At 38.0% G+C, this 137,920-nt stretch overlaps 2 protein-coding genes and 1 long non-coding RNA gene across 15 annotated transcripts in view; 1 reads left to right on the plus strand and 2 right to left on the minus strand.

Moving 5' to 3' along the window:
• Positions 1–40,402, minus strand: part of LOC311078291 (splicing factor U2AF 35 kDa subunit-like) — a 40,851-nt gene extending 449 nt beyond the window's left edge. The window contains exons 1-9 of one of the 10 annotated variants that reach the window (XM_084107018.1): positions 40,318–40,402; positions 39,808–39,895; positions 37,611–37,672; positions 36,976–37,356; positions 32,875–32,941; positions 1,792–1,841; positions 941–1,039; positions 670–803; positions 1–46 (exon numbers count right to left, since the gene is read on the minus strand). The exon at positions 1–46 is cut by the window's left edge and continues 47 nt beyond it. In XM_084107018.1, coding sequence (XP_083963144.1) covers positions 1–46; positions 670–803; positions 941–1,039; positions 1,792–1,841; positions 32,875–32,929 — 384 coding nt within the window. In that variant the 5' untranslated portion in view covers positions 32,930–32,941; positions 36,976–37,356; positions 37,611–37,672; positions 39,808–39,895; positions 40,318–40,402. Of the gene's footprint in view, positions 47–669; positions 804–940; positions 1,040–1,791; positions 1,842–24,821; positions 24,889–32,874; positions 32,942–36,975; positions 37,357–37,610; positions 37,673–39,807; positions 39,896–40,317 lie in introns of those variants that run through there. The other 9 variants (XM_084107017.1, XM_084107014.1, XM_084107013.1 and 6 more) reach the window with 9 other exon arrangements.
• A 1,200-nt stretch (positions 40,403–41,602) lies between these two features.
• On the minus strand, positions 41,603–47,287 carry LOC311078294. The gene is made up of 2 exons (XR_014605118.1): positions 44,871–47,287; positions 41,603–42,244 (listed from the first exon to the last, which is right to left on the minus strand). It is a non-coding gene; the product is annotated as an uncharacterized lncRNA (long non-coding RNA).
• Positions 47,288–48,663: 1,376 nt separating this feature from the next.
• Positions 48,664–114,824, plus strand: gemin8 (gem (nuclear organelle) associated protein 8). 4 transcript variants are annotated; one of them, XM_084107180.1, is made up of 4 exons: positions 48,664–48,740; positions 55,010–55,057; positions 55,410–55,800; positions 113,933–114,824. In XM_084107180.1, the coding sequence occupies exons 2-4, from the start codon at positions 55,055–55,057 to the stop codon at positions 114,187–114,189; spliced, it is 651 nt and encodes a 216-aa protein (XP_083963306.1). In that variant the 5' UTR covers positions 48,664–48,740; positions 55,010–55,054; the 3' UTR covers positions 114,190–114,824. The 4 variants fall into 4 exon arrangements, with proteins under 4 accessions (XP_083963306.1, XP_083963305.1, XP_083963303.1 ...); XM_084107179.1 differs by lacking the exon at positions 48,664–48,740 and adding an exon at positions 54,661–54,769; XM_084107177.1 differs by lacking the exon at positions 48,664–48,740 and adding an exon at positions 54,663–54,778.
• Positions 114,825–137,920: the final 23,096 nt, after the last annotated feature.

Here is a 137,920-nt window from a genome sequence, read left to right on the forward strand (position 1 = left end):
GGGTTTCAAGTGCATGAAATTACAGAAACCACCTCTAGTGCACTCCCTGTGGTGAGACGAGATACAGCACAAAACATTGCTATTAGAACATAAAACCAAGTTTATTTATTTCATGAAATTCATGTCAACACTAGTTTTACACTAGCATTAGTGCTACATCACTAAGTTATCCACTTAGGCACAAAGTAAGAGAATGAAAACAGGACCACGACAATCATGAGGTTGACAACTCGGACAATATATATTACTAAATTGTCCCAACCCCCCATTCTTTGATATTTCTAATGCAGCTCTCTTGCACTCCATTATGCATCGCTTCGCTTGTTGTTAGGAAGACAACATTTTTTAAATTGACATTTTTAGGCAGGTCCGCCTCAGCAGTCTAACAGCACTCATCAGTCTCAAAATGATTGAGATGGCAAATCATAAAGGCAGAGATTGTTACTGTTTACAGAAGCCAAACATAAAGGCAATGCTTCAGTTGTGCAATGCTTCAAGTGAAAGAGTGCGAGCTAAAATGTAAGCAGCTAAACACTTCCATTTTCCCTTAAATGCTTTATTTATGAATTATTAAATTAATAAAGAACCTCCCTAAAAAGATTAAAACAGTCATTAATATGTGCCTTAAAATGTGACATATTATATTAAAATGTTTTGTTAGACACTGACCCCATTTCATATTGTCTGCAGCAGGCTTCTCTGAAGTCTGTAACTGGGGAAAGTTCTGAATGTATCGGCTGGCCATTAAACCAGCGATTATTCAAATCCAATACAGCCTTTTCAGCATCCTCTTCCCGCCGAAACTGTTAAGACAGTAAAACAAAAGAAAAGGTTAAACCTTTCCTAGTCTAATTTGAATGCAGGCTGTTATAGTTCCATTGTTTGAAATACTGAGATTAAATATTCTATAAAGTGGTCTTTTAATCAAGCAAATGTGTACCTTCACATAAACATTTCCAACCAAATGATCACCAAGGTTATCACACACATTCATCTCCTCGACCTCTCCATACTTCTCCTCCATTTCTGTAAAGACTTCCTGTTGAAATCATAAACAATCAGCATTACAAAATGTAGGAGTAACTACTTCAAGGGATAGTTCATCCAAAAAAGAAATTCCGCCATCATTTACTCTCTCACATGATGTTTAAACCTAATTTAATTACTTTCTTCTTTGTAACACAAAAGAAGATATTTTGGAAAAAATATCTAACATTCTTCAAATTGTCTACTTTTTTGTTCCACATAAGAAATAAAGTTCTTTTCTTCAGTTTTGGAAGGACATGAATGAGAATAAATGTGATTACAATTTATTTTTGGGTGAACTCTCACTTTCATTTAACAACCGATTCTTATTAATAATTAGCATCATAATATAAGTATTATAATACAATAGAAGTATTATGATGCATTATAAGCACAACACAAAAAATGTTGATATCACAAAATAAAAATTATGTAAAAAGATGATTATGAAAAAAAAAAAAAAAAAAAAAACTGAGAAAGAGCTACTGTAAAATGTGCCACTCAGACTTCCACAACTAAAAACCTTGGGTTGCCAGGATTTCTCCATCACCCAACCAGCATGGCTTTTAATGGCTTCATCTAAGTGTAAATATTAGTCTTGTCCTTATTGGGACATCACATTAAGTAGATGTTAGATGTGCACATTAATAGCAAATGTGTAGTTTACTCATGTGTGGGATTTTGACCCTTGGAACATCAAGTCATTTTTAAATCAGGTCCACCGGTGCAATGAAACCAAAAAGCTCATCCATGATGAAAACTCACCTCAAAAAACTCGTCATAATGCTCCTGCATTTCCACATCACTAACAGCACCTAGCAACAATTTTTTTTAATACAATTAGAACACTGCAAATTGTATCAGAGGGCAAGATATTTTGATATATAGCCACCATTGCATGCAAATAAATAATACAATTCTAGATTAACTGACCCACCATAAAACTGGATAGTATAAAAAAAAACAAAAAACATAATATATGATCTGTTGATCATCAGACTTGATATTGAATTTACTATGACATATATTTATTATTTTTATTAACATTTTGAACTGAGAATTCAGAGAGGAAGCAAATCTATGTCAGGCACAGTAAGCCTTAGTATTTATTCAATAATAATAATAATAATAATAATAATAATAATAATAATAATAATTAAAGCTGCAAGCAGCATTTATCGGGGTTCAAGCATTTAAGGCCTTTAAGCACATAAACATTTAAGACATTAAGATTTATTTACAAAGCTTTTAACCACTGAAATAATAGATGGAAAAGTCCATTTACAGCCAATACAGGCAATTTACCATAGGAAATATGTGGTTTTCAAAGCTTTTTAACAGTTATAGCGCCACCTATCGTCCGATCTACATGAAATTTTGCATGCTTGTTTAGAATGTTATGGTACATATGATCACCAATTTTCGTGAAGTTCTGAGTTTTCGTTTAGGATTTATAGGCTTTTGAGTGCATTTTGCCACGCCCATTTTCATTATGACCCAATATACCCATGCGAAAAATGCAAAAGTTCAACTTTTTTTTGATAATTATTGATCTAGAGAGTCCAGAGAATTGTCCTAGACTCGTTTGGTTCCGATCGGGCGAAAAACCTAGGACTAGTTCGCAAAAGTAGGTTTTTAACATAATTATGGATATTTAATGAACGGTTTGATTGACAGCAATGGTTCTTGAGGCAAAGTAGTTCAGCATGAGCAGATCTATCAAATGATATGCATTTTGTGACAATAAGTATAACACCATGTGATTACAGAGCCATAAAACTCGTTAGCGCCAACTAGTGGCCGATTTCTTTCCAAATTCTTACAGACCTCTAGGGCCATGAGTCGAACATGCCTATCGAGTTTCGTTCCGATCGGCCTCCGTTAACCTTGTCTAATAGGTGCTCAAACTTCATTGGCCGATGGCGGCCATGTTTTTTGAGATACACCAATGTCCTCATAGACATACATGACACCTTGGACCAAGACACTGCATCCCAATTTTCAAGTTAATCGGACAAACGGTCAGGTGGTTATAGCCCTTTTCATGTTTTTTTCAAGTTATTACGCCACCTACTGTTCAATCGTCGCGATATTTTTACTGTGACCTCAAATTGAACTATTACACATGTGTACCGAGTTTGGTGAAGATACCTCATTTATTTCTCGAGTTATAGCCGTTTTAGTAAAATAGGCTCCTCCCACAACGTACGTTTTGGCGCCCCCTAGCGACCGTGAATTGAAATTTCAACTTTTTTTCGATAATTATTGATATTCAGACTCCAGAGAACATTTCTGCACTGGTTTGGTTCCAATCGGACGAAAAACCTAGGACTAGTTCGCAAAAGTAGGTTTTTGAGAAAATTCAAAATGGCGGAAAATTGTCCCAGGCGGAAATGAAATCGGAGATATACGTTTTGACCGTCTTGAGCCAAGGATTACAGTGATATAAGACACTTGATTCTATGACAAACCGTCTAGGAGTTATGGCTGATTTCATACTTTTGCTTGCTATAGCGCCACCTATTGGCCAATCGGGGTCATACTTTGATAGGTTCTCCCCAAATTGAGGACTACCATTTGGCTGAGTTTCAAGTCTCCAGCATTTACGGTTTGGGCTGCACAATGCGTTTTAGGGGAAAATAATAATAATTAAAGCTGCAAGCAGCATTTATCGGGGTTCAAGCATTTAAGGCCTTTAAGCACATAAGCATTTAAGACATTAAGATTTATTTAGAAAGCTTTTAACCACTGAAAAAATAGATGGAAAAGTCCATTTACAGCCAATACAGGAAATTTACCATAGGAAATATATGGTTTTCAAAGCTTTTTAACAGTTATAGCGCCACCTATGGTCCGATCTCCATAAAAATTTCCATGCTTCTTTAGCATGTTATTTCACATATGCCCATCAATTTTTGTGAAGTTCTGAGTTTTTATTTAGGCTTTATAGACGTTTGAGTGTATTTGGACACGCCTATTTTATAAATGATCCTCTTATAGCCAACCAAAAGCAAAATTTTAACTTTTTTTTGATAATTATTGATCTAGAGAGTCCAGAGAATTGTCCTAGACTGGTCTGGTTCCGATCGGGCGAAAAACCAGGGACTAGTTCGCAAAAGTAGGTTTTTAACATATTCGTGAATAATTAATAAACTGTTTGATTGACAGCAATGGTTCTAGAGGCAAAGTTGTTCAGCATGAGCAGGTCTATCAAATGATATGCATTTTGTGATGATAAGTGTAACACCACGTGATTACAGAGCCATAAAACTCGTTAGCGCCAACTAGTGGCCGATTTCTTTCAAAATTCTTACAGACCTCTAGGGCCATGAGTCGAACATGCCCACCGAGTTTTGTTCCGATCGGCCTCCATTAACCTTGTCTAATAGGTGCTCAAACTTCATTGGCCGATGGCGGCCATGTTTTTTGAGATACACCAATGTCCTCATAGATATACATGACAGCTTGGACCAAGACACTGCATACCAATTTTCAAGTCAATCGGACTAACGGTCAGGTGGTTACAGCCTGATTTATGTTTTTTTAATGTTATAGCGCCACCATGTGGCCAATCGCCGCAATCTTTTTACTATGACCTCAGATTGACCTCTTACACAGGTGTACCGAGTTTGGTGAAGATACCTCATTTACTTCTGGAGTTATAGCCATTTTAGTAAAATAGGCTCCGCCTTCTTTAAACATTTTGGCGCCCCTTAGCGACCGTCAATCGAAATTTCAACTTTTTTTCGATAATTATTGATATTCTGACTCCAGAGAACATTTCTGCACTGGTTTGGTTCCAATCGGACACAAAACCAGGGACTAGTTCGCAAAAGTAGGTTTTGGACATAATTCAAAATGGCGGAAAATTTGCATACCGGAAATGAAATCCTTGAGGCCTTTTTTGTTCGGCTTGACCCAAGGATTCCAATGATATAAGACACTTGAGTCTGTGACAAACGGTTAATGAGATTTAAGCAAAAATATGATTTTTTTTTGTTTTTTGTACTGTAGCGCCACCTATGGGCCAATCGGGGTCATATTTTGATAACCTCTCCTCGATTTTTGTACTACCATCTGGCAAAGTTTCAAGTCTCTAGCACTTACGGTTTGGGCTGCACGATGCGTTTTACGGCAGAAGAAAAATAATAATAATAATTAAAGCTGCAAGCAGCATTTATCGGGGTTCAAGCATTTAAGGCCTTTAAACACATAAGCATTTAAGACATTAAGATTTATTTAGAAAGCTTTGAACCACTGAAATAATAGATGGAAAAGTCCATTTACAGCCAATACAGGAAATTTACCATAGGAAATATATGGTTTTCAAAGCTTTTTAACAGTTATAGCGCCACCTATGGTCCGATCTCCATAAAAATTTCCATGCTTCTTTAGCATGTTATTTCACATATGCCCATCAATTTTTGTGAAGTTCTGAGTTTTTATTTAGGCTTTATAGACGTTTGAGTGTATTTGGACACGCCTATTTTATAAATGATCCTCTTATAGCCAACCAAAAGCAAAATTTTAACTTTTTTTTGATAATTATTGATCTAGAGAGTCCAGAGAATTGTCCTAGACTGGTCTGGTTCCGATCGGGCGAAAAACCAGGGACTAGTTCGCAAAAGTAGGTTTTTAACATATTCGTGAATAATTAATAAACTGTTTGATTGACAGCAATGGTTCTAGAGGCAAAGTTGTTCAGCATGAGCAGGTCTATCAAATGATATGCATTTTGTGATGATAAGTGTAACACCACGTGATTACAGAGCCATAAAACTCGTTAGCGCCAACTAGTGGCCGATTTCTTTCAAAATTCTTACAGACCTCTAGGGCCATGAGTCGAACATGCCCACCGAGTTTTGTTCCGATCGGCCTCCGTTAACCTTGTCTAATAGGTGCTCAAACTTCATTGGCCGATGGCGGCCATGTTTTTTGAGATACACCAATGTCCTCATAGATATACATGACAGCTTGGACCAAGACACTGCATACCAATTTTCAAGTCAATCGGACTAACGGTCAGGTGGTTACAGCCTGATTTATGTTTTTTTCATGTTATAGCGCCACCATGTGGCCAATCGCCGCAATCTTTATACTATGACCTCAGATTGACCTCTTAAACAGGTGTACCGAGTTTGGTGAAGATACCTCATTTACTTCTGGAGTTATAGCCATTTTAGTAAAATAGGCACCGCCTTCTTCAAACATTTTGGCGCCCCTTAGTGACCGTCAATCGAAATTTCAACTTTTTTTCGATAATTATTGATATTCTGACTCCAGAGAACATTTCTGCACTGGTTTGGTTCCGATCGGACACAAAACCAGGGACTAGTTCGCAAAAGTAGGTTTTGGACATAATTCAAAATGGCGGAAAATTTGCATACCGGAAATGAAATCCTTGAGGCCTTTTTTGTTCGGCTTGACCCAAGGATTCCAAATGATATAAGACACTTGAGTCTGTGACAAACGGTTAATGAGATTTAAGCAAAAATATGATTTTTTTTTGTTTTTTGCACTGTAGCGCCACCTATGGGCCAATCGGGGTCATATTTTGATAACCTCTCCTCGATTTTTGTACTACCATCTGGCAAAGTTTCAAGTCTCTAGCACTTACGGTTTGGGCTGCACGATGCGTTTTACGGCAGAAGAAAAATAATAATAATAAAAATCAGTACAATTACAATAGGGTTTCAGCACTTCGTGCTTGAACCCCTAAAAATCAGTACAATTACAATAGGGTTTCAGCACTTCGTGCTTGAACCCCTAATAATTAAAGCTGCAAGCAGCATTTATCGGGGTTCAAGCATTTAAGGCCTTTAAGCACATAAGCATTTAAGACATTAAGATTTATTTAGAAAGCTTTTAACCACTGAAATAATAGATTGAAAAGTCCATTTACAGCCAATACAGGCAATTTACCATAGGAAATATGTGGTTTTAAAGCTTTTTAACAGTTATAGTGCCACCTTTGGTCTGATGTCCATAAAATTTGGCATGCTTGTTAATGATGTTATGTCACATATGCTCACCAATTTTTGTGAAGTTTTGAGTTTTCATTTAGGATTTATAGGCTTTTTAGTGTATTTTGCCACACCCATTTTATAAATGACCCTATTACAGCCATCCAAATGCAAAAGTTCAACTTTTTTTTGATAATTATTGATCTAGAGAGTCCAGAGAATTGTCCTAGACTGGTTTGGTTCCGATTGGGCAAAAAACCTAGGACTAGTTCGCAAAAGTAGGTTTTTAACATGTTTGCAAATATTAAATGAACGGTTTGATTGACAGCAATGGTTCTTGAGGCAAAGTTGTTCAGTATGAGGAGATCTATCAACTGATATGCATATTGTGTGGATGTATGCAACACCACGTGATTACAGAGCCGAAAAAACTCGTTAGCGCCAACTAGTGGCCGATTTCTTTCAAAATTCTTACAGACCTCTTGGGCCATGAGTCGAACATGCCCATCGAGTTTCGTTCCGATCAGCCTCCGTTAACCTTGTCTAATAGGTGCTCAAACTTCATTGGCCGATGGCGGCCATGTTTTTTGAGATACGTCAATGTCCTCATAGGCATACATGGCACCTTGGACCAAGACACTGCATACCAATTTCCAAGTCAATCGGACAAACGGTCAGGTGGTTATAGCCCTTTTCATGTTTTTTTCAAGTTATAGCGCCACCTACTGTTCAATCGTCGCGATTTTTTTACTGTGACCTCAAATTGAACTATTACACATGTGTACCGAGTTTGGTGAAGATACCTCATTTATTTCTCGAGTTATAGCCGTTTTAGTAAAATAGGCTCCTCAAACAACGTACGTTTTGGCACCCCCTAGCGACCGTGAATCGAAATTTCAACTTTTTTTCGATAATTATTGATATTCAGACTCCAGAGAACATTTCTGCACTGGTTTGGTTCCAATCGGACGAAAAACCTAGGACTAGTTCGCAAAAGTAGGTTTTTGAGAAAATTCAAAATGGCGGAAAATTTTCCCAGGCGGAAATGAAATCGGAGATATACGTTTTGACCGTCTTGAGCCAAGGATTACAGTGATATAAGACACTTGATTCTATGACAAATCGTCTAGGAGTTATGGCTGATTTCATACTTTTGCTTGCTATAGCGCCACCTATTGACCAATCGGGGTCATACTTTGATAGGTTCTCCCCAAATTGAGGACTACCATTTGGCTGAGTTTCAAGTCTCCAGCATTTACGGTTTGGGCTGCACGATGCGTTTTAGGGGAAAATAATAATAATAATTAAAGCTGCAAGCAGCATTTATCGGGGTTCAAGCAGTTAAGGCCGTTAAGGACTTTAAGCACAAAAGCATCAAAAGTTACAAAGTTATATTTAGCAAGCATGTAACCACTGACATCATAGATGGAAAAGACAATGTTCTAGCATGATTTACCATGATATACCACGTTCTAGAATGATTTACCAGGATTCTAGCATGATTTACCTTGATACACCACATTCTAGTATTATTTACTATGATTTACCACATTACTAGCAATTATGTGAAGTGTCAGTGCAAATGAAGTGATAAACACTGATATGATTGTGTTATAATAGTTATTGTTATATAAGTGATTTTTAAGTGTCTAAATATGAATGATGCAAAATCACATGTGAAAAGACTTCATTAATAAGTAGAATGGCCAGCAGAGGGCAGTAAAAGACCACTTATTGGCTCAGTTTCACTTTAAACTTCATGATTTTAACCAGTTTTCTGCACTAAAGCAAACCAGTTTTTCAATGTTAACTCAATAATGCATGCTTACACACACACACACACACACACACACACACACACACACACAAACATACACACACAAATACAAATTTGTTTTTAGGATATGTTATTGAGAAAGTATATTTATTTGTCTATAGGCATTTCTTTGTGATCTAATAATATAAAACTATATTACCAGTATAGGGCTGTAACGACTCCTCGATTAAAGGGGTCATATAGGCCTACTGGTACATGCACTTTTACAAGTTGATTGTACTGAAATGTGCGTTGGCAGTGCCTGTACACAACCATCATAAAATGATAAAAATCCATCCAGTGTTTTTTTTTAAAAATCTCCTTATATGTTCTACACTTTCTGAAATCAAGCCGTTTGATTTTGTGACGTCACAAAATCGACGCCCCTCCCACGGTTGTGATTGACAGCAGCGTTTCAACACAGACCGTGAGCGAGCTGTCTATCATCATAGTGCATTGATATGCTGGAGAAGAATGGCGTCTAAGTCATTTTGATGTTTTGATGTAATATTCCCAAAGCATTGACGCAGGGATTCCCCACGATCAACGTCCATGCTTTCATGTTTGCGCAAATCATTTCACACCAGACAGCTTTACAAAGGAGGGTCAGTAAAACTGGTTTTGCTAAGAAGCTGCTCCTGAAAATAGGATTGGTACCAACTATTCGTTTTCCTGCTGTACCTCCAGAAGAAGAAGTGAGTGTAACGTTTTATTAACCTTTATATTAATCTTTATTAGCCTAGAAATCTAGACGCACCCTAGCGGCAGCAAAATGTATTTTGCAGCCAGGTGGGTCTAGCAACTCTCAATAGACCTTCTAGCTGCAAAAACCTAAATTGGGTCAGGCCAATCACGTCGCTTATAGAGTAGGCGGGGCGGGCTTAACATATGACGACAGAGTTGCGACGGTTACCTGCCTGCGACTTGAAAACAAAGAATGACGGCTGCTGGAGAACAGTCTTTCGAATCGGCTTTGTCCGCGACTCTGGAGGACTTGGAGTTAAGTTTTTCTTTAAGAAAAGAGCAAAGAACATTCTTTAAAAAAGGAAGATGTGTTCGTCGTTTTGCCGGCCAGATATGGCAAAAGTTGAATGAATCTATCAACTAGCTCCGCTGTTGGGAAAACGCTCTGGTTGGTTGAAGCGCTGTCCTTAGTGTTGTTTTTGGCGGCCTGTTTTAATTTTAGTTTTAGTCTAGTCTTTGTGTCAGGCTGTCATTTTAGTTTTTATTAGTTTTAGTCACATTCATACTCTTTTTAGTCTAGTCAAGTTTTAGTCGACGAAAACTGATGACATTTTAGTCTAGTTTTAGTCAACGAAAACTGATGACATTTTAGTCTAGTTTTAGTCGACGAAAACTGATGACATTTTAGTCTAGTTTTAGTCAATGAAAATTGTATTTTAGTCTCTTTTTAGTAATGCGATTTTATTTAACCCAGTCAATATAGAATTTCAAACAAGGCTTATTATAGGCTATTTAGTAGGCCTATATTTAGAGCTGTGACGGTGGCAGGTTTTTTTACCACCGCGGTAATGGACCAACTACCGGCGGTGGTTGGGGGGTTATTAAAAAAAATACACTCTGCGCTTTGGATGTGGGACACGAGCAGGAAAACACGAAGATATCGATCTCTTTATGATATCTTCGTGTTTTCTACTTGATGTAAATTGGTTTGAAGAGCGAATTTTATCCTCCACAAGGGCGAGATATTTAGGCTGTGTTTGAGATTGCGCTGCCAGAGAAAGTGAAACTAAAAATCACCCACACGTGTCAAACGCGCTTTACAACTAAACTCGCGCCCAATGTCTAATATAACAAGCACAAACTGTGTTAAAAAGAATTTGACATGCAAGTACAAATGTAGGCTATCTGTCCTACAGCGTTTTTCTACTTTACCACAGTAAAGAATACGAATATAATAGGCCTAATTAGAAGCGAACTAAGAAACGTTTATAATACCTTTAGAAAATGGGTGAGATTTGGGAAAAGAAACAAGAGATTCCATGCAGGGATGAGTCACGATTTTTGGATATTCGATTAGTTTATTTAATTATAAAATATCGAATAGGTTGTGCGATTATACTCTAAAATAAAATCTCCATGTTCTGGCGCTGATGCGGTGACGTGTTCATGTAACAAGAGACGCTGCCAATAACAGCTGTCACAAAGAACCAGCAAAAGTAATGATTAGGAATGTGTCAAATATATCAATGAGACATTTTAATAGAATAACTAATGGAGTAATATATGGTTAAATTCGCTGATAATCGGGTGACCAGATCGCAATCCAGAATTTAAAGCCGACAAAGCTATGGGTTCACGCACAACTCTCTCATTCGTCGTGACGTTACATTTCGTCTCGTCTCGTTTTGGTCAACGAAAATGAAGAGACATTTTAGCATAGTTTTTATTTTTTAAACCACATTTAGTCTCGTTTTTATTCGTCAACGATATTGCATTATACATGTATTTTAGTCATCGTCACATGACCATGCATTTACGTCTAGTCTCGTCTCGTTTTCGTCAGGTGATAACGGTTCGTTGACGACAATATTTCGTCATAATTTTCGTTGACGAAAGCAACACTAGCTGTCCTATTGCGTGCAGAGGGAATTTGAAAGACAGCCGTTTATCCCGCCCCTCGGAGTGAGCGTGTCTATGGTGAGTTGCCAGACTAAACATCTTGATTTAGTCTGGCTTGCCAGGCTAAATCTTTATATTAATCTTTGCAAATCGCTTGCTGCACGCTTCACGGTGAATGCGGCTGTTTACACTCAGAGTACATTACGACATGTTTTCTATGTACGACGTTCTCAATATAATTCATAATCCCACGTTAATGAACAACGCGTTATGGTTATTGTGTTAGAAACGGTGTCAAACAGAACAGAGGGGCGGGGTGAGCAAAGCTCATTATCATTTAAAGACACATGCACTTAAATGCCGTGCTGAAAACAGAGCTGTTTTTGACCAGGTAAAATTAGTGTTATCTTACAATACTAATGAGAATTTTTAATTGAAGTATATTACAAACTTTTAATTTAGACCCTAAAGAATCATATTAGCTTGTACAAAAATGGCATTATATGACCCCTTTAAAGTCAAGTACTCGATTTAAAAAAATCCTCGATTGCAATTTACCGGAAGTGGTGCATTCCACAAACGAGAATCCATCAACCACAGAATTACACAGTTTTCTAAGACAACGCGATGTATTTAAAACCATTTACACAGTCATTATATAGCATAGTGCTATTGTGAAATCACAAAGGCTGTGATTCAGTTAAATAAATATATCCTCTGTTTTTGTTTTTGTTTTTTCACAGAGAAGATGCTTTAATTACATGAGTGCAGATTACATGTTAAAATTACCTCAGCTCCATCCACAGTAAACGCTGCTCCAAGCAAACTCAGTCTCTGCAGTGCTGTTTGTTTACGTTTCCAATAACGTGCATTTGGGAACGCAAGTCAGACGTGTTTCATAGTTGTACTGTTATCATTTATATTTGTGGAGCGCGTCTCGGGTTTCTCAAACTGCTTCTCGGTTTCTCAAATTGCTGTTCATCTCGTTTCAAAATAAAAGTTTAAACATCGCGATTTCAAAATAAAAGTTTAAACTCTCACTCTGAGTTTGCATGTTTTGATGTGCACATGTTCTTGTTCAAGAAATTACAGTGGCTGTAGCATTTCTATCGTACAGAAGTGGCCAAATATTAAAGCTTAAGTTGACATTTGAATTTAATGTTGTTTGGCCAATAAACAAGGATTTTATAATGCCTTAGTGTAACAACAACCAGGCCGCTGGTGCCCTCTGCAGGCATTTGTTATTCATGTACATAAGTTATGTTTATATTAGTTTATATAATTTATTTTACATGGGTATATTTTAACAGTGTTGTTCAATAAAACCCATATAATTACTTACTTTGATACTTTACTTGAACCAATCATTATTGCTTGTTATTATATATTTGTATTTTAAGGCATTTTAAAGGCTGTTGTTAACTTGAATCTATTTTTTACCACATTTTTTTATCCGATTACTTGAATAGAATACTCGATTACTAAAATAATCGATAGCTACAGCCCTATCATAATAAAAAAGATTGCTTTTTAAAGCATTTGTTTGTTTCCCAATACTGAAAGCTAATGAAAAGATCATATGTAATCTTGCTGCTCCCTCAAGTGGACAAAAGTGGTATTATAACTTACATTTTACAATTGAAGTGTTTGAATGAATGAGTGAATGAATGGGAATTTGGTTTTTCACTTATATCTCGGTAACCAGAACGCGAAAAATTCTGAAACTCAGAGCATAGATAGTGCTCGAGGAGCCCTGTTGAATGAGACTATCATTCAGGCCCGCGACAACACGTTTCGATCAAGAGCCTGGAGAGGACCTTACCATCAAAATTTGAGCGCGCAACGACTTTCCGTTTTCGAGTTATGAGTGAATTTGTATTCGGGGACGTGGCGTAAATGCCGTTTTACTTTCGGTTTCAGTATTCACTTGTGACTCAGTTGTCAATAGTAATATAACAATAGATTAATTTTGACAAAATGTGATTGTAAATGTTAAAATAATGATTTTATAAAGTCTAAATATGAATTATAGAACAATATTAGAGAGTAGTATGATGAAATGACAGCAGGGGGCAGTAAAATACCACTTATTGGCTTAATATGCTATGTTATTCATATTCACCTTTTTTATTAACTGTTATAGAGGCAAATTTTGTCCGATCTGTCTTTTTCATGCTTGTTCTGACTTGTTTTTAAGGTCTGATCATTCATATTAGAGATATAGGCTTTTGTGGACACTTGGTCAAGGCTACATATTGAAGTGACCCTATTATTAATTATTAATTATTAATCCAAATGAAGAAGTTATAATTTTTCTGATAATTATTGAGTACAGATAATTGCACTGCACTGGTTTTGAACATTATTATATGAACATTATATGAGCACAGATGGAAAACACCATTTACAGCCAATACAGGCAATTTACCATAGGAAATATATGGTTTTAAAGCATTTTAACAGTTATAGCGCCACCTATGGTCCGATCTCCATAAAAATGTCCATGCTTCGTTAGCATGTTATGTCACATATGCTCATCAATTTTTGTGAAATTCTGACTTTTTATTTAGGATTTATAGACGTTTGAGTGTATTAGGACATGCCTATTTTCTAAATGACCCTCTTATAGCCAATCAAAAGCAAAATTTCAACTTCTTTTTGATAATTATTGATCTAGAGAGTCCAGAGAATTGTCCTAGAATGGTCTGGTTCTGATCGGGCGAAAAACCAGGGACTAGTTCGCAAAAGTAGGTTTTTAACATAATTCTGAATATTTAATGAATGGTTTGATTGACAGCAATGGTTCTTGAGGCAAAGTTGTTCTCCATGAGGAGATCTATCAAATGATATGCATATTGTGTGGATGAGTGTAACACCACGTGATTACAGAGTCATAAAACTCGTTAGCGCCAACTAGTGGCCGATTTCTTTCAAAATTCTTACAGACCTCTAGAACCATAAGTTGAACATGCCCATCGAGTTTCGTTTCGATCGGTCTCCGTTAACCTTGTCTAATAGGTGCTCAACTTCATTGGCCAATGGCGGCCATGTTTTTCAAGATATGCCAATGTCCTCATAGACATACATGGCACCTTGGACCAAGACACTGCATACCAATTTTCAAGTCAATCGGACTAACGGTCAGGTGGTTATAGCCCTTTTCATGTTTTTTTCATGTTATAGCGCCATCTAGTGTTCAATCGTCGCGATTTTTTTACTGTGACCCCAGATTGAGCTCATACATATGTGTACCGAGTTTGGTGAAAATATCTCATTGCGTTCCCGAGTTATAGCCATTTTAGTAAAATTAGCTCCGCCTCCTGCGAACGTTTTGACACCTCATAGCAACCATGTATCGAAATTTCAACTTTTTTTCGATAATTATTGATATTCAGACTCCAGAGAACATTTCTGCACTGGTTTGGTTCCGATCGGGCGAAAAACCAGGGACTAGTTTGCAAAAGTAGGTTTTGAACAAAATCCAATATGGCGGAAAAATTTGCATACCGGAAATGAAATACCTCCTATATTCTTTGTTCGGCTTGAGCCAAGGATTCCAATGATGTATGACACTTGAAGCTGGGACAAATGGTTATTGAGATATGAGCAAAATAGTGGATTTTTTTTGTTTTTTGCGCTATAGCGCCACCTATAGGCCAATCGGGCTCATACTTTGATAACCTCTCCTCGATTTTTGTACTACCTTGTGGCCAAGTTTCAAGTCTCTAGCACTTACGGTTTGGGCTGCACGATGCGTTTTAGCGGAGAAGAATAATAATAATAATAATAAAAATCCTTACAAATACAATAGGGTTTCAGCACTTCGTGCTTGAACCCCTAAAAATCAGAGCAATTACAATAGGGTTTCAGCACTTCGTGCTTGAACCCCTAATTAAAGCTGCAAGCAGCATTTATCGGGGTTCAAGCATTTAAGGCCTTTAAGCACATAAGCATTTAAGACATTAAGTTTTATTTGGAAAGCTTCTAACCACTGAAATAATAGATGGAAAAGACCATTTACAGCCAAAACAGGCAATTTACCATAGGAAATATATGGTTTTCAAAGCTTTTTAACAGTTATAGCGCCACCTATCGTCCGATCTTCATGAAATTTTACATGCTTGTTCAGAATGTTATGGCACATATGTTCACCAATTTTTGTGAAGTTCTGAATTTTCGTTTAGGATTTATAGGCTTTTGAGTGCATTGTGCCACGCCCATTTTCTTTATGACCCAATATACCCATGCGAAAAATGCTAAAGTTCAACTTTTTTTTGATAATTATTTATCTAGAGAGTCCATAGAATTGTCCTAGACTTGTTTGGTTCCGATCGGGCGAAAAACCTAGGACTAGTTCGCAAAAGTAGGTTTTTAACATAATTACGAATATTTAATGAACGGTAACAGCCAATACAGGCAATGTACCATAAGAAATATATGGTTTTAAAGCTTTTTAACAGTTATAGCGCCACCTTTGGTCCGATCTCCAAAAAATTTGGCATGCTTGTTAATGATGTTATGTCACATATGCTCACCAATTTTGTGAAGTTCTGAGTTTTCATTTAGGATTTATAGGCTTTTTAGTGTTTCTTGCCACGCCCATTTTATAAATGACCCTATTACAGCCATCCAAATGCAAAAGTTCAACTTTTTTTTGATAATTATTGATCTAGAGAGTCCAGAGAATTGTCCTCGACTCGTTTGGTTCCGATCGGGCAAAAAACCAGGGACTAGTTCGCAAAAGTAGGTTTTTAACATATTCGTGAATAATTAATAAACTGTTTGATTGACAGCAATGGTTCTAGAGGCAAAGTTGTTCAGCATAAGCAGATCTATCAAATGATATGCATTTTGTGATGATAAGTGTAACACCACGTGATTACAGAGCCATAAAACTCGTTAGCGCCAACTAGTGGCCAATTTCTTTCAAAATTCTTACAGACCTCTAGGGCCATGAGCCGAACATGCCCATTGAGTTTCGTTCCGATCGGCCTCCGTTAACCTTGTCTAATAGGTGCTCAAACTTCATTGGCCGATGGCGGCCATGTTTTTTGAGATACGCCAATGTCCTCATACACATACATGGCACCTTGGACCAAGACACTGCATACCAATTTTCAAGTCAATCGGACTAACGGTCAGGTGGTTATAGCCTGTTTTATGTTTTTTTCATTTTATAGCGCCACCATGAGGCCAATCGTCGCGATTTTTTTACTGTGACCCCAGATTGAAATCATACACATGTGTACCAAGTTTGGTGAAGATACCTCATTTACATCTTGAGTTATAGCCATTTTAGTAAAATAGGCTCCTCCCACAACATTAGTTTTGCGCCCCCTAGCGACCGTGAATCGAAATTTCAACTTTTTTTCGATAATTATTGATATTCAGACTCCAGAGAACATTTCTGCACTGGTTTGGTTCCGATCGGGCGAAAAACCTAGGACTAGTTCGCAAAAGTAGGTTTTTGACAAAATTCAAAATGGCGGAAAAATTTGCATACCGGAAATGAAATCGGAGATATACGTTTTGTTCTTCAGGGTTCCAGCTTTCCAATGATATAAGACACTTGAGTCTACGACATATGGTCTAGGAGTTATGAGCAGTTTCGCGCTTTTGGTCGCTATAGCGCCACCTATGGGCCAATCGGAGTCATACTCTCTGAACTTCTCCTCGATTTTTGTACTACCATTTGACAAAGTTTCAAGTCTCCAGCTCTTACGGTTTAGGCTGCACGATGCGTTTTACGGCAGAAGAAAAATAATAAAAATCAGCACAATTACAATAGGGTTTCAGCACTTCGTGCTTGAACCCCTAATAAAAATCAGGGCAATTACAATAGGGTTTCAGCACTTCGTGCTTGAACCCCTAATTAAAGCTGCAAGCAGCATTTATCGGGGTTCAAGCAATTAAGGCCTTAAAGCACAAAAGCATAAAAAGTTATTAAGTTTTATTTAGCAAGCATGTAACCACTGACATCATAGATGGAAAAGATCATGTTCTAGCATGATTTACCATGATATACCACATTCTAAAATGATTTACCATAGTTCATCATGATTTATGATGGTTTACCATGATTTGCCCTGTTCTAGCATAGTTTACCATGATTTACCATGTTCTAGCATGATATACCACGTTCTAGAATGATTTACTAGGATTCTTACATGATTTACCTTGATACACCACATTCTACTATTATTTACTATGACTTACCATGTTTCTAGCGTGATTTACCATGATTTACCACATTACTAGCAATTATGTGAAGTGTCAGTGCAAATGAAGTGATAAACACTGACAAAATATGATTGTGTTATAATAGTTATTGTTATACAAGTGATTTTTTTTTTGTGTCTACTCTAAATATGAATGAATCTAAAAGCACATGTGAAAAGACTTCATTAATAAGTAGAATGGCCAGCAGAAGCCAGTAGAAGACCACTTATTGGCTCACTTTCACTTTAAACTTCATGATTTGCACCAGTTTTCTGCACTAAATCAAACCAGTCTTTCCATGTTAACTCAATAATGCATGCTTACACACACACACACACACAAATATGCTTTTTGGATATGTTATTGAGAAAATATATTTAATTGTATAAAAATAGGCATTTCTTTGTGATCTAATAATACAAAACTATGTTACCAGTATAGGGCTGTAAAGATTCCTCGATTATAGTCAAGTACTCGATTAAAAAAAATCCTTGATTGCAATTTACCCCTCGAGTAATTGGCAAAATACTGAAAGTGGTGCATTCCACAGATGAGAATCCAACAACCGCAGAATTACAGTTTTCTAGGACAACGCGATATTTAAACAGGGCTCCAGACTAACTTTTTTTACTAGGAGCGCTGTAGCCCCTGACTGAAAATTTAGGGGCACACCTTAAATCAACTTGCAATGCAATTATTCAAATTTCCCCCAAAATAACTACTGACAAATTATTTATTTATTATTTAATAATAAATAGACTTAATGTACAGATATTACAATGTGCAGTTTTATTTTAAGTTCACAGGCACCAGACTAACATCTGAGGGCAGTGGCACCGCAGACACTGAGTTTTACAAAAAAATATCTGGTAGCACTGGGGCTGACAATAAAGCACTAAGCTTAGTTTAGGGTGTAGATGAAATTAACTTTAATTATTATCATTCATAATGTCTTAATATTAATTAAAAAGCAAACCGAGTGAAATAAATTATATTAGGGAGTGAAAATAGCCAATAAGCATCCTACTGTTTACAATGGTAATTTATTTATTTTATTATTTTTAAATAAGTGTATAAATAAGAGTTTAAATAAGACCATTTTTGAAGGATGAACAAAAAAAATGTGTTGGTCATCACATTAAAAATAACATTTCTATATGATAGTTTTGAAGTGCTGGAAAAAGATGAGTAGCCTAACAGTTAGTACTTGTAAGCGTTTGACTATTTCTGTCACATTATGGTTACAGTTACTACATTAAATCCATGGTGAATGTCGCTGATTTGTGGTCTGAAAGCCCAGTGTTTCTCCTGGTTTCCACATCAGCGCTGTTTGATCTGATATCTGATTATGTTATTAATTCTGAGGCGAATTCAATGGATTTCTTCACTGGATCTCCACTGGATCTTCACTGGATCTTGCTCGGCAACGTTGTGGTCGAGCCAGCGCCAATTGGACCAATTGGTCGCAGTCTGGAGCCCACCATGTACAGTCATAATTTAGCATAGTGCCATTGTGAAATCACAAAGGCTGTGATTCAGTTAAATAAATATATCCTCTGTTTTTTGTTTGTTTGTTTTTTTCACAGAGAAGACGCTTCAATTACATGAGTGCAGATTAGCCTACATGTTAAAATTACCTCAGCTCCGTCCACAGTAAACGCTGCTCCAAGCAAACTCAGTCTCTGCAGTGCTGTTTGTTTAGGTTTCCAATGACGTGCAAATATGGGAACGCAAGTCGGACGCAGTTTGTGTTTCATAGTTGCACTGTTATCATTTGTGGAGCACATCTGGGTTTCTCAAACTGCTGTTCATCGCAATTTCAAAATAAAAGTTTAAACATTGCGATTTCAAAATATAAGTTTAAACTCTTGCTCTGAGTTTGCGTGTTTTGATGTGCACATGTTCTCGTTCAAGAAATTACAGTGACTGTAGCATTTCTATCGTACAGAAGTGGCCAAATATTAAAGGTTAAGTTGACATTTGAATTAATTGTTTGGACAATATTAAACAAGGATTTGATAATGCCAGGCTTAGTGTAACAACAACCAGGCCGCTGGCGCCCTCTGCAGGCATTTGTTATTTATGTACATAAGTTATGTTTATATTAGTTTATATAATTTATTTTACATGGGTATATTTTAACAGTGTTCTTCAGTAAAACCAATATAATTACTTACTTTGATACTTTACTTGAACCAATTATTGTGGCTTGTTATTATATATTTGTATTTTAAGTAATTTTAAAGGCTGTTGTTAACTTGAATCTATTTTTTACCACAATTTTTTTATCCGATTACTTGAATAGAATACTCGATTACTAAAATAATCGATAGCTACAGTCCAATTATAATAAAAAAGATTGCTGTTTAAAGCATTTGTTTGTTTCCCAATACTGAAAGCTAATGAAAACGTAATGTGTAATCCTACTGCTCCCTCAAGTGGACAAAAGTGGTATTATAGCTTGCATTTTACAATTGAAGTGTTTGAATGAATGAGTGAATGAATGGGAATTTGGTTTTTCACTTATATCTCGGGAACCAGAACGCGAAATATTCTGAAACTCAGAGCATAGATAGTGCTCGAGGAGCCCTGTTGAATGACACCATCACTTTGTTTTTGGGCGATTAGGGCCGGGACTTATGACTGTTCAAAGCTAGCCAACGACGGGCCCTTTCCAACGAGCTCTCACACAAGGTTCGGGGTGGTCTGGGTCAGGAGTTACGGCTGTTCAAAGTCGGGGGTCGCGCTCCCGAGGCCCGTGACGACACGTTTCGATCAAGAGCCTGGAGAGGACCTTACCATCAAAATTTGAGCGCGCAACGACTTTCCGTTTTCGAGTTATGAGTGAATTTGTATTCGGGGGCGTGGCTTAAATGCCCGTTTTACTTTCGTTTTCCATTTCTATATCTCAGTGACACAATTGTCAATCACAATTGTGACACAATACTCCAATAGATGAGTTTTGACAAAATGTCATTGTAAATGCTAAAATAATGATTTTATAAAGTCTAAATATGAATTATATAACAATATTAGGCAGCAGTATGATGAAATGACAGCAGGGGGCAGTAAAATACCACTTATTGGCTTAATATGACGTTATATCATTTTCACCTTTTTAACTGTTATAGAGGCAAATTTTGTCTGATCTGTCTGAAATTTTTCATGCTTATTAAGAGTAATTTCATGTTCTGACTTGTTTTTAAGAATATAGCATTCATTTAAAAGATATAGGCTTTTGGGACACTTGGTCAAAGCAATTTACCATAGGAAATATATGGTTTTCAAAGCTTTTTAACAGTTATAGCGCCACCTATAGTCCGATCTTCATGACATTTTGCATGCTTGTTAATGATGTTATGTTACATATGCTCACCAATTATTGTGAAGTTCTGAGTTTTCGTTTAGGATTTATAGGCTTTTGAGTGTTTTTTTGTCCCTCCTCTTTCCTAAATGACCCTGTTACAGCCAGGCAAATGCAAAAGTTCAACTTTTTTTTCGATAATTATTGATCTAGAGAGTCCAGAGAATTGTCCTAGACTGGTCTGGTTCCGATTGGGCGAAAAACCAGGGACTAGTTCGCAAAAGTAGGTTTTTAACATGTTCGCAAATATTTAATGAACGGTTTGATTGACAGCAATGGTTCTAGAGGCAAAGTTGTTCAGCATGAGGAGATCTATCAAATGATATGCATTTTCTGATGAAATTTGTAACACCACGTGATTACAGATCCTTAAAACTCGTTAGCGCCAACTAGTGTCCGATTTCTTTCAAAATTTTTACAGACCTCTATGGCCTTGAGCCAAACATGCCTACTGAGTTTCGTTCCGATCGGACTCCATTAACCTTGTCTAATAGGTGGTCAAACTTCATTGGCCGATGGCGGCCATGTTTTTTGAGATACGCCAATGTCCTCATAGACATACATGGCAGCTTGGACAAAGACACTGCATACCAAATTTCAAGTCATTCGGACAAAAAGTCCAGTGTTTATATGTTTCTTTCATGTTATAGCGCCACCATGTGGCCAATCGACGCGATTTTTTTAGTGTGACCCCAGACTGACCTCCTACACATGTGTATCTAGATTGGTGAAGGCAGCTAATTTACTTCTCGAGTTATAGCCATTTTAGTAAAACAGGCTCCTCCCACAACGTTAATTTTGCGTCTGCTAGCAACCGTGAATGGAAATTTCCACTTTTTTTTTCCGATAATTATTAATAATCAGACTCTAAAGAACATTTCTGCACTTGTTTGGTTCCGATCGGGCGAAAAACCACAGACTACTTTGCAAAAGTAGGTTTTTGACAAAATTCAAAATGGCGGAAAAATTTGCATACCGGAAATGAAATCGGAGATATACGTTTTGCCCGTCTTGAGCCAAGGATTACAGTGATATAAGACACTTGAGTCTACGACAAACCGTCTAGGAGTAATTAGCGATTTCGTACTTTTGCTTACTATAGCGCCACCTATTGGCCAATCGGGGTCATAATTTGATAACTTCTCCTCGATTTTTGTACTACCATCTGGCAAAGTTTCAAGTCTCCAGCACTTACGGTTTGGGCTGCACGATGCGTTTTACAGGAGAATAATAATAATAAAAATCAGGACAATTACAATAGGGTTTCAGCACTTCGTGCTTGAACCCCTAATTAAAGCTGCAAGCAGCATTTAGCGGGGTTCAAGCATTTAAGGACTTTAAGCACATACGCATTTAAGACATTAAGATTTATTTAGAAAGCTTTTATCCACTGAAATAATAGATGGAAAAGTCCATTTAGAGCCAATACAGGCAATTTACCATAGGGAATAAATGGTTTTCAAAGCTTTTTAACAGTTATAGCGCCACCTTTAGTCCGATCTCCATAGAATTTGGCATGCTTGTTAATGATGATATGTCACATATGCTCACCAATTTTTGTGAAGTTGTGAGTTTTCATTTGGGATTCATATGCTTTTTAGTGTATTTTGCCACGCCCCTTTTCTAAATTACCCTGTTACAGCCACCCATATGCAAAAGTTCAACTTTTTTTCGATAATTATTGATCTAGAGAGTCCAGATAATTGTCCTAGACTGGTCTGGTTCCGATTGGGCGAAAAACCAGGGACTAGTTCGCAAAAGTAGGTTTTTGACATATTTGTGAATATTTAATGAACGGTTTGATTGACAGCAGTGGTTCTTGAGGCAAAGTTGTTCAACATGAGGAGGTCTATCAAATGATATGCATTTTGTGACGAAATTTGTTACACCACGTGATTACAGAGCCTTAAAACTCGTTAGCGCCAACTAGTGGCCGATTTCTTTCAAAATTCTTACAGACCTCTAGGGCCTTGAGACGAACATGCCCACTGAGTTTCGTTCCGATCGGACTTCGTTAACCTTGTTTAATAGGTGCTCAAACCTCATTGGCCAATGGCGGCCATGTTTTTCGAGATACGCCAATATCCTTTTATACATACATGGCCCCTTGGGCCAAGACACTGCATACCAAATTTCAAGTCATTCGGAATAACGGTCAGGTGTCTATACGTTTTTTTTGTTTTATAGCGCCACCATGTGGCCAATCGACGCATTTTTTTTACTGTGACCTCAGATTGACCTCCTACATATGTGTACCAAGTTTGGTGAAGTTTACTAAATTACTACTTGAGTTATAGCCATTTTAGTAAAATAGGCTCCTCCCACAGCGTTAATTTTGCACCCCCTAGCGACCGTGAATGGAAATTTCCACTTTTTTTCAAATAATTATTAATTTTCAGACTCCAAAGAACATTTCTGCACTGGTTTGGTTCCGATCGGGCGAAAAATCACAGACTAATTTGCAAAAGTAGGTTTTTGACAAAATTAAAAATGGCGGAAAAATTTGCATACCGGAAATGAAATCGGAGATATATGTTTTGTCCGTCTTGACCCAAGGATTACAGAGATATAAGACACTTGAGTCTACGACAAACCGTCTAGGAGTTATTAGCGATTTCATAATTTTGCTTACTATAGCGCCACCTATTGGCCAATCGAGGTCATAATTTGATAACCTCTCCTCGATTTTTGTACTACCATCTGGCAAAGTCTCCAGCACTTACGGTTTGGGCTGCACGATGCGTTTTACGGCGGAAGAATAATAATAAAAATCAGGACAGTTACAATAGGGTTTCAGCACTTCGTGCTTGAACCCCTAATAAGAAGAGACGTTTTGGACAGTTATAGCGCCACCTATGGTCCGATCTGCATGAAACTCGGCATGCTTCTTCGCCATGCTATGACACATATGCTCATCGATTTTTGTGAAGTTTGGGGTTTTCCCTTAGGTTGTATAGGCTTTGGAGTGTTTTTTGTCCCGCCCCCTTACTAAATGACCCTGTTACAGCCAGGCAAATGCAAAAGTTCCACTTTTTTTCGATAATTATTGATCTAGAGACTCCAGAGAACTGTGCTAGACTGGTCTGGTCTGGTCTGGGCCAAAAACCAGGGACTAGTTCGCAAAAGTAGGTTTTGGACAAAATTGCCCATAACAATTTTTTATTGTTATGAATCTAGGACAAACTGTCTAGGAGTTATGAGCAATTTAGTAAATTTGGTCATTATAGCGCCACCTATGGGCCAATCTGGGTCATAATTTGATAACCTCTCCTCGATTTTTGTACTACCATCTGGCAAAGTTTCAAGTCTCCAGCACTTACGGTTTGGGCTGCACGATGCGTTTTATAGGAGAATAATAATAATAAAAACCAGCACAATTACAATAGGGTTTCAGCACTTCGTGCTTGAACCCTTAAAAATCAGGACAATTACAATAGGGTTTCAGCACTTCGTGCTTGAACCCATAATAATAATAGAGGTCAAAGCCATGTCTGTTCCCTTGATAAACAACTTTACATCTCATTATAAGTCTCGCTGTTATACATTACTCATATAATTCCCAAGCAAATGTTTTTAAGTGTGATGCATACTTGTGGAAATAAAGTGTCAGCAAAATCTAAATCCTGGAATTACTGTTCATTACACCTTCATTATCCCTCTAAACATATGGCCATGGTACAACAACTAAAGGATTTTAGAAGTATTTGTGAAAAGTGTATTTTCCAAAAATAGTTTCTGAAAAGGGATTAAATAATTGAACACTGTTACGGATGCGTTTGAAATGGTAAAGAAGTGGTAAAGAAATGTTCAATGCCGCAGACTCCTGCAATGGAGTGGGGGGACAACTTACAGTGTAAACCATCAGCAGATTGGGCAGAGTTTTGAGGGTTACGGTATATGTTCATGAGGACAATAGTCTGAAATACAAAATGTGCATTTTTGAAAAACAAACTCTAAGACTGTTTAGCATCCAGGTCTATAGACCACATGGGATATCAACATTATAAATTAGGCAATTAATGAAAACAAGTGAATTGGGAAGAGTGGGGTCAGCAGGACAGGTCAGAGATCCATCCAAAATGACAAGAGAACCTGTACGTAAAGGTCTCAGGCCTTTGTTGAAGCAGAAGACTATCTTCTGTAAACAATAATGTAAATATGTACAGCTTACTTAAAACATTTTAAACAAGGGCTCTAAATAAACTCATGCAGATCATTAAATAATTTCATAGTTATGTCCAAAACAAAAACATGACATCTGCTTTTTTCAAAGTACTGAGCCCTTTACTGGAGGGAAATAAAGATGAGTGGCACTGAGTAGTCTGCACTGAACTCATACTTACCTTAACATTAAATAAATAAAAAATTGCTCTGCTAGGTAGGAATCAAAACAAACCCAGCAACACTTATACCCATTTTCCATCAATATGTTGCTGGTTTTCATGCAATCTGGGAGCCTGTCACAAACTGGCCAAAAAAATCAAATGTGCCATAACGGGTCTTATGTGGCTAGGCATTCAGCAATTCTGTCCATAACTCCTACTCTTTTTCGATGGTTGCAAGCTCACTAATTTCTCTTGTATCTCTGTAGAACAACATATTGCAAGTAGAGCAGTGTTAATTTTGACAGCAAATTTGTATTTATTTGTAGTTTAAGTCTTCCGATTAAAATACCATTTAGTTTTAGTCATCTGAATTGTTTGTTTTAGACAACTAAATATAATACGATTTTAGTCGACTAAATCTACAGTAAATCTACTCTAATCTAACGGGTTTAGTTCAATTATAATGCATCAATTAATAAATTTCCAAACTCATAATATACTCCTGGAGAAAACATTATTAACCTGGTAATATGAATGATATTAAGGATTGAACATGCAATACAGACACAGATTTAACTGCTGTGACATATAACATGTCTTTATTTATCTTAAATTAAATAAAACCACTTCTCATTAAGAAACAAGAACGTGGTCTTTTCAATTAATGATATAGGCCTATGCATTTTTTTTCTTAATCCTTATTAAAGATTTCAAAGTTATTCAGTCAAGAACATTGAGCGATTTTCTCTTTTTCGTTTGTTGTTTAATTAACATTAATGACGGACAACAGGTTATTAGGCTGCTGTCACTTTAAGGCTGAATACACTAAAGACATAACCGACTGTGTTTACAAAACTGACATTGACATAATTTTGTGTGTATTTATTTGTTCAAGAGCAGAAAGACTCGAAAGAGAGCTTGTGCGCTGATGTCTGAAAGGCGGCTTTCTGTGTGCGCATAGAAAACCGGAATGAGCTCTCTTGCTGGTGCACTTTTTGAGAGCAATATTAAGAGCTCCAACACATTTTCAGTGACAAAATTTAACAGAGTAAAACATATTTTGATTGATTTGTACCTGGACTCAAACCTCTCTTTAGTTGTGATATAGTGTCTCAGTCAACATTAATACATTTACACTGTTGTAAATTATTATTATTATTATTATTATCCAAATCATACAGGGTTTTTCCTGCATAGAGAATTACAAGGTGGCCACCCCCGTCAAATTTCATGCCGCCTCCGGCTCTCGACAAAACTCGGACAGACAGTCACATGCTCAGATACACTTTTTCCACCGTGATGGTTCTGTTGCGGGTTCCCGGCCTGTGTCCATTCTCAAACCGTATATAGTCTAACCAATAGAGCTGCGCGGATCATCATAATCCGCAGGTCGGGCGGGCCAAGAAATAAAAACATAACATTCCAATTAATCGAGGGTGGATGACAGATAAATCATTATAATGTGTTGAGTTCAATAAAGACACGGAACTCTCATCACGGTAAAACGCAATGAACGTGCGTCACTCTTTTAATTTCGTTTTCAACAACGTAATTCTCTTCAGGGAAACCCAATCAAGGAAAACTTAAGGCTCAACATTAACGCCTGTCACGCATAAACGCGTGTTTTTTTTTGTTTTTTTTTAAAGGGATACTTCAGGATATAGCATTAAGCTTTGTATTAGTAGAAAACCTGTAGTATTTTCAAATTACCGTGCTTTCCACCCTCATATCCCCCTGAGAGGAGAGATTTATGTATTTTTTGTCTGGAAAAAATCCTCCGATGACGCAAAAATCGTCATTTTGCGTCATCGGAGGATTTTCTGGCCAGAGGCTAAAGACTACAGCCAGTAGTAGGGGCTGTTCCGCATGTTTTCAACCCGCCCATAGAGGGTGGGATCTCACTCACAGAATGTACACACAGTCAGCCTTCTTTCTTTGGAAGCTAAGCTAGCAGGCTCTTGTTCTGTGGAGAAAGCTGAGTAGTAGGAGAAAGCTGAGTAGGCTAGTAGGAAAAAGCTGAGTAGTAGGGGTTACCATCCTCCTTTTCCCGGACTTGTCCGGCGGGCGAGATCGTTCAAAATGTCCGGGATTCGGCTTTTGCTTTCTGCGGTCGCCAAGCTCCACCCACAAAGGTGCCAAGCTCCACCCACAAAAAATACTGTGGGAAACACAGTAAGCTATATGATGGTCTACAAAAAATAATAATTTAATTATCTTTCTATTAAAATAGATGATCAGGATTCACCTCCGCCTTGTTTTGAGCCAGGAAAAACCCTGTAATAGTTTGGATTAGACAGATAAGACTATGGCAGGGCTGCCACAGTCTAGGTAATGGGAAATACTGTATCCTATATGCTTGCCCATGATAAGTCCTATACTTCTTCTGAACTATAAAAGGATATCCGGAAATAATATGTTTGTTGGATTGTTTAGGAAATTGTTGTACATTCACATTTAGGATCACTGTACGTGCATCTTTACTACTGAGACCCCTGGTTCCAGATAAGAAAGCTTTAGGCCCCATCCACACTACTGCGTTTTAGTTTAGAAACGGAGAATTAAAACGAATACGATCTCCGTCCACACCAGCGTTTTAGCTGCGTATTAGAATTGATCTCCGTCCACATTAAAACGACTGAAAACGCGGATCACGTGACCATTCACCAACACTGGGCATGCGCGTGCCGGTGTAAACCTAGAGACTTTCAAACATCAAAATATCATTTATTAATATGTATTTGTGTCAAAATGACATATAAACATCTTTACCTATTCTATTTTGCCTGGAAACGCTTCCAACACGCTTGCGTGTCGCATGAAAAATAGGCGTCGGTTCTAGCATGCACGCGTTTTCCGCGCGAGCCGCGCCTGATCCTCTCCAGCGGGTGGAGTTTACTGGTACTGAATATTACCTGTGTATACTCCATGACTGATGACACCCAATCATAGAGCCGAGCGTGAGCCTCTGCGTCATCGTTTCTTGGGCGATTAGGGCCGGGACTTATGACTGTTCAAAGCTAGCCAACGACGGGCCCTTTCCAACGAGCTCTCACACAAGGTTCGGGGTGGTCTGGGTCAGGAGTTACGGCTGTTCAAAGTCGGGGGTCGCGCTCCCGAGGCCCGTGACGACACGTTTCGATCAAGAGCCTGGAGAGGACCTTACCATCAAAATTTGAGCGCGCAACGACTTTCCGTTTTCGAGTTATGAGTGAATTTGTATTCGGGGGCGTGGCTTAAATGCCCGTTTTACTTTCGTTTTCCATTTCTATATCTCAGTGACACAATTGTCAATCACAATTGTGACACAATACTCCAATAGATGAGTTTTGACAAAATGTCATTGTAAATGCTAAAATAATGATTTTATAAAGTCTAAATATGAATTATATAACAATATTAGGCAGCAGTATGATGAAATGACAGCAGGGGGCAGTAAAATACCACTTATTGGCTTAATATGACGTTATATCATTTTCACCTTTTTAACTGTTATAGAGGCAAATTTTGTCTGATCTGTCTGAAATTTTTCATGCTTATTAAGAGTAATTTCATGTTCTGACTTGTTTTTAAGAATATAGCATTCATTTAAAAGATATAGGCTTTTGGGACACTTGGTCAAAGCAATTTACCATAGGAAATATATGGTTTTCAAAGCTTTTTAACAGTTATAGCGCCACCTATAGTCCGATCTTCATGACATTTTGCATGCTTGTTAATGATGTTATGTTACATATGCTCACCAATTATTGTGAAGTTCTGAGTTTTCGTTTAGGATTTATAGGCTTTTGAGTGTTTTTTTGTCCCTCCTCTTTCCTAAATGACCCTGTTACAGCCAGGCAAATGCAAAAGTTCAACTTTTTTTTCGATAATTATTGATCTAGAGAGTCCAGAGAATTGTCCTAGACTGGTCTGGTTCCGATTGGGCGAAAAACCAGGGACTAGTTCGCAAAAGTAGGTTTTTAACATGTTCGCAAATATTTAATGAACGGTTTGATTGACAGCAATGGTTCTAGAGGCAAAGTTGTTCAGCATGAGGAGATCTATCAAATGATATGCATTTTCTGATGAAATTTGTAACACCACGTGATTACAGATCCTTAAAACTCGTTAGCGCCAACTAGTGTCCGATTTCTTTCAAAATTTTTACAGACCTCTATGGCCTTGAGCCAAACATGCCTACTGAGTTTCGTTCCGATCGGACTCCATTAACCTTGTCTAATAGGTGGTCAAACTTCATTGGCCGATGGCGGCCATGTTTTTTGAGATACGCCAATGTCCTCATAGACATACATGGCAGCTTGGACAAAGACACTGCATACCAAATTTCAAGTCATTCGGACAAAAAGTCCAGTGTTTATATGTTTCTTTCATGTTATAGCGCCACCATGTGGCCAATCGACGCGATTTTTTTAGTGTGACCCCAGACTGACCTCCTACACATGTGTATCTAGATTGGTGAAGGCAGCTAATTTACTTCTCGAGTTATAGCCATTTTAGTAAAACAGGCTCCTCCCACAACGTTAATTTTGCGTCTGCTAGCAACCGTGAATGGAAATTTCCACTTTTTTTTTCCGATAATTATTAATAATCAGACTCTAAAGAACATTTCTGCACTTGTTTGGTTCCGATCGGGCGAAAAACCACAGACTACTTTGCAAAAGTAGGTTTTTGACAAAATTCAAAATGGCGGAAAAATTTGCATACCGGAAATGAAATCGGAGATATACGTTTTGCCCGTCTTGAGCCAAGGATTACAGTGATATAAGACACTTGAGTCTACGACAAACCGTCTAGGAGTAATTAGCGATTTCGTACTTTTGCTTACTATAGCGCCACCTATTGGCCAATCGGGGTCATAATTTGATAACTTCTCCTCGATTTTTGTACTACCATCTGGCAAAGTTTCAAGTCTCCAGCACTTACGGTTTGGGCTGCACGATGCGTTTTACAGGAGAATAATAATAATAAAAATCAGGACAATTACAATAGGGTTTCAGCACTTCGTGCTTGAACCCCTAATTAAAGCTGCAAGCAGCATTTAGCGGGGTTCAAGCATTTAAGGACTTTAAGCACATACGCATTTAAGACATTAAGATTTATTTAGAAAGCTTTTATCCACTGAAATAATAGATGGAAAAGTCCATTTAGAGCCAATACAGGCAATTTACCATAGGGAATAAATGGTTTTCAAAGCTTTTTAACAGTTATAGCGCCACCTTTAGTCCGATCTCCATAGAATTTGGCATGCTTGTTAATGATGATATGTCACATATGCTCACCAATTTTTGTGAAGTTGTGAGTTTTCATTTGGGATTCATATGCTTTTTAGTGTATTTTGCCACGCCCCTTTTCTAAATTACCCTGTTACAGCCACCCATATGCAAAAGTTCAACTTTTTTTCGATAATTATTGATCTAGAGAGTCCAGATAATTGTCCTAGACTGGTCTGGTTCCGATTGGGCGAAAAACCAGGGACTAGTTCGCAAAAGTAGGTTTTTGACATATTTGTGAATATTTAATGAACGGTTTGATTGACAGCAGTGGTTCTTGAGGCAAAGTTGTTCAACATGAGGAGGTCTATCAAATGATATGCATTTTGTGACGAAATTTGTTACACCACGTGATTACAGAGCCTTAAAACTCGTTAGCGCCAACTAGTGGCCGATTTCTTTCAAAATTCTTACAGACCTCTAGGGCCTTGAGACGAACATGCCCACTGAGTTTCGTTCCGATCGGACTTCGTTAACCTTGTTTAATAGGTGCTCAAACCTCATTGGCCAATGGCGGCCATGTTTTTCGAGATACGCCAATATCCTTTTATACATACATGGCCCCTTGGGCCAAGACACTGCATACCAAATTTCAAGTCATTCGGAATAACGGTCAGGTGTCTATACGTTTTTTTTGTTTTATAGCGCCACCATGTGGCCAATCGACGCATTTTTTTTACTGTGACCTCAGATTGACCTCCTACATATGTGTACCAAGTTTGGTGAAGTTTACTAAATTACTACTTGAGTTATAGCCATTTTAGTAAAATAGGCTCCTCCCACAGCGTTAATTTTGCACCCCCTAGCGACCGTGAATGGAAATTTCCACTTTTTTTCAAATAATTATTAATTTTCAGACTCCAAAGAACATTTCTGCACTGGTTTGGTTCCGATCGGGCGAAAAATCACAGACTAATTTGCAAAAGTAGGTTTTTGACAAAATTAAAAATGGCGGAAAAATTTGCATACCGGAAATGAAATCGGAGATATATGTTTTGTCCGTCTTGACCCAAGGATTACAGAGATATAAGACACTTGAGTCTACGACAAACCGTCTAGGAGTTATTAGCGATTTCATAATTTTGCTTACTATAGCGCCACCTATTGGCCAATCGAGGTCATAATTTGATAACCTCTCCTCGATTTTTGTACTACCATCTGGCAAAGTCTCCAGCACTTACGGTTTGGGCTGCACGATGCGTTTTACGGCGGAAGAATAATAATAAAAATCAGGACAGTTACAATAGGGTTTCAGCACTTCGTGCTTGAACCCCTAATAAGAAGAGACGTTTTGGACAGTTATAGCGCCACCTATGGTCCGATCTGCATGAAACTCGGCATGCTTCTTCGCCATGCTATGACACATATGCTCATCGATTTTTGTGAAGTTTGGGGTTTTCCCTTAGGTTGTATAGGCTTTGGAGTGTTTTTTGTCCCGCCCCCTTACTAAATGACCCTGTTACAGCCAGGCAAATGCAAAAGTTCCACTTTTTTTCGATAATTATTGATCTAGAGACTCCAGAGAACTGTGCTAGACTGGTCTGGTCTGGTCTGGGCCAAAAACCAGGGACTAGTTCGCAAAAGTAGGTTTTGGACAAAATTGCCCATAACAATTTTTTATTGTTATGAATCTAGGACAAACTGTCTAGGAGTTATGAGCAATTTAGTAAATTTGGTCATTATAGCGCCACCTATGGGCCAATCTGGGTCATAATTTGATAACCTCTCCTCGATTTTTGTACTACCATCTGGCAAAGTTTCAAGTCTCCAGCACTTACGGTTTGGGCTGCACGATGCGTTTTATAGGAGAATAATAATAATAAAAACCAGCACAATTACAATAGGGTTTCAGCACTTCGTGCTTGAACCCTTAAAAATCAGGACAATTACAATAGGGTTTCAGCACTTCGTGCTTGAACCCATAATAATAATAGAGGTCAAAGCCATGTCTGTTCCCTTGATAAACAACTTTACATCTCATTATAAGTCTCGCTGTTATACATTACTCATATAATTCCCAAGCAAATGTTTTTAAGTGTGATGCATACTTGTGGAAATAAAGTGTCAGCAAAATCTAAATCCTGGAATTACTGTTCATTACACCTTCATTATCCCTCTAAACATATGGCCATGGTACAACAACTAAAGGATTTTAGAAGTATTTGTGAAAAGTGTATTTTCCAAAAATAGTTTCTGAAAAGGGATTAAATAATTGAACACTGTTACGGATGCGTTTGAAATGGTAAAGAAGTGGTAAAGAAATGTTCAATGCCGCAGACTCCTGCAATGGAGTGGGGGGACAACTTACAGTGTAAACCATCAGCAGATTGGGCAGAGTTTTGAGGGTTACGGTATATGTTCATGAGGACAATAGTCTGAAATACAAAATGTGCATTTTTGAAAAACAAACTCTAAGACTGTTTAGCATCCAGGTCTATAGACCACATGGGATATCAACATTATAAATTAGGCAATTAATGAAAACAAGTGAATTGGGAAGAGTGGGGTCAGCAGGACAGGTCAGAGATCCATCCAAAATGACAAGAGAACCTGTACGTAAAGGTCTCAGGCCTTTGTTGAAGCAGAAGACTATCTTCTGTAAACAATAATGTAAATATGTACAGCTTACTTAAAACATTTTAAACAAGGGCTCTAAATAAACTCATGCAGATCATTAAATAATTTCATAGTTATGTCCAAAACAAAAACATGACATCTGCTTTTTTCAAAGTACTGAGCCCTTTACTGGAGGGAAATAAAGATGAGTGGCACTGAGTAGTCTGCACTGAACTCATACTTACCTTAACATTAAATAAATAAAAAATTGCTCTGCTAGGTAGGAATCAAAACAAACCCAGCAACACTTATACCCATTTTCCATCAATATGTTGCTGGTTTTCATGCAATCTGGGAGCCTGTCACAAACTGGCCAAAAAAATCAAATGTGCCATAACGGGTCTTATGTGGCTAGGCATTCAGCAATTCTGTCCATAACTCCTACTCTTTTTCGATGGTTGCAAGCTCACTAATTTCTCTTGTATCTCTGTAGAACAACATATTGCAAGTAGAGCAGTGTTAATTTTGACAGCAAATTTGTATTTATTTGTAGTTTAAGTCTTCCGATTAAAATACCATTTAGTTTTAGTCATCTGAATTGTTTGTTTTAGACAACTAAATATAATACGATTTTAGTCGACTAAATCTACAGTAAATCTACTCTAATCTAACGGGTTTAGTTCAATTATAATGCATCAATTAATAAATTTCCAAACTCATAATATACTCCTGGAGAAAACATTATTAACCTGGTAATATGAATGATATTAAGGATTGAACATGCAATACAGACACAGATTTAACTGCTGTGACATATAACATGTCTTTATTTATCTTAAATTAAATAAAACCACTTCTCATTAAGAAACAAGAACGTGGTCTTTTCAATTAATGATATAGGCCTATGCATTTTTTTTCTTAATCCTTATTAAAGATTTCAAAGTTATTCAGTCAAGAACATTGAGCGATTTTCTCTTTTTCGTTTGTTGTTTAATTAACATTAATGACGGACAACAGGTTATTAGGCTGCTGTCACTTTAAGGCTGAATACACTAAAGACATAACCGACTGTGTTTACAAAACTGACATTGACATAATTTTGTGTGTATTTATTTGTTCAAGAGCAGAAAGACTCGAAAGAGAGCTTGTGCGCTGATGTCTGAAAGGCGGCTTTCTGTGTGCGCATAGAAAACCGGAATGAGCTCTCTTGCTGGTGCACTTTTTGAGAGCAATATTAAGAGCTCCAACACATTTTCAGTGACAAAATTTAACAGAGTAAAACATATTTTGATTGATTTGTACCTGGACTCAAACCTCTCTTTAGTTGTGATATAGTGTCTCAGTCAACATTAATACATTTACACTGTTGTAAATTATTATTATTATTATTATTATCCAAATCATACAGGGTTTTTCCTGCATAGAGAATTACAAGGTGGCCACCCCCGTCAAATTTCATGCCGCCTCCGGCTCTCGACAAAACTCGGACAGACAGTCACATGCTCAGATACACTTTTTCCACCGTGATGGTTCTGTTGCGGGTTCCCGGCCTGTGTCCATTCTCAAACCGTATATAGTCTAACCAATAGAGCTGCGCGGATCATCATAATCCGCAGGTCGGGCGGGCCAAGAAATAAAAACATAACATTCCAATTAATCGAGGGTGGATGACAGATAAATCATTATAATGTGTTGAGTTCAATAAAGACACGGAACTCTCATCACGGTAAAACGCAATGAACGTGCGTCACTCTTTTAATTTCGTTTTCAACAACGTAATTCTCTTCAGGGAAACCCAATCAAGGAAAACTTAAGGCTCAACATTAACGCCTGTCACGCATAAACGCGTGTTTTTTTTTGTTTTTTTTTAAAGGGATACTTCAGGATATAGCATTAAGCTTTGTATTAGTAGAAAACCTGTAGTATTTTCAAATTACCGTGCTTTCCACCCTCATATCCCCCTGAGAGGAGAGATTTATGTATTTTTTGTCTGGAAAAAATCCTCCGATGACGCAAAAATCGTCATTTTGCGTCATCGGAGGATTTTCTGGCCAGAGGCTAAAGACTACAGCCAGTAGTAGGGGCTGTTCCGCATGTTTTCAACCCGCCCATAGAGGGTGGGATCTCACTCACAGAATGTACACACAGTCAGCCTTCTTTCTTTGGAAGCTAAGCTAGCAGGCTCTTGTTCTGTGGAGAAAGCTGAGTAGTAGGAGAAAGCTGAGTAGGCTAGTAGGAAAAAGCTGAGTAGTAGGGGTTACCATCCTCCTTTTCCCGGACTTGTCCGGCGGGCGAGATCGTTCAAAATGTCCGGGATTCGGCTTTTGCTTTCTGCGGTCGCCATTCATTGTTTACACGCACACCTCTTGTTTCAATCTAACTGAATTCATTCCGATTGGTGAATCTGAATGTAGTGTTTACATGAACGCTAACGTTACCCCCAGACCCCCCTAGAGGTGCCAAGCTCCACCCACAAAAAATACTGTGGGAAACACAGTAAGCTATATGATGGTCTACAAAAAATAATAATTTAATTATCTTTCTATTAAAATAGATGATCAGGATTCACCTCCGCCTTGTTTTGAGCCAGGAAAAACCCTGTAATAGTTTGGATTAGACAGATAAGACTATGGCAGGGCTGCCACAGTCTAGGTAATGGGAAATACTGTATCCTATATGCTTGCCCATGATAAGTCCTATACTTCTTCTGAACTATAAAAGGATATCCGGAAATAATATGTTTGTTGGATTGTTTAGGAAATTGTTGTACATTCACATTTAGGATCACTGTACGTGCATCTTTACTACTGAGACCCCTGGTTCCAGATAAGAAAGCTTTAGGCCCCATCCACACTACTGCGTTTTAGTTTAGAAACGGAGAATTAAAACGAATACGATCTCCGTCCACACCAGCGTTTTAGCTGCGTATTAGAATTGATCTCCGTCCACATTAAAACGACTGAAAACGCGGATCACGTGACCATTCACCAACACTGGGCATGCGCGTGCCGGTGTAAACCTAGAGACTTTCAAACATCAAAATATCATTTATTAATATGTATTTGTGTCAAAATGACATATAAACATCTTTACCTATTCTATTTTGCCTGGAAACGCTTCCAACACGCTTGCGTGTCGCATGAAAAATAGGCGTCGGTTCTAGCATGCACGCGTTTTCCGCGCGAGCCGCGCCTGATCCTCTCCAGCGGGTGGAGTTTACTGGTACTGAATATTACCTGTGTATACTCCATGACTGATGACACCCAATCATAGAGCCGAGCGTGAGCCTCTGCGTCATCGTTTCTAAAGTCCTCCATTTAGACCCGTTTTCACTAAAGCGCCCTCCGGAGATTCAAAACGCAAAACGGGGTCGGCAGCGTTTCTAAACTTCTCTGTTTTAGGTCTTTGTTTTTGCTGTTTTAGTCTGGACGGGAGGTGCAAACGTAGCAAAAGGTCTCCGTTTCTAAACGAAAACGCAGTACTGTGGATGGGGCCTTAAAGGATGGTGCAATAACAGTTTTTCCAAACCAGAACTGCTTTTTCTTTGGAGGGAAAACGTGCAAAACGGTTCAAGAATGGGAATCATGTCAGGCCAGGAATCATGTCGGTGGAAAAGGTGCATCAAAAATTAAGGGACTTTTTACAAAACAGCAAATTCAAAACACATTTACTGTTTGATAGAAACAGCAACAGTTTTACTTATGTGTGTAATGTACTAATGTGCAGTAGTGGTCCAGAGTATCAGTGCTGAGGCTGCCTCTGCTAGAGTTTTACCTCAATTATCTGTGATTAAAATGGGGATTTCTTGGTTACCCCATAAGCTAGCACTATCTCATGGAAAAGTGGGACTTACAGCGAGAGGCGTCGGCCGTCTGTGCACTGTTTTGGGGGTTACGGTAGATGTTTTGAATCAAGATGGTCTGCAAAGGGAGAAATTAAAATGTATATAAATATTTTCCAATTGGCTATTTAAAAGAGAGCTGCAAATGCAAACGGCTGAGGCAGTTGTCTTTGTGCATCAAATAGACTGAAATTTGGAAGGGCCAATATTCAACTCAACAACCCCCCCCACGTAAAAAACACGTATTGGAGAGGAATTGCTCTGGCAAAAAAAGGCTGGTAAAAAGCAGACCATTTAGATGATAGTCATCTTATTAAGCCAAGATGCACTTTCTTCGGTGTGTCTCAGAAACTACAATGGATTTCCCAGCAGTCATAGATCAGATCTCAGGAGCTTTAAGACAAAACAGACTGAAACTATGAATGAATTATGAACTACAAATGACCCTGTACACCAAATGTCATGAATGTGTTACGTGACTGAAAGGCAGTCTGCAAAGTAATATTGATTACATGCAAGTTACATTGCAATGCAACACTATATCAAATATCAAAACAACATGTATGTAAAAGTGAAAATGCAAATACAGGGCTACTTTCAGTTAAACTGAACTTTGCGATGACAGTGTGAGCAGGGCCGTTTCTTACCATTTTCACACCCAAGGCAAGATCCCCATTGGTTTTTTCACTTTCAATAATGCAATAGTAGCCTATTTTTTTTTAATGAAACGTAAACATGTTATATTATGACACTTAAATTAGCCCAAGCATATATTAAATTATTGTTTTGTAATATTACTTGACATTTTAAGTAAGTTAAAAGGATAGGTCACCCAAAAATTAAAATTCTGTCATTAGTTCCTCACCATCATGTCGTTCCAAACTGGTAAGACTTTCGTTCATCTTCGGAACACAAATGAAGATGTTTTTGAAGAAATCTTTCTATCCATCCATAAACAGCTACCCAACTGACCCTTTGACGCTTTAAAAGTTCATAAAGAGAAGGTAAAACTAGGGCTGGGCGATAAAACGATAACGATATGTATCGCGATAGACCCGTAATCAATATCAATAAAAAATGTGTTCGATATTTTATTTTTTTCTTCGTTGGAAGAAACCAGGGGTTGCTAAGCAAGTTTGGTTGCATGAACAAAGGCGCTCACTTTCTGGTAACCTAGAAACGTAGGGGGTGACATGCTAACAGCTGGTCATGTAACAGTATCAAGTTTGGTTGCACCATATCGTTGTCTCGTGTTGGATTCTTCAGTAACAGAACCGCCGTGGAGTGATAAGTGGAAAATGGATTTTGGAAATTGGATTTTATAAGTCTGACCGTAGTCAGACCAATGTCGTCTGCAAATTATGCAAGACCGTCGTCGGTTTCTCTATGTTTATATTTAACGCTTTGTACTATTTTATTACACTTTATTAAGCATTTCTTACATATTCTTTAATTTTGCACCTTAATGTTAAGAGATACTTGTTAAGTGTTCATTGTGATTTTAGACTTATGTTTACATTTTAATTATTTGAGTGCTTTCCATGGTTGTGTTGACATTTCTGCCTCTATAACTGAGGGGATTATAATCAGAGGAAGGTTAAGTTTAAAATAAAAAAATGTTTAAGTGTAATATATTTGTCTCCTGGTCCTTATTTTAAATAGGTCATAAAAAAGATCAATAATTATTGATATCGACCGATATGAAACACTTATATCGTGATACAGTTTTCAGCCATATCGCCCAGCCCTAGGTAAAACTAATCCATATGAATCGAGCAGTTTAGTCCAAAATTTTCTGAAGATACATGATCGCTTTATATGATGAACATTGAATTTAAGCTTTTATTCACATATAAACATTCATCAACTCACACATCAGTTGTGGTAAACGGAACCTCAAGCATGTTCGCTTGACATACTAGAACCAATGAGGTTCATTCTTGTGTTAAACAGCACATTTGAGCTTTCTCAAGAGGTTTGTTCTTGCGCATCAAGGTTTGGTTGAGCTTCTGTTTATGTTTGCTGATCAATGTTTATATGTGAATAAAAGCCTAAATTAAATCTGTTCATCATAAAGCGATCATGTATCTTCAGAAAATTTTGGACTAAACTGCTCGATTCATATGGATTAGTTTTACCTAGGGCTGGGCGATATGGGCGATATCATTATATCGTGATATAATGTGATCGAGTCTCTTCAGTAAATTTGAACTTATCTCTTTAAATCGAGAAAATGATCTCTTTATGATCTTTTTGAAGCGTCAAAAGTTGCGGACGGACGGACAGAAAGCTCTCAGATTTGATACAAAAGATCTTCATTTGTGTTCCGAAGATGAATGAAAGTCTTGCGGGTTTGGAACGTCATGAGGGCGAGTAATTAATGACAGAATTTTAATTTTTCTGTGAAATATCCCTTTAAACTAACAAAAACCAAAATCACATACTAATGCCTTTTCGTTACACATATTTTTCCCTACCTTTCCCTATACAATTTTTTTTAAATAATATTTAAAAACATTTCTTTCTAATGCTAATATTCAGCTGCTTAAATCTACTTAGCACATGGTGAATATTTTGCTAAAATTAAAGTGGTTGAGGCACTCAAGCTGGTGGCCCCATGGTAATCGCCTAGTTCACCTGTGCTTAGAAATGGCCCTGAGAAAGTAATTTTAATGCATATTTATTGTAATGTAAATGTAACACATAAGCTCAATTATAAATGTATCACACACTAACATTCTACATCGGAAACAAATAAAGTGTTGTTTCACTTTTAACATAACTTAACTCATTTTACAGAGGTAGAAATAAAACATGAGTGTTAAGTTTGAGGTGTAAACATACCTGACTGAAAGTTGGTTTATTGTGCAATCTAGAGCACCGATCTCCATGACGACAAGCTCCAATTTTGAAATAAAATGAACAATTGACCCTAGAAATTCGAAAAAGGACGCAGACTGTTTTAAGACATTAAAACTATATGACACGTAGGCATACATGTATCAACATTTACATAAATTTGACACATGATCAGACACTGTCAGATTGTACCATTCTAAAACGGTAACAACGATAGAAAGACAAAGCCACAATATTGCATTTGAAACCCTACATAAATCAATTCTTCCATTCAACTCATGTTGTCTGTACATGATATGAATTTAAATAACACTTTATGAAATTGGCGCCAGTGCGATTCCACTGCGGAAGCTTTATATCTCACACACACACCAAAAAACATTGTTTTGTGTTCAGACCGGATGCAAGCACTCAGCAGACAGTTCATATAGGTGTATTAGATTACAAATCAATTAATACTGCACGGCTGAAACAAAATAAATCAATATAGCTTACTTGTCTTTTTCTGTACCAAAAATGGACGCAAGATACTCCGCCATCTTGAACGGCTACGAATCTGCGATCTACGTCATTATGACCTAACTTCCGGCTTCGCAAGCGCGCGCCAGAGCCATATCAAAGAGTTACTTCTATACTCTTTGGCCATATAGGCGGTGGGCCGGACCTCGAAATTACGAATTTAATACTTACCTCACAGCTGTCTACATTTTTTTTTGCTGAGGTCATGTAATAAAATCGTATAAGTACTATAGACATTGTTTCCAACTTTGTTGTATGCACATTTGACGCAAAATGTCCTTACAAACTCTTACTTTTTTAAACCGGCAAAGAAGCAGGAGTACTAATCATAACGTTAGAAAACCTCCCGTTTCCTTGACAACCAATGTAAATAATGAACACAGATTCTACAGCGGAGGCATATAATCTTTGTCAGTGACCAGGAAGCTGGGCCATATAGTGAAACTGACGCATAGCTTGTCTAACGGCAGATGAAGTAAAACCGTAAATCTCTGTAAAGTCCTAATCATAAATACAGTGCATGTTCACAATAACGGTTTAAATAAATAAAATAATACATGTTTTACCTCTGATATAAACATTTAGATTAAATATGCCATTCTCATTAATGGTGTTAAACACTTTAACTACATGAAATAATTACTGAGAAGTTACAACATTTTTATATTCAATAAATATAAATATTTGTTGTAGATGCAATGCTTTTGAACACTTCTCCTCTGGCATGCTGTTTTAATGTTTGAACTAATTGCTTATGATAATAGCAGATTGTCTGAGAAAATGGTTTCGTGCAAATAATGCACAACAAGGTCTATATGTTTCCATTAAAAATAGAAATCAATTAAAAATACTATTTGGCCAGTGGAAAAGATTGAGAAAAAAATTATCTGAAATGTATTTTACACTATTTGATTTATTCATTCAAAAACAAGGCAAGGATAGGCTACTAAATTATTTGTATTAATAAAATGAGAGCATATGAATAAAGCGGAGCGGTGTGACGCTTAAATATAAGTTAAAAAACTTAAACATACGTTTAATTTATATAAGTCTTACTAGTCAGCCCCAATTTTGGCAAGTGATGCATACATGACATACCCAAAATAAAAAGGTAGCTGCTCAGAAGTCATTCTGAATTGACACAACCAATATATATTTAAAAATCCAACCCTTGAGAGTTTACAATTCAAGACTCAAAATTAACCAGACTGTTATTAATATTGAGATAAATAAGCTCAAACATAGAAACGAAAACAACAAATATTAAGAATATATTTATTAAATGTATAAAATTTTTATGTGAATTTAGGATTGCAACTTATAACCACAACTAAAACATGGGGATTTTTTAAAGACAATCATCCCGCACATCCTATTCTATAATAAAATCAGCTAATCGAATATTCGAAAATCGTGACTCATCCCTAATTAATATAGTGTTATTGTGTAAGTGGATGACATGACAAGCAGCAAAAGGCAGTGCAATTTGTGTGTAAGTGGGGTCAAATGTTCATAGCAAATTTCAAAATAAACCAATGTAGCAGCATCATAGTGTAAACTACCAGTGTATTTGTGCAAGAGTCATTCAGCTGCCCTTAGGTTATTGGAGGGTGGGGGTGGAAGGAAGAGGCTCTCTATGATTCCCCTATAGAAAGTTAAGAGGATGGATTTTTGGGAGATGAGCCTTCCTCAACTGTGGGAGGAAGTGCAGAGGTTTTTGGACTTTCTTGGCCAGGTTCAGTTGTTGGTGTGGATAGATCAAGATGGGTCATCTGTGATGTGGATACTAAGCAACTCCGTGATCTTGACCTGCTCCATCATGCTGCTGTTGATGTGATGATTGTCAACGATCACCTCTGTAGTCATTTGGGTGTGGAGAGATATGATGTTGTCCTGTCCGTGTCTGTGAGTTAGATAAACAACTGAATTATATTCAGATAAATAAACACAGAAAGCGCACATTACTCATTTTAAATCACACTTTTCATCTTGACATTTGTATTAAGATGCTAACCATCTTAAACGAGCTTGCCAAGACTACTGCAGTTCTGACCACAAATAATTTTGTTAAATAACTCAAAAACAGCCATCTTTAACTAAAATATTTTTCCACCATACAGTATAGGCAGAGCCCGTCTACGGAGAGCCTGCCCACTCCCTATTAAGCCCTATTGTACCGAATTTTGGTTGTAGTACCACCAGAGATCCACTGGGGGCGCTCGCCATGAGTGCAAAATGAATGGGAGTCAATGGGGCTAGACGGCTAAATTTGTCTCTTTCACCCGATTGCCGTTGAGAAATCTCAGATCTGATTGTAGATTTTGCAAGTTCAACATGGGTTTTAGGTCGAAAGTTGAATGAACGAGTACTTATGTCGTTTTGATTTCTTACAGGTTGAGTTGTTGTTGCCCATAACACGCTAGCATTCTGCTAATGACGTCAGCATTCTGACGTCATTGACATTTTGAAAGACTTTTTAAAGCAAATAAGTGACTCTAAAAAATCTAACACCCAGCAATGTGTAATTTCTTTGCATCTCCTTTCGAATACAACATTCAAATTACTAAACAAAAAATTATATCCTGAGAAAAGTGGATTTTTATTGGTATAGCTCCATTGACCTCCATTCATTCTGCACTCGTCCTGTGAGCGCCCTCATATGGAATCAGAGTGGAACTGCAACCAGTTCAGAAGCCGGAAGTGTAGTGAGAGTGAAACTTCTCGCCATATTAGACATTCTCTGGTATAGGGAATGTGAAGGTGACGTCACGCCGTGTTGCATTATGCGTCCGCCGCCATATTGAGAGGATCGCACCCTATTCCGCTGTATGTGAATTCATGTGTTGGAGGCTGTGTTTAGATTTTCTGTTGAGATTTTTAGTAACGTCGATATGGTTGGTCAGTACTGCTCGATCAAGAACTGCCATAGCAGGTCACACGATCGTTCAGGGAGGAAAATGAACAACAGAATACGTTTTTTCCACTTTCCTTCCGTGAAAAAAACAACATGGGAAGCAGATGGAGGAGCTGACGAGAAGGCGCCGGATCGCGTGGGTTGCCGCAATAATGAGAACATTTTTTAATTTTAATAAACAAATACAAAATATTGTCTTCTAAAATTCCCATAAATATGGTTCTGCCATGTGAGGGTGAGACTGTGGTTCTTGGACAAAGTTGTCATAGTCTGCTGTGCTCTTACAAACATGTGTCCAAGTGTTGTGCAGTGATTGCTAAATCAACTGGTTTGTAAAAACGTTTGTTAAAAGTTGTACAAAGCTAGAGGTTTTGTATTGTATATTCCTTGATGACTTGTAGGATAGTTGATGAATTGTATTGATTTTGTGGTTCATGTTAGCAGACGATAAAGCCACATTGCATGAATCAAATAAATTATATTTTTGTTTTCAATTAACAATTTGCTTTGATATTCTGTACATCTTTTTACATGCCCTTTTAAAATGTTAGTGAATCAAGGTTTTGTATAACGTTAACTGCTTAATACATTAAGTGACTTTTATCTGTTTCTGTACTGATTGCATCCACAAAGACTCTTTTAAATAACGTTACACATAAACTGGGATGGGCAAAGATACATCAATCTATTTTGAAGGGATGTATAGCTCTTAAACTCCTGCAAAGTGTACGCACTCAATTCAAAAACAAGGTTAACGATGTCCAGATTTGTGAGCGGAGGTAACGTTAGTGCGTCTGGATCTGTAACGTTAATCCAGTCTTGGACTGCTAAATCATATGGATCAACGTTGTTTATCGCGGACAATTTGTCCGAATAACGTTTTTGGTAGTGGCATTTAGTTTCTCCCGATAGGGTCCCTTCTCTTTTTCTTTCAATTTCATTCGTTTTTCTTCAATTTTACCTCGTTGTAGCCAAACACACCCAACTATTACATGTCATAGCAACGGGCGGCGAAAAGGTAAACAGAGATCGTGCCTCCTAAGATGGCGGCCACGTCCCATAGTGCAACACTGCGTGACGTACCTTCACATTCCCTATACCTGTTCTGTTATGTAGGTGAAGCCCAACCACTATCAATCGTGACAATCAACCATAATTGTCTTAAATAACTCCATGACTACCACTATAAAGTTGATTTGAAATCATTTATTTGTTTGGTTTGCACTCTTTTTAGCTGATAATTAGTCTAGCTTACTTGTAGCCTAGGTAGCTTGCTGTAACCAACCTGGACATACCGTTTACCCCGTGATTCTCCCTTACTAGTCAGACTTATTTCCTGCTGTCTTCCCGTTTAAATATTTTTCCCGTAATTATCCCGTATTTGAATACTCTTTGCTTAGTTCATTGTGTATGTACCGAATGATTATTTTGGATTAGCCTAAGCAACATACCGTTAGACCTAACGTCAGCTTTACTGCTCCACTACCCACATTCTTTCGTGGCTAACGTTACTGTTTTCATCAAAAAAATATTTTATAGCTTGCAGTCTTAAATACAACTTATATGAAAAGCATTAAGATATAGGGGTGTATAATCATTGCAAAACAAATCTTACCTTGACGTTGTCTTGCCGAGACACACCGGTCTCTCCAGGGTGGGTTGATTTGGCTTCAGACTGACGCGACACCGGTTCAACGAATAACGTGATTGGCCAAATCAATTCAACAAGGTAACAACACGAGCGTTGATTGGATCTCACTCCGGTCAACGTTTGTGATCAGCTAGCGAAATTAAATCTATTTTTATACTTTAATGTGCAACAATTGGCGTTGGAAACAATCGGTAATCTTTTTGTGAATTATTCATACAGACAAATAAAAAAAATGAGCCAGACAGCTGCTGGGTAACTGTCAAATCAAAAACTAAGCGAGATAGACGGACTTGGCCCACTGCCTAATAGAGAGAAATGCTGAGTCCCAATTCGCCTACTTATACTACGACCTAAAAGTATGCACTTTTTTTGTGAGGAAAAAGTACATACTTTTGAGTGTGTAGCAAAAGAGTATGCACGTTCTGGGACATACTTCGATGACCTCATGCAACGTGAACTTGAACGTGGTTGCCTAGTTACGCACACCGCGACTGTTAACAAAACATTTTACATTTCATTCATTCATATCCAATATAATTTTATTTACTATTCCCATCTTTTTATCCTCATCGTTTTTTCCACAATACATTTACAATGTGTTCTACCAAACTGAGGAGTGAAGCAGGGCGTCGTCGTAGATCAACCAAACGCAGGTCGTGTGTAGTGATGTTACGCCTGACACCGACGCTCCGAAGCTTGCTTCAAACTCGAACGGTCCTTGCAATGAACCACTGCTTCGGAGCTTGTATCATTACGTCACTAGTCACGTGAAAATGACTTCTGAAGCAAACACACTGCTTCATTCTTGTAGTGAACCACCTGACTGCTTTGATTTGCCCAATCCAGTGTTGACAGGTTTGAAACCTGGCGGATGTATTTCTTATAAAAGTGAAGCCAAACCATGGCAACACCGTGGGTTGTAGTCGGTGTTTGGATTGGCGTTATTGTTGAGGAGAGTGGATTGAGTTTATTTCAGTGTTGTGCCAGCGAGAAAGAAAATAAAAATAAATAATATTTCTGAATAAAAACCATACCATTTAATGAACACTTTGTCTAAGCCTTCTGCATGTACCCAAAGCACAGCCTCTGACACATTTTTTTATTATTATTAATTAGAGAACATATGAACATTGTTACATAAAAACATGCATCAAAGACAGAAACTTCAAAAACCCTCTGCTACATTATACAAGTACAACACAAGCACATCCTTTTCAACATATAAAAATATCAGTCCCACCAGTTAACAAGTTATAGAGTACTGCTTCCCACAGCTAAACAAGATAAAGCTTTCACACATGATACTGCCCTGCTAAAAAAAAAAAAAAAAAAAAAAAAAAAAACTATAGAAACCATTATAGAAATTCTAATGGATTTAATGGTTTTCATGGGAATTTTATTGGTTGTAATGGGATTTATAGTGGTCTCTGTGGGTCTCTACTGATTTGGGTTCTATTGGTGGGGGCATTAAATCCTAATGGAATATATCCCAAATACACTACAAAAAATAATTCTTTAGTGGTTTAAATGGTAAAAGCCAATGGTTCCTACTGGTATTTTAATAGAAACCATTAGAATTTCTGTGATGGTTTCCAACTTTTTTTAAGCGGGTCTGATCTTCTGTCCTTGTCTAAAGAAATAATTACACATACACATCATGCTTAATGTTTTATTATCAAGGTGAACACATGAAATTCATCAGTATCTGTAAAATTCACCTACATAAATGAGTTTCACAGCACTAACACTGGTTCAGCTTTGATCGCCTCGGTAAACACGTCATAAACGGGGCGTTAACATATAAGCCTTTGCATTTTATGGTTGTCAGCTTTGTTGCATTACATTTACTTCACCAGGAGATGGTGCTGTAATTTCTATCTGAATGAAGCTTCGAGTAATGAACCATTTTCGACACAATTGTATCAGAAAGCAATAATGCTTTGAAACGCTTCATTTGGCCATCACTAGTCGTGTGTGAGGCGGCTGGAAACATTTGAATTCTTACACTTAAAAACTGAGGGCGCATCTCCGCTGCTGCATCCGACTGCCAGGTTTACATCACCACCATCACCACAAAGCTCCTCCCTCCCGCACGCAATGGGTTGTGGGCAATATTATTAGAGTGTGCATTGATCTGCACTTCGAATTCTAACCGGAAATAGTAGACCATCCGGGTATCTTGGGAATACCAGAGACAATTTATATGAGACATGCCACTTCCTCAATCCTCAATACAACTATATAAGGAAAACCCGTAACGGCAAAGATGGCGGTTGTATGCACATGTCCCGCCCCTCCCGCCGGAAAGCCAATCATCTGCTTTTAACAGTCAGCAGCTGACCACTAAGGAGCGAATGTACAGTGACGTGACATAACTGCCATATTCAACCTATGCTTTCGCGCTGTGGCTGGCGCTGAGCCAAAGACGGACGCGCTCAGCGCTTGTCATAGGCTCTATCACAACTGTTCAGTGTTTTAACCACATAATGTTTATTTTAGGTTTCAGACATTTAAATACATATAATTGTTTAAGTGCTTGGCACAACACCGGCATTCTGGATAGAGACGTAAATGAAGTTTGGTGTCGTGAACGTGAACCCTTGCGCATGCGTAGTAAAGGTATAACCTGTGGGGAAAAGGGCATTTTAAACCTTATTTTGGGGCAAAGTCATCAAACTTTTTCAGCGATTTTTATCATATTTTACTGCTGTTTCTATACATGCAGTTTTTATGTCCCGGTGACCAGTGAAAGTGCAGTTCTGACTCTCTGCCCATTCATTTAGATAGGAGCCTGGTCTTGTTAGTCCGAAATAGCTGCCCGGAGGCGTTGCCAAGATGGCGGCCGAGTGGCACGACTTGCCTAAAAGGACTTTGGGAATACTCATTTCAACATACTACGATTTGGGACGTACTAATTCTAGTTTCGCATACTATTTAGGACGGATAGTATGCGAATTGGGACTCAGCAAAAGAGTTGCGACACTCCCATAGACCTCCGTTGTAAAAAATGGCGGCGCTTTTAACCGCCTACTTCCGGGATTTGAAGATCGGAATAGTTCCAAACATTGTCATTTGGGCTTTGGACACCATTCACTTACATTGCTGCGCGTCGAGTTGTTCCAGAGTTAAGTTGCTGAAATATCGACCTCTTTTGAATTGTCAACTGTCTATATTGTTTCAGAGGCCCTTTGCGATGCTTATACTGGTCTTCATTTGTACATGCACAGCGTAATTATTTATATTTTATGTCGGTTGTTTCAACCAATTTTCAAGCACTGCCTGCTAGCTAACGTTAGTTAGCTAACGTTAGTTAGCTAGCGCGACTTCGTCAGCTAAGAGTTCGGTAATGAATCGCTGCCACCTTTATAGCAACTTTTATTTAATTAATTTTTTGGGATATACTAACTTTTCATTATGTTTTATTGTCTTGAGTGAAGCGGCTTGTGAGAACAATGCTGGACCTCTAGGATTGTTATGGCCATCACCAGTCCTGTCTGTTTCATGGATCACCTGCCCCTGGTTTTTGTTTTTCTTGTTCACACACACTCACACAAGCACACATTTTTGTTGTCTGTCATTGTTTAATAAAAAATATTTTATTTGAAAACCTTCATTTGTATCAGCCATGCTTACATTTTTAATAACGTTTTTAATCTGTTATAGTTTTGATAATGTGTATGGCTTAATCTTAAAATAATATTCTCTTAACATGATAATGTTTCACGTTGTGGTCCTGGGGGTGGCCACTTTCATCAGAAGAAGTGAGCTAGCTTCTAAGCGATTTCTGAACGGACCGCCACGGCAGACCTCTTTGCGTGATCACGAAGGTACAAGGTAGGCTAATGGCTGAATCAAAATTTATAAACAAAATCACGGGAATCAATAGCCTAATACAGCCCAGTTGTGCTAAAATAAATATCATGAGACGTCTATCATCAGATGAATGATATGGAAAAGTTAAGTTAGAGCCGCTAAAGCCAGTGCTACTACCCATGCGAACATGAACACTAAGCTTTTCCCTCCAAAAATATAGCCTAAAACTTATCTCCAAATGCAAAACTGACATTAACAAAATGCAATAATGCAATAACAGCTGAAAAATTACTTGGGTGTGTGTTTTATTTTATATTTACCGTTCAATAATGCAATCGCTGCTGTCTGTCCCATAGAAGAACATGACAGCCAGCGTATGTTTTGGAACTATTGGGGCTTACATGAACCACGTGACAGCCATAGCGGCGACATCAAAGAGTGTCGCAACTCTTTCTCTCTATGGCTCTGGCGCGCGCACACGTCTACCTGTAGATGTCACAAGAGATTTGCTCATTATGTTCAACATTCAGAAACCTTCAATCTGCTCAGTCGTCAATTTATTAATATAATCCAATTTTATTTGCACTTACGTTAAAATGTCTTTTGATCTTTTAAGATGTTTTCTTCTAACAGGAGATGCTGTTCTGTTTCCATTTCAGTAGCTACCAATATGTTGGCACTATCCACTCCGAAGTGGTTTTTATTAAATAGCAAGTACGTGCACAATATAACAATATACAAAGAGTTTAAACAAAGAGAAAAATAAATACATATATTTTATGGCTAACAATGGATGTAGTAAAACTTAAATGGCAGCTGGTAGCCTAATATAATCCATGTGACAGGATAAGATAGAAAATATTGGAGGAAATGGAATATCAATAAGTGGCGTGTTGTGGTGATTTTAATGCACACAGCACATTATTAGGAGTACAAACAGATTATAATGGACTGATCATAAGACATGTTAGATTGGGGAGGATTAGTGTGTATCAATGATGGAAGCTATACAGTAGTTGATTTGTCACAGGGAAAATATTCAATGTTAGACTTGAAACAACTAGTCTCAGAAAGTTTTAGCTGGAAAATGTGATTGGAAAGTATTAAATCAAAGTAGCCTATAGGTAGTGATCATTTTCCTATCATCGGTTTAGATATAGCACAAACTGGTGGAAAGAATGCCAAGGTGGAAGTTTAAACCTGCCAAATGGGACAAATGGAGATATGTCATAGCAAAATGTCTGAAATAGTAATATGGAAGATGTAGAAGTTTTTTATTATAAGCTATGTGAAGTTCTTCAGAGTACTGCTGAAGAAGTAATAGGTAAAAAAGAAGGCAGGTTACAGGAGGAAAGCCGTCCCATGAGTGTAGTGAGGCAATTAGTAAAATAAATAAAGCATTATTTAACTTAAAGTAACTTAAATTTATCCGAAGAAATTAGGAGGTATATGGAACAGAACCTGATTAAGAACCCTCAATTACTGGAGGAAAAAGGACATTCTGGAAGGATGTACTGTAGACTTGGAATTTAGTCTTTCCCCTTATTATTAAATTCACAGGGCCGGACACCAGTTATCTTGCCAAGAAGAATTTTATTCTTATATGTCAGGAGAGAAACTTTCAGAAGATGTTACATTCATGCCAGGTCTATGCGTTCTCGTGTTTCTCTTCCCTCACATCTCTTAGTTTCTCTTCCCTCACATCTCTTAGTTTCTCTGAGGTTGTACAGTAAAGTTGATCTTATATACATCACTGAGCGGATTCCTTTTATGGTCTTAGCTTTAAAAATGGAACGTATATGTCATGCGACACATGGCACAATTCACTTCCATATTAAGAATCATCTTTGTTGCTTACATCTGCATCAGTTGGAAACATGTTACAGTACACACCCTTCTGTCTCCCTCTGTCTCTGACATATGATCTTTACATGCATCCATGCTATCTATAGTCTCTCATACACTCAAACTCATGCACATAAAACTCCATATGATAATACAACTGATTATGAATATTAATAAAGAATAATAGTACAAATACATAATATAAAATAATAAAATAATATTAAAAGATGAAATTTTAGTCTTCATGTACGTTAGATTTAGTTTACCCTGTAGGAGTTGAAGAAAGCGCTTGCAGGGTTTAAAAAAACTTTTCGAAAGAGATGACATTTGTTATGCGATGGTAAAACATCTATCAGAGACATCACTAAATATAATTTTGAGCCTCTTTAAGGTGTGAGAGTCAGGGAAGTTGCAGCTGACTGGAAGCATGGTGTCATTGTGCCAATTGCAAAGCCAGGCAAGGATCATTCACAGCCAACTAACTACAGGCCCATTGCATTAACCTCGAACCTGTGCAAACTGATGGAGCGTATGGTTATACGCAGATTGGTGCATGTCATTGAGAAGAAAAACCTTTTCTCCCCATACCAAAGTGGTTTCCGGAAAGGGCGAAACACAATGGTATCTGTTCTCTGCTCGGAAGCTGAAATAAGAAAGGCCCAAGTAAACAAGGAAGCATTAGTAGTAGTATTTTTCAATGCTGAAAAAGCATACGACATGATGTGGAAAGAGGGACTTTTAATAAAATTAGACAGAATGGAAATAAAAAGAAGAATGTACAACTGGATCATGAATTTCTTGTTTAAAAGAACTACAAGTTAGAGTGGGTTCTGCATTTTCTCAGATATATCCAGTAGAGAATGGAACACTTCAAGGAAGTGTTTGTAGTCCTATTCTGTTTAATTTAAAGGGGTCATATAATGCCATTTTTGTACAAGCTAATATGATTCTTTAGCGTCTAAATTAAAAGTTTGTAATATACTTTAATTAAAAATTCTCATTAGTATTGTAAGAAAACACTAATTTTACCTGGTCAAAAACAGCTCTGTTTTCAGCACACCATTTAAGTGCATGTATCTTTAAATGATAATGAGCTTTGCTCACCCCGCCCCTCTGTTCTGTGCGTACACCGTAAAACACAATAACACAATAACCATAACGCGTTGTTCATTATAAATGTGGGATTATGAATTATATTGAGAACGTCGTATATAGAAAACATGCCGTAATGTACCCTGAGTGTAAACAGCCGCATTCATCGTGAAGCGTGCAGCAAGCGATTTGCAAAGATTAATGTAAATATTAATATAAAGGTTAATAAAACGTTACACTCACTTCTTCTTCTGGAGGTGCAGCAGGAACACGAATAGTTGGTACCGATCCTTTTTTCAGGAGCAGCTTCTTAGCAAAACCAGCTTTATATTGACCTCGTTTGTAAAGCAGTCTGGTGTGTGAAATGATTCGCGCAAACATGAAAGCATTGACGTTGATCGTGGGGAATATTCCCTTCGAAAACAAGAAGTTGTGTTCCTTATTACACCCAAGAACAGAACACCACAATCGTTTAGACGCCATTCTACTCATAGAAAGTGCTCCAGCGTATCAACAATGACCGCGCCGGTCTACGCGGACTATGATTGACAGCTCGCTCACGAGCGAGGGCGGGTCTGTGTTGAAACGCTGCTGTCAATCAACAATCGTGGGAGGGGCGTCAATTTTGTGACGTCACAAAATCGAACGGCTTGATTTGAGATGGGGGAAAACATATAAGAAGATAAAAAAAAAACACTGGATGGATTTTTATCATTTTATGATGGTTGTGTACAGGCACTGCCAACACACATTTCAGTACAATCAACTTGTAAAAGTGCATGTACCATAATATGACCCCTTTAATGATTAATGACATGTATACATAAATAAACATAGGGATAGGAAGGTCCTTGCAGATGACGGGTCACTGTGGAAAAGGGGGCGCAATGTGTGGTATGTGGAGATGTGTATGCAGAATGCTGTTAAAAAAGTAGAGAATTGGGCAAATGAACAAATGAGTTTCCGTTTCTCTGTAGCAAAAACTCAGGTGATCTGTTTTACAAAAAGGAAAACCAATTTGATAATGAACATTAAAATGTATGAACAACAACTGTGGAACAAGTGTCAGTAATCAGATTTCTGGGAATGTGGATGGATTCAAAGCTGAATTTTAGAATTCATATCTAGAAAATGGTAGACGTAAAAAAGCAATAAACGTGAGGTGTTTGGCAGGAGCATCTATTGATTATGGCATGTACAGTTCTGCATTTAAAACACTATACTTTTAAAGATTGAGGCAATTCAAGCACTGCGTATATGTCGTGGAAGATCATCAGCAGTACAAGAAGAGATGGGTGAAATGCCTTAAGAAACTCAAACTCAAACTAAAGGTGTACCTTTTGGAGCGTGCATTTCTCTAAATTTAAATTTATCTATGTTTTTTTCTGCAGTCTGAATGACATTTTTTACTCTTAAATCTTGTTGGATTTATGTTATGTGCAACAAACAGCAACATTACACACTAACTAAAGTTAAAAAAGTGAAATCATATTCAACCACCCCTTTAAAGTCTTGTTCTGCTCCATTCCTGCACAATATTCCTGTTAAGTCTCAAGCGAATTATTTGGGTGTTACAATTTATAAAGATGTCAATGCGAGAGGGAAATTAAACTTTGATCCAGTAATTACTAAAGCTAAGAAAAAGTTAAATTCCTGGCTCCAAAGAGACTTGTCTTTACGAGGAAGGGCTCTCCTCGCCAATACAAAGCGTAGGGTGTTTCTAGATTGACCTACCCTCTTTCTTTGCATGTGGACAAGACAATTTGTGTAGAGGTTGATAGAATGCTTTTTGATTTTTTATGGAAACACAAGAGACATTACATCAAAAAATCTGTTGTCATAAATAGCTTTGAACATGGGGGTTTAAACTTTCTTGATTTTGCTTCTTTAAACAATATGTTTAAGATCAATTGGTTGAGGCAGTTCTTGAATGATTCTGATTCCATATGGAATGCTATTCCCAATTATATTTTTTCTAAAGTTGGTGGTCTCCCCTTTCTGTTAGTATATAATGATAATATCTCTAAATTGCCCATCAAATTGTCAAATTTCCATATAAGCATGGTGCTTTTGGCCTGGCACTTGATTTACAAACATCATTTTAGTCCTCATAGGCATTGTATTTGGAATTACCATGATATCCGGTTTAATAATAATATTCTTTTGGTTTCCCAACTTGTAAATTCAAATGGTCATTTATTTTCTTATTCTGAATTCTTAACTAAATATTGTATTCCTGTCACCCCACGAGACTTGGCCATAGTGATGGATGCCATATTGCACTTTTAAAAACTCAGCTGATTCTTTACTCTCTTCTACCTCTTGGATACATCCTTGCGAGACAGCAATAGGGAAGATTTGTTTTTTTATCTAGCCCCTCTCTTAGGAATAGAAAGATTACACTACTTTTTCAGAATGATATACTGTCCCTTCTGTAATATCTTATTGGAGTAATTGTTTTAATGATATTCCTTGGAAGAAAGTGTGGTTTCTATGCAACAAATATAAAATCACTAATTAGGTTAAAGAGGTATCATTCAAGTTGTTACATCGATTTTACCCAGTCAATCTTTATATCAAAAAAATGTTTCCTGAGTTGGATCCTGCTCCTTCTGTGGAGTGGAAGACGAGTCTGTACCTCACCTTTTTTGGGATTGTGTTCATGTAGCTACTTTTTGGAAGAAATTTTGTCTGTTTGTACGTGCTTCTTTATTAGACAATTTTTCTTTGGTGTTTAAGGATGTCTTATTTGGAGCTTTAAGATCTTTGGGAATAAATAACTAGTCACTTCAGGTTCTGTTAGGAAATGACCCAAAACAATCAAGAATATTTCATGAATTATTTATTTTCTTAAAAGAAAAACGACTGATCAATAGAATTTAAGAGACTTCAATTTTCATTTGTCTTATTGTTCACTAACCTCCCAACAATTATGCACTCCACACTCCTCTCCAGTAGGTGGCGGGAATGCACAATTTAAGTTGGTCTAACCGCTATTAAAGAAGAAGAATTGGCTTACATGGGGCACGTGGTCGACGTAATCGAGTTGTTATCATAGACAGTAGGTTGTTGTGCGACAGCCTGTCATCTCCTTTCCTGCTCATGTTGGGACGGTATGAGTGGTGAGAAGTACAGCTAAACGATGCTGTCGTTTTAATACATAATACGTTTAATTATTGGTTATAGTACGCATGTTGTTGTTTAAAGAGTACTCCTGCTCCTTTCTTCGAAATGACTAAGTAACTCACTTAATTTTACATGTGTTATCGCTAAATTATTCTCTTCCTGTCCACTGCTGCATATGAGTACATGCATGTTTACTCGTAATTGAAATAAACCTTTCTCTCCTACAGGTACATAAATAGATTCAATTTAACGTTACTAGTCGCCTCTTCATAATGGTAGGTCTTACACTTCTCTGTAATTTAGGCTACTAGTATCTTAGCACTTTATAAGGTTTCATTTGTTATAAGTTAACTATATTAGTTAACATGAACTAACAATGAACAATATTTATAGTACAGCATTTATTAATCTTAGTTAATGTTAATCTCAGCATTTACTAACTCATTATGAAAAGTTGTATCTGTTAATATTAGTATGTACTGCACAAATATATTGCTTATTATTAGTTCAAGTTAGTTAATGCATTAACTAATTTTACCAAATAAGACCTTATTGTAAATTTAACACAGAGTGATAATTCTAAGCACTCTATACTCATAAGACATAACAGCCTTTGTTATGTTACAGGCCAGTCAGTGTGATGTAGAGGTGTGGTATGCCCATCCAGTTTATGCCCGTTATTGGCAGCACTACCAGCAGGCCATGAACTGGCGGCAGAGGCACAAGCAGGCATACAGGAAAGCTTTGGAGGTTGGCCACTTCCAGGCACTGTATTCCATGTGCCCCTCTACCATGCAGCGTTACTCAGATTGGCATGCAGATAAGAGCTGGAGGAACAATCACAGAGATGGAACGACAGGTAGAGAAGAAAAAAGGGAGAATGAGGCCACCGTTTCAGACAGTGAGATGGAAGAGAGTTCAGATGAGAGCCAGATTGAGTGTGACGTCAGCAACATGGACATCTCAGAAGAGCTGCGACAATACTTTGCCCAGACAGAGCGACACAAGCAGGAACTCAGTAAGTGTTTAACAGCATATGTGGAAACTTTTATTAAAACTGATCTATGCATTTAGCCTAGTTTTTCTGTTTTGTGCTGATTCAGCTTTATTTAATTTTTATTTTGCTTCATTCTGGAACATGGCGATCATATGAGTTCTCTCTTTTGAGCTACTTTATTGAATAATAATAATAATAATAATAATTTATGTTTATATGGCGTCTTTCAGGACCTCAAGGTTATTTTAAATAATTTTTCCTTTATTTACCAAGGTTGAAAACTCATTGAGGAAAAAAAAAAAAAATCCTGTACAAGAGTGACCTGGACTACATTTCTCAACCAAAAGCATTGTGGGCTAAGTTTATCGTAGAGACCATTGGTGCCAATAATTCTACGATCTACTAAGGCTTACGATCCTTTTGGGAAATGCAGCTCTGGTCAAGAAGGCAGCAACAATTTACCTGGGGATAAAACAGAGATTTTTAAAGTACCGTAAATTCATTTAGTGACTGGAGCATGGACAACTTTAAAATATTTAGCAGATTATTCCAAGCAACAGAAGTGTTGCTTAAAATCTTTATTTCTCACGCTCTGTTCAGACCTGAGGAACATTAGCTATATCAGGACATTTTGAGCAAAGGTTATAGTATACATTTGTATTGAATAAACTGAGTGACAAATAAGGAGTTATACCACAGATGGACTTATAAATAAAACAGTAACTTCTCCGCATAGCCAGAGGTGGTCACTCAGCCTCGTCATATAAAGTACAATGATGTGGTTTGATAACTACAACCAGTTATAAAACATAAAGCACTGTGAAAGACAGAGAAATTCATAATTCAAGCAAGCAAACAAACAAAAATGAGAAATAATATAATTACAAAAACCAAGACCGATATGAAATGAGAATCAGGACAGAGTTAGGTACAAAAAATATTAGAAAAACAGACAACCAAAAGTCTTCTCTTCTCAAATTTAATTAGCTTAGATTATTCTGAGGAACTGATGGATGAGAGCTTGAGAGGAGCCAGGCTCATTATCCCAGAATATCCCCACTGCCATGCAGTCTCTGTACACTGGCCATCTGTTTTACACATTAAGCCTGCTTAAAGAAGAGATGCACCCTACTGATTCATTGCAAAAAATTTGGAATTATTAATTGTTAAATACTGACCTGATATGGTATGTGATCTTATATTTAAAGTACTGGCTTGTTTGAACAGAATATGACAGTGATTCTAAATGCTAAATACAAATAATAAAAAACAACTGTGTATAGTGTATTTGAATGGCAAAGAAAGAGGGATTAAAAAAAAAAAAGTATCCTGAAGCAATTTTCTCATCAGCATTCTGTCAGCTCCCTTAAATTGATTTCCAGGACATTTTTACCATAATGTAATACAATTAGAATCATTTTCACCTATATATTTTTGGTGGGTGAAGTTTTGGTGCTTATTTATTGATATAATAATATTTTCTTCATGTGTTTTGAGGAATGAGCATAATAGCTTATCAATGAGGTCTGAAACTGTTCTAAAGCAGGAGGCTGGGGACCACATGCCTGCAAACTTCAAAGGGGGACCTAATAAGTAAATTATTAAATTATTAAAGTAAATTATAAGTAAATTAAAGTGCCCCTATTATGCTATTTTAAAGTTTCCTAATGTTGTTTTGGAGTCTCCTACAACAGGTTTACATGCATCAAAGGTCAAAAAACTTTAATTTTCTCATAAAAAACATTTGCACATCACCACATTTTCAATGATTCTCAAACGACTCGTCAGATGAATCAGTCTCTTTAAATCCCTCCTTTCCGCGAGCTACTCTGATCTGAGTGGCCAGACAGCACATTTATTTACTTATTTATTTACAGAGTATTTTTCTAATTTATTGCAGTGAACATGCAGAAACTGTATTAATACCAGTGCATACATTAGCCGAGCTCTAGCGTGAATGACTGATGTAACATAAATGTTGGTAAAACAAATCTTGTTCCATGCTTAATTTTTCCTCAAAGTAGTGAGAACGACAGACTCACTTTTTGCATTAATAGACACAGTTTTAGGTAATAGTGGCCCACAGCTGATCAGCAGAAGTATTTCAGTAAGACAGTAATAATGTGAGTTAGCCAGAAGCAGGAGACCTACACAATATAAAACTCAAAACAAAGTATTTTGAACACCATCTTTCAAGAGCAAGCGGTTTGCAAATCCTGCATTGAACACCGAGATTTGAGAAATCGTCGTCAGTAAAATAAAGGGAACACAGCAAAAGTTTAGGATTATACTGCTGTGGTATTGTGGTAAAGATGAGTTTTAACCACTGATTCTTCACATGCTCGTCCTTGGGCAGTGAATAAAAAACTGGCTTTACCTTCACATTGTAGAGCACAGCTTCTCCTCAACATGATGCTGTCCAGTATCCACAGAAATCAACTGACGGTTTGAGGGCGTTCAAGTTTTCTCTGGTGTCTGCGTGCGCAATAAGTGGGCGTACAATATGCTAATGTTTCATCTTGACGTCTCAACGAAACGGCTTATGACTCGTTTGAAAAACCATTCACTTAATTGACTCAGAGTCGACTCTTACTTTTGAAAGACAATAACTATATACGGTGCACTTTCAGATTTAAAACTTTGCAGTATGTTTTCATCCACTTATTAGAGATATGTTACACACTACATGAAAGGTCCTTTTCAAAAATCCATAATAGGGGCACTTTAAAATAATTTAGTACATAGAGGTAATCACTTAAAAACAAAAATGACCAATTGGGATGAACTCCCCTAGGTTGAATGCAACATGCTTTGTGACATACCCTCATTCTCAGACATGATCAACAAACGGTAAATAAAGATACAAACTAGACTACATTTAAATAAGGGTTCTCTTAAAATAAGCACGGTTTGCGCCAGCCACAATTATTTGCTGTTGAACACAAAATCATAAAATTTGAAGAGATATTTAGAAACCAAAATTGCCGGTTTTCCTATTATTATTATTAGGGGCCAAGCACCGAAGGTGCGTAGGCACCTATTGTATCTGTTCCCGTTCTTCTTATTATTATTAGGGGCCAAGCACCGAAGGTGCGGAGGCACCTATTGTATTTGTTCCGGTTCTTATTAGGGGCCAAGCACCGAAGGTGCGGAGGCACCTATTGTATCTGTTCCGTTTCTTATTATTAGGGGCCAAGCACCGAAGGTGCGGATGCACCTATTGTATCTGTTCCTTTTTAGGGGTTCAAGCACGAAGTGCTGAAACCCTATTGTAATTGCCCTGATTTTTATTATTATTATTATTCTTCCCTAAAACGCATCGTGCAGCCAAAACCGTAAGGCCTAGAGACGTGATACTTGGTCAAATGGTAGTTGTATTGCTCGCTACTCAGATACACGGACTTAGCCAAATCGGCCCATAGGTGGCGCTACAGCGACCAAAAGCGCGAAACTGCTCATAACTCCTAGACTGTATGTCGTAGACTCAAGTGTCTTATATCAATGTAATTAAGACCTCATGGCAAACAAAACGTATATCTCCGATTTCATTTCCGGTATGCAAATTTTTCCGCCATTTTGAATTTTGTCAAAAACCTACTTTTGCGAACTAGTCCTAGGTTTTTTGCCCGATCGGAACCAAACCAGTGCAGAAATGTTCTCTGGAGTTTGAATATCAATAATTATCGAAAAAAAGTTGAAATTTCGATTCACGGTCGCTAAGGGGCGCCAAATTGTATGTTGTGGGAGGAGCCTATTTTACTAAAACGGCCATAACTCCAGAAGTAAATGAGGTATCTTCACCAAACTCGGTACAATTATTTAAGAGGTCAATCTGAGGTCACAGTAAAAAAATCGTGGCGATTGGCCACATGGTGACGCTATAACATGAAAAAAACATAAAACTGGCTATAACCACCTGACCATTAGTCCGATTGACTTGAAAATTGGTATGCAGTGTCTTGGTCCAAGGTGTCATGTATGTCTATGAGGACATTGGTGTATCTCAAAAAACATGGCCGCCATCGGCCAATGAAGTTTGAGCACCTATTAGACAAGGTTAACGGAGGCCGATCGGAACGAAACTCAGTGGGCATGTTCGACTCATGGCCCTAGAGGTCTGTAAGAATTTTGAAAGAAATCAGCCACTAGTTGGCACTAACGAGTTTTATGGCTCTGTAATCACGTGGTGTTACACTTATCGTAACAAAATGCATATCATTTGATAGATCTGCTCATGCTGAAAAACTTTGCCTCAAGAACCATTGCTGTCAATCAAACCGTTCATTAAATATTCGTAATTATGTTAAAAACATACTTTTGCGAACTAGTCCTAGGTTTTTCGCCCGATCGGAACCAAACGAGTCTAGGACAATTATCTGGACTGTCTAGATAAATAATTATCAAAAAAAAAGTTGAAATTTTGCATTTTTCACATGGGTATATTGGGTCATAAAGAAATTGGGCGTGGCAAAATGCACTCAAAAGCCTATAAATCCTAAACGAAAACTCAGAACTTCACGAAAATCGATGAGCATATGTGTCATAACATGCTAAAGAAGCATGGGAAATTTTATGGAGATCGGACCAAAGGTGGCGCTATAACTGTTAAAACGCTTTAAAACCATATATTTCCTATGGCAAATTGCCTGTATTGCCTGTGAATGGTCTTTTCCATCTATGATCTTATAATTTTCATATAATAATGTTCAAAACCAGTGCAGTACAATTCTCTGGACTCTCTAGATCAATAATTATAAGAAAAATTATTATTATTATTATTATTCCGCCCTAAAACGCATCGTGCAGACCAAACCGTAAGAGCTGGAACCTTGAAACTTGGCCAAATGGTAGTCCTCAATTTGGGGAGAACCTATCAAAGTATGACCCAGATTGGCCCATAGGTGGCGCTACAATGACCACATTTACTAAATTGCTCACAACTCCTAGACAGTTTGTCCTAGATTGTCCATTTTAGCATCACAGTGATCCCTGGCTCCAGACGGACAAAATGGCTATCTCCAAAAAATTGTTATGTTGAACTTTTGCATTTGGATGTCTCTAATAGGGTCATTTATAAAATGGGCGTGGCAAAATGCAATCAAAAGCCTATAAATCCTAAACAAAAACTCAGAACTTCACAAAAATTGGTGAACATATGTGACATACCATCCTTAACAAGCATGCAAAATTTTATGGTGATCGGACAATGGTTGGCGCTATAACTGTTAAAAGGCTTTAAAACCATTTATTTCCTATGGTAAACTGCCTGTATTGGCTATAAATGGTCTTTTCCATCTCTGATCATATCATTTTCATATCATAATGTTAAAAACTAGTGCAATACAATTCTCTGGACTCACTAGAACAATAATTGTCAAAAAAAGTTGAACTACTTCATTTGGATAGCTATAATAGGTTCACTTCAAAATGTGGCCTTTACCAAGTGTCCCCGAAAGCCTATATCTCTTTAATGAATGTTCAAACCTTCTTAAAAACAAGTCAGAACATGTGAAATATAACTCTGAACATGCATGAAAATTTTCAGACAGATCGGACAAAATTTGCCTCTATAACAGTTAAAAAGGTGAAAATGATATGAATATAATGGCATATTAAGCCAATAAGTGGTATTTTACTGCCCCCTGCTGTTTAAAATAGTCATTTTGTCATATTGTTCTATAATTTATATTTAGACTTTATAAAATCACTATTTTAACATTTACAATTACATTTAGTCAAAATCTATCTGTTAAAGTATTAGTATTGGTAGTTTGATCACATCATACAGTTCAAATGTCTGTATCTACAACATAATGTGTGTGTGTGTAGTCTTAGGTTTCTGAATAAATTCTGAATCATCTGATTAATAGCTTACAAAGACTTTGTGAAAATGTTTATAGACCATTCAAATATATTTTCATAATGACATATCCCAATAGCATTGAAAAAACAACAACATTTGTCTTTGTGTGTGTGTGTGTGTGTGTGTGTGTGTAAACATGCATTATGGAGTTAAAATGGAAAAACTGGATTGTTTTAGTGCAGAAAAATGGTGAAAATCAAGAAGTTTAAAGTGAAAGTGTTAATTGAATATATAGCTATGCCAATATGTGGTCTTCTACTGCTCTCTGCTGGCCATTCTACTTATTAATGAAGTCTACTCACATATGCTTTTACATTCATTAGACACTAAAAATCACTTATATAACAATAAGAAACTAAAAAGTCACTTATATAACAATTACTATTGTAGCACAATCATGCTAGAATCATAGTAAATAATACTAGAATGTGGTAAATTGTTGTGGGAGGAGCCTATTTTACTAAAATGGCTATAAGTCAAGAAGTAAATGAGATATCTTCACCAAACTCAGTACACATGTGTATGGGTTCAATTTGAGGTCACAGTAAACAATTTTATGGAGATCGGACGATAGGTGGCGCTATAACTGTTAAAAAGCTTTAAAACCATATATTTCCTATGGTACATTGCCTGTATTGGCTGTAAATGGTCTTTTTCATCTATTATGTCAGTGGTTAGATGCTTGCTAAATAAAACTAATAACTTTTGATGCTTTTGTGCTTAAAGGCCTTAAAGGCCTTAACTGCTTGAACCCCGATAAATGCTGCTTGCAGCTTTAATTATTAGGGGTTCAAGCACGAAGTGCTGAAACCCTATTGTAATTGCCCTGATTTTTATTATTATTATTATTCTTCCCTAAAACGCATCGTGCAGCCAAAACCGTAAGGCCTAGAGACGTGATACTTGGTCAAATGGTAGTAGTATTGCTCGCTACTCAGATACACGGACTTAGCCAAATCGGCCCATAGGTGGCGCTACAGCGACCAAAAGCGCGAAACTGCTCATAACTCCTAGACTGTATGTCGTAGACTCAAGTGTCTTATATCAATGTAATCAAGACCTCATGGCAAACAAAACATATATCTCCGATTTCATTTCCGGTATGCAAATTTTTCCGCCATTTTGAATTTTGTCAAAAACCTACTTTTGCGAACTAGTCCTAGGTTTTTTGCCCGATCGGAACCAAACCAGTGCAGAAATGTTCTCTGGAGTTTGAATATCAATAATTATCGAAAAAAAGTTGAAATTTCGATTCACGGTCGCTAAGGGGCGCCAAATTGTATGTTGTGGGAGGAGCCTATTTTACTAAAACGGCCATAACTCCAGAAGTAAATGAGGTATCTTCACCAAACTCGGTACAATTATTTAAGAGGTCAATCTGAGGTCACAGTAAAAAAATCGTGGCGATTGGCCATATGGTGACGCTATAACATGAAAAAAACATAAAACTGGCTATAACCACCTGACCATTAGTCCGATTGACTTGAAAATTGGTATGCAGTGTCTTGGTCGAAGGTGTCATGTATGTCTATGAGGACATTGGTGTATCTCAAAAAACATGGCCGCCATCGGCCAATGAATTTTGAGCACCTATTAGACAAGGTTAACGGAGGCCGATCGGAACGAAACTCAGTGGGCATGTTCGACTCATGGCCCTAGAGGTCTGTAAGAATTTTGAAAGAAATCAGCCACTAGTTGGCACTAACGAGTTTTATGGCTCTGTAATCACGTGGTGTTACACTTATCGTAACAAAATGCATATCATTTGATAGATCTGCTCATGCTGAAAAACTTTGCCTCAAGAACCATTGCTGTCAATCAAACCGTTCATTAAATATTCGCGAACATGTTAAAAACCTACTTTTGCGAACTAGTCCTAGGTTTTTCGCCCAATCGGAACCAGACCAGTCTAGGACAATTCTCTGGACTCTCTAGATCAATAATTATCAAAAAAAAGTTTAACTTTTGAATTTTTCGTATGGCTATAATTGGGTCATAAAGAAAAGGGGCGTGGCAAAATACACTAAAAAGCCTATAAATCCTAAATGAAAAAACACAACATCACAAAAATTGGTGAGCATATGTGACATAACATCATTAAGAAGCATGCCAAATTTTATGGAGATCGGACAATAGTTGGCGCTATAACTGTTAAAAGGCTTTAAAACCATATATTTCCTATGGTAAACTGCCTGTATTGGCTGTAAATGGACTTTTCCATCTCTGATCATATAATTTTTTTTTATATCATAATGTTAAAAACTAGTGCAATACAATTCTCTGGACTCACTAGAACAATAATTGTCAGAAAAAGTTGAACTACTTCATTTGGATAGCTATAATAGGTTCACTTCAAAATGTGGCCTTTACCAAGTGTCCCCGAAAGCCTATATCTCTTTAATGAATGTTCAAACCTTCTTAAAAACAAGTCAGAACATGTGAAATATCACTCTGAACATGCATGAAAATTTTCAGACAGATCGGACAAAATTTGCCTCTATAACAGTTAAAAAGGTGAAAATGATATGAATATAATGGCATATTAAGCCAATAAGTGGTATTTTACTGCCCCCTGCTGTTTAAAATAGTCATTTTGTCATATTGTTCTATAATTTATATTGAGACTTTATAAAATCCCTATTTGAACATTTACAATTACATTTAGTCAAAATCCATCTGTTAAAGTATTAGTATTGACAGTTTGATCACATCATATATATCAAATATCTGTATCTACAACATAATGTGTGTGTGTAGTCTTAGGTTTCTGAATAAATTCTGAATAATCTGATTAATAGCTTACAAAGACTTTGTGAAATGTTTATAGACCATTCAAATATATTTTCATAATGACACATTCCAATAGCATTGAAAAAACAACAACATTTGTCTTTGTGTGTGTGTGTGTGTGTGTGTGTGTAAACATGCATTATGGAGTTAAAATGGAAAAACTGGTTTGCTTTAGTGCAGACAAATGGTGAAAATCATGAAGTTTAAAGTGAAAGTGAGCCAATAAGTGGTCTTCTACTGCCCTCTGCTGGTCATTCTACTTATTAATGAAGTCTACTCACATATGCTTTTGCATTCATTAGACACTAAAAATCACTTATATAACAATAAGACACTAAAAAATAACTTATATAACAATTACTATTGTAGCACAATCATATTTTGTCAGAGTTTATCACTTCATTTGTACTGATACTTCACATAATTGCTAGCAATGTGGTAAATCATGGTAAATCACGCTAAAAACATGGTAAATCATAATAAATAATACTAGAATGTGGTATATCATGGTAAATCATGCTAGAACATGGTAAATCATGGTAAACTATGCTAGAACAGGGTAAACCATGGTAAACTATGATAAATCATGGTAAACTATGATAAATCATGATAAACTATGGTAAACCATGCTAGAATCACAGTAAACAATGGTAAATCATACTAGAATGTAGTATATCATGGTAAATCATGCTAGAATATGGCAAATCATGCTAGAATCATAGTAAATAATACTAGAATGTGGTAAATTGTTGTGGGAGGAGCCTATTTTACTAAAATGGCTATAACTCAAGAAGTAAATGAGATATCTTCACCAAACTCAGTACACATGTGTATGGGTTCAATTTGAGGTCACAGTAAACATTTTTATGGAGATCGGACCATAGGTGGCGCTATAACTGTTAAAAAGCTTTAAAACCATATATATCCCATGGTAAACTGCCTGTATTGGCTGTAAATGGTCTTTTCCATCTATTATGTCCGTGGTTACATGCTTGCTAAATAAATCTTAATAACTTTTGATGCTTTTGTGCTTAAATGCCTTAAAGGCCTTAACTGCTTGAACCCCGATAAATGCTGCTTGCAGCTTTAATCTTATTATTATTATTATTATTAGGGGCCAAGCACCGAAGGTGCGGAGGCACCTATTGTTTTTGTTCGCGTTCTTATTAGGGGTTCAAGCACGAAGTGCTGAAACCCTATTGTAATTGTACTGATTAGGGGTTCAAGCACGAAGTGCTGAAACCCTATTGTAATTGCTCTGATTTTTATTAGGGGTTCAAGCACGAAGTGCTAAAACCCTATTGTAATTGCTCTGATTTTTATTAGGGGTTCAAGCACGAAGTGCTGAAACCCTATTGTAATTGCTCTGATTTTTAGGGGTTCAAGCACGAAGTGCTGAAACCCTATTGTAATTGCCCTGATTTTTAGGGGTTCAAGCACGAAGTGCTGAAACCCTATTGTAACTGTCCTGATTTTTATTATTATTCTTCCGCCGTAAAACGCATCGTGCAGCCCAAACCGTAAGTGCTGGAGACTTGAAACTTTGCCAGATGGTAGTACAAAAATCGAGGAGAGGTTATCAAATTATGACCCCGATTGGCCAATAGGTGGCGCTATAGTAAGCAAAAGTATGAAATCGCTAATAACTCCTAGACGCTTTGTCGTAGACTCAAGTGTCTTATATCACTGTAATCCTTGGGTCAAGACGGACAAAACGTATATCTCCGATTTCATTTCCGGTATGCAAATTTTTCCGCCATTTTTAATTTTGTCAAAAACCTACTTTTGCGAACTAGTCTGTGGTTTTTCGCCCGATCGGAACCAAACCAGTGCAAAAATGTTCTTTGGACTCTGAAAATTAATAATTATCGAAAAAAAGTGGAAATTTCCATTCACGGTCGCTAGGGGGTACAAAATTAACGCTGTGGGAGGAGCCTATTTTACTAAAATGGCTATAACTCAAGAAGTAATTTAGTAAACTTCACCAAACTTGGTACACATATGTAGGAGGTCAATCTGAGGTCACAATAAAAAAAATGCGTCGATTGGCCACATGGTGGCGCTATAAAACAAAAAAAACGTATAGACACCTGACCGTTTTTCCGAATGACTTGAAATTTGGTATGCAGCGTCTTGGCCCAAGGGGCCATGTATGTATAAAAGGATATTGGCGTATCTCGAAAAACATGGCCGCCATTGGCCAATGAGATTCGAGCACCTATTAAACAAGGTTAACGAAGTCCGATCGGAACGAAACTCAGTGGGCATGTTCGTCTCAAGGCCCTAGAGGTCTGTAAGAATTTTGAAAGAAATCGGCCACTAGTTGGCGCTAACGAGTTTTAAGGCTCTGTAATCACGTGGTGTAATGAATTTCGTCACAAAATGCATATCATTTGATAGATCTCCTCATGTTGAACAACTTTTCCTCAAGAACTACTGCTGTCAATCAAACCGTTCATTAAATATTCAAAAATATGTTAAAAACCTACTTTTGCGAACTAGTCCCTGGTTTTTCGCCCGATCGGAACCAGACCAGTCTAGGACAATTCTCTGGACTCTTTAGATCAATAATTATTGAAAAAAAGTTGAACTTTTGCATTTGGGTGGCTGTAACAGGGTCACTTAGAAAAGGGGCGTGGCAAAATACACTAAAAAGCCTATAAATCCCAAATGAAAACTCAGAACTTCACCAAAATTAATGAGTATATGTGTAATATCATGGTGAAGAAGCATGCCAAGTTTCGTGAATATCGGACTATAGGTGGCGCTATAACTGTTAAACAACTTTAAAACCATGTATTTCCTATGGTACATTGCCTGTATTGGCTGTAAATGGTCTTTTCCATCTATTATGTCAGTGGTTACATGCTTGCTAAATAAACTGAATAACTTTTGATGCTTTTGTGCTTAAAGGCCTTAAAGGCCTTAACTGCTTGAACCCCGATAAATGCTGCTTGCAGCTTTAATTAGGGGTTCAAGCACGAAGTGCTGAAACCCTATTGTAATTGCTCTGATTTTTATTATTATTATTTTCCCCTAAAACGCATCGTGCAGCCCAAACCGTAAATGCTGGAGACTTGAAACTCAGCCAAATGCTAGTCCTCAATTTGGGGAGAACCTATCAAAGTATGACCCCGATTGGTCAATAGGTGGCGCTATAGCAAGCAAAAGTATGAAATCAGCCATAACTCCTAGACGGATTGTCATAGAATCAAGTGTCTTATATCACTGTAATCCTTGGCTCAAGACGGTCAAAACGTATATCTCCGATTTCATTTCCGCCTGGGAAAATTTTCCGCCATTTTGAATTTTCTCAAAAACCTACTTTTGCGAACTAGTCCTAGGTTTTTCGTCCGATTGGAACCAAACCAGTGCAGAAATGTTCTCTGGAGTCTGAATATCAATAATTATCGAAAAAAAGTTGAAATTTCGATTCACGGTCGCTAGGGGGCGCCAAAACGTACGTTGTGGGAGGAGCCTATTTTACTAAAACGGCTATAACTCGAGAAATAAATGAGGTATCTTCACCAAACTCGGTACACATGTGTAATAGTTCAATATGAGGTCACAGTAAAAAAATCGCAACGATTGAACACTAGATGGCGCTATAACTTGAAAAAAACATGAAAAGGGCTATAACCACCTGACCGTTTGTCCGATTGACTTGAAAATTGGTATGCAGTGTCTTGGTCCAAGGTGCCATGTATGCCTATGAGGACATTGATGTATCTCAAAAAACATGGCCGCCATCGGCCAATGAAGTTTGAGCACCTATTAGACAAGGTTAACGGAGGCTGATCGGAACGAAACTCGATGGGCATGTTCGATTCATGGCCCAAGAGGTCTGTAAGAATTTTGAAAGAAATCAGCCACTAGTTGGCGCTAACGAGTTTTTTCGGCTCTGTAATCACGTGGTGTTGCATACATCCACACAATATGCATATCAGTTGATAGATCTCCTCATACTGAACAACTTTGCCTCAAAAACCATTGCTGTCAATCAAACCGTTCATTTAATATTCGCAAACATGTTAAAAACCTACTTTTGCGAACTAGTCCTAGGTTTTTTGCCCAATCGGAACCAAACCAGTCTAGGACAATTCTCTGGACTCTCTAGATCAATAATTATCAAAAAAAAGTTGAACTTTTGCATTTGGATGGCTGTAATAGGGTCATTTATAAAATGGGCGTGGCAAAATACACTAAAAAGCCTATAAATCCTAAACGAAAACTCAAAACTTCACAAAAATTGGTGAGCATATGTCACATAACATCATTAACAAGCATGCCAAATTTTATGGACATCGGACCAAAGGTGGCACTATAACTGTTAAAAAGCTTTAAAACCACATATTTCCTATGGTAAATTGCCTGTATTGGCTGTAAATGGACTTTTCAATCTATTATTTCAGTGGTTAAAAGCTTTCTAAATAAATCTTAATGTCTTAAATGCTTATGTGCTTAAAGGCCTTAAATGCTTGAACCCCGATAAATGCTGCTTGCAGCTTTAATTATTATTATTATTCTTCCCTAAAACGCATCGTGCAGCCAAAACCGTAAGGCCTAGAGACGTGATACTTGGTCAAATGGTAGTAGTATTGCTCGCTACTCAGATACACGGACTTAGCCAAATCGGCCCATAGGTGGCGCTACAGCGACCAAAAGCGCGAAACTGCTCATAACTCCTAGACTGTATGTCGTAGACTCAAGTGTCTTATATCAATGTAATCAAGACCTCATGGCAAACAAAACATATATCTCCGATTTCATTTCCGGTATGCAAATTTTTCCGCCATTTTGAATTTTGTCAAAAACCTACTTTTGCGAACTAGTCCTAGGTTTTTTGCCCGATCGGAACCAAACCAGTGCAGAAATGTTCTCTGGAGTTTGAATATCAATAATTATCGAAAAAAAGTTGAAATTTCGATTCACGGTCGCTAAGGGGCGCCAAATTGTATGTTGTGGGAGGAGCCTATTTTACTAAAACGGCCATAACTCCAGAAGTAAATGAGGTATCTTCACCAAACTCGGTACAATTATTTAAGAGGTCAATCTGAGGTCACAGTAAAAAAATCGTGGCGATTGGCCACATGGTGACGCTATAACATGAAAAAAACATAAAACTGGCTATAACCACCTGACCATTAGTCCGATTGACTTGAAAATTGGTATGCAGTGTCTTGGTCCAAGGTGTCATGTATGTCTATGAGGACATTGGTGTATCTCAAAAAACATGGCCGCCATCGGCCAATGAAGTTTGAGCACCTATTAGACAAGGTTAACGGAGGCCGATCGGAACGAAACTCAGTGGGCATGTTCGACTCATGGCCCTAGAGGTCTGTAAGAATTTTGAAAGAAATCAGCCACTAGTTGGCACTAACGAGTTTTATGGCTCTGTAATCACGTGGTGTTACACTTATCGTAACAAAATGCATATCATTTGATAGATCTGCTCATGCTGAAAAACTTTGCCTCAAGAACCATTGCTGTCAATCAAACCGTTCATTAAATATTCGCGAACATGTTAAAAACCTACTTTTGCGAACTAGTCCTAGGTTTTTCGCCCGATCGGAACCAGACCAGTCTAGGACAATTCTCTGGACTCTCTAGATCAATAATTATCAAAAAAAAGTTTAACTTTTGAATTTTTCGTATGGCTATAATTGGGTCATAAAGAAAATGGGCGTGGCAAAATACACTAAAAAGCCTATAAATCCTAAATGAAAAAACACAACATCACAAAAATTGGTGAGCATATGTGACATAACATCATTAAGAAGCATGCCAAATTTTATGGAGATCGGACAATAGTTGGCGCTATAACTGTTAAAAGGCTTTAAAACCATATATTTCCTATGGTAAACTGCCTGTATTGGCTGTAAATGGACTTTTCCATCTCTGATCATATAATTTTTTTTTATATCATAATGTTAAAAACTAGTGCAATACAATTCTCTGGACTCACTAGAACAATAATTGTCAGAAAAAGTTGAACTACTTCATTTGGATAGCTATAATAGGTTCACTTCAAAATGTGGCCTTTACCAAGTGTCCCCGAAAGCCTATATCTCTTTAATGAATGTTCAAACCTTCTTAAAAACAAGTCAGAACATGTGAAATATCACTCTGAACATGCATGAAAATTTTCAGACAGATCGGACAAAATTTGCCTCTATAACAGTTAAAAAGGTGAAAATGATATGAATATAATGGCATATTAAGCCAATAAGTGGTATTTTACTGCCCCCTGCTGTTTAAAATAGTCATTTTGTCATATTGTTCTATAATTTATATTGAGACTTTATAAAATCCCTATTTGAACATTTACAATTACATTTAGTCAAAATCCATCTGTTAAAGTATTAGTATTGACAGTTTGATCACATCATATATATCAAATATCTGTATCTACAACATAATGTGTGTGTGTAGTCTTAGGTTTCTGAATAAATTCTGAATAATCTGATTAATAGCTTACAAAGACTTTGTGAAATGTTTATAGACCATTCAAATATATTTTCATAATGACACATTCCAATAGCATTGAAAAAACAACAACATTTGTCTTTGTGTGTGTGTGTGTGTGTGTGTGTGTGTAAACATGCATTATGGAGTTAAAATGGAAAAACTGGTTTGCTTTAGTGCAGACAAATGGTGAAAATCATGAAGTTTAAAGTGAAAGTGAGCCAATAAGTGGTCTTCTACTGCCCTCTGCTGGTCATTCTACTTATTAATGAAGTCTACTCACATATGCTTTTGCATTCATTAGACACTAAAAATCACTTATATAACAATAAGACACTAAAAAATAACTTGTATAACAATTACTATTGTAGCACAATCATATTTTGTCAGAGTTTATCACTTCATTTGTACTGATACTTCACATAATTGCTAGCAATGTGGTAAATCATGGTAAATCACGCTAAAAACATGGTAAATCATAATAAATAATACTAGAATGTGGTATATCATGGTAAATCATGCTAGAACATGGTAAATCATGGTAAACTATGCTAGAACAGGGTAAACCATGGTAAACTATGATAAATCATGGTAAACTATGATAAATCATGATAAACTATGGTAAACCATGCTAGAATCACAGTAAACAATGGTAAATCATACTAGAATGTAGTATATCATGGTAAATCATGCTAGAATATGGCAAATCATGCTAGAATCATAGTAAATAATACTAGAATGTGGTAAATTGTTGTGGGAGGAGCCTATTTTACTAAAATGGCTATAACTCAAGAAGTAAATGAGATATCTTCACCAAACTCAGTACACATGTGTATGGGTTCAATTTGAGGTCACAGTAAACATTTTTATGGAGATCGGACCATAGGTGGCGCTATAACTGTTAAAAAGCTTTAAAACCATATATATCCCATGGTAAACTGCCTGTATTGGCTGTAAATGGTCTTTTCCATCTATTATGTCCGTGGTTACATGCTTGCTAAATAAATCTTAATAACTTTTGATGCTTTTGTGCTTAAATGCCTTAAAGGCCTTAACTGCTTGAACCCCGATAAATGCTGCTTGCAGCTTTAATTAGGGGTTCAAGCACGAAGTGCTGAAACCCTATTGTAATTGCTCTGATTTTTAGGGGTTCAAGCATGAAATGCTGAAACCCTATTGTAATTGTGCTGATTTTTATTATTATTATTATTATTCCGCCGTAAAACGCATCGTGCAGCCTAAACCGTAAGTGCTAGAGACTTGAAACTTGGCCAGAAGGTAGTACAAAAATCGAGGAGAGGTTCAGAGAATATGAGCTAGATTGGCCAATAGGTGGCGCTACAGTGCAAAAAACAAAAAAATTGCATATTTTTGCTTAAATCTCATCAACCCTTTGTCACAGACTCAAGTGTCTTATATCTTTGGAATCCTTGGGTCAAGCCGAACAAAAAAGGCCTCAAGGATTTCATTTCCGGTATGCAAATTTTTCCGCCATTTTGGATTTTGTCCAAAACCTACTTTTGCGAACTAGTCCCTGGTTTTTCGCCCGATCGGAACCAAACCAGTGCAGAAATATTCACAGGAGTCTGAATATCAATAATTATCGAAAAAAAGTTAAAATTTCGATCCACGGTTGCTAAGGGGCATCAAAACGTTCGCAGGAGGCGGAGCTAATTATACAAAAATGGCTATAACTCGTGAACGAAATGAGATATTTTCACCAAACTCGGTACACATATGTATGAGCTCAAGTTGAGGTCACAGTAAAAAAATCGCGATGATTGGCCTCATGGTGGCGCTATAATATGAAAAAAACATAAAACAGGCTATAACCACCTGACCGTTAGTCCGATTGACTTGAAAATTGGTATGCAGTGTCTTGGTCCAAGGTGCCATGTATGTCTATGAGGACATTGGTGTATCTCAAAAAACATGGCCGCTATCGGCCAATGAAGTTTGAGCACCTATTAGACAAGGTTAACGGAGGCCGATCGGAACAAAACTCAGTGGGCATGTTCGGCTCAAGCCCCTAGAGGTCTGTAAGAATTTTGAAAGAAATCGGCCACTAGTTGGCGCTAACGAGTTTTATGGCTCTGTAATCACGTGGTGTTACACTTATCGTCACAAAATGCATATCATATGATAGATCTGCTCATGCTGAACAACTTTGCCTCTAGAACCATTGCTGTCAATCAAACAGTTCATTAAATATTCATGAATATGTTAAAAACCTACTTTTGCGAACTAGTCCTAGGTTTTTTGCCCGATCGGAACCAGACCAGTCTAGGACAATTCTCTGGACTCTCTAGATCAATAATTATCAAAAAAAAGTTGAACTTTTGCATTTGGATGGCTGTAATAGGGTAATTTATAAAATGGGCGTGTCAAAATACATTAAAAAGCCTATAAATCCTAAATAAAAACTCAGAACTTCACAAAAATTGGTCAGCATATGTGACATAACATCATTAACAAGCATGAAAAATTCTATGGAGATCGGACGATAGGTGGCGCTATAACTGTTAAAAAGCTTTAAAATCATATATTTCCTATGGTAAACTGCCTGTATTGGCTGTAAATGGTCTTTTCCATCTCTGATCATATAATTTTCATATCATAATGTTAAAAAACTAGTGCAATACAATTCTCTGGACTCACTAGATCAATAATTGTCAGAAAGTTGAACTACTTCATTTGGATAGCTATAATAGGTTCACTTCAAAATCTGGCCTTTACCAAGTGTCCCCGAAAGCCTATATCTCTTTAATCAATGCTCAGACCTTCTTAAAAACAAGTCAGAACGTGTGAAATATCACCCTGAACAAGCATGAAAATTTTCAGACAGATCGGACAAAATTTGCCTCTATAACAGTTAAAAAGGTGAAAATGATATGAATTAATGGCATGTTAAGCCAATAAGTGGTATTTTACTGCCCCCTGCTGTTTAAAATAGTCATTTTCTCATATTGGTATTGGTATCAGCCATGGTAAATCATGATAAATGATGGTGTGTGTGTGTGTGTGTGTGTGTGTGTGTGTGGTACAAATATAACAAAGGTTTTATTTTCCAACATGAAAACAAACATAACAGAGTGCTAGTGCACAAACAATAACCGACAATGATAATGGATGAGAGGGGAACTTAAATACACAGATCAAGACAAGGACAACAGGTGACGGTTATGATGATGAGGAGCAGGTGATGATGAGGAGGGTGATGAGGAGCAGGTGCAGGTGATGACGACAGATGGTGAATGTGATGAAGACAGAAGGTGAATGTGATGAAGGTGAATGTGACACCAATATCACTGAAACATTTGTGTGTGTGTGTGTGTGTGTGTGTGTGTGTGTGTGTGTGTAGCATTATTGTGTGTAGCATATGTAGCAAGTATGCATTATTGAGTTAACATGGAAACACTGGTTTGCTTTAGTGCAGAAAACTGGTCAAAATCATGAGGTTTAAAGTGAAAGTGAGCCAATAAGTGGTCTTCTACTGCCCTCTGCTGGCCATTCTACTTATTAATTAAATTTTTCCACATGTGCTTGCATTTATACTTGAATACACACTAAAAATCACTTATATAGCAATAACTATTATAACACAATCATATTTTGTCAGTGTTAATCACTTTATTTGCACTGACACTTCAAATAATTGCTAGTAATGTGGTAAATCATGGTTAACTATGCTGTGTGTGTGTGTGTGTGTGTGTGTGTGTGTGTGTGTGTGTGTGTGTGTGTGTGTGTAAGCATGCATTGAGTTAACATGGATAAACTGGTTTGCTTTAGTGCAGAAAACTGGTTTAAAGTGAAAGTGAGCCAATAAGTGGTCTTCTACTGCCCTCTGCAGGCCATTCTACTTATTAATGAAATATTTCAACATGTGCTTGCATTCATACTTGAATACACACTAAAAAAATCACTTATATAGCAATAACCATTATAACACAATCATATTTTGTCAGTGTTAATCACTTTATTTGCACTGACACTTCAAATAATTGCTAGTAATGTGATAAATCAGGCTAGAAACATGGTAAATCAAAGTAAATAATACTAGATTGTCGTTTATCTCCTGGTAAATAATACTAGAACGTGGTATATCATGGTAAATCATGGTTAACTATGCTGTGTGTGTGTGTGTGTGTGTGTGTGTGTGTGTGTGTGTGTGTGTGTGTGTGTATGTGTGTGTGTGTGTGTGTGTGTGTGTGTGTGTGTGTGTAAGCATGCATTGAGTTAACATGGAAAAACTGGTTTGCTTTAGTGCAGAAAACTGGTTTAAAGTGAAAGTGAGCCAATAAGTGGTCTTCTAGTGCCCTCTGCTGGCCATTCTACTTAATAATGAAATATTTTACATGTGCTTTTGCATTCATACTTGGACACACACTAAAAATCACGTATATAACTAACTATTATAACACAATAATATTTTGTCAGTGTTCATCACCTCATTTGCACTGACACTTCACATAATTGCTAGTAATGTGGTTAATCATGCTAGAAACATTGTAAATCATAGTAAATAATACTGAAATGAGGTGTATCAAGGTAAATCATGCTAGAATCCTAATAAATCATTCTGGAACATGGTATATGATAGGAAATCATGCTAGAATCATATTAAATAATTCTAGAATGTGGCAAATCGTTGTGGGAGGAGCCTATTTTACTCAAATGGCTAAAACTCAAGAAGTAAATGAGATGTCTTCACCAAACTCAGTACACATGTGTATGGGTTCAATTTGAGGTCACAGTAAACAATTTTATGGAGATCGGACCATAGGTGGCGCTATAACTGTTAAAAAGCTTTAAAACCATATATATCCCATGGCAAATTGCCTGTATTGGCTGTAAATGGTCTTTTCCATCTATTATGTCAGTGGTTACATGCTTGCTAAATAAATCTTAATAACTTTTGATGCTTTTGTGCTTAAATGCCTTAAAGGCCTTAACTGCTTGAACCCCGATAAATGCTGCTTGCAGCTTTAATTAGGGGTTCAAGCACGAAGTGCTGAAACCCTATTGTAATTGCTCTGATTTTTATTATTATTATTTTCCCCTAAAACGCATCGTGCAGCCCAAACCGTAAATGCTGGAGACTTGAAACTCAGCCAAATGGTAGTCCTCAATTTGGGGAGAACCTATCAAAGTATGACCCCGATTGGTCAATAGGTGGCGCTATAGCAAGCAAAAGTATGAAATCAGCCATAACTCCTAGACGGTTTGTCATAGAATCAAGTGTCTTATATCACTGTAATCCTTGGCTCAAGACGGTCAAAACGTATATCTCCGATTTCATTTCCGCCTGGGAAAATTTTCCGCCATTTTGAATTTTCTCAAAAACCTACTTTTGCGAACTAGTCCTAGGTTTTTCGTCCGATTGGAACCAAACCAGTGCAGAAATGTTCTCTGGAGTCTGAATATCAATAATTATCGAAAAAAAGTTGAAATTTCGATTCACGGTCGCTAGGGGGAGCCAAAACGTACGTTGTGGGAGGAGCCTATTTTACTAAAACGGCTATAACTCGAGAAATAAATGAGGTATCTTCACCAAACTCGGTACACATGTGTAATAGTTCAATTTGAGGTCACAGTAAAAAAATCGCGACGATTGAACAGTAGGTGGCGCTATAACTTGAAAAAAACATGAAAAGGGCTATAACCACCTGACCGTTTGTCCAATTGACTTGAAAATTGGTATGCAGTGTCTTGGTCCAAGGTGCCATGTATGCCTATGAGGACATTGACGTATCTCAAAAAACATGGCCGCCATCGGCCAATGAAGTTTGAGCACTTATTAGACAAGGTTAACGGAGGCTGATCGGAACGAAACTCGATGGGCATGTTCGACTCATGGCCCAAGAGGTCTGTAAGAATTTTGAAAGAAATCGGCCACTAGTTGGCGCTAACGAGTTTTTTCGGCTCTGTAATCACGTGGTGTTGCATACATCCACACAATATGCATATCAGTTGATAGATCTCCTCATACTGAACAACTTTGCCTCAAGAACCATTGCTGTCAATCAAACCGTTCATTTAATATTCGCAAACATGTTAAAAACCTACTTTTGCGAACTAGTCCTAGGTTTTTTGCCCAATCGGAACCAAACCAGTCTAGGACAATTCTCTGGACTCTCTAGATCAATAATTATCAAAAAAAAGTTGAACTTTTGCATTTGGATGGCTGTAATAGGGTCATTTATAAAATGGGCGTGGCAAAATACACTAAAAAGCCTATAAATCCTAAATGAAAACTCAAAACTTCACAAAAATTGGTGAGCATATGTCACATAAGATCATTAACAAGCATGCCAAATTTTATGGACATCGGACCAAAGGTGGCACTATAACTGTTAAAAAGCTTTAAAACCATATATTTCCGATGGTAAATTGCCTGTATTGGCTGTAAATGGACTTTTCAATCTATTATTTCAGTGGTTAAAAGCTTTCTAAATAAACCTTAATGTCTTAAATGCTTATGTGCTTAAAGGCCTTAAATGCTTGAACCCCGATAAATGCTGCTTGCAGCTTTAATTAGGGGTTCAAGCACGAAGTGCTGAAACCCTATTGTATTTGTAAGGATTTTTAGGGGTTCAAGCACGAAGTGCTGAAACCCTATTGTAATTGCTCTGATTTTTATTATTATTATTTTCCCCTAAAACGCATCGTGCAGCCCAAACCGTAAATGCTGGAGACTTGAAACTCAGCCAAATGGTAGTCCTCAATTTGGGGAGAACCTATCAAAGTATGACCCCGATTGGTCAATAGGTGGCGCTATAGCAAGCAAAAGTATGAAATCAGCCATAACTCCTAGACGGTTTGTCATAGAATCAAGTGTCTTATATCACTGTAATCCTTGGCTCAAGACGGTCAAAACGTATATCTCCGATTTCATTTCCGCCTGGGAAAATTTTCCGCCATTTTGAATTTTCTCAAAAACCTACTTTTGCGAACTAGTCCTAGGTTTTTCGTCCGATTGGAACCAAACCAGTGCAGAAATGTTCTCTGGAGTCTGAATATCAATAATTATCGAAAAAAAGTTGAAATTTCGATTCACGGTCGCTAGGGGGCGCCAAAACGTACGTTGTGGGAGGAGCTTATTTTACTAAAACGGCTATAACTCGAGAAATAAATGAGGTATCTTCACCAAACTCGGTACACATGTATAATAGTTCAATTTGAGGTCACAGTAAAAAAATCGCGACGATTGAACAGTAGGTGGCGCTATAACTTGAAAAAAACATGAAAAGGGCTATAACCACCTGACCGTTTGTCCGATTGACTTGAAAATTGGTATCCAGTGTCTTGGTCCAAGGTGCCATGTATGCCTATGAGGACATTGACATATCTCAAAAAACATGGCCGCCATCGGCCAATGAAGTTTGAGCACCTATTAGACAAGATTAACGGAGGCTGATCGGAACGAAACTCGATGGGCATGTTCGACTCATGGCCCAAGAGGTCTGTAAGAATTTTGAAAGAAATCGGCCACTAGTTGGCGCTAACGAGTTTTTTCGGCTCTGTAATCACGTGGTGTTGCATACATCCACACAATATGCATATCAGTTGATAGATCTCCTCATACTGAACAACTTTGCCTCAAGAACCATTGCTGTCAATCAAACCGTTCATTTAATATTCGCAAACATGTTCAAAACCTACTTTTGCGAACTAGTCCCTGGTTTTCCGCCCGATCGGAACCAAACCAGTCTAGGACAATTCTCTGAACTCTCTAGATCAATAATTATCAAAAAAAAGTTGAACTTTTGCATTTGGATGGCTGTAATAGGGTCATTTATAAAATGGGCGTGGCAAAATTCACTAAAAAGCCTATAAATCCTAAATGAAAACTCAAAACTTCACAAAAATTGGTGAGCATATGTCACATAACATCATTAACAAGCATGCCAAATTTTATGGACATCGGACCAAAGGTGGCACTATAACTGTTAAAAAGCTTTAAAACCACATATTTCCTATGGTAAATTGCCTGTATTGGCTGTAAATGGACTTTTCAATCTATTATTTCAGTGGTTAAAAGCTTTCTAAATAAATCTTAATGTCTTAAATGCTTATGTGCTTAAAGGCCTTAAATGCTTGAACCCCGATAAATGCTGCTTGCAGCTTTAATTATTATTATTATTATTATTCTTCTCCGCTAAAACGCATCGTGCAGCCCAAACCGTAAGTGCTAGAGACTTGAAACTTGGCCACAAGGTAGTACAAAAATCGAGGAGAGGTTATCAAAGTATGAGCCCGATTGGCCTATAGGTGGCGCTATAGCGCAAAAAAACAAAAAAAATTCACTATTTTGCTCATATCTCAATAACCATTTGTCCCAGCTTCAAGTGTCATACATCATTGGAATCCTTGGGTCACGCCGAACAAAAAATTTAGGAGGTATTTCATTTCCGGTATGCAAATTTTTCCGCCATATTGGATTTTGTTCAAAACCTACTTTTGCAAACTAGTCCCTGGTTTTTCGCCCGATCGGAACCAAACCAGTGCAGAAATGTTCTCTGGAGTCTGAATATCAATAATTATCGAAAAAAAGTTGAAATTTCGATACATGGTTGCTATGAGGTGTCAAAACGTTCGCAGGAGGCGGAGCTAATTTTACTAAAATGGCTATAACTCGGGAACGCAATGAGATATTTTCACCAAACTCGGTACACATATGTATGAGCTCAATCTGGGGTCACAGTAAAAAAATCGCGACGATTGAACACTAGATGGCGCTATAACATGAAAAAAACATGAAAAGGGCTATAACCACCTGACCGTTAGTCCGATTGACTTGAAAATTGGTATGCAGTCTCTTGGTCCAAGGTGCCATGTAAATCTATGAGGACATTGGCGTATCTTGAAAAACATGGCCGCCATTGGCCAATGAAGTTGAGCACCTATTAGACAAGGTTAATGGAGACCGATCGAAACGAAACTCGATGGGCATGTTCAACTCATGGTTCTAGAGGTCTGTAAGAATTTTGAAAGAAATCGGCCACTAGTTGGCGCTAACGAGTTTTATGACTCTGTAATCACGTGGTGTTACACTCATCCACACAATATGCATATCATTTGATAGATCTCCTCATGGAGAACAACTTTGCCTCAAGAACCATTGCTGTCAATCAAACCATTCATTAAATATTCGGAATTATGTTAAAAACCTACTTTTGCGAACTAGTCCCTGGTTTTTCGCCCGATCAGAACCAGACCATTCTAGGACAATTCTCTGGACTTTCTAGATAAATAATTATCAAAAAGAAGTTGAAATTTTGCTTTTGGTTGGCTATAAGAGGGTCATTTAGAAAATAGGCATGTCCTAATACACTCAAACGTCTATAAATCCTAAATAAAAAGTCAGAATTTCACAAAAATTGATGAGCATATGTGACATAACATGCTAAAGAAGCATGGACATTTTTATGGAGATTGGACCATAGGTGGCGCTATAACTGTTAAAATGCTTTAAAACCATATATTTCCTATGGTAAATTGCCTGTATTGGCTGTAAATGGTGTTTTCCATCTGTGCTCATATAATGTTCATATAATAATGTTCAAAACCAGTGCAGTGCAATTATCTGTACTCAATAATTATCAGAAAAATTATAACTTCTTCATTTGGATGGCTATAATAGGGTCACTTCAATATGTAGCCTTGACCAAGTGTCCACAAAAGCCTATATCTCTAATATGAATGATCAGACCTTAAAAACAAGTCAGAACAAGCATGAAAAAGACAGATCGGACAAAATTTGCCTCTATAACAGTTAATAAAAAAGGTGAATATGAATAACATAGCATATTAAGCCAATAAGTGGTATTTTACTGCCCCCTGCTGTCATTTCATCATACTACTCCCTAATATTGTTCTATAATTCATATTTAGACTTTATAAAATCATTATTTTAACATTTACAATCACATTTTGTCAAAATTAATCTATTGTTGTATTACTATTGACAACTGAGTCACAAGTGAATACTGAAACCGAAAGTAAAACGGCATTTACGCCACGTCCCCGAATACAAATTAACTCATAACTCGAAAACGGAAAGTCGTTGCGCGCTCAAATTTTGATGGTAAGGTCCTCTCCAGGCTCTTGATCGAAACGTGTTGTCGCGGGCCTGAATGATAGTCTCATTCAATAGGGCTCCTCGAGCACTATCTATGCTCTGAGTTTCAGAATTTTTTGCGTTCTGGTTACCGAGATATAAGTGAAAAACCAAATTCCCATTCATTCACTCATTCATTTAAACACTTCAATTGTAAAATGTAAGCTATAATACCACTTTTGTCCACTTGAGGGAGCAGCAAGATTACATATGATCTTTTCATTAGCTTTCAGTATTGGGAAACAAAAATAAATTGCTTTAAAAAGCAATCTTTTTTATTATGATAGGGCTGTAGCTATCGATTATTTTAGTAATCGAGTATTCTATTCAAGTAATCGGATAAAAAAATGTGGTAAAAAATAGATTCAAGTTAACAACAGCCTTTAAAATGACTTAAAATACAAATATATAATAACAAGCAATAATGATTGGTTCAAGTAAAGTATCAAAGTAAGTAATTATATGGGTTTTATTGAACAACACTGTTAAAATATACCCATGTAAAATAAATGATATAAACTAATATAGAGATAACTTATGTACATGAATAACAAATGCCTGCAGAGGGCACCAGCGGCCTGGTTGTTGTTACACTACTAAGGCATTATCAAATCCTTGTTTATTGGCCAAACAACATTAAATTCAAATGTCAACTTAACCTTTAATATTTGGCCACTTCTGTACGATAGAAATGCTACAGCCACTGTAATTTCTTGAACAAGAACATGTGCACATCAAAACATGCAAACTCAGAGCGAGAGTTTTTATACTTTTATTTTGAAATAGCGATGTTTAAACTTTTATTTTGAAATCGCGATGTTTAAACTTTTATTTTGAAATCGCGATGAACAGCAGTTTGAGAAACCCAGATGTGCTCCACAAATGATAACAGTGCAACTATGAAACACAAACTGCGTCCGACTTGCGTTCCCATATTTGCACGTTATTGGAAACGTAAACAAACAGCACTGCAGAGACTGAGTTTGCTTGGAGCAGCGTTTACTGTGGACGGAGCTGAGGTAATTTTAACATGTAGGCTAATCTGCACTCATGTAATTGAAGTGTCTTCTCTGTGAAAAAAACAAACAAACAAAAAACAGAGGATATATTTATTTAACTGAATCACAGCCTTTGTGATTTCACAATGGCACTATGCTATATTATGACTGTAAATGGTGGGCTCCAGACTGCGACCAATTGGTCGCATTTTGCGACCATTTTTCCTGCCGGTGCGACCAAATATTTATTCGATTTATTCGACCACAATGTTGCCGAGCAGCGAATCCAAACAAAATGAAAGCGGAACGAAAATGCGCTAACTTACTCCTTTATGCTTCACAGACCGTTTATTAGTTCGAATCAATAATAGACAGCGCAGCCCATAGATATAATATATAAACGCGTTTATATATGATATCTATGGCGCAGCCTATGAGCGCAGCAGCCCGAACTTGCCAGTCGCGGGCCGATCTCGATCACGCGACACTGTTACTAGGAGATCCAGACTCTGGAGATCCAGTGAAGAAATCCATTGAATTCGCCTCAGAATTAATAACATAATCAGATATCAGATCAAACAGCGCTGATGTGGAAACCAGGAGAAACACTGGGCTTTCAGACCACAAATCGTCGACATTCACCATGGATTTAATGTAGTAACTGTAACCATAATGTGACAGAAATAGTCAAACGCTTAAAAGTACTAACTGTTAGGCTACTCATCTTTTTCCAGCACTTCAAAACTACCATATATAAATGTCATTTTTAATGTGATGACCAACACATTTTTTTTGTTCATCCTTCAAAAATGGTCTTATTTAAACTCTTATTTATACACTTATTTAAAAATAATAAAATAAATAAATTACCATTGTAAACAGTAGGATGCTTATTGGCTATTTTCACTCCCTAATATAATTTATTTCACTCGGTTTGCTTTTTAATTAATATTAAGACATTATGAATGATAATAATTAAAGTTAATTTCATCTACACCCTAAACTAAGCTTAGTGCTTTATTGTCAGCCCCAGTGCTACCAGATATTTTTTTGTAAAACTCAGTGTCTGCGGTGCCGCTGCCCTCAGATGTTAGTCTGGTGCCTGTGAACTTAAAATAAAACTGCACATTGTAATATCTGTACATTAAGTCTATTTATTATTAAATAATAAATAAATAATTTGTCACTAGGTATTTTGGGGAAAATTTGAATAATTGCATTGCAAGTTGATTTAAGGTGTGCCCCTAAATTTTCTGCTTGTGCTCCTAAAATTTTCAGTCAGGGGCTACAGCGCTCCTAGTAAAAAAAGTTAGTCTGGAGCCCTGTTTAAATATCGCGTTGTCCTAGAAAACTGTAATTCTGCGGTTGTTGGATTCTCGTCTGTGGAATGCACCACTTTCAGTATTTTGCCAATTAAATCGAGTACTTGACTATAATCGAGGAATCTTTACAGCCCTATACTGGTAACATAGTTTTATATTATTAGATCACAAAGAAATGCCTATTTTTATACAATTAAATATATTTTCTCAATAACATATCCAAAAAACATATTTGTGTGTGTGTGTGTGTGTGTGTGTGTGTAAGCATGCATTATTGAGTTAACATGGAAAGACTGGTTTGATTTAGTGCAGAAAACTGGTGCAAATCATGAAGTTTAAAGTAAAAGTGAGCCAATAAGTGGTCTTCTACTGGCTTCTGCTGGCCATTCTACTTATTAATGAAGTCTTTTCACATGTGCTTTTGGATTCATTCATATTTAGAGTAGACACTAAAAAAAAATCACTTGTATAACAATAACTATTATAACACAATCATATTTTGTCAGTGTTTATCACTTCATTTGCACTGACACTTCACATAATTGCTAGTAATGTGGTAAATCATGGTAAATCACGCTAGAAACATGGTAAGTCATAGTAAATAATAGTAGAATCTGGTGTATCAAGGTAAATCATGTAAGAATCCTAGTAAATCATTCTAGAACGTGGTATATCATGCTAGAACATGGTAAATCATGGTAAACTATGCTAGAACAGGGTAAATCATGGTAAACCATGATAAATCATGATGAACTATGGTAAATCATTTTAGAATGTGGTATATCATGGTAAATCATGCTAGAACATGATCTTTTCCATCTATGATGTCAGTGGTTACATGCTTGCTAAATAAAACTTAATAACTTTTTATGCTTTTGTGCTTTAAGGCCTTAAAGGCCTTAATTGCTTGAACCCCGATAAATGCTGCTTGCAGCTTTAATTAGGGGTTCAAGCACGAAGTGCTGAACACCTATTGTAATTGTACTGATTTTTATTATTATTATTATTATTATTCTTCTCCGCTAAAACGCATCGTGCAGCCCAAACCGTAAGTGCTGGAGACTTGAAACTTTGTCAGATGGTAGTACAAAAATCGAGGAAAGGTTCAGAGAGTATGACCCCGATTGGCCTATAGGTGGCGCTATAGCAACCAAAAGCGCGAAACTGCTCATAACTCCTAGACCGTATGTCGTAGACTCAAGTGTCTTATATCATTGGAAAGCTGGACGCCTGACGAACAAAACGTATATCTCCGATTTCATTTCCGTCATGATAGATTTTCCGCCATTTTGAATTTTGTCAAAAATCTACTTTTGCAAACTAGTCCGTGGTTTTTCGTCCGATCGGAACCAAACCAGTGCAGAAATGTTCTCTGGAGTCTGAAGATCAATAATTATCGAAATAACGTTGATATTTCGATTCAAATTCGCTAGGGGGCTCAAAATGAACGTTGTGGGAGGAGCCTATTTTACTAAAATGGCTATAACTCAAAAAGTAAATGAGATATCTTCACCAAACTGGGTACACATATGTAGGATTTCAATCTGGGGTCACAGTAACAAAATAGCGACGATTGAACACTAGGTGGCGCTATAACATGAAAAAAACATGAAAAGGGCTATAACCACCTGACCGTTAGTCTGATTGACTTGAAAATTGGTATGCAGTGTCTTGGTCCAAGGTGCCATGTATGTCTATGAGGACATTGACGTATCTCAAAAAACATGGCCGCCATTGGCCAATGAAGTCGAGCACCTATTAGACAAGGTTAACGGAGGCCGATCGGAACGAAACTCGATGGGCATGTTCGACTCATGGCCCTAGAGGTCTGTAAAAATTTTGAAAGAAATCGGCCACTAGTTGGCGCTAACGAGTTTTATGGCTCTGTAATCACATGGTGTTACACTTATTGTCACAAAATGCATATCATTTGATAGATCTGCTCATGCTGAACAACTTTGCCTCTATAACCATTGCTGTCAATCAAACCGTTCATTAAATATTCGCAAACATGTTAAAAACCTACTTTTGCGAACTAGTCCTAGGTTTTTCGCCCGATCTGAACCAGACCAGTCTAGGACAATTCTCTGGACTCTCTAGATCAATAATTATCAAAAAAAAGTTGAACTTTTGCATTTGAGTGGCTGTAATAGGGTCATTTATAAAATGGGCGTTGCAAAATACACTCAAAAGCCTATAAATCCTAAATGAAAACTCAGAACTTCACAAAAATTGGTGAGCATATGTGACATATCATCATTAACAAGCATGCAAAAATTTTTGGAGATCGGACCAAATGTGGCGCTATAACAGTTAAAAGGCTTTAAAACCATATGTTTCCTATGGTAAACTGCCTGTATTGGCTGTAAATGGTCTGATCTGTAAAATGGTCTGTAAATCTCTGATCATATAATTTTCATATCATAATGTTCAAAACTAGTGCAATACAATTCTCTGTACTCACTAGATCAATAATTGTCAGAAAAAGTTGAACTACTTCATTTGGTTAGCTATAATAGGTTCACTTCAAAATGTGGCCTTTACCAAGTGTCCCCGAAAGCCTATATCTCTTTAATAAAAACAAGTCAGAACTTAAGAAGTTCTGCTCTTAAGAAGCATGAAAAATTTCAGACAGATCGGACAAAATTTGCCTCTATAACAGTTAAAAAGGTAAAAATGATATAACATGGCATATTAAGTCAATAAGTGGTATTGTACTGCCCCCTGCTGTCATTTCATCATACTACTCCCTAATATTGTTATATAATTCATATTTAGACTTTATAAAATCATTATTTTAACATTTACAATCACATTTTGTCAAAACTCATCTATTGAAGTATTACTATTGACAATTCTGTCAAATTAAGGAATGGAATCCTGAAACGAAAGTAAAAACGGAGGCCGCCATTTAGGCCACGCCCCCCCAGTACAAATTCACTCATAACTCGAAAACGGAAAGACGCTGCACGCTCAAATTTTGATGGTAAGGACCTCTCTTGATCGAAACGTATCGTCGCGGGCCTCGGGCCTTCCAGAGATAAAAGCCCTGAAATATATGCCTTTGAACGATCAGAACTCCCGGTCCCAATCGCCCAAAAACACCGCGATGGTCTCATTCAACAAGACTCCTCAAGCACTATCTATGCTCTGAGTTTCAGAATTTTTCGCCTTTTGGTTCCGGAGATATAAGTGATAAACCAAATTCCCATTCATTCATTCATTAATTCAATCAATCACTTCAACTGTTGCACCACTAGAAACACACCACTGTTGTCCACTGGAGGGAGCAGCAGGATTACACATGATCTTTTTATTCGCTTTCAGTATTGGGAAACAAACAAATGCTTTAAAAAGCAATCTTTTTTATTATGATGTTTTTTATTTTATTATGATATTTGTATATATTTTATTTTTAAATTTTTTATTATGATTATTATGAAGTTTTATATTATTAGATAAAGAAATGCCTATAGACAATTAAATATTATTATTATTATTATTATTATTACGGACTGGTAATACAGATCACAAAGAAATATGTGAAATGGTTAGACCATTAAAAGATATTTTCACAATATCACATCCTAAAAACATGGAAAACATATTTATCTTTGTGTGTGTGTGTGTGTGTGTGTGTGTGTGTGTGTGTGTGTGTGTGTGTGTGTGTGGATGTGTGTGTGGATGTGTTTGTGTTTGTGTGTGTCTGTGTGTGTAAGCATGCTTAATGGAAAGAACATGGAGAAACTGCTTTGTTTTACTGGTGGATAAAAAAGTCTTTCAAATGAAAGTGAGTCAATTAGTGGTCTTCTACTGCCCTCTGCAGGACATTCTACTTAATAAAATATTTTCACCTGTGCTTTTGCATTAATTTTTGTATAAAGTATATAATTACTTGCATGAAAATCACCTATTATAACACAATCATGTTTTGTCAAAGTTTATCACTTCATTTGTACTGAGCTCTCAGTTTGAACAATTCTGCCCCTCAATCTGAAAATGGTGTTATACAGAGGAGATTTGCAATTATCATTTTGTTACCTATCTTTTATTTTAAATATCTACATCTACAACAAAATGTGTGTGCATGTGTGTGTTCAAGCATGGTTAGTGTATTAAGTATTATTGTTTAAGTATTATTGTTTTCATTTACATTTTAACCACCAGATGAAGACCACTCATTGGTTCATTCTGCTCACTAAAATATTATTTTTCATTTTTTTTCCATTTGAAATATTGTTTAAACTTAATAAAATCATTAAAATAACATTTCAAATCATATTTTGTCTGTTTATAAATCCCACAGACTCACATTGGCTGCAATACTAATGTTTTTGTAAGACACAGACCTGATAGTCTAATCTGTGTGTATTGTGCATATATTATTGATATTATTACTATTGCAAATCATGTTATTGTAACTCATATCTTAATAGAATATTATTTGTAATTTTAATTCTTTATTTCTTAATTGATTTTTTTATGATTACTACAGATATTATCACCAAAGATATCAACTACACCTTCACTTTTAGTATTGATACGCTGCACACACAGCACAATCACACACTCACTAATGCATTCAAATAAATGTAATCTTAATGTGCTACTTTATTTGTACATGATTAGAGTGAACAGAAATCTAAGACTATTTTTCTTCTTTTGTTAAAGCCATTTCAGACTACAAGTAAGCATTATATTACTAATCATCTATTTTAAAGGTGCCATACAATTGAAAACTGTATTTATCTTGGCATAGTTGAATGGTAAGAGTTCTGGACATGGAACTGACATACCGTGAGCCTCAAACACCATTGTTTCCTCCTTCATGTGTAAATCTCCTGTTTGCAAAAGACCGCTGAAAAATGAGTGAATCCCAGCATAACACTGACTGTGACGTTGGAGTCAGGATCATTAATATTTATACCCCCCAAATTTGCATATACCAGCCCATGTTCTAGGCCAGGCAGTGTTAACGTGGACCTGCACAGCTGAATCATCAGAAGATCTGCAGGTATTGTGAAGAAGCAAGCAAGGACAATAGTGAAAATGGCAGATCATGGATATAAATGTTATGTTCGAGGCTGTGCTGCAGATTTGAGAACTTTTCATTCCCTTCCCACAAAACTGTCAACAGGCATGGTTGATGTTTACAACAGGATACCTCACCATTTTAATTCAAAGCTGTTAGTTTGCTCTGCCCATTTTACCACAGACAGTTTTTCTAACCTGGGAGTGGGACAATATCAAGCAGGTTTCGCTCATTGTTTGATACTGAAGAAGGGGGCAGTTCCAACTAATGTTATATTTCCATTACAACCCCTACCGCAAGCAGAAAGTAACATTAGTGATTTTATCCACTACTTGACTGTTGAAGACATTTCTGTTTCAGAGATATCAGAGAACAATTTAAAATATATCAATGCATTCTACAGCACCTTTAAAATAATTATTTAAAATGGAGATCAGGCCATATAATCACAAAAACAGGAAAAGGGCTATAACCACCTGACCATTAGTTCGATTGACTTTAAAATTGGCATGCAGTGTCCTGGTCCAAGGTGCCATGTATGTCTATGCCGCCATCGGTTTTTAGCCCGATCGGAAATATACCAGTGCAGTACAATTTTCTGGAAGCTCTAGATCAATAATTATATAAAAAACTTAAACTTTACCCATTGGGTAGCCATAACAGGATCATTTAGAAAATGGTTATGGCAAAAAACACTCAAAAGCCTGTAAATCCTAAACAAAAACTCAGACAACTCACTAAACTGCCTTATGTGCTTAAAGACCCTAAATGCTTGAACCCCGCTAAATGCTGCTTGCAGCTTTAATTATTATTATTATTATTATTATTATTCCGCCGTAAAACGCATCGTGCAGCCCAAACCGTAAGAGCTGGAACTTTGAAACTTTGACAGATGGTAGTACAAAAATCGAGGAAAGGTTCAGAGATTATGACCCCGATTGGCCCATAGGTGGCGCTATAACAACCAAAAGCGCGAAACTGCTCATAACTCCTAGACCGTATGTCGTAGACTCAAGTGTCTTATATCATTGGCAAGCTGGATGCCTGACGAACAAAACGTATATCTCCGATTTCATTTCCGCCATGATAGATTTTCCGCCATTTTGAATTTTGTCAAAAATCTACTTTTGCGAACTAGTCCCTGGTTTTTTGCCCGATTGGAACCAAACTAGTGCAGAAATGTTCTCTGGAGACTGAATATCAATAATTATCGAAAAAAAGTGGAAATTTCGATTCACGGTCGCTAAGGGGCGCCAAAACGTACATTGTGGGAGGGGCCTATTTTACTAAAATGGCTATAACTCCCGATGTAAATGAGGTATCTTCACCAAACTTGGTACACATGTGTATGAGCTTACTCTGGGGTCACAGTAAAAAAAATCGCGACGATTGGCCTCATGGTGGCGCTATAAAATGAAAAAAACATAAAACAGGCTATAACCACCTGACCGTTAGTCCGATTGACTTGAAAATTGGTATGCAGTGTCTTGGTCCAAGGTGCCATGTATGTGTATGAGGACATTGGCGTATCTCAAAAAACATGGCCGCCATCGGCCAACGAAGTTTGAGCACCTATTAGACAAGGTTAACGGAGGCCGATCGGAACGAAACTCAATGGGCATGTTCGGCACATGGCCCTAAAGGTCTGTAAGAATTTTGAAAGAAATCGGCCACTAGTTGGCGCTAACGAGTTTTACGGCTCTGTAATCACGTGGTGTTACAAATATCCACACAATATGCATATCATTTGATAGATCTCCTCATCCTGAACAACTTTGCCTCAAGAACCATTGCTGTCAATCAAACTGTTCATTAATTATTCATTAATATGTTAAAAACCTACTTTTGCGAACTAGTCCTAGGTTTTTTGCCCGATCGGAACCAGACCAGTCTAGGACAATTCTCTGGACTCTCTAGATCAATAATTATCAAAAAAAAGTTGAACTTTTGCATTTGGATGGCTGTAATAGGGTAATTTATAAAATGGGCGTGTCAAAATACATTAAAAAGCCTATAAATCCTAAATAAAAACTCAGAACTTCACAAAAATTGGTCAGCATATGTGACATAACATCATTAACAAGCATGAAAAATTCTATGGAGATCGGACGATAGGTGGCGCTATAACTGTTAAAAAGCTTTAAAATCATATATTTCCTATAGTAAACTGCCTGTATTGGCTGTAAATGGTCTTTTCCATCTCTGATCATATAATTTTCATATCATAATGTTCAAAACTAGTGCAATACAATTCTCTGGACTCACTAGATCAATAATTGTCAGAAAAAGTTGAACTACTTCATTTGGATAGCTATAATAGGTTCACTTCAAAATCTGGCCTTTACCAAGTGTCCCCGAAAGCCTATATCTCTTTAATCAATGCTCAGACCTTCTTAAAAACAAGTCAGAACGTGTGAAATATCACCCTGAACAAGCATGAAAATTTTCAGACAGATCGGACAAAATTTGCCTCTATAACAGTTAAAAAGGTGAAAATGATATGAATTAATGGCATGTTAAGCCAATAAGTGGTGTTTTACTGCCCCCTGCTGTTTAAAATAGTCATTTTCTCATATTGGTATTGGTATCAGCCATGATAAATGATGGTGTGTGTGTGTGTGTGTGTGTGTGTGTGTGTGTGTGTGTGGTACAAATATAACAAAGGTTTTATTTTCCAACATGAAAACAAACATAACAGAGTGCTAGTGCACAAACAATAACCGACAATGATAATGGATGAGAGGGGAACTTAAATACACAGATCAAGACAAGGACAACAGGTGACGGTTATGATGATGAGGAGCAGGTGATGATGAGGAGGGTGATGAGGAGCAGGTGCAGGTGATGACGACAGATGGTGAATGTGATGAAGACAGAAGGTGAATGTGATGAAGGTGAATGTGACACCAATATCACTGAAACATTTGTGTGTGTGTGTGTGTGTGTGTGTGTGTGTGTAGCATTATTGTGTGTAGCATATGTAGCAAGTATGCATTATTGAGTTAACATGGAAACACTGGTTTGCTTTAGTGCAGAAAACTGGTCAAAATCATGAGGTTTAAAGTGAAAGTGAGCCAATAAGTGGTCTTCTACTGCCCTCTGCTGGCCATTCTACTTATTAATTAAATTTTTCCACATGTGCTTGCATTTATACTTGAATACACACTAAAAATCACTTATATAGCAATAACTATTATAACACAATCATATTTTGTCAGTGTTAATCACTTTATTTGCACTGACACTTCAAATAATTGCTAGTAATGTGGTAAATCATGGTAAATCATGGTTAACTATGCTGTGTGTGTGTGTGTGTGTGTGTGTGTGTGTGTGTGTGTGTGTGTGTGTGTGTGTAAGCATGCATTGAGTTAACATGGATAAACTGGTTTGCTTTAGTGCAGAAAACTGGTTTAAAGTGAAAGTGAGCCAATAAGTGGTCTTCTACTGCCCTCTGCTGGCCATTCTACTTATTAATGAAATATTTCAACATGTGCTTGCATTCATACTTGAATACACACTAAAAAAAGCACTTATATAGCAATAACTATTATAACACAATCATATTTTGTCAGTGTTAATCACTTTATTTGCACTGACACTTCAAATAATTGCTAGTAATGTGATAAATCAGGCTAGAAACATGGTAAATCAAAGTAAATAATACTAGATTGTCGTTTATCTCCTGGTAAATAATACTAGAACGTGGTATATCATGGTAAATCATGGTTAACTATGCTGTGTGTGTATGTGTGTGTGTGTGTGTGTGTGTGTGTGTGTGTGTGTAAGCATGCATTGAGTTAACATGGAAAAACTGGTTTGCTTTAGTGCAGAAAACTGGTTTAAAGTGAAAGTGAGCCAATAAGTGGTCTTCTAGTGCCCTCTGCTGGCCATTCTACTTAATAATGAAATATTTTACATGTGCTTTTGCATTCATACTTGGACACACACTAAAAATCACGTATATAACTAACTATTATAACACAATAATATTTTGTCAGTGTTCATCACCTCATTTGCACTGACACTTCACATAATTGCTAGTAATGTGGTTAATCATGCTAGAAACATTGTAAATCATAGTAAATTATACTGAAATGAGGTGTATCAAGGTAAATCATGCTAGAATCCTAATAAATCATTCTGGAACATGGTATATGATAGTAAATCATGCTAGAATCATATTAAATAATTCTAGAATGTGGCAAATCGTTGTGGGAGGAGCCTATTTTACTCAAATGGCTAAAACTCAAGAAGTAAATGAGATATCTTCACCAAACTCAGTACGCATGTGTATGGGTTCAATTTGAGGTCACAGTAAACAATTTTATGGAGATCGGACCATAGGTGGCGCTATAACTGTTAAAAAGCTTTAAAACCATATATATCCCATGGCAAATTGCCTGTATTGGCTGTAAATGGTCTTTTCCATCTATTATGTCAGTGGTTACATGCTTGCTAAATAAATCTTAATAACTTTTGATGCTTTTGTGCTGAAATGCCTTAAAGGCCTTAACTGCTTGAACCCCGATAAATGCTGCTTGCAGCTTTAATTAGGGGTTCAAGCACGAAGTGCTGAAACCCTATTGTAATCGTCCTGATTTTTATTATTATTATTTTTCCGCCATAAAACGCATCGTGCAGCCCAAACCGTAAGACCTAGAGACTTGAAACTTTGCCAGATGGTAGTACTATTGCTCGCTACTCAGATACACGGACTCAGCCCAATCGGCCCATAGGTGGCGCTATAGCAATCAAAAGCGCAAAACTGCTCAGAACTCCCAGACCGTAAGGCGTAGCTTCAAGTGTCTTATATCATTGAAATCCAGAGCTCCTGAAGAAAAAAACGTATATCTCCGATTTCATTTCCGCCATGATAGATTTTTCGCCATTTTGAATTTTGTCAAAAACCTACTTTTGCGAACTAGTCCCTGGTTTTTCGCCCGATCGGAACCAAACCAGTGCGGAATTGTTCTCTGGAGTCTGAAGATCAATAATTATCGAAAAAAAGTTGAAATTTCGATTAATGGTCGCTAGGGGGTGCAAAATTAACGTTGTGGGAGGAGCCTATTTTACTAAAATGGCTATAACTCAAGAAGTAATTAAGTAAACTTCACCAAACTTGGAACACATGTGTAAGAGGTCAATCTGAGGTCACAGTAAAAAAATTGCGTCGATTGGCCACATGGTGGCGCTATAAAACAAATAAAAACATATAGACAACTGACCGTTTTTCCGAATGACTTGAAATTTGGTATGCAGTGTCTTGGCCCAAGGGGCCATGTATGTCTAAAAGGATATTGGCGTATCTCGAAAAACATGGCTGCCATTGGCCAATGAGGTTTGAGCATCGTTACCGAAGTCCGATCGGAGCGAAACTCGATGGGCATGTTCGGCTCAAGCCCCTAGAGGTCTGTAAGAATTTTGAAAGAAATCGGCCACTAGTTGGCGCTAACGAGTTTTAAGGCTCTGTAATCACGTGGTGTTACACTTATCATCACAAAATGCATATCATTTGATAGATCTGCTCATGCTGAACAACTTTGCCTCAAGAACCATCACTGTCAATCAAACTGTTCATTAAATATTCATGAATATGTTAAAAACCTACTTTTGCGAACTAGTCCCTGGTTTTTCGCCCGATCAGAACCAGACCAGTCTAGGACAATTCTCTGGACTCTCTAGATCAATAATTATCGAAAAAAAGTTGAACTTTTGCATTTTTCGCACGGGTATAATTGGGTCATAAAGAAAATGGGCGTGGCAAAATGCACTCAAAAGCCTATAAATCCTAAACGAAAACTCAGAACTTCACGAAAATTGGTGAGCATATGTGCCACAACATCATTAACAAGCATGCAAAATATCATGGAGATCGGACTATAGGTGGCGCTATAACTGTTAAAAAGCTTGCCTGTATTGGCTGTAAATGGACTTTTCCATCTATTATTTCAGTGGTTAAAAGCTTTCTAAACAAATCTTAATGTCTTAAATGCTTATGTGCTTAAAGGCCTTAAATGCTTGAACCCCGATAAATGCTGCTTGCAGCTTTAATTATTATTATTATTTTCCCCTAAAACGCATCGTGCAGCCCAAACCGTAAATGCTGGAGACTTGAAACTCAGCCAAATGGTAGTCCTCAATTTGGGGAGAACCTATCAAAGTATGACCCCGATTGGTCAATAGGTGGCGCTATAGCAAGCAAAAGTATGAAATCAGCCATAACTCCTAGACGGTTTGTCATAGAATCAAGTGTCTTATATCACTGTAATCCTTGGCTCAAGACGGTCAAAACGTATATCTCCGATTTCATTTCCGCCTGGGAAAATTTTCCGCCATTTTGAATTTTCTCAAAAACCTACTTTTGCGAACTAGTCCTAGGTTTTTCGTCCGATTGGAACCAAACCAGTGCAGAAATGTTCTCTGGAGTGTGAATATCAATAATTATCGAAAAAAAGTTGAAATTTCGATTCACGGTCGCTAGGGGGCACCAAAACGTACGTTGTGGGAGGAGCCTATTTTACTAAAACGGCTATAACTCGAGAAATAAATGAGGTATCTTCACCAAACTCGGTACACATGTGTAATAGTTCAATTTGAGGTCACAGTAAAAAAATCGCGACGATTGAACAGTAGGTGGCGCTATAACTTGAAAAAAACATGAAAAGGGCTATAACCACCTGACCGTTTGTCCGATTGACTTGAAAATTGGTATGCAGTGTCTTGGTCCAAGGTGCCATGTATGCCTATGAGGACATTGACGTATCTCAAAAAACATGGCCGCCATCGGCCAATGAAGTTTGAGCACCTATTAGACAAGGTTAACGGAGGCTGATCGGAACGAAACTCGATGGGCATGTTCGACTCATGGCCCAAGAGGTCTGTAAGAATTTTGAAAGAAATCGGCCACTAGTTGGCGCTAACGAGTTTTTTCGGCTCTGTAATCACGTGGTGTTGCATACATCCACACAATATGCATATCAGTTGATAGATCTCCTCATACTGAACAACTTTGCCTCAAGAACCATTGCTGTCAATCAAACCGTTCATTTAATATTCGCAAACATGTTAAAAACCTACTTTTGCGAACTAGTCCTAGGTTTTTTGCCCAATCGGAACCAAACCAGTCTAGGACAATTCTCTGGACTCTCTAGATCAATAATTATCAAAAAAAAGTTGAACTTTTGCATTTGGATGGCTGTAATAGGGTCATTCATAAAATGGGCGTGTCAAAATACATTAAAAAGCCTATAAATCCTAAATAAAAACTCAGAACTTCACAAAAATTGGTCAGCATATGTGACATAACATCATTAACAAGCATGAAAAATTCTATGGAGATCGGACGATAGGTGGCGCTATAACTGTTAAAAAGCTTTAAAATCATATATTTCCTATGGTAAACTGACTGTATTGGCTGTAAATGGTCTTTTCCATCTCTGATCATATAATTTTCATATCATAATGTTCAAAACTAGTGCAATACAATTCTCTGGACTCACTAGATCAATAATTGTCAGAAAAAGTTGAACTACTTCATTTGGATAGCTATAATAGGTTCACTTCAAAATCTGGCCTTTACCAAGTGTCCCCGAAAGCCTATATCTCTTTAATCAATGCTCAGACCTTCTTAAAAACAAGTCAGAACGTGTGAAATATCACCCTGAACAAGCATGAAAATTTTCAGACAGATCGGACAAAATTTGCCTCTATAACAGTTAAAAAGGTGAAAATGATATGAATTAATGGCATGTTAAGCCAATAAGTGGTATTTTACTGCCCCCTGCTGTTTAAAATAGTCATTTTCTCATATTGGTATTGGTATCAGCCATGGTAAATCATGATAAATGATGGTGTGTGTGTGTGTGTGTGTGTGTGGTACAAATATAACAAAGGTTTTATTTTCCAACATGAAAACAAACATAACAGAGTACTAGTGCACAAACAATAACCGACAATGATAATAGATGAGAGGGGAACTTAAATACACAGATCAAGACAAGGACAACAGGTGACGGTTATGATGATGAGGAGCAGGTGATGATGAGGAGGGTGATGAGGAGCAGGTGCAGGTGATGACGACAGATGGTGAATGTGATGAAGACAGAAGGTGAATGTGATGAAGGTGAATGTGACACCAATATCACTGAAACATTTGTGTGTGTGTGTGTGTGTGTGTGTGTGTGTGTAGCATTATTGTGTGTAGCATATGTAGCAAGTATGCATTATTGAGTTAACATGGAAACACTGGTTTGCTTTAGTGCAGAAAACTGGTCAAAATCATGAGGTTTAAAGTGAAAGTGAGCCAATAACTGGTCTTCTACTGCCCTCTGCTGGCCATTCTACTTATTAATTAAATTTTTCCACATGTGCTTGCATTTATACTTGAATACACACTACAAATCACTTATATAGCAATAACTATTATAACACAATCATATTTTGTCAGTGTTAATCACTTTATTTGCACTGACACTTCAAATAATTGCTAGTAATGTGGTAAATCATGGTAAATCATGGTTAACTATGCTGTGTGTGTGTGTGTGTGTGTGTGTGTGTGTGTGTGTGTGTGTGTGTGTGTGTGTGTGTGTGTGTAAGCATGCATTGAGTTAACATGGATAAACTGGTTTGCTTTAGTGCAGAAAACTGGTTTAAAGTGAAAGTGAGCCAATAAGTGGTCTTCTACTGCCCTCTGCTGGCCATTCTACTTATTAATGAAATATTTCAACATGTGCTTGCATTCATACTTGAATACACACTAAAAAAATCACTTATATAGCAATAACTATTATAACACAATCATATTTTGTCAGTGTTAATCACTTTATTTGCACTGACACTTCAAATAATTGCTAGTAATGTGATAAATCAGGCTAGAAACATGGTAAATCAAAGTAAATAATACTAGATTGTCGTTTATCTCCTGGTAAATAATACTAGAACGTGGTATATCATGGTAAATCATGGTTAACTATGCTGTCTGTGTGTGTGTGTGTGTGTGTGTGTGTGTGTGTGTGTGTGTGTGTGTAAGCATGCATTGAGTTAACATGGAAAAACTGGTTTGCTTTAGTGCAGAAAACTGGTTTAAAGTGAAAGTGAGCCAATAAGTGGTCTTCTAGTGCCCTCTGCTGGCCATTCTACTTAATAATGAAATATTTTACATGTGCTTTTGCATTCATACTTGGACACACACTAAAAATCACGTATATAACTAACTATTATAACACAATAATATTTTGTCAGTGTTCATCACCTCATTTGCACTGACACTTCACATAATTGCTAGTAATGTGGTTAATCATGCTAGAAACATTGTAAATCATAGTAAATAATACTGAAATGAGGTGTATCAAGGTAAATCATGCTAGAATCCTAATAAATCATTCTGGAACATGGTATATGATAGTAAATCATGCTAGAATCATATTAAATAATTCTAGAATGTGGCAAATCGTTGTGGGAGGAGCCTATTTTACTCAAATGGCTATAACTCAAGAAGTAAATGAGATATCTTCACCAAACTCAGTACACATGTGTATGGGTTCAATTTGAGGTCACAGTAAACAATTTTATGGAGATCGGACCATAGGTGGCGCTATAACTGTTAAAAAGCTTTAAAACCATATATATCCCATGGCAAATTGCCTGTATTGGCTGTAAATGGTCTTTTCCATCTATTATGTCAGTGGTTACATGCTTGCTAAATAAATCTTAATAACTTTTGATGCTTTTGTGCTTAAATGCCTTAAAGGCCTTAACTGCTTGAACCCCGATAAATGCTGCTTGCAGCTTTAATTAGGGGTTCAAGCACGAAGTGCTGAAACCCTATTGTAATCGTCCTGATTTTTATTATTATTATTTTTCCGCCATAAAACGCATCGTGCAGCCCAAACCGTAAGACCTAGAGACTTGAAACTTTGCCAGATGGTAGTACTATTGCTCGCTACTCAGATACACGGACTCAGCCCAATCGGCCCATAGGTGGCGCTATAGCAATCAAAAGCGCAAAACTGCTCAGAACTCCCAGACCGTAAGGCGTAGCTTCAAGTGTCTTATATCATTGAAATCCAGAGCTCCTGAAGAAAAAAACGTATATCTCCGATTTCATTTCCGCCATGATAGATTTTTCGCCATTTTGAATTTTGTCAAAAACCTACTTTTGCGAACTAGTCCCTGGTTTTTCGCCCGATCGGAACCAAACCAGTGCGGAATTGTTCTCTGGAGTCTGAAGATCAATAATTATCGAAAAAAAGTTGAAATTTCGATTAATGGTCGCTAGGGGGTGCAAAATTAACGTTGTGGGAGGAGCCTATTTTACTAAAATGGCTATAACTCAAGAAGTAATTAAGTAAACTTCACCAAACTTGGAACACATGTGTAAGAGGTCAATCTGAGGTCACAGTAAAAAAATTGCGTCGATTGGCCACATGGTGGCGCTATAAAACAAATAAAAACATATAGACAACTGACCGTTTTTCCGAATGACTTGAAATTTGGTATGCAGTGTCTTGGCCCAAGGGGCCATGTATGTCTAAAAGGATATTGGCGTATCTCGAAAAACATGGCTGCCATTGGCCAATGAGGTTTGAGCATCGTTAACGAAGTCCGATCGGAGCGAAACTCGATGGGCATGTTCGGCTCAAGCCCCTAGAGGTCTGTAAGAATTTTGAAAGAAATCGGCCACTAGTTGGCGCTAACGAGTTTTAAGGCTCTGTAATCACGTGGTGTTACACTTATCACAAAATGCATATCATTTGATAGATCTGCTCATGCTGAACAACTTTGCCTCAAGAACCATCACTGTCAATCAAACTGTTCATTAAATATTCATGAATATGTTAAAAACCTACTTTTGCGAACTAGTCCCTGGTTTTTCGCCCGATCAGAACCAGACCAGTCTAGGACAATTCTCTGGACTCTCTAGATCAATAATTATCGAAAAAAAGTTGAACTTTTGCATTTTTCGCATGGGTATAATTGGGTCATAAAGAAAATGGGCGTGGCAAAATGCACTCAAAAGCCTATAAATCCTAAACGAAAACTCAGAACTTCACGAAAATTGGTGAGCATATGTGCCACAACATCATTAACAAGCATGCAAAATATCATGGAGATCGGACTATAGGTGGCGCTATAACTGTTAAAAAGCTTGCCTGTATTGGCTGTAAATGGACTTTTCCATCTATTATTTCAGTGGTTAAAAGCTTTCTAAACAAATCTTAATGTCTTAAATGCTTATGTGCTTAAAGGCCTTAAATGCTTGAACCCCGATAAATGCTGCTTGCAGCTTTAATTAGGGGTTCAAGCATGAAATGCTGAAACCCTATTGTAATTGTAAGGATTCGTAAAACGCATCGTGCAGGACAAACCGTAAGGCCTAGAGACTTGAAACCTGGCCAGATGGTAGGCCTCAATGTGGGGACAACCTATCAGAGTATGACCCCGATTGGCCCATAGGTGGCGCTACAGCAACCAAAAGTTCAAAATCGCTCATAACTCTTAGACCGTTTGTCCCAGGATCAAGTGTCTTATATCGTTGGAATCCTTGGCTCGAGGCGGACAAAATGGCTATATCCGATTTGCTCACCCTTCAGGCGCCAATTTCGAGTAAATTGCATTTTTTTGAAAAACCTATTTTTGCAAACTTCTCCTAGGTTTTTCGCCCGATCGGAACCAAACCACTGCCTGAGTATTCTCTGGAGTCTGTCAATCAATAATCATCCAAAAAATTCAAAATTTCAATTAACGGTCGATAAGGGGAACCAAAATATTTGATGGCACCATGGCCACTTTTACTAAAACGGTTATAAATTGTGAACAGAAAGAGATTTTTTTGCTAAACTTGGGATACATCTTCCAGAGCTCAACCTGAGATCACTTGAGAGAAATCGCAACAATTGGCCACTTGGTGGCACTATAAAATGGTTATAACTTGTGAACGGAATGAGATATTTTCGCAAAACTTGGGACACATGTTCATGAGCTCATTCTGAGGTCACGTGAAAAAAAGACATGACAATTGGCCACTTGGTGGCACTATAAAATGGTTATAACTTGTGAGCGGAAAGAGATATTTTCGCTAAACTTGGCACACATGTTCATAAGCTCAATCTGAGTTGACATGAAAAAAATCGTGACAATTGGCCACTTGGTGGCGCTATAACAGTGAAAAAAATCATGAAAATAGCTATAAGCGCACCCAACTGTTAGTCTACTGAAAATTGGCACGCAGTGTCTTTGTCCAGGGTGCCATGATAGTCTATGAGAACATTGGTGTATCTCAAAAAACTCAGTATACGTCATTGGCACAATGCCTTGAAGGAGCCTTAGAAGTTTCAAGCCAGTGTTTTTTCACAGGAGTGACCTCCTAAGACTCCTGAATCCTTGCAGAGTCCAACAATACCAAACATGCCAGGTTTCGCCTTATGGTTTTTGCAAGTGTCATTTAGAGCTTTACAAAATTGTGTTTATCTTCAAAGCCGTTAGTCCGATCGAGACAACAACAAAAAAACACAGGAAATTTGAAAACATAGGTAAATAGCTAAACAATAACGCCAAAATGTTAAAATTATGATAGGAACTGACAAAAAAATGAATTAAATCCAATCAATTTCACCCATGGATCATTTTGATGCTCTCACATGTTTGAAACAAACAATGATGGATTGTCATGAAATTTGTTTTGAATTGGGACTGGCGAATCCCCGTCCATACTGTCAATGACCATTCGCAAAGACCCGCCCACTTTAGTTACTGTTGCTATGTCTGTCAAGCGACGCCACTCTCACACCACACCAAGTTCTCACGCAGTGAAAAATACATTGCGGATCAGAGAGGAGACTGCGCGCTGACAGACAAGTACTTTTGATATGAAACAAATGGCGCTTTTCCACTACAGCCAGCTCGGCTCGGCTCGGCTCGGCTCGACTTGACTCGGCTTTGTTTGGTTTTCCACTGTGTAAAAGTTGTACCTGTACCTGCTTCCAGGTACTTTTTTTCGTACCACCTCCGGCGAGGTTCTAAGTGAGCTGGGGCAAGCTGAGGCGATACTAAAATGTGACGTGAAAACACGGCAGACTGCTGATTGGTCAGAGAGAATTGTCACTATTCACTGCGTCATCATTGCACGCGCCAGACGGAGTATCCTGAATAAAAAACAGCAAAAACAAAAACATCCAAAAACAGCATACACTCGATTTCCTCCATTGTCCATTGTGTGTGGCAGCGGATGTATCTCGCGTAGAAGATTAAGTCACGGCAGTTTCCTGCGGCGTCGCTATGACGACCAGGTACTATTGTGGAGGTACTATCTGCAATGGAAAACGGAGCGAAAAGCGAGCCGAGTCGAGTCGAGTCGAGTTGAGTTGAGCTGGTACTGGTAATGGAAAAGCGGCAAAAGTCTCACCTTTCAAATGTAGTCATTTTTAGAGACATTTAAACAATAAATACCGTTTTGTGACTCTTTAATGTGTCTGACAGATCGCTGTAGACTCAAGGCTCAGTTAAAGCTGCTCGTGAACCGATCATCTCTTCCTTCTAGTTCATTTATAGCATTAAAATAAACATGAATGAACATAAAAGGAATGTTGTTTTAAAGTGCTAAGACGTCAGTACACTTTGTTTTTCAAATTTAAATCCTCCAAAGTTAATCTACTAACTCTCCTGACTGCTATGTGGGACAAAATGGCGGATTATGATTAGTCAGATCACCTGTAAATCAAACTCCCTGCGAAGGGTCAATTGAGAATGCTCGTGCGCACAATCCTGATCTAATCGACAACTTTGCAGTTGCACATAGGAAAGCCCGGAAAATCCCGCTATAATGTAAGAGAGCATCTTTTTTATGTATTTGGACCTAGGCCTAACAATGTGTTATGGTGCGCTGTCACCAGTGTTTTTTTTTTGTGTTTTTTTTTGGTGAGCGTAGGCTCCTCCTGATTTTGTTAGTCATCTCATCTCTTATATGCTGTGTATGATCATATCCTGCCCTATTCATGGTAGCCTACTCGCGGACATTGCGTCATCAATGTCATCAATTGCGTCATCAAGGGGCCCGCCTTGATAATCCTACTTAAGGGCCCGGTGTTGGCTCGTTACACCACTGAATATAATTGTCTAAACTCCTTATCAAAATTACATATTTACAACAAATTTGACACATATATATGGGCACACTTTGAGTACTACTAATAAAAGTGGTGGAGATCAGGCAAGACTGTAAGAAGACTCAGGCAAGAAGGTGCTATAACTGTAAAAACGCTTTAAAACCATATATTTCCTATGGTAAACTGCCTGTATTGGCTGTAAATTGACTTTTTCATCTATGATGGCAGTTGTTAAATGCTTGCTAAATAAAACGTAATGTCTTTTGATGCTTGTGTGCTTAAAGGCCTTAACTGCTTGAACCCCGATAAATGCTGCTTGCAGCTTTAATTATTATTATTATTCTTCTCCGCTAAAACGCATCGTGCAGCCCAAACCGTAAGTGCTAGAGACTTGAAACTTGGCCAAAAGGTAGTACAAAAATCGAGGAGAGGTTCAGAGAATATGAGCTAGATTGGCCAATAGGTGGCGCTACAGTGCAAAAAACAAAAAAATTGCATATTTTTGCTTAAATCTCATTAACCGTTTGTCACAGACTCAAGTGTCTCATATCGTTGGAATCCTTGGATCAAGCCGAACAAAATTGGCCTCAAGGATTTCATTTCCGGTATGCAAATTTTTCCGCCATTTTGGATTATGTCCAAAACCTACTTTTGCGAACTAGTCCCTGGTTTTTCGCCCGATCGGAACCAAACCAGTGCAGAAATGTTCTCTGGTGTCTGAGTATCAATAATTATCGAAAAAAAGTTGAAATTTCGATCCACGGTTGCTAAGGGGCGTCAAAACGTTTGCAGGAGGCGGAGCTAATTTTACTAAAATGGTTATAACTCGTGAACAAAATGAGATATTTTCACCAAACTCGGTACACATATGTACGTGCTCAATATGAGGTCACAGTAAAAAAATCGCGCCGATTGGCCACATGGTGGCGCTATAACATGAAAAAACATAAAACAGGCTAGAACCACCTGACCGTTAGTCCGATTGACTTGAAAATTGGTATGCAGTGTCTTGGTCCAAGGTGCCATGTATGTCTATGAGGACATTGGTGTATCTCAAAAAACATGGCCGCCATCGGCCAATGAAATTTGAGCACCTATTAGACAAGGTTAACGGAGCCCGATCGGAACGAAACTTGGTGGGCATGTTCGACTCATGGCCCTAGAGGTCTGTAAGAATTTTGAAAGAAATCGGCCACTAGTTGGCGCTAACAAGTTTTATGGCTCTGTAATCACGTGGTGTTACACTTATTGTCACAAAATGCATATCAATTGATAGATCTGCTCATGCCGAACAACTTTGCCTCAAGAACCACTAATGTCAATCAAACTGTTCATTAAATATTCATGAACATGTGAAAAACCTACTTTTGCGAACTAGTCCTAGGTTTTTCAACCGATCGGAATCAAACCAGTCTAGGACAATTCTCTGGACTCTCTAGATCAATAATTATCAAAAAAAAGTTGAACTTTTGCATTTGGATTGCTGTAATAGGGTAATTTATAAAATGGGCGTGGCAAAATGCAATCAAAAGCCTATAAATCCTAAACAAAAACTCAGAACTTCACAAAAATTGGTGAGCATATGTGACATACAATCATTAACAAGCATGCAAAATTTTATGGAGATCGGACAATAGTTGGCGCTATAACTATTAAAAGGCTTTAAAACCATATATTTCCTATGGTAAACTGCCTGTATTGGCTATAAATGGTCTTTTCCATCTCTGATCATATAATTTTCATATCATAATGTTCAAAACTAGTGCAATACAATTCTCTGGACTCACTAGAACAATAATTGTCAGAAAAAGTTGAACTACTTCATTTGGATAGCTATAATAGGTTCACTTCAAAATGTGGCCTTTACCAAGTGTCCCCGAAAGCCTATATCTCTTTAATGAATGTTTAAACCTTCTTAAAAACAAGTCAGAACATGTGAAATATTACTCTGAACATGCATGAAAATTTTCAGACAGATCGGACAAAATTTGCCTCTATAACAGTTAAAAAGGTGAAAATGATATGGATATAATAGCATATTAAGCCAATAAGTGGTATTTTACTGCCCCCTGCTGTTTAAAATAGTAATTTTGTCATATTGTTCTATAATTTATATTTAGACTTTATAAAATCACTATTTTAACATTTACAATTACATTTACTCAAAATCCATCTGTTAAAGTATTAGTATTGACAGTTTGATCACATCATATATTTCAAATATCTGTATCTACAACATAATGTGTGTGTGTAGTCTTAGGTTTCTAAATAAATTCTGAATAATCTGATTAATAGCTTACAAAGACTTTGTGAAATGTTTATAGACCATTGAAATATATTTTCATAATGACATATCCCAATAGCATTGAAAAAACAACAACATTTGTCTTGTGTGTGTGTGTGTGTGTGTGTGTGTGTGTGTGTGTGTGTGTGTGTGTGTGTGTGTGTGTGTGTGTGTGTGTGTGTGTGTGTGTGTGTGTAAACATGCATTATGGAGTTAAAATGGAAAAACTGGTTTGCTTTAGTACAGAAAAATGGTGAAAATCATGAAGTTTAAAGTGAAAGTGAGCCAATAACTGGTCTTCTACTGCCCTCTGCTGGCCATTCTACTTATTAATGAAGTCTACTTACATATGCTTTTGCATTCATTATACACTAAAAATCACTTATATAACAATAAGACACTAAAAAATCACTTATATAACAATTACTATTGTAGCACAATCATGCTAGAATCATAGTAAATAATACTAGAATGTGGTAAATTGTTGTGGGAGGAGCCTATTTTACTAAAATGGCTATAAGTCAAGAAGTAAATGAGATATCTTCACCAAACTCAGTACACATGTGTATGGGTTCAATTTGAGGTCACAGTAAGCAATTTTATGGAGATCAGACCATAGGTGGCGCTATAACTGTTAAAAAAGCTTTAAAACCATATATTTCCTATGGTACATTGCCTGTATTGGCTGTAAATGGTCTTTTTCATCTATTATGTCAGTGGTTAGATGCTTGCTAAATAAAACTAATAACTTTTGATGCTTTTGTGCTTAAATGCCTTAAAGGCCTTAACTGCTTGAACCCCGATAAATGCTGCTTGCAGCTTTAATTATTATTATTTTCCCCTAAAACGCATCGTGCAGCCCAAACCGTAAGTGCTGGAGACTTGAAACTCAGCCAAATGGTAGTCCTCAATTTGGGGAGAACCTATCAAAGTATGACCCCGATTGGTCAATAGGTGGCGCTATAGCAAGCAAAAGTATGAAATCAGCCATAACTCCTAGACGGTCTGTCATAGAATCAAGTGTCTTATATCACTGTAATCCTTGGCTCAAGACGGTCAAAACGTATATCTCTGATTTCATTTCCGCCTGGGAAAATTTTCCGCCATTTAGAATTTTCTCAGAAACCTACTTTTGCGAACTAGTCCTAGGTTTTTCGTCCGATTGGAACCAAACCAGTGCATAAATGTTCTCTGGAGTCTGAATATCAATAATTATCGAAAAAAAGTTGAAAATTCGATTCACGGTCGCTAGGGGGCGCCAAAACGTACGTTGTGGGAGGAGCCTATTTTACTAAAACGGCTATAACTCGAGAAATAAATGAGGTATCTTCACCAAACTCGGTACACATGTGTAATAGTTCAATTTGAGGTCACAGTAAAAAAATCGCGATGATTGAACAGTAGGTGGCGCTATAACTTGAAAAAAACATGAAAAGGGCTATAACCACCTGACCGTTTGTCCGATTGACTTGAAAATTGGTATGCAGTGTCTTGGTCCAAGGTGCCATGTATGCCTATGAGGACATTGACGTATCTCAAAAAACATGGCCGCCATCGGCCAATGAAGTTTGAGCACCTATTAGACAAGGTTAACGGAGGCTGATCGGAACGAAACTCGATGGGCATGTTCGACTCATGGCCCAAGAGGTCTGTAAGAATTTTGAAAGAAATCGGCCACTAGTTGGCGCTAACAAGATTTTCGGCTCTGTAATCACGTGGTGTTGCACACATCCACACAATATGCATATCAGTTGATAAATCTCCTCATACTGAACAACTTTGCCTCAAGAACCATTGCTGTCAATCAAACCGTTCATTTAATATTCGCAAATATGTTAAAAACCTACTTTTGCGAACTAGTCCTAGGTTTTTTGCCCAATCGGAACCAAACCAGTCTAGGACAATTCTCTGGACTCTCTAGATCAATAATTATCAAAAAAAAGTTGAACTTTTGCATTTGGATGGCTGTAATAGGGTCATTTATAAAATGGGCGTGGCAAAATACACTAAAAAGCCTATAAATCCTAAATGAAAACTCAAAACTTCACAAAAATTGGTTAGCATATGTCACATAACATCATTAACAAGCATGCCAAATTTTATGGACATCGGACCAAAGGTGGCACTATAACTGTTAAAAAGCTTTAAAACCACATATTTCCTATGGTAAATTGCCTGTATTGGCTGTAAATGGACTTTTCAATCTATTATTTCAGTGGTTAAAGCTTTCTAAATAAATCTTAATGTCTTAAATGCTTATGTGCTTAAAGGCCTTAAATGCTTGAACCCCGATAAATGCTGCTTGCAGCTTTAATTATTATTATTTTCCCCTAAAACGCATCGTGCAGCCCAAACCGTAAATGCTGGAGACTTGAAACTCAGCCAAATGGTAGTCCTCAATTTGGGGAGAACCTATCAAAGTATGACCCCGATTGGTCAATAGGTGGCGCTATAGCAAGCAAAAGTATGAAATCAGCCATAACTCCTAGACGGTTTGTCATAGAATCAAGTGTCTTATATCACTGTAATCCTTGGCTCAAGACGGTCAAAACGTATATCTCCGATTTCATTTCCGCCTGGGAAAATTTTCCGCCATTTTGAATTTTCTCAAAAACCTACTTTTGCGAACTAGTCCTAGGTTTTTCGTCCGATTGGAACCAAACCAGTGCAGAAATGTTCTCTGGAGTCTGAATATCAATAATTATCGAAAAAAAGTTGAAATTTCGATTCACGGTCGCTAGGGGGCGCCAAAACGTACGTTGTGGGAGGAGCCTATTTTACTAAAACGGCTATAACTCGAGAAATAAATGAGGTATCTTCACCAAACTCGGTACACATGTGTAATAGTTCAATTTGAGGTCACAGTAAAAAAATCGCGACGATTGAACAGTAGGTGGCGCTATAACTTGAAAAAAACATGAAAAGGGCTATAACCACCTGACCGTTTGTCCGATTGACTTGAAAATTGGTATGCAGTGTCTTGGTCCAAGGTGCCATGTATGCCTATGAGGACATTGACGTATCTCAAAAAACATGGCCGCCATCGGCTAATGAAGTTTGAGCACCTATTAGACAAGATTAACGGAGGCTGATCGGAACGAAACTCGATGGGCATGTTCGACTCATGGCCCAAGAGGTCTGTAAGAATTTTGAAAGAAATCGGCCACTAGTTGGCGCTAACGAGTTTTTTCGGCTCTGTAATCACGTGGTGTTGCATACATCCACAATATGCATATCAGTTGATAGATCTCCTCATACTGAACAACTTTGCCTCAAGAACCATTGCTGTCAATCAAACCGTTCATTTAATATTCGCAAACATGTTAAAAACTTACTTTTGCGAACTAGTCCTAGGTTTTTTGCCCAATCGGAACCAAACCAGTCTAGAACAATTCTCTGGACTCTCTAGATCAATAATTATCAAAAAAAAGTTGAACTTTTGCATTTGGATGGCTGTAATAGGGTCATTTATAAAATGGGCGTGGCAAAATACACTAAAAAGCCTATAAATCCTAAATGAAAACTCAAAACTTCACAAAAATTGGTGAGCATATGTCACATAACATCATTAACAAGCATGCCAAATTTTATGGACATCGGACCAAAGGTGGCACTATAACTGTTAAAAAGCTTTAAAACCACATATTTCCTATGGTAAATTGCCTGTATTGGCTGTAAATGGACTTTTCAATCTATTATTTCAGTGGTTAAAAGCTTTCTAAATAAACCTTAATGTCTTAAATGCTTATGTGCTTAAAGGCCTTAAATGCTTGAACCCCGATAAATGCTGCTTGCAGCTTTAATTTTTATTATTATTTTTCTTCTCCGCTAAAACGCATCGTGCAGCCCAAACCGTAAGAGCTGGAACCTTGAAACTTTGCCAGATGGTAGTACATAAATCGAGGAGAGGTTCAGAGATTATGACCCCGATTGGCCCATAGGTGGCGCTATAGCGACCAAAAGCGCGAAACTGCTCATAACTCCTAGACCGTATGTCGTAGACTCAAGTGTCTTATATCATTGGAAAGCTGGACGCCTGACGAACAAAATGTATATCTCCGATTTCATTTCCGTCATGACAGATTTTCCGCCATTTTGAATTTTGTCAAAAACCTACTTTTGCAAACTATTCCTAGGTTTTTTGTCCGATCGGAACCAAACCAGTGCAGAAATGTTCTCTGGCGTCTGAAGATCAATAATTATAAAAGAAAAGTCGAAATTTTGATTCATGGTCGCTAGGGGGCGCAAAATAATCGTTGTGGGAGGAGCCTATTTTACTAAAATGGCTATAACTCAAAAAGTAAATGAGATAGCTTCACCAATCTTGGTACAAATATGTATGGGTTCAATCTGGGGTGACAGTAAAAAATTCGCGACGATTGAACACTAGGAGGCGCTATAACATAAAAAAAACATGAAAAGGGCTATAACCACCTGACTGTTAGTCCAATTGACTTGAAAATTGGTATGCAGTGTCTTGGTCCAAGGTGCCATGTATGTCTATGAGGAAATTGGTGTATTTCAAAAAACATGGCCGCCATTGGCCAATGAAGTTGAGCACCTATAAGACAAGGTTAACGGAGGCTGATCGGAACGAAACTCGATCGACATGTTCAACTCATGGCCCTAGAGGTCTGTAAGAATTTTGAAAGAAATCGGCCACTAGTTGGCGCTAACAAGTTTTATGGCTCTGTAATCACGTGGTGTTACACTTATCATCACAAAATGCATATCATTTGATAGATCTGCTCATGCTAAACAATTTGCCTTAAGAACTATTGCTGTCAATCAAACCGTTCATTAAATATTCGCGAACATGTTAAAAACCTACTTTTGCGAACTAGTCCTAGGTTTTTCGCCCGATCGGAACCAAACCAGTCTAGGACAATTCTCTGGACTCTCTAGATCAATAATTATCAAAAAAAAAGTTGAACTTTTGCATTTGCCTGGCTGTAATAGGGTCATTTATAAAATGGGCGTGGCAAAATACATTAAAAAGCCTATAAATCCTAAATAAAAACTCAGAACTTCACAAAAATTGGTGAACTTATGTGATATAACATCATTAACAAGCATGCAAAATTTCATGAAGATCGGACCATAGTTGGCGCTATAACTGTTAAAAACCTTTAAAACCATATATTTCCTATGGTACATTGCCTGTATTGGCTGTAAATGGTGTTTTCCATCTATTATGTCAGTGGTTAAATGCTTGCTAAATAAAACTTGATAACTTTTGATGCTATTGTGCTTAAAAACCCTCAAAGGCCTTAATAGCTTGAACCCCGATAAATGCTGCTTGCAGCTTTAATAATTATTATTATTATTAGGGGCCAAGCACCGAAGGTGCGGAGGCACCTATTGTTTTTGTTCGCGTTCTTATTATTAGGGGCCAAGCACCGAAGGTGCGGAGGCACCTATTGTATCTGTTCCCGTTCTTATTATTATTATTCTTCCGTTTCTTCCGACTGGGTGTCTATGGCAGCCCATAGAACCGATTGCGGGAAAGTTGTTTTGGTTTGACATTCTGATAGAGGACAGTCCCAACATTAAATACACCAATTTTGGTGTTTCTAAGTCACTCCCTCTAGCGCCACCACCTGTCCAAAGTTTCATTTTTACTTTGCTAATAACTTTTGAACCGTAAGGCCAATCAACAAAATTATTTTTTCCTCTGATTCCTGAGCTCATGGCGATTCGATTGCACCCTATGACGTCATTTTCCGTCATAAAAATATGGCCGCCATCTTGAATTTTCAAAAAAAGCTACTTTTTCGATCTCGTCCTAGACGGTTTGTCCGATTTGCACGAAAATTGAACCAGATCATCTTCAGGTAGTGCTGACAAAAAGTTATGGAATTCAAATTGATTCGTCAAACCGTTTTCGATAAACGCACGAATACATTTTACGTAGCGCTAGCAAAAACAGTCGTAAGGCCGTATCTCCGCAACGGTTTATCGTATTCAGACCAAACTTGGTACTTGTACTCACAAGCATGACCTGAGGCTACATGCTGTGTTTCGGCGCAGCGCCACCTACTGGTCCGGAGATATGAAAAATGGCTATTTTTGCTTATAACTTCTGAACAGTTTGTCCAAAAATCATAAAATTGGTCTCGTTAGATTCAGGGCAACATGCCGAGTCGACTGATATCCAATTTGACCATATCGGCCATTTTGACTGTCGGCCATTTTGAATTATGTGCTAAAATGCTGTATTTTATGAACGCATGAACGGATTGTTACGAAACTTGGTGTGGGTCATCAGCACAATGCCCTGAAGGAGCCTGAGAAGTTTCGAAACAGCGCCACCTAGTGGTGATTTTTTTCCCCAAATGCTTATAACTTTGGGTGTGGTTGACTTATTTTCACGAGACTCATCTCATTAGACTCCTGAATCCTTGCCGAGTCCAACGATATCAAACATGCTAGGTTCCGCCTTACGGTTTGTGTAGCGTTGTGATTTAGCACTTAAAAAACATTAGGCGATATCTTCGAAACCGTTTGTCCAATCGAGACGAAACCACCGTCAGAAGTTTGGAATCATAGCTTGTTAACTATACGTCATTGCCCAAATGCGAAAATATTGATGTTTAGGGGTAGTAATATTCAATCAAAGTCATGTGTCAGTCATTTTTTACGTGTTTTTTCATATAAATGTCTATAACTCCGAAGCAAATTGAGATTTTTGCACCAAAATCGACACATATATGTATGGGCACATATATGTCTTCTTCTTCTTTTACGTGTTTTTTCATATAAATGTCTATAACTCCGAAGCAAATTGAGATTTTTGCACCAAAATCGACACATATATGTATGGGCACATATATGTCTTCTTCTTCTTCTTCTTCTTCTTCTTCTTCTTCTTCTTCTTCTTCTTCTTCTTCTTCTTCTGCTTCTGCTGCTGCTGCTGCTGCTGCTGCTGCTCTGGGAGTCTATGGCAGCCCATAGAACTGCTTGCGGGAAAGTTATGAAATTTGGCACAATGATAGAGGACAGTCCAAAAAGTCACCATACCAAATTTGGTGTCTTAAAACCAATCCCTCTAGCGCCACCACCTGTCCAAAATTTCACTTTTATTTTGCTAATAACTTTTGAACCCTAAGACCAATCCACAAAATTCTTTTGTCCACGTATTCCCTAGCTCAAGACGATTCGATTGCACCCTATGAAGTCATTTTCCGTCATGGAAATTTTTCCGCCATTTTGAATTTTCTGAAAAACCTACTTTTTCGAACTCCTCCTAGGCCGTTGCTCCGATTTTCACGAAATTTGAACCAGATCATCTCCAGACCATGCCGACAAAAAGTTATGGAATTGAAGTTGATTCGTCAAACCGTTTCCGAAAAACCCACGAACAAATTTTACGTAGCGCATGCGAAAACAGATGTAAGGCTGTATCTCCGCAACGGTTTATCGGATTCAGACCAAACTTGGTACAAATTGTCACAAGCATGAACTGAGGCTACATGCTGTATTTCGGCGCAGCGCCACCTACTGGTCCGGAGATATGAAAAATAGCTATTTTTGCTTATAACTTCTGAACAGTTTGTCCAAAAATCAAAAAAATTGGTCTCGTTAGATTCAGGGCAACATGCCGAGTCGACTGATATCCAATTTTACCATATCGGCCATTTTGACTGTCGGCCATTTTGAATTATGTGCTAAAATGCTGTATTTTATGAACGCATGAACGGATTGTTACGAAACTTGGTGTGGGTCATCAGCACGATGCCCTGAAGGAGCCTGACAAGTTTCGAAACAGCGCCACCTAGTGGTAAAAAATTTTTTTCAAATGCTTATAACTTTGGGTGTGGTCGACTTATTTTCACGAGACTCATCTCATTAGACTCCTGAAACCTTGCCGAGTCCTACGATACCAAACATGCTAGGTTTCGCCTTACGGTTTGTGTAGCGTTGTGATTTAGCGCTTAAAAAACATTTGGCTATATCTTCGAAACCGCTTGTCCGATTGAGACGAAACCACCGTCAGAAGTTTGGAAACATAGGTCGATAGCTAAACGCTAATGCCCAAATGCGAAAATATTGATAGTAAGACGTAGTAAAATTCAATCAAAGTCATGTGTCAGTCATTTTTTACGTGTTTTTCCATATAAATGTCTATAACTCTGAAGTGAATTGAGATATTTTCACCAAAATTGACACACATATGTATGGGCTCACTCTGAGGACACATAAAAAAAATTGTGGGACTGAGCCTCTTGGTGGCGCTATAATAGAACAAAACATGAAATTCCCATTGACTTCAATACAGTTTTGTGAAATAAAATGCTATACTAAACAAATGCATTGGTGTAATATTACGAAACTCAGAATGTGCCTTCAGCACCATCCCCTGAAGGTACTCAAAATATTTCGAAACAGCGCCACCTAGTGGTCAAAAGTTATAACAAAATTTCCAAAAAGGCTAATAACTTTTGAATATATCTGGCTATTGAAATGCCACTGGTCTTAATAGATTCCTTGGGTCAAGCCGAGAACATAGATACCAAGTTTTCCTTATTTGGCCGAACTTCCTGTCCGCCATCTTGATTTTCAGTCAAAACCTACTTTTTCGAACTCCTCCTAGACCGTTTGTCCAATTTTCACCAAAATCGAATCGTATCATCTCCAGACCGAGCCGACTAAAAGTTATGGATTTCGTGTAGATAGACGAAACCGTTTTCGTATAGCGCAGCAGCAAAGTTGAGGCATGATGCTAATAGCACTATTCAGGCTTTATCTCTGCAATGCCTTGACATATTAACACCAAACTTTGTATGTGTCATTGTCACTTCACTCTGACCACATCACATCAGTTTTGTAACTGCGCCACCTATTGGTCGAAAGTGATAATCCATTAAATCATATTTTTAATTATTGTTTCTATGATTTTTCAGGCATTTTGCATAAAATCCTCTTTAAAGTCTTTAATTGCTCATTGTTGCAGTTGGTCTGACACTTTCAGACATGTTGGCATGTCTTGTCGTCTTATTCTGCTTGGCCCCGGTAATTGCTGCTTGCAGCTATATTTATTATTATTCCTGTTTATAAGTTTTAGTTTTTGATTTTCAGGGAGTTTTTATTTACTTGAACATTCATTAATGTCAGGGGTTAAGCCTTAAGTGATGTTCCTACAGTAGTCATGACAATTCTTCTTTCTCTGCTATGTAGAGAAACAACAGCAGATGGAGGCAGAGCAGCAGGACTCTTATGTACTGGCAGACCAAGACTTACACAGAGTTTCCTGGCGCAGCAGCCTGCCTCCTTCAGAGCGTCCGGGAGAGAGGAGGACCGCAGAAATGAAGAAGTTGTATGGTAAAGATGCAGCAAAAATTCAGGGGATGGAAACAGCCATGCAGCTCACCTTTGATCGCAACTGTGACAAAAAACAGCCCAAGTACTGGCCTGTTATACCACTAAACCTGTAAGATGATCAGACCTCCATCATAGCCTGACACAACTTTACAGGATGATGAACCTGTTTTCTGAACTGATCAGAGACTGTTTGGATTCTGTTGTACTGACAGTACTGAAGTGTTGTAACGAATCAGCATCTTTGAAGACCTTTCTCATTTATAACACAAACACTTGTTAGGTCCTTACAGACAGATATAGCACTTCGAGAGTACATTTAATAAATATTAAATTGAAGACTTGGACAGTAAAAGCCTCTGACTTTAATAAAGCATTATCCTCCCCAGTTACACTCACTTTCTTTTGAGGTATCTGTACATTTGTCTATAGTGGTATCCACAGACAACACTGTTCTATTATTATTCGTATTTTTTTTAAGTTTCTTATATACCTAAACGATGGAGACACTGCTTAGATTTCAGTGTTGTTCTTCTCATGTAGTCGTCATTTCTCCCTAACTAGGTCATTGCCTCCCCCACAGTTAATGTGTTTTGTCTGTCTCTTCTTTTTGCATCTCACATGAGCACTTGAGAGAGTGCTTGCTGGCTAGTTCTCTGGTGCAGTTTTTACATGCAGAATTCTCTTTTTTAATGCAAAGATGTCATTGTTTAATTAATGAGATTTGATTAATAAATGTATTGCATTTACACGTGTGGGTGTGGCAGTGTGTATGGTGTATTTGATGATACTCTTGGATTGGAGTTCTTCAAATGAAAAGAAAACACCAGCTCTTTTGTCCATTTACACTTGTTTTTAAGATCCACCTCAGGAGATTAAATAAAAACAGAAAGCTGTTTTAGCTGTCTCCTGTGACTGCCTTTGAATAGATTTTGGGGGAGGAGCTTCTCTGATTTTGTGGCTACAAACATCACGTTCAAGTAAAAAAAAAAAAAAAAAGTTCCTTCCAAATACGATTAAAACAATAAATTAAAATGTTACTTTTTTCAGTGAGGTTGAGGTTTTGCTCATTATTTTGATCAAGTACTTACATTAACTGTACTTCACTTAATGCTAATCATTAGTAAATAACTTAACCTAAAGAAGAACTTCATAACTTATCCAAAAACAGTGTTGGGTGGAATTCATTACCAAGTAATAATTTAATGTAATTGAATTACTTTTCCCTTGAAAAAGTAGAGTAAGCGAGTAAAGTAATGCAATACTTTTTAAAGAGAGTAATTAGTACAGTAATCTAAATACTCAGTTGAAGATGTAATTACTAGCTAGTAATTAATTAATTCATTTTTGTTTTGTTTTTTGTTTTTTTGAGTAACTTACCCAACACTGGTCAAGAACTAACTAATTGGTCTCTTACTGTCAAAAAAAGAAAAGAAAGAAAAGCTAATGACAAACATGTGACACTCCAAATTTGCTATTAAAAATGAAAAGTGCTTTTAAAAAAGAACTCCCATATGTAGTTTGCAAAAGTGCTGACATTTTCTCCACAGGCATCAGGATCTGAGAAATGTGGAGCTTCTCTGTTTGCCGTGCTGGCATAATGCCAAATGGCAAAAATTCCCAGCCTGCCTTCTGGTTGCCATGGTGTTTTTTTCTGAGCATCCGGCAATTAAATATTCTGTTGTACTCCTTGAACTCTCCACCTAAGTTCAGAATCAAAGTTTACGACAACATGAAATGCTAAAAATTGCACCTGTTTATTGTGTAGGCTATATAATGTACATTTTCTTTTTTAATAAAAAGCAAACAAAAACAATACAGCGTTTTCTCTTCATTGTCCTTTCAATGTGCAACTGTAGTAAATAAGTAATTTCAGTTTATGCAGTGTGTAAGCACTGCAATAGTATCATCCTGGGTTTATCACTCAAATCATATGTTTCTATGACTGATGTATAGTAGGCTACTAGCAATACAAAGTTAATTTGTGCTGATGGAAAAAAAAGTGGCCCCCTGCTAGTACCCCAAATAGTGACGTCACTGCAGCAATGGTGGTTTTTACTGAGTTTTGTTTTAGTTGAAGTAGACATATTTATAGTAATAATCAGACAAAGAGGATCAATAGAAAAACAATATTTATCTTCTCTTTTCAAATTCTGTTTTGTGAATTTCTGCATGCATCAAATCAGTTGGGGTGCTATTAATGAACACTGCCATGAATTTGTGTGCTTGTTTATCCTGCTCTTATCCAGCATGCAAAATAGAGCTAATTCATGGGAAAGAATTCATTCTTTCATTTGTCCCAGCTGTGTCCTTGGAATGGTTGGTTATAAAGCACATTCTCTGCCAGCTGTCTGCATCTACGGAGACTGCTTCTTAATAGCTGTGCTTAACTGGTACATCTGTATAAACTGCCCTCAAGAGAGTAATATTTAGTAATGTTTTGCATTCTTTGATAGAAGAATGTCATTCTTCAAAGGAACAGGTTCTCTCTCTCTCTCTCTCTCTCTCTCTCTCTCTCTCTCTCTCTCTCTCTCTCTCTCCCCTTTGGCCAAATGTAGGCATACAACATTCATTTAATTGATCTTTTAATAATATGAAACGAAACAAACTTTTTTCTCAAACAAAGTGCTGCACAACAGAGCTTAACTCTTAAAATTAAAGCGTGTAAGAAAAATTGTGATTATTCCTTAAAAAGTGTTAATAAAAAATAAAAAAAGTTTTAAAAGTTTTAAAAGTTTTTTTAAAAGTTTTAAAGTTTTAAAGTTTTAATAATAACTATTATTTATTAATTATTATTATTTTTATTATTATTAGTTTTAGTATTATTATTACATTGAGACATTGCTGAATTCTATTACAACTGTAATATATTTCTGTCACAATTTCCGAACTTTTATTTTGACAGGTTGCCGTGAAGATCTTTGTTTCCGTGTGTTTATAGGGGCTTAGCTATTGTTCTAGAACTTAGTTCTAGGAACTAGCCACCAGGGGTTTCCCGAGAACTAATGTTTCCCTTAGGAACATTTTCCTGGTTGCATTCGCACCGCCAGTAGGAACTTTGAAGTGACGTAAGCCGCGCTTGTTGTTGTGACTTTTATTTTGACGGCGCTGAGAACAAAGTCTGAGCACACAGTGCTCACATTCTGTGTTAGTTTACGTTATTAGATAGAACTGTTAGAAAGACAGTATATGAAAAGGTATTAGCGTATGCCAGTGGTTCTCAACCTTTTTTGGGCCAGCGCCCCCTATCCAATATCCAAATCCCTGAACGCCCCCCACCCCCAAACTAATGGGCGACCAGGAACGAGTGAGAGTTAATAGATGAAATAAGTGCAAAATTGTCTTTTATTAATACAATTGAACTATACTCCACAGTGATTCATCCAAAAAACAAGTTATAAACTGATCTCATTAAAATACGTCTCTATAACACGCATTGTGTTTATCGTGCGATTTATACGTGAAAATGAGTTTTTACGCGCATATGATACGCAGTTTTCGCATAGCAATACCAGTGTTTCTCACAGGATTTTGGTAAATCTGTGTTGAGTGGACCTCGGGCCTTCTAAGGGGGTTTGGGGGCATGCCCCCCCCCCCCCCCCCAGCCCCCCTCCCCCCCCCGTAAGAAAATTTTGTGCATTTTAATGTTAAATTCATCAATCTGGTGCACTTTGAGAGTTCAAAATTAAAAGTGCCAACCCATATTCAATGTGCAAATTAAACAAAGAAAAATTCAAACCTCTAGTTGTGTCTGTCTACATTACACTACTACATAATAATAGTTATAATATTAATCCTATGACAGTAATAGCCATATATTGTAAAACAAATGCACTGAAAAATAAAGGATGGTCATTAAAGGGGTAATGTTTGCACTTAGGTTTTATTACGCATTTAGGAGAGTATTGCAAAAAGCTGCTTACATTAACCTTACTTTCGAAAAATAAATACAATCATGATTTTTCATGAAAAATTATGTTAGAATTGTAGGCCTAAAATATCTTGGTATCAGCTTGTTTTCATCAATGGTATAATTAATACTATTACAATTAATTTGGTTTGTTGTGATTAATTTGTGTTCATAATCAGTAAAAAAAAAAAAAAATCTTCTAACAAGATTAAACACATATGAACAATTAAATTATTATTGTATTATTAATTATTTTTATATCTTGAAACTACCCAAGCGGTGTTTCATGCTCAGATGTGACGGCGGAATGAATACATTACCAAAATGTGATTGCAGAAATATATTTAAATTATCCATCAAATTGTCATTTTCTCCGTACTGTCTTGCGAGTTAACAATAATGCCTGACCAGTAAATTACTTGGTGAACAAAGAAAACATTATGGCATTAGGGATTTGAATTAGTTAATGCCTAAAAATGTAAAAGTTTTACCTTATAAATAGAATATTTTAATTAATTTTAAAATTCGTTGCCAGAGTGAATCACAACAAGCGCGCGCGGTGAGAACACTCATTTAAACAGCATATACACAACTTGACTGCACATGATATTTTTGACATTATTGATACTGCTTTCAATCATAATGCAATAGAAATGAACACAAAAAACCTGCCTAGTGCCTACCTACAACACTGATGGTGGACTTGCGGTCAGGAGTAGAGTGGCTGCACGAATGTTTTTATTTTTTATTTATTTTTTTTAGCGCTGCTGAGGTATTCTTTCACGCGCACCATAGATGCGCGTGCACACACAATATGATATCACACTCTGCGCATATGTTTTACAACATAATTTAACAAAAACATAGTCCAAACACTTTTTAAATAGCCCCCTTAAAGTGTTTATTACAACTAAATTACTAAATGCTTCAAATGAATAAAAGTAGGCTAAATGAACACAAATTTGCGTTATATATTTAAACTCGTAAACGCCCCCCATTAAAGGCAGGGTAGGTAGGACTATATAAAAATAAAAGATCCAAATTTGTTAAAACTTTCTATATATATCAATACATAATTAAAATGTAAGTACTCTGAAAAAAAGAGTATAAAAATCAAGTGACTCTAGACCGTTTAATCTGTATTAAACACAGCTCATTATTTCGATTCGGGACGAATCAAAGGATTGGCTTAGGCGACTGTCACTCTCTCTCGCAACCATGGCAACCACCCTTTTGCCACGGGATCTGCCCTCTTGCGCGCGCACGTTTGATTTGAGGAATTCGAGAGGCACGGAACCTAGGAATAGCAAAACAATGGCAGAGAAAGAGCAATCAAAATTCACATTACCGGCATGCAGTTAGTGAAGGCAAACAAGGCAAAAAAAGAAGACAGTACAAGAAAAGGTAATGAACAAAAAGTCTTTGGATAAACAAAGAAATAAAACGCGTGTCAATATCATCGTGGCTTTCCAGCGACCACCCCGTCCTCAGCCTCTACTTCCTCGGACCCTAGTTGCACGCCACGGCCTCTTGCACGACCTCCTCTGCTTCGCCCTAAAATTATTTTTATTTTACAAAAGGACATTTTACAAACCTACATTTTGCGCATGTGCTCCTGCATGCACTTTTCCAGTCACAACACAGCAATCAAAGGAGGACGCGCTGAAAACTGTAATGCTGTTCTCTTCCATCATAACTCGTACTGAGAAGGTTTGAGTTGCAAAGGAATTTGTGACTGTTTCAGCTGTTCAACCACATCAAAGTTTCGTAATTAGTAAGTCCGTGCTTTTTCTCTTTTTGTTCTTATGTGCTGAAGGGCTGCTGTGCCTTGGTGAAACGGTGTTTGTACGTACGTGAAGAGCTCTTTTCCAAAACGCCATAAACCTAAAAAGCTGCCTCAAAGAACCAGCAAAAGTAATGATTATGAATGTGTAAAATATTGCAATAAGACATTTTAATTGTTTATTAATTTCTGTGTCGGCTGCAAAGATGAAGTTGACGATATTTGACTCGCGATCTTCGCAGTAGGCTAGTGAACGCATGCACCGGAGAAATGCACATTTAGGCTACATAGTTTTATTTTGTTTTGGATGGTTTTGTTTAGAACCAGATTTCTGTAAATATATTCCACATTTTTTAGGCCTGTGAGGCGAGGCTACGGTTCGGTTCACGATGATATAATCTCCAGTTCAAGCACCTTATGTTGTGATTGATAGCCTATATTTACTTTATGTATTTAATCCAGGAATGAAAATATTAATGAATTAATGAAAAAAAAAATATTAAAATTAAGATACAATTAATACAAAACGAAATTCGTTTTAAAGAAAGGCTTTGTGCTTTCTGTTTTGAGGTCTCTGTTAAAGTTTGAAAGTCTTAGTGCAGCTTTCAGAGCGCTCGCGTCCATAATGGAGAACTGTCAAGTAATATTGTTTTTTCCTCATAAATGCAAACACGAAAAATAAAAGACAAAAACTTTTTTAAAAAGACAAACCATAAATTTAGAAGAAAAAAAAAAGATGGATTTATAGCGTTTTGGGGGAAAAATGAATGGATTTATACCGTTTTGAAAATTTTTTTTTTTTTTTACTTTGAATTGATCATCAACAATATTGTTGTTTGATTTAATAATCACTGTTGCAAGAAGTGCCTAGTTAAGTTTTTTTTTTTTTTTTTTTTTTTGTAAGTGGAAAAAGTAGGGGCTGCCACAGATTCTGTTTAGTTAGCTCCTTTATTGTTTTTTTCTATAGCCTAGAATAATATAGGTCAAATGCAGCAAGTCAAAAGACCAACTGGACCTTCTTTGCCAGTTTGCTCACATTTCTTTGAAGGATGGCAAAAATATCGCCTGAATATCGATATCTAGATATTGGAAAAAAATATCGAGATATTCATTTTTGTCAATATCTCCCACCCCTACATGCAGAACACCATATATGTTATGAATCTTACACGAAATTCATCTTCATCACAATATAACTGATGGTAATGTAAAAAAGTGTATCAATGCAACCTGTTTTTAGCTTATATAACTAGCTCGTTAGCGAATCAAAAAATATATATATTTTAAATTTACCAATATCAATATGCTAGCTTGATAGTGAGTACTAAAATACATCTTATTTGTTTATATTCATAAGCAATTAGCGTTAGATTTTTTTATTACATGTGATTCTGACATGATGTCACTACATGCACTGTGCTCCTTCCTCTCTGCTTCTCTCAGGTAAATAATGCGTCTTCAGCTCAGCGGTTGGAGTCGCGCGTTCATGTGTTTTGGGGGCGTGGCTTTGGAAGGAGCCCAGAAGGGAGGGGGTGGAGTGAATGGAAATAATGAACTGTCTTTAAAACAGTCCTGAGAGGTCTACAGACACTCGATTTTTATACTTTCTTTTTCAGAGTACTTACATTTTAATTATGTATTGATATGTACATAAAGTTTAAACAAATTTGAAAAAGAAGTTTTTTAGACCATTCCTACCTACCCTGCCTTTAAGACCTGAACGCCCCCCTTTCAAAAATCTTGCTTCCAACGCCCCCCGTTGTTCTCTGAACGCCCCCTGGGGGGCGGTACCACCCCCGTTGAGAACCACTAGCGTATGCCATGTGGTTGATGTCCAGTGTTGCTAGCTGAGCAGAAATACATAATCATGTTTGGTTTGGTCCCCTCAAAGTTACCTTGGATTTTCTGCTTGGTGTAAAAGTTAAGAGGCCCATCTATCACTGTTTTCCATGTTCGTAGAGTTCGTTTCTGGAGGAAATATATAGGCTATAATCTGTGTGTTTACACAGCTTTTTTTTAAAAAAATGGCGGGTGCTGGTGTTTCTCATGCGTTCGGCCAATCAGCGTATACTAACGTCACTGGTAGTTCCTATAGTGCTGGTTTAGACCCTACTCTGAAGTAAGAGCTAAATTAGTTCCTCCAAATGGAGTTACTAGAACTAAAATCGTTCCTAGTTCCTGCGGTGCGAACATGCCAAAATCCAGGTACTTCTGCCAATAGTTCTAAGAACTATGAATAGGTTCCTCCTGTGCAAAAGTCCCTTATGATATGACGATAGTTTTTCTTAAATGAAACTGTAAAATGCTAATGAACTTCAGTGACTCAGAGCAGCTCTGGAGATGAAGTTCATGCATTCATGTTCTCATATAGTGAGGCGGCAGAGACCGAAAACACAGCGAGCGTGCTTCAGTGTGTGTGTGGTAAATTAAACTGTTAATTCACACAGAGATGTGCAGAACATGCAGGATTCATATTCAAATAGTCTTTTTGCGGTTTAATATTCACACATACTAGTCTATATCATGATTTGATTTAAGTGTACTGACCTGATTTTTATTAATTCATCAAACATTGAGAAATTCCGTTAAATTCCGCATTATACAGTAAATTTGGTTTTAATGACTGGATTCTGCGATTCCGTCAGTGTTTTCCGCATCGCAGAAATCATAGGGCCCTAGTTGTTGCTGCTGTAACTGGTGTTTCTCATACCCCTTCGTTTGAAGTGGGATCCAGAAAAATCTTTGTTTGAAGGGCTATCTGGAGATCTGTGTGTCATTTGTTTGGGATGGGAGCCCTCAAGGGGGCTGGCTGTACTCGCTGTGATAATTTCACAGTGAAGAAGCTCGGTTCCCACCTGGTTCTCTTTAGGGTGTTTTGAGTTCGGCTGCCTCTTCCCCAACACCCGTGTATTAGGAGTTACTGAATGTTATGATTCGCGGCTCCACCAGACTAGATCTAAACTGGTCGGTGGAAAAACAGGAACACACTCCGGGCAGGCTAGATGAGCGGTTCCAGAGGGGTGATAAATATTCACCTCCTGCAAGCTTTTCATTTTTCCCAGAACTCCACGATGAGGTGTTGAGGTCTTGGGGGAAACCGTTTTCTGCCTGTGCTTTTTTACCTCTCATCTCCCGCTTTGCCCTCAAAGCCCTTCCAATTTACATCTAAGCTTGTGGGCAAAGCATATGCTGTGGCGGGCTCTGCAAACCAAGCCGATCTTTTGAAGGATGCATACCATGAGGGGGGTATAGTTCCAGCTATAGTCCTGGAGCTCTGCAATACCACCGACCTTGCCATCAGGCCTGCGTCATCGGCTGTCGGCGGTAAAGGAGAAGGAAAGATCATTTCGCTTAGATGCCCCGAATTCGCCTTCCGTTGAGATGGTGGTTTATGGGCAATACTGCTGTTTGCGTCCCACTTCATCATGTGTTGTCTCTCCAATATCGTAAATACGAAGGTAGAAGTGAAATGCTTTTTCTTGTATTCACACATTTATGATTTAAGTGCGAACATGAGGAAGATGGGCAATTCCGTCTCTCGCGTCGCACTTCCTCATCGGTCGCCATTCTAATACTGTATGTTTGCTATGGTAGTCAGACTATATTGCAATATACTAAGTATACTATATATACTATATAGCCAAAAGTTTTGGGACGTCTGCTTTAACATGTACATGAGCTTTAATGACATCCCATTCCTGATCCGTAGGGTTTAATATGGAGTTGGCCCACCCTTTGCAGCTAACAGCTTCAACTCTTCTGGGAAGGCTTTCCACAAGGTTTAGGAGTGTGTTCATAGGAATGTTTGACCATTCTTCTAGAAGCGCATTTGTGAGGTCAGGCACTGATGTTGGACGAGAACCTCTGCTCTAATTCATCCCAAAGGGGTTCTATCGGGTTGAGGTCAGGACTCTGTGCAGGCCAGTCGAGTTTCTCCAAACCAAAATCGCTCATCCATGTCTTTATGGACCTTGCTTTGTGCACTGGTGCGCAGTCATGTTGGAACAGGAAGGGATACGACCAGTTTCCACGTATTCACCGCAATATATTAGAAAAATACTCTGTAAATAAATTAGTACAAGTAAAATAATCGGTTTGTTGATGGACATGCACTTGTTAATGCTGATGATGAGGAATTACAGTTGCAACATCTCATTCAATGTACCTCAAACTGAGTAGTGTATCACTGAGAAACACTGAGTCCTGCTCGAGTTGTCCTTGTGATGGAGGTTCAGGTTGAATGAATACTGTAGTTCTTCCAATGTTTCGTCATTGGACTCTCGCTCGCATTGATATGGTCAAATCGACGTCATTGTTCGTTACTGTGTTTAGTTTACAGTGTAGGGAAGCCTCAGGACAGCTGACGTTGTGGCAGTGGGCGTTTTTGTTTTTGACGCGCTGTACACGGTAGGCCAATCACAACAGACTGAGCTGTCTAATCAGAGCAGAGTAGTTTGCGGAAAGGAGGGATTTAGAGAGATTGATTAATCTCATGAGTCGTTTGAGAATCAATGAAAATGTGATGATGTGCAAATGTGTATTATGAGGAAATTAAACAGTTTTTTTTTACCTTTGATGCATGTAAACATGTTGTAGGAGACTCCACAATAACATTAGGAAACTTTAAAATAGCATAATAGGGGCACTTTAAATGATTTAACACTATACTTCCCTATAAAAAACTGTAAAAAAAGAGAACACCCAAAATATTTTTTTAACTATACTCACATCAATTAATTATGATCACATACTTGTATATTTTATATTATTGATCAAAATGTGAATCCGTTGACCGGGCTTACACATGACATGAGTTGTGGTCTCATTGACACAAAGTAATTTAGATGAGATTAGATCAGAAGATATAACTGTTTTATATATGACGCTTTATATAGAGCTTTGTTTGGTCACATGCTTTTTTCTGCTCTGTGGTGATTTGTTAGTATTAATTTGTTAGTATTAATAGTATACATTTGAGTATTAATTTCTTGTTGTTTATTTAATTTTCTTGTTGTTTCCTTTCTCTTCTACAAAACTTTTCATCTGATCTTTCTGTTTGTGAGCTCTCTTACACTATGCGTTTTCAAATCCCTACTATTACTAACATATGTAAATCAAATGTCACACGTCGGAGGCAGTCCAATCCTAACAACCTGCGTGCCTTTCCAGTGTCTTCTAGTACTATATTCTCTTTTCCTATTGGTCTCTGGAATTGCCAGTCCGCTGTAAACAAAGCTGATTTCATTACATCTATTTCTAGTCATTCAGGTCTCAGCCTACTGGTCCTGACTGAGACCTGGATCAGACCAGAGGACACTGCCACACTGGCTGCCCTCTCCACTAACTTCACTTTCTCACACACCCCTCGCCTGACTGGTAGGGGTGGAGGTACTGGTCTGCTCATCTCAAACGATTGGAAATTTGATAATTTACCACCTCTGTGTGACAACAGCTCATTTGAATCACATTCAATTACCATCACTAGCCCTATTAAAATCCATTTTGTAGTTGTATATCGTCCCCGAGGTCAGCTTGGCAGTTTCTTGGAGGAGCCTGATGTGCTACTCTCATCCTTCCCTGAGGATGGTACTCCTCTCATAGTTCTTGGAGACTTCAACATCCACCTAGAAAAAACTCAGGCTGCTGATTTCCACACTCTGCTTGCCTCATTCGACCTCAAATGAGTATCTACTGCGGCTACTCACAAATCAGGTAACAAATTGGACCTTATTTACACACGCTACTGCTCCACTGACCATACACTGGTCACTCCACTGCACACCTCAGATTACTTCTTCCTCACTCTCAACCTCAACCTGCCTCAGAACACAACACACACTCCTCCACAGGTCACCTTTCGGCGAAACCTACGCTCACTCTCACCCTCTCGCCTATCCTCTCTGGTCTCATCCACACTTCCTCCATCTGATCAGCTTTCAACACTAGATACTAACAGTGCAACTGATACTTTTTTCTCCACTTTAACCTCCTGTTTGGACATCTTCTGCCCCCTTTCCTCCAGGTCAGCCCGCGCCACACCCTCTGCCCCCTGGTTATCTGATGTTCTTCGTGAACATCGTTCTAAACTCAGGGGTGCAGAGAGGAAGTGGTGCAAATCGAAAGATCCTACTGACCTTGGTCTTTATCAATCCCTCCTCTCTTCCTTCTCTGCTAATATCGCTACTGCTAAAATTACTTACTATCACAACAAAATTAACAATTCTTCTGACTCTCGCATGCTTTTCAAAACCTTCTCCTCTCTTCTCAACCCTCCTCCTCCTCCCCGTCCTTCATCAACCCTAACAGCTGACGATTTTGCCACATTCTTCATAAATAAAACAACCACCATCAGCGGCCAATTTACAAATCCACAAACTGACACACACATTTTACCAGCTAACACACACATTCTACCCTCCTTCTCTCTACTTTCAGAGGCAGAAGTCTCCAAACTCCTCCTTTTCAATCGCCCTACCACCTGTCTGCTTGATCCTACTGTATTCCCACTAACCTACTTCAAGCCATTTCATCCTCAGTTGTACCCGCACTCACACACATCATAAACACCTCTCTTCACACTGGTACCTTTCCCACAGCAATTTAAGTAGGCTCGGGTAACCCCACTGCTTAAGAAACCCACTCTAAATCCAGCACATCTTGAAAATTACAGACCGGTATCTCTTCTTCCATTCGTTGCGAAAACACTTGAACGAGTTGTTTTCAACCAGATCTCTTCCTTCCTTACACAGAACAACCTCTTGGACAACAATCAGTCTGGTTTCAAAAGCGGACACTCAACTGAGACTGCCCTGCTCTCAGTAATTGAAGCTCTGAGACTGGCAAGAGCAGCTTCCAAATCATCAGTTCTCATCCTGTTGGATCTGTCTGCTGCCTTTGACACAGTTAACCACCAGATCCTCCTGTCAATCCTAAAGATGAAGGGCATCTCGGGAACCGCACTCCAATGGTTCAAGTCTTACCTCTCAGGTAGGTCCTTTAGGGTATCGTGGAGGGGTGTGGTGTCTAAGACCCAACATCTAGCTACTGGAGTGCCTCAGGGCTCAGTGCTTGGACAACTTATCTTCTCCATCTACATGACATCACTAGGATCTGTGATTCAGAAACATGGCTTTTCCTATCACTGCTACGCTTATGACACATAACTCTACCTCTCATTCCAGCCTGATGATCCAACGGTAGCTAATCGTATCTCAGCCTGCCTGACAGACATTTCTGGTTGGATGAAGAATCACCACCTTCAACTAAACCTTGCGAAGACAGAGCTACTTGTGGTCCCGGCCAACCCAACACTTCATCACAACTTTACCATTCAGCTAGGCTCGTCATCCATAACTCCATCAAGGTCAGCCAGGTACCTAGGAGTGGTAATTGATGATCAATTGAACTTCACAGACCACATTGCTAGAACTGCCCGGTCATGTAGATTTGCCTTGTACAGCATTAGGAGGATCAGGCCCTTCCTATCAGAGCATGCTACACAACTCCTTGTCCAAGCGCTAGTTCTATCCAGACTGGACTATTGTAATGCTCTCCTGGCTGGTCTTCCAGCTTGCACGGTCAAACCTCTGCAACTGATCCAGAATGCTGCAGCCAGAGTGGTCTTTAACGAGCTGAAGAGAGCACATGTCACTCCTCTCCTCACAAAATTGCACTGGTTGCCAGTTGCCGCTCACATCAAATTCAAGTCACTGACGTTTACCTACAGAACAACCACTGGCTCTGCTCCCTTTTACTTAAACTCATTACTTCAGACTTATGTGCCATCCAGAAACTTGCACTCTGTAAGCGAACAACGTCTTGTGGTGCCATCTCAAAGAGGCACAAAATCTCTTTCTCTGATCTTTACCCTGCTGGTGGAAAGCGTCTGCTAAATTAATAAATGTAAATGTAAATGTTAGATATGGTGGAAAAAAATTAGTCTGACCACCAGATGTCGCTAATGCGCATTGTGTTAAAAGCTTTGAGTAATGAACCGTTTTTCTAGCCTGGCAAGCCAGACCTACATCAAGATGTTAGATCTGGCAACTCACCATTGGCACGGCTCAATCCGAGGGGCGGAATAAACGGTTGTCTTTCAAATTCCCTCTGCACGCAATAGGATAGCGCTACAACCAACCAGAGCGTTTTCCCACCAGCGGAGCTAGTTGATAGATTAAACTTTTGCCATATCTGGTTGGCAAAACTATGAACACATCTTCCTTTTTTAAGAATGACTTAAGTGGCGTTCTTTGTTCTTTTCTCAAAGAACAGCTTAAGTCGCGGCCAAAGCCGATTCGAAAGACCGTTGTTCGCCAGCAGCAGCAGCCATTCTTTGTTTTCAAGTAGCAGGGAGCGAAACCTACGCTCACTCTCACCCTCTCGCCTATCCTCTCTGGTCTCATCCACACTTCCTCCATCTGATCAGCTTTCAACACTAGATACTAACAGTGCAACTGATACTTTTTTCTCCACTTTAACCTCCTGTTTGGACATCTTCTGCCCCCTTTCCTCCAGGTCAGCCCGCGCCACACCCTCTGCCCCCTGGTTATCTGATGTTCTTCGTGAACATCGTTCTAAACTCAGGGGTGCAGAGAGGAAGTGGTGCAAATCGAAAGATCCTACTGACCTTGGTCTTTATCAATCCCTCCTCTCTTCCTTCTCTGCTAATATCGCTACTGCTAAAATTACTTACTATCACAACAAAATTAACAATTCTTCTGACTCTCGCATGCTTTTCAAAACCTTCTCCTCTCTTCTCAACCCTCCTCCTCCTCCCCGTCCTTCATCAACCCTAACAGCTGACGATTTTGCCACATTCTTCATAAATAAAACAACCACCATCAGCGGCCAATTTACAAATCCACAAACTGACACACACATTTTACCAGCTAACACACACATTCTACCCTCCTTCTCTCTACTTTCAGAGGCAGAAGTCTCCAAACTCCTCCTTTTCAATCGCCCTACCACCTGTCTGCTTGATCCTACTGTATTCCCACTAACCTACTTCAAGCCATTTCATCCTCAGTTGTACCCGCACTCACACACATCATAAACACCTCTCTTCACACTGGTACCTTTCCCACAGCAATTTAAGTAGGCTCGGGTAACCCCACTGCTTAAGAAACCCACTCTAAATCCAGCACATCTTGAAAATTACAGACCGGTATCTCTTCTTCCATTCGTTGCGAAAACACTTGAACGAGTTGTTTTCAACCAGATCTCTTCCTTCCTTACACAGAACAACCTCTTGGACAACAATCAGTCTGGTTTCAAAAGCGGACACTCAACTGAGACTGCCCTGCTCTCAGTAATTGAAGCTCTGAGACTGGCAAGAGCAGCTTCCAAATCATCAGTTCTCATCCTGTTGGATCTGTCTGCTGCCTTTGACACAGTTAACCACCAGATCCTCCTGTCAATCCTAAAGATGAAGGGCATCTCGGGAACCGCACTCCAATGGTTCAAGTCTTACCTCTCAGGTAGGTCCTTTAGGGTATCGTGGAGGGGTGTGGTGTCTAAGACCCAACATCTAGCTACTGGAGTGCCTCAGGGCTCAGTGCTTGGACAACTTATCTTCTCCATCTACATGACATCACTAGGATCTGTGATTCAGAAACATGGCTTTTCCTATCACTGCTACGCTTATGACACATAACTCTACCTCTCATTCCAGCCTGATGATCCAACGGTAGCTAATCGTATCTCAGCCTGCCTGACAGACATTTCTGGTTGGATGAAGAATCACCACCTTCAACTAAACCTTGCGAAGACAGAGCTACTTGTGGTCCCGGCCAACCCAACACTTCATCACAACTTTACCATTCAGCTAGGCTCGTCATCCATAACTCCATCAAGGTCAGCCAGGTACCTAGGAGTGGTAATTGATGATCAATTGAACTTCACAGACCACATTGCTAGAACTGCCCGGTCATGTAGATTTGCCTTGTACAGCATTAGGAGGATCAGGCCCTTCCTATCAGAGCATGCTACACAACTCCTTGTCCAAGCGCTAGTTCTATCCAGACTGGACTATTGTAATGCTCTCCTGGCTGGTCTTCCAGCTTGCACGGTCAAACCTCTGCAACTGATCCAGAATGCTGCAGCCAGAGTGGTCTTTAACGAGCTGAAGAGAGCACATGTCACTCCTCTCCTCACAAAATTGCACTGGTTGCCAGTTGCCGCTCACATCAAATTCAAGTCACTGACGTTTACCTACAGAACAACCACTGGCTCTGCTCCCTTTTACTTAAACTCATTACTTCAGACTTATGTGCCATCCAGAAACTTGCACTCTGTAAGCGAACAACGTCTTGTGGTGCCATCTCAAAGAGGCACAAAATCTCTTTCTCTGATCTTTACCCTGCTGGTGGAAAGCGTCTGCTAAATTAATAAATGTAAATGTAAATGTTAGATATGGTGGAAAAAAATTAGTCTGACCACCAGATGTCGCTAATGCGCATTGTGTTAAAAGCTTTGAGTAATGAACCGTTTTTCTAGCCTGGCAAGCCAGACCTACATCAAGATGTTAGATCTGGCAACTCACCATTGGCACGGCTCAATCCGAGGGGCGGAATAAACGGTTGTCTTTCAAATTCCCTCTGCACGCAATAGGATAGCGCTACAACCAACCAGAGCGTTTTCCCACCAGCGGAGCTAGTTGATAGATTAAACTTTTGCCATATCTGGTTGGCAAAACTATGAACACATCTTCCTTTTTTAAGAATGACTTAAGTGGCGTTCTTTGTTCTTTTCTCAAAGAACAGCTTAAGTCGCGGCCAAAGCCGATTCGAAAGACCGTTGTTCGCCAGCAGCAGCAGCCATTCTTTGTTTTCAAGTAGCAGGGAGCGAAACCTACGCTCACTCTCACCCTCTCGCCTATCCTCTCTGGTCTCATCCACACTTCCTCCATCTGATCAGCTTTCAACACTAGATACTAACAGTGCAACTGATACTTTTTTCTCCACTTTAACCTCCTGTTTGGACATCTTCTGCCCCCTTTCCTCCAGGTCAGCCCGCGCCACACCCTCTGCCCCCTGGTTATCTGATGTTCTTCGTGAACATCGTTCTAAACTCAGGGGTGCAGAGAGGAAGTGGTGCAAATCGAAAGATCCTACTGACCTTGGTCTTTATCAATCCCTCCTCTCTTCCTTCTCTGCTAATATCGCTACTGCTAAAATTACTTACTATCACAACAAAATTAACAATTCTTCTGACTCTCGCATGCTTTTCAAAACCTTCTCCTCTCTTCTCAACCCTCCTCCTCCTCCCCGTCCTTCATCAACCCTAACAGCTGACGATTTTGCCACATTCTTCATAAATAAAACAACCACCATCAGCGGCCAATTTACAAATCCACAAACTGACACACACATTTTACCAGCTAACACACACATTCTACCCTCCTTCTCTCTACTTTCAGAGGCAGAAGTCTCCAAACTCCTCCTTTTCAATCGCCCTACCACCTGTCTGCTTGATCCTACTGTATTCCCACTAACCTACTTCAAGCCATTTCATCCTCAGTTGTACCCGCACTCACACACATCATAAACACCTCTCTTCACACTGGTACCTTTCCCACAGCAATTTAAGTAGGCTCGGGTAACCCCACTGCTTAAGAAACCCACTCTAAATCCAGCACATCTTGAAAATTACAGACCGGTATCTCTTCTTCCATTCGTTGCGAAAACACTTGAACGAGTTGTTTTCAACCAGATCTCTTCCTTCCTTACACAGAACAACCTCTTGGACAACAATCAGTCTGGTTTCAAAAGCGGACACTCAACTGAGACTGCCCTGCTCTCAGTAATTGAAGCTCTGAGACTGGCAAGAGCAGCTTCCAAATCATCAGTTCTCATCCTGTTGGATCTGTCTGCTGCCTTTGACACAGTTAACCACCAGATCCTCCTGTCAATCCTAAAGATGAAGGGCATCTCGGGAACCGCACTCCAATGGTTCAAGTCTTACCTCTCAGGTAGGTCCTTTAGGGTATCGTGGAGGGGTGTGGTGTCTAAGACCCAACATCTAGCTACTGGAGTGCCTCAGGGCTCAGTGCTTGGACAACTTATCTTCTCCATCTACATGACATCACTAGGATCTGTGATTCAGAAACATGGCTTTTCCTATCACTGCTACGCTTATGACACATAACTCTACCTCTCATTCCAGCCTGATGATCCAACGGTAGCTAATCGTATCTCAGCCTGCCTGACAGACATTTCTGGTTGGATGAAGAATCACCACCTTCAACTAAACCTTGCGAAGACAGAGCTACTTGTGGTCCCGGCCAACCCAACACTTCATCACAACTTTACCATTCAGCTAGGCTCGTCATCCATAACTCCATCAAGGTCAGCCAGGTACCTAGGAGTGGTAATTGATGATCAATTGAACTTCACAGACCACATTGCTAGAACTGCCCGGTCATGTAGATTTGCCTTGTACAGCATTAGGAGGATCAGGCCCTTCCTATCAGAGCATGCTACACAACTCCTTGTCCAAGCGCTAGTTCTATCCAGACTGGACTATTGTAATGCTCTCCTGGCTGGTCTTCCAGCTTGCACGGTCAAACCTCTGCAACTGATCCAGAATGCTGCAGCCAGAGTGGTCTTTAACGAGCTGAAGAGAGCACATGTCACTCCTCTCCTCACAAAATTGCACTGGTTGCCAGTTGCCGCTCACATCAAATTCAAGTCACTGACGTTTACCTACAGAACAACCACTGGCTCTGCTCCCTTTTACTTAAACTCATTACTTCAGACTTATGTGCCATCCAGAAACTTGCACTCTGTAAGCGAACAACGTCTTGTGGTGCCATCTCAAAGAGGCACAAAATCTCTTTCTCTGATCTTTACCCTGCTGGTGGAAAGCGTCTGCTAAATTAATAAATGTAAATGTAAATGTTAGATATGGTGGAAAAAAATTAGTCTGACCACCAGATGTCGCTAATGCGCATTGTGTTAAAAGCTTTGAGTAATGAACCGTTTTTCTAGCCTGGCAAGCCAGACCTACATCAAGATGTTAGATCTGGCAACTCACCATTGGCACGGCTCAATCCGAGGGGCGGAATAAACGGTTGTCTTTCAAATTCCCTCTGCACGCAATAGGATAGCGCTACAACCAACCAGAGCGTTTTCCCACCAGCGGAGCTAGTTGATAGATTAAACTTTTGCCATATCTGGTTGGCAAAACTATGAACACATCTTCCTTTTTTAAGAATGACTTAAGTGGCGTTCTTTGTTCTTTTCTCAAAGAACAGCTTAAGTCGCGGCCAAAGCCGATTCGAAAGACCGTTGTTCGCCAGCAGCAGCAGCCATTCTTTGTTTTCAAGTAGCAGGGAACCGTCGCAACTCTGTCGTCATTATGTTAAGCCCGCCCCGCCTACTCTATACACGATGTGATTGGCCTGACTAGAGTTTGGTTTTTCCAGCTCGAAAGTCAACGGATAGTTGCAAGACTACACTGGCTGCAAAATAAATTTTGCTGCCGCTAGGGTGCGTCTAGATTTCTAGGCTACCGTTTTTCAGCACAATTTGATGAAAGCCTCAAACGCTTCAGAAAGCCTTGTTTTCCCATCACTAGCAGAAATCCTTTTGTGGCAGGTGGGCAGGGAAGATCCAAAATGGAACAGCACAGCAGAAGGACTGGATCAGGTAGCCAAAGCAGACAGGGGAGTTAAATAAAAGGGGAGAGAAAAACAAAACAAACCTAAACTAGCCAGACGGCAGCTGAAAAACAAGGCTAGAAGAACAGGGAAAAAAACAAACAAAATAAAGAAATAACCACAACTAGAACACTTAAGAGATCACGATAACAAAAGAGGTTCAATCTGGCACAGGACAGAAAACGAGGGAAACATAAAGGGTGACAAATGACCTAAAACAGGTGTGAGCCATATTGAGGTAACAAGAGGGGCGGAGTAACAATAGAAAACAGATCACATGGCATGACAACACAATCATCATGTGTCAGCCATGTGGTCCAGACAAAAAAAAAGGACACAGCATGAACAAACCCCTAGCTGATCAGACCGGCACCCTTAACATCCCCATGTGTTCACAGGTGAATGGGTAGAACAAAAGAGGAGGTTTGGCAGTACCCACCACTGTATACTTATATTTAGGATTATATTTAGGCATTGGTAGTATTGGTTAAAATTGGGTTTCATAGAAAGTTTAAACCTTCTTTGTTCCCTCATTTTATATCTACATTCTAGATTAATGAACAAAACTGCGTTTGCTTTTTAAAGTTTAGAGTGAATACTTTTCTCAGCTTCCATCATATTCTTGCTTTCTCTACATAAAAGTGACCCTGGTATAGTGAGGAATTTGTTTGTGTTTAGGCTGCAATAAATGGATGGAACAAAGAAACAACCGTTCTTGTTTTATAGCTGTCCATATTTGTCTGTAAACAACATCAGACTTGTTATCATTATTGTTTTTATCAGACCTGTATCTCTCAAACAGAAGTCAAGACCCATTCACAGCGAGGACGATGACTATAACAATAACTATAAAGTTTTAATATTCTTTCTAATTCTTTGAGAATAGGGAAGTCCACACCAATGCAATTCTGGATGCAGCCAGACAATCAGAATCAACACAACTTTAAAGAGCTTGAGCATTTAAAGCAGCAGACAACATTATTGCGTCAAACGCTTATAATAAACATCATGTGTCACCTTAAGTGAAGCCAGTAAGAGAAATGTAACCTTTCATTTAACTATTTTGCAGCATTTGTTTCCAAGCAACAGCATCCCTTCCTTCATAATCCAGCTTGCATAATTCCACATCAGACCTCACCGACCTGTGCCACCACCATGGAGCTCATTCTGTATGATTGAGTCTGATAAATAGCTGATTTGCTCAAAACATCAAATCATAGCATTTTGGTATTATAGTATTTTATTTATTTATTTATATTTTTTTTGTGTGGGAGAAACAGTGTGCTGACTTTGTCTTGCATTTTTATGCATCCTGTATGAATGATAGTTTGTCTATCCTATCTGCAACACATCTCTTTCCATTATGCAAAGCCCTGCTTCTGCCATAGCTACAGATCTGTGCATTCGGGCCATTGTAAAGCCTCATTTTGTGAAGCATAAATGAAAAGGTCAGTTTAGATAACACCACAGTCTTTAATTATAAACTTCATTTTAAACAGAAAATCAAATGACTTGTCCAATTACATTTGCATTTATCAAGGGAAATAGTTGAGGGAACTCACACTGCGTCCTAGGACGCTAATGGTGAATGCCTCCTGCATGACCGGTTTCTAAAGCACGTGTCAAAACACGAAAACAACATTGGCTGGCGACAGCCTATGACATCGCTACTGGTGCAACCAGAGTATAAATAGGGCACCTGTAGTACATATCCTCTTTCTGTTTTCAGGGGCATAAGAAATGCGAGTCGGTTAGACGAGAAGTAGCTTTCTAGTCATAATCGCCCAGCGCTGGTGAGCATTCCGTTTCTTTCCGATCTGCACGCTGAGGTGGAAAGATTGTGGAAGATCATATTCAGCCCGTATTCATCCATTTCATCATGCGAATTATGTGAGAGTGGTGTAAGGCCCGATATATTGATACACGGGGAAGGTATCACGTGTTCTGTCCTCACTCATGCAAAGTATTGGTTGGTTAAATTTGTAATACATTAATCATATGTATTTACTCGTTAATTCATCTGACTCCATAAATGAAAGGTTTTAATAATATCTGTGCCTCACTAAAAGTGAGCGAATGTTTGACTATTCCTTTTAACCATTAAAGGAACAATGTCAAGATCAGTTAGAATAATCACATGTAACAATTTAATATTTCAGATATCAGAGATCAATTCCACAATCAATTAAAATATCTAGATATTATACATTGGTTACACCAAAGAATCTTACCCAGCTTGTACCTGAGATAGAGAGAGAGAAAGGGAAAGAAAGAGACAGAGACCCTATTCCATTCGTGTCCAGCAAAGAAGAGGCCCAGAGAGAGGGAGCACACCTTCCTTTATCCTCCTGACCAGGTGACATGGGGGATGGGGGAGACCACCCTCAAATGGCTTAACCAGTTTTCTCTAAACTTCTATAAACCTTATTATCTTTTATTTTATCTATCTGGATATGAGATATCTGTACCACTCACTCTGAGACATTTCAAATGACACCAAAAACACAACAGTCAATGATAAACATTCACATTAAACCATGTTCTTGTGTGAGTTCTTTGTTGTTTCTGAGGGGAAGAAAGGCTGTATGGGGGAGGTCGAATGTTAATTAGCCAGCAGGGCCATTTTGTCCCTTAGACCAGGCCCCAACCAGTATTTTCAGTCTTACAGATTTCCCTCCTTGATCCCGTGGGTCACGTTCTGATGAACACTTACGGGGTCACAGTAAGATGTTTGTTATAATCCTTGAAGATGTAGCACAAAAATTGTCTTTGCAATGTTGGCATCTGTAGAAGCTCAGTGGGCTGTGTTCACCTGCAGAACACCTGTTCCCACCAGGTGTATAGCTTGAGTCCAGCAGGTGGATGAATGCGTTCAGGTTCTCTTCCTGTAATCCTGTGATGTGAGCAAAGTTCAGATCTGGACCTCTTGTGACTTGTTCAGTTGACGTGTCATTCCTTCAAGGAGGAACTTCCGCTTCCCTGGCACCCTCTCCACGATGATGATCTGACCCTTCTTGACCAACCCTGTCACCTCCAGCGGTGCGTCTGTCTGGGCAGACCTCAGTGGATGAAGGGGTTCTCCTTGGTTCACACTGCTTTGTGTGAGACACCTGAAAAGCATCTTAAAGGTCCCGTATTATGCCTCTTTTCACAAGATGTAAAATAAGTCTCTGATGTCCCCAGAGTGTGTATGTGAAGTTTCAGCTCAAAATACCCAACAGATAATTTTTTACAGCATGTTTAAATTGTCATTTTTTGGGGCTCAGAAAAACATGCTGTTTTAGTGTGTGCCCTTTAAATGCAAATAAGCTGCTGCTGGACGACCCAGGGGGCGGAGCTTCATGAGCTCGCGCTCAGTCTCTCAGGACAATTTCATCTCACGGAATGATGATAATATCAGAAACTCTCAGTAACGGTGTTCATTTTGAGTCGGACAATAATGCCTACAGAGTCAGAGTGCTGTATAGAGATGGAACAGGTATAGTTTAGTAGTTTAATTACGGTTATTATAACGTATTTGTCATCTGCTTGTATGTATCCATTATTTATTAATAGCCTACAAGTCTGCTGTTTCGGACCAGGTCCGAATGATGATCAAACATATACTGATGAGTTTAATAAAGTTTATTGTACATCACACAAAAGATGAAGCGTCAGTTTTACTTCAGAAAATCACTGTAAGAGCTGAGTAAACACAGTAAGTTATAAGAAGTGCGCAAGTACATAAACGAATTTCGGTAGAGTTGAGGGAGCATTCCTGTGGGCGGAGGTTAGTCAAAAAACTGTTCTACTGACGTCATTAAAGAAGGAAGTAGAGGGATGTAGTCCAAACGGGCCGTTCGATGTAGGCGACTTCTGTTAAATAAAATATCTCGCTTGGCATTGAACTTTGAGCTTTATAATTTTACAGATATTATTTATACTCTAACAACAACATTACACACTAACTAAAGTTTGAAACATGGGATCACGAAGAACGGGACCTTTAAATGTCCACTTCACGATTGAGCACTTATGAACTTACAGTCGTAAGGAAATGCATAGGATAGCATAATGCAATAAAGCAAAATCATGTCAATAAAGCATACCATGTTCATGTCAGCAAATGTGAGTGGTCCAATTGGTCTCATTAATTACCTGATTTTTAATTACCACACCAATAGTACGCCTATAGAGGGTCAAGGAAGGACAAAGGAAGATCCTACAAGCTCTTACCCTGTTTCTAGAAACATTTAAATAAATGCCATTCTAACAAAACAACCAGTGCTGGGTTAAAACAACATTTCATGAAGAGTGTCAGCAAAATTTTGGTGTAACCAAACATAGAGATTCAATTGAATTGATGTCCAAATACATTGTTGCAAGTAAAATGGACAATATACAAATATGCAGAAAACAAAATAAGTTTCAGAAATTAAATCAAAATAAGTTTCAGAAATGTTTGTCTGAATTACTCAAAGGAAATCAAAATAAGTTTCAGGGATTAAAATCAAA

Source organism: Abramis brama (assembly GCF_963993115.1).
Source record: "Abramis brama genome assembly, chromosome: 2".
NCBI classification, from domain to species: Eukaryota; Metazoa; Chordata; class Actinopteri; order Cypriniformes; family Leuciscidae; genus Abramis; species Abramis brama.

What these genes read in the sequence shown, in the direction of transcription:
- gemin8 (XM_084107180.1), top strand. An exon ending in GCGACACAAGCAGGAACTCA is followed by an intron (nt 55,801 to 113,932) that starts GTAAGTGTTTAA and finishes TCTGCTATGTAG; the next exon opens with AGAAACAACAGCAGATGGAG.